The 142,462-nt window shown below is 31.8% G+C and overlaps 15 protein-coding genes and 1 non-coding gene across 20 annotated transcripts; 3 read left to right on the top strand and 13 right to left on the bottom strand.

The window, feature by feature from the left end:
* The first annotated feature begins 1,166 nt into the window (after positions 1 to 1,166).
* On the top strand, positions 1,167 to 3,754 carry LOC126669102 (uncharacterized). 2 transcript variants are annotated; one of them, XM_050362433.1, is made up of 3 exons: positions 1,169 to 1,703; positions 2,348 to 2,426; positions 3,625 to 3,754. In XM_050362433.1, exons 1-2 carry the CDS (start codon positions 1,522 to 1,524, stop codon positions 2,406 to 2,408), a joined length of 243 nt encoding a protein of 80 aa, XP_050218390.1. In that variant the 5' UTR covers positions 1,169 to 1,521; the 3' UTR covers positions 2,409 to 2,426; positions 3,625 to 3,754. The 2 variants fall into 2 exon arrangements, with proteins under 2 accessions (XP_055960541.1, XP_050218390.1); XM_056104566.1 differs by lacking the exon at positions 3,625 to 3,754 and having other exon boundaries at positions 1,167 to 1,703; positions 2,348 to 2,568.
* Positions 3,755 to 4,057: 303 nt separating this feature from the next.
* On the bottom strand, positions 4,058 to 8,695 carry LOC126669099 (uncharacterized). 2 transcript variants are annotated; one of them, XM_050362430.2, is made up of 3 exons: positions 8,297 to 8,695; positions 6,266 to 7,918; positions 4,058 to 4,623 (listed from the first exon to the last, which is right to left on the bottom strand). In XM_050362430.2, exons 2-3 carry the CDS (start codon positions 7,898 to 7,900, stop codon positions 4,288 to 4,290), a joined length of 1,971 nt encoding a protein of 656 aa, XP_050218387.1. In that variant the 5' UTR covers positions 7,901 to 7,918; positions 8,297 to 8,695; the 3' UTR covers positions 4,058 to 4,287. The 2 variants fall into 2 exon arrangements, with proteins under 2 accessions (XP_050218387.1, XP_050218386.1); XM_050362429.2 differs by having other exon boundaries at positions 6,266 to 8,002; positions 8,297 to 8,694.
* A 1,597-nt stretch (positions 8,696 to 10,292) lies between these two features.
* On the bottom strand, positions 10,293 to 12,973 carry LOC126669101 (chalcone synthase-like). Its single transcript, XM_050362432.2, has 2 exons — positions 12,717 to 12,973; positions 10,293 to 11,453 (listed from the first exon to the last, which is right to left on the bottom strand). Exons 1-2 carry the CDS (start codon positions 12,862 to 12,864, stop codon positions 10,459 to 10,461), a joined length of 1,143 nt encoding a protein of 380 aa, XP_050218389.1. The 5' UTR covers positions 12,865 to 12,973; the 3' UTR covers positions 10,293 to 10,458.
* Positions 12,974 to 23,513: 10,540 nt separating this feature from the next.
* Positions 23,514 to 26,104, bottom strand: LOC126669100 (chalcone synthase-like). Its single transcript, XM_050362431.1, has 2 exons — positions 25,875 to 26,104; positions 23,514 to 24,632 (listed from the first exon to the last, which is right to left on the bottom strand). Exons 1-2 carry the CDS (start codon positions 26,050 to 26,052, stop codon positions 23,638 to 23,640), a joined length of 1,173 nt encoding a protein of 390 aa, XP_050218388.1. The 5' UTR covers positions 26,053 to 26,104; the 3' UTR covers positions 23,514 to 23,637.
* Positions 26,105 to 30,600: 4,496 nt separating this feature from the next.
* Positions 30,601 to 35,991, bottom strand: LOC126669098 (uncharacterized). Of its 2 annotated transcripts, XM_050362428.2 has the most exons (10): positions 35,859 to 35,991; positions 33,933 to 34,957; positions 33,100 to 33,730; positions 32,904 to 32,990; positions 32,209 to 32,424; positions 31,872 to 31,951; positions 31,514 to 31,610; positions 31,274 to 31,372; positions 31,079 to 31,171; positions 30,601 to 30,931 (listed from the first exon to the last, which is right to left on the bottom strand). In XM_050362428.2, exons 2-9 carry the CDS (start codon positions 34,952 to 34,954, stop codon positions 31,109 to 31,111), a joined length of 2,295 nt encoding a protein of 764 aa, XP_050218385.1. In that variant the 5' UTR covers positions 34,955 to 34,957; positions 35,859 to 35,991; the 3' UTR covers positions 30,601 to 30,931; positions 31,079 to 31,108. The 2 variants fall into 2 exon arrangements, with proteins under 2 accessions (XP_050218385.1, XP_050218384.1); XM_050362427.2 differs by having other exon boundaries at positions 30,601 to 31,171.
* Positions 35,992 to 36,965: 974 nt separating this feature from the next.
* Positions 36,966 to 41,746, bottom strand: LOC126666974 (dihydroxy-acid dehydratase, chloroplastic). Its single transcript, XM_050359914.2, has 14 exons — positions 41,037 to 41,746; positions 40,490 to 40,561; positions 40,250 to 40,297; positions 39,778 to 39,932; positions 39,515 to 39,709; positions 39,336 to 39,447; positions 39,148 to 39,217; positions 38,998 to 39,056; positions 38,774 to 38,897; positions 38,596 to 38,666; positions 38,232 to 38,333; positions 37,829 to 37,909; positions 37,447 to 37,605; positions 36,966 to 37,361 (listed from the first exon to the last, which is right to left on the bottom strand). The coding sequence occupies exons 1-14, from the start codon at positions 41,565 to 41,567 to the stop codon at positions 37,311 to 37,313; spliced, it is 1,830 nt and encodes a 609-aa protein (XP_050215871.1). The 5' UTR covers positions 41,568 to 41,746; the 3' UTR covers positions 36,966 to 37,310.
* A 769-nt stretch (positions 41,747 to 42,515) lies between these two features.
* LOC126666975 (3-ketoacyl-CoA thiolase 2, peroxisomal) lies at positions 42,516 to 46,326 on the bottom strand. Its single transcript, XM_050359915.2, has 14 exons — positions 46,100 to 46,326; positions 45,818 to 45,894; positions 45,625 to 45,709; positions 45,084 to 45,210; positions 44,892 to 44,990; positions 44,734 to 44,801; positions 44,514 to 44,621; positions 44,355 to 44,432; positions 44,066 to 44,198; positions 43,883 to 43,979; positions 43,342 to 43,465; positions 43,153 to 43,261; positions 42,891 to 42,974; positions 42,516 to 42,806 (listed from the first exon to the last, which is right to left on the bottom strand). Exons 1-14 carry the CDS (start codon positions 46,184 to 46,186, stop codon positions 42,694 to 42,696), a joined length of 1,389 nt encoding a protein of 462 aa, XP_050215872.1. The 5' UTR covers positions 46,187 to 46,326; the 3' UTR covers positions 42,516 to 42,693.
* A 17,971-nt stretch (positions 46,327 to 64,297) lies between these two features.
* Positions 64,298 to 67,498, top strand: LOC126670427 (cyclin-D4-1-like). Its single transcript, XM_050364150.2, has 6 exons — positions 64,298 to 64,821; positions 65,664 to 65,750; positions 65,837 to 65,935; positions 66,018 to 66,219; positions 66,329 to 66,453; positions 66,937 to 67,498. Exons 1-6 carry the CDS (start codon positions 64,525 to 64,527, stop codon positions 67,153 to 67,155), a joined length of 1,029 nt encoding a protein of 342 aa, XP_050220107.1. The 5' UTR covers positions 64,298 to 64,524; the 3' UTR covers positions 67,156 to 67,498.
* Positions 67,499 to 73,240: 5,742 nt separating this feature from the next.
* LOC126666993 (gibberellin 2-beta-dioxygenase 6) lies at positions 73,241 to 78,802 on the bottom strand. The gene is made up of 4 exons (XM_050359933.2): positions 78,248 to 78,802; positions 75,261 to 75,588; positions 74,175 to 74,403; positions 73,241 to 73,365 (listed from the first exon to the last, which is right to left on the bottom strand). Exons 1-4 carry the CDS (start codon positions 78,688 to 78,690, stop codon positions 73,352 to 73,354), a joined length of 1,014 nt encoding a protein of 337 aa, XP_050215890.1. The 5' UTR covers positions 78,691 to 78,802; the 3' UTR covers positions 73,241 to 73,351.
* A 4,729-nt stretch (positions 78,803 to 83,531) lies between these two features.
* Positions 83,532 to 85,350, bottom strand: LOC126667371 (9-cis-epoxycarotenoid dioxygenase NCED6, chloroplastic). Its single transcript, XM_050360326.2, has one exon. It carries the CDS (start codon positions 85,320 to 85,322, stop codon positions 83,628 to 83,630), a length of 1,695 nt encoding a protein of 564 aa, XP_050216283.1. The 5' UTR covers positions 85,323 to 85,350; the 3' UTR covers positions 83,532 to 83,627.
* A 7,903-nt stretch (positions 85,351 to 93,253) lies between these two features.
* On the bottom strand, positions 93,254 to 99,351 carry LOC126670483 (uncharacterized). Of its 2 annotated transcripts, XM_050364225.2 has the most exons (11): positions 99,122 to 99,351; positions 98,880 to 98,940; positions 96,445 to 98,462; positions 96,006 to 96,356; positions 95,830 to 95,916; positions 95,447 to 95,599; positions 95,017 to 95,180; positions 94,792 to 94,939; positions 94,320 to 94,442; positions 94,142 to 94,229; positions 93,254 to 93,594 (listed from the first exon to the last, which is right to left on the bottom strand). In XM_050364225.2, the coding sequence occupies exons 2-11, from the start codon at positions 98,920 to 98,922 to the stop codon at positions 93,407 to 93,409; spliced, it is 3,363 nt and encodes a 1,120-aa protein (XP_050220182.1). In that variant the 5' UTR covers positions 98,923 to 98,940; positions 99,122 to 99,351; the 3' UTR covers positions 93,254 to 93,406. The 2 variants fall into 2 exon arrangements, with proteins under 2 accessions (XP_050220182.1, XP_050220181.1); XM_050364224.2 differs by having other exon boundaries at positions 96,445 to 98,940.
* A 1,010-nt stretch (positions 99,352 to 100,361) lies between these two features.
* Positions 100,362 to 103,531, bottom strand: LOC126669608 (probable voltage-gated potassium channel subunit beta). The gene is made up of 5 exons (XM_050363111.2): positions 103,106 to 103,531; positions 102,815 to 103,010; positions 102,014 to 102,157; positions 101,250 to 101,414; positions 100,362 to 100,757 (listed from the first exon to the last, which is right to left on the bottom strand). The coding sequence occupies exons 1-5, from the start codon at positions 103,471 to 103,473 to the stop codon at positions 100,644 to 100,646; spliced, it is 987 nt and encodes a 328-aa protein (XP_050219068.1). The 5' UTR covers positions 103,474 to 103,531; the 3' UTR covers positions 100,362 to 100,643.
* A 3,195-nt stretch (positions 103,532 to 106,726) lies between these two features.
* On the bottom strand, positions 106,727 to 109,019 carry LOC126670277 (cytochrome b5-like). The gene is made up of 3 exons (XM_050363967.1): positions 108,710 to 109,019; positions 107,244 to 107,310; positions 106,727 to 107,141 (listed from the first exon to the last, which is right to left on the bottom strand). Exons 1-3 carry the CDS (start codon positions 108,794 to 108,796, stop codon positions 106,891 to 106,893), a joined length of 405 nt encoding a protein of 134 aa, XP_050219924.1. The 5' UTR covers positions 108,797 to 109,019; the 3' UTR covers positions 106,727 to 106,890.
* Positions 109,020 to 110,369: 1,350 nt separating this feature from the next.
* Positions 110,370 to 113,704, bottom strand: LOC126668834 (purple acid phosphatase 23). Its single transcript, XM_050362038.2, has 8 exons — positions 113,254 to 113,704; positions 112,974 to 113,165; positions 111,852 to 112,188; positions 111,544 to 111,761; positions 111,255 to 111,445; positions 110,870 to 111,151; positions 110,649 to 110,777; positions 110,370 to 110,563 (listed from the first exon to the last, which is right to left on the bottom strand). The coding sequence occupies exons 1-8, from the start codon at positions 113,513 to 113,515 to the stop codon at positions 110,549 to 110,551; spliced, it is 1,626 nt and encodes a 541-aa protein (XP_050217995.1). The 5' UTR covers positions 113,516 to 113,704; the 3' UTR covers positions 110,370 to 110,548.
* A 510-nt stretch (positions 113,705 to 114,214) lies between these two features.
* Positions 114,215 to 114,287, bottom strand: TRNAA-AGC (transfer RNA alanine (anticodon AGC)). Its single transcript has one exon. It is a non-coding gene; the product is annotated as a tRNA-Ala (tRNA).
* A 94-nt stretch (positions 114,288 to 114,381) lies between these two features.
* On the top strand, positions 114,382 to 117,973 carry LOC126668835 (uncharacterized). The gene is made up of 10 exons (XM_050362040.2): positions 114,382 to 114,656; positions 114,737 to 114,798; positions 114,917 to 115,060; positions 115,164 to 115,274; positions 115,413 to 115,617; positions 115,754 to 115,812; positions 116,488 to 116,540; positions 116,638 to 116,860; positions 117,236 to 117,344; positions 117,450 to 117,973. Exons 1-10 carry the CDS (start codon positions 114,413 to 114,415, stop codon positions 117,710 to 117,712), a joined length of 1,473 nt encoding a protein of 490 aa, XP_050217997.1. The 5' UTR covers positions 114,382 to 114,412; the 3' UTR covers positions 117,713 to 117,973.
* Positions 117,974 to 142,462: the final 24,489 nt, after the last annotated feature.

The following is a 142,462-nucleotide window of genomic DNA, read 5'->3' as shown; positions in this document are numbered from 1 at the left end:
GGTGGGATTCCCCGTTCCCCATGGGGACCCGCCCCTAATGGGGCGGAGAATCCCCACCAATTACCCCCATGGGTGCGGGGATGGGGAAAAATCATTCCCCAACCACAGGGATGGGGAAAAATCATTCCCCAACCACAAGGATGGGGAGGGGACAGGGAGTATAGTCCCCACCCCATGGGGATCTCCATCCCCGTCCCCATGGGGACCCGATTTATATTTATGCATATTTATGTTATATTATAAATTTTTGTATATTATTTATAATTTTAAATAATTTAACTTAATTTTTTTTATTATTTTCTATTTAGTTATGAATATATAATATTATAAAAGATAATAGTATTTTTTATAATTAATTTTTTTAAAATATCTTATAAAAATAATAAAATTATTTATAAATTATATTTAATTATACGGGGAATGGGAATCCCCACGGAAATGGGGGATCCATGGGGACGGGGATGATTTTATCCCCATTAATTAAATGGGGACGGGGATGGGAATTGTCCACAGCCGCGGGGATGGGGATGGGGATGGCTTCCCCGTCCCCACCCCGCCCCATTGCCATTCCTAGGTGTTAGATTCTAATCATATCAAGTTCAACACAAATACGGTCCGTCAATCTATTTTGCCATTTCTACTTATTACATGCCGAATGCCACATAAAAATAGTAGTAACTAATAAGCACATCTTCAACTGTTGTACAAAAAACATATCCACATATAAAAAGTCATCACAGTCTCCGACTTATACGCTAGGATAAATTGACTCATATGTAGATATTTTAATCAATTAGCAATATATTTTTTAATGTTAGATTAATTAATTTTTAAATTGAGTCATTACGGTATATTAATACATTTATTTCATATAATTCAAAAATGGTTATTACCCAAAATCTAAAAGTGTAAAAAGAGCAAACTCCAATCCCAACCCTTCTTTTTTTCACCAATTTTCACCCTAATAATCATTGCTCAAGCACAACCTAAAAATAAATCACAATTCTAAGTTAGTGGGTGACCATTAAATTTAATTGACATACATACATGATATTTTAATAAAAATTAAATGATATTTATTGATTGGATACAACATTTAATAACGCCGCCTATCAAGTATTTAATGGATAGTTCACAATCCTACGAGGCGAAATAGATTCGCACAAGTACAAATATTTCTCCACATACACACATGCTTGCTTCTATTCCCCCTCCAACCCAAAAATCCAATACAATCCACAGCAACTCAAAAAAACATAGTCCCACAATTAATCATTTGCAGCATTACTTACTACACATTCTCTCCACTGATTTTCATTTTATTTTGATCTCTGTCGCATAGCTTCCAAGAAACTTCGCCATATTATAAAAGAACAAGCCTTATCGACCGTACACCTGGCTGTCTCAGGGCAGAATCGGTGCACAGCCCTTGTGTGCTCTTGCTATGTACCTTCTAATTCAAGAAACTATGGCAGCAAAAACAGCAGCAACAGTAGCAAGAAGCAAATTCTTGATGGGAAAATGCAAGAATTGGCCGATAATCTTACCCATCAACTACAGAATCAAGAAAATATTATTGAACCATTTACGCTCAAGAGTAATCTCAAGAGAACAACAGTTGTTAATGAACATTCAAGAAAAACAGTAAAATGGCCTGATGCTTATGGTAAAGAAATTGCTCATGTTCATGAGTTTGAGCCCAGGTAATTAAAAAACTTTGTGTTTCTTTAATTATAAGATAATTTCTAGGTTAAAAAAAACTATGAATCTTGAACAGTTATAATGGTTTTACTGTTAATATTCTTGATTTGAAAGAGTGGTTATATTCAAGGTACTGTGATTGTTGGGGTAGAGTTGCCTAATAATCATAGTGATTAATTAGTAGCACTGTTTTTTTTATGTAATAGCATGCATTTTTGGTAATTTATTTTGGGAGTCACCAAACTTGCATAATATTTTATTTTAGCTATGAATTATATTTGCTATTTTAATTTGTTTAATTTAGTGATTAAATTTTAATTTTCGTATAACGGGAATATTTAATCTGATTTCAGGCAAAACATTGCGTACGTGGCAATCACTGAACTATCATAATATTTCACTTTTATTCATTGTGTATTCTAATAATAATTCAACACCGATTGCCACGTAGGCAATATTTGTCTTGAAATTGGATAAAATCTTTCCATTGTAAGAAAATTAAATTTTAGTCATTAAATTAAAACAAATCAAAGTGTCGTGATCAAAATGAAATATTAGAGAAGTTAAATTACTCAAAATTAAATAGTCATGCATTTTATATATTTATCATGCAATACATCTAATTTCTTTTGAAATTTCTCAATAGCATAAGTGAAGATGAAGAACTTGAAGGAGTAAGAAACTCTTGTATTTGTACAATACAATGAAGAAGAACTACCCCCAAGGTATGATGGCAGGATGCTCATAATTGTAGTACAAACACACTAAAAACATACTCTTTTTTGTTGTGTTTTATGTCTATTAAACATTGAATTTTGCCCTGCTGAGATCATGCAATTCATTAATAAATTTGGATAATTGATAATCTGTATATTGAAGCCAATATAATAGGCACATCTATGCTGATATTAGGCTTGCATTTGTTTTTTAAATAATAATAAAAAACCGTTATTTTTTGTACAGACCGATATGAGAATGCATGGTCCACCATAAACTCAGTATAGGTAAGATTTTTTCGGTATAGAAACAACAACCGGAAGAGCTAGTGTCATTAAGAAATTTTGCTCCTCTAGACATGATCTATATATAATCCATGGATCCAATCAATCAAATATGAACTGTTTTTTTTTTATATTTTTTTACCAACTTTTTATTTTCCATCATCCGACAAGTTTGGATATAAAACTCATTGTGTAGCCTACATCCAATGAGTGGGAACCAACAAAAGCAAAAGGAAAAAAAAAGTTTATTTTGTATCATCAAACTGATAGGAAGTCATCATATACTCATTGTGAAATTGTTGGGTCCATTGCTTATCATGGTTTGTGGTGCATGCTTCTGAAAAAGCTTTGAAAAAAGTGTGAGCCACTTTGGATTTTAAAGCATTCCATCATCTAGACAAGATGAACCAAGGCAGGGATATGCCTAGTCTAGCTTAAAGTGTAGAAAACTAAGAATAATTATTATTTTGTCCATGACAAAATAAAATATAAATATAAATATAAATATAAATATATGAAAACACACTTGCCAACCTTAAGTGGGGCTAAATGTAGGGGTGTGCATTGAGTAGTTAGGTTCGATTCGGTAGTTAAAATGTCGAAACTGAATTATGAGGATCAAGTTTGATTCGGTTTTCGGTTTTACAGAAATTAAAAAAAATATTCTTTTCAAAGTTTTATAAAAAATTAAAAGATATTGAATCTAGAAATCAAACCTCATTGACATTGTAAAATATTATACATTTTGGCATTTAAAACACATTAGATAATAATAATTTTTTTTAAAATAATTATGTTATTTTAGAACTAATTGCACTATATATATAGTAAGAACAGGCAGAAAGTATATACTTTACAATAATAAACTATATATTTAAAGTTTTGGAAATTTACCAACGGCCTTTTCCTCTTTAATGTGCAGGCGAATTCCATTTAGCAGTATTCACATGTGCAGCCTCATTGAAGTTTTCTAGCAAGCTGTTGAAACCGAAAATGTAGGAAGAACCAAAATGTAGATAAATCATTGAAATGAAATTAGTTCTTTTGTGCAATTGATTCCCAATTCTCCACTTTTATTCATTTTCTCCAAACTAATTCACTTACTTTTATTCTTTTGCTCAAAGTCAGTCAGTTTTAAGCATTTAAATACATTAAAAATAACATTATTATGAGAATACAATATTATTCTTAAAAAATTACATTATATGTAATTCGATTTTTTTTTTTAAAAATCAAAATTAATACAAAACCAAACTTTTCAAAAATTTACAATAAATAAACCGACTATTTCAAAGTTTTCGATTTGGTTCAATTTTTGCATCCCCTAATGATGGATAAAAGAGTGACATGATGAATTGAATCAAAGCAATAAAAAAATGGTGTACAAATTTACGTGAAAGACGAATCAATTGTTGTAAGTATTTCTATTCCTCTCCATAAACCCACCCACCCACTATTGATTTACCAAATTTCTTCCCCAACAAATGGGATCAATGTATTTCCATAACAGTGTATATCCCAATATCATGGTCATATGAAACACTATTTCCCTAGAAACTTTGTATTACAATTCTAATCAGCTTCATTAATGGTTTTGACTTCTCACCTTCTTCAATCTGTTCTTCTCCTGCATCTTCTTTTTCTTCGCTTCTGCCGAAATCCAATTATAGTCCGGAGGAATAACGAATGGGTCCTGAACGTTCTCTATTCTACTGCTGGATCCACTAATTGATGACGTAGGGCGGTAAGGAGCTTTTATCCACTGAAACCAGGATGAGCTTGAAGACTGCGTCGTTGATGGGCTCTCCTGTCCGACGTTAGGGCTTGATGGAGGTGTTGCGAAATCATCCAGTGGCTGCAATTCTTCAAACTTTGTAAATGTAACTAATACTCTGATGGTCGGAACTACCGGGATAGCAACCTGGACGAAAACGAATATTGCTTAGATAATACTTTACATTCTAAAGAATAAAAATATAAACCTGAATGAAAACAAATATTGCTTAGAAAATACTTTACATTCTAAAGAATAAAAATAGAAGGCGTAAGCATCAGTTAGTTTGTAAAAAGAATACTGATTTTAGAATCAATGCAATGGTATTTCACAATCAGAAATTAGGAACCCAAGATACGAAGAAAAATGCATGACGCTAAGCAAGCTAACATTTAATAGCAAAAAGACATAAAGAAGACACTTGATTATTATCAAATAACACCCGGTTCTTAAATAGGTGGATCCCAGTTCAGGTGCGGACAGCACCTGACCCACAATAATTGTTACAAATTGCAAAAGTTAAGGGCTTGATGATTATGCCATTTTTTTCATTATGGGGAACTACATCAGATTGGATGTGCGTATAAAAAACAATACTCGTCTGAAACACATTACCAAGATAACGACCATATCAATGAAGTGTCAGTCCCAAACCACAAAAACACCTTTTCCTAGTGCATTACTCCCAAAGACTTCTATGGCTACCAATTCAGGGTCACCAAGTATCACTTCAATTGAAAATTGTTATGGAAAAACTAGAAAATTGTTATGGAAAAACTAGAAAATTGTTATGGAAAAACTAGAAAATTGTTATGGAAAAACTAGCTCCAGGTCAAAGATATGGGAGAAAACAACGTTCAGGAAGAGCAGACACAGACACAGCCACAACCACAAGTATTACAATATAATCTTGGTTAGTAGGACACTATATGTTTTTTAGGGTCCATGGGCCATCAGAACGTCTCAAATGCTGTAATGGTGATTAAAAAATGAAGACAAAAATTTCATTTTTACAGCATTGAAGATGCCTCAAATCTTTATAATAACAGTTAGCAAAGACTTCGAACTTTCGCATTTAGATTCTATCAAGGAAACCAGTTTAGACACTAATTTTTTTAAAAATATTTGAAGGACTTCAGTCGAGTTTTAAACTCCCAAAGGTGAAGACAGTTGGGTATTATCTGGAACTCTAAAGTAGGGCAATCATAGTTTCTGGCACAGATCAAAACAAGAAATCAAGTTTATATGCATCCCCATAAATTGGCCGAGGACTATACATGCACACATATTATGCAATAGATGGGTACTAGTTTCGATCTGAAAGAGAATAAATTGGAGAAACAAAATATCAACAGAATCAACAGCGCCAATCTTATGAACTTCACCGCACATGACGATGAAGAAAATCTACAGTTAGATGCCGAAGAAGCATCGACCAAAAAATGTTCAAATATGAAACGCCAACCATGCAGTTATAGTTAGATATGATCACAGACATCTGAATGTTTTAGACCTGCAAGATTTATATTGCAAACTTAAAGCTTCAAAACTAAGACTAAATTTCAAGAAGTTATGGACCTTAGCAAAGCAACCATACAAATCACTGAGTCATAATACACTCATTAAGAAAATCATGGTATGACCAACCTTAGACGGAAATCAGAAAAGTGATTTGGTGCTAAAAGGGACCAGAGAAAAATTATTTCAACAATTTAACCAACAAATCAGCATATTGTATTAAACAAGTTCTGCTGTAATTATGACATAGGTGGAAAAGAAAGCAGTGTACCTTCACAGGAAAGGTTCCCATTGGAAGTTTTGTTGTGAGGAGCTCTCTTAAACGACGAATTGCTTTAACCTTGTTTGCTAGAATGTCAAGCAGTGGAAGAAGTTCTTCTGTTTGTAAAGGAAAGTTTGGTGAGAGCCATAGAATAGGCCTCAATCCCTTCTTATATTCATTCTCACGACTTCCTTCCTTCCGTCTACTATTGCTCTCCAAACTCACAGATGAAGATGTCTTGGTATCCCTTCCTTTACGGTGCTCATCCCTCACGACAACCTCAACAGAGTGTCTTCCTGGTTTAATCTGACTTCCAGATGGAGAATCTCCAAGTAAATCGCTCACCTTCTCATCCGCACAAAGTGAACTTCTAGGTGGAACAACTTTATTCTGCCCCTCTACTTTAGCATCCCGTTTTCTCCACCCACCAAACCACCCTTTCTTTTCCTGCTTATTCTCTCCATTTCGGCACGCATTCCCATCTTCAATTGGAATATCCCTGTCCCTTTGGTCAAAACAGCTATGACGATGAGCAATAATCCCATCACCATTTTCATTAGCCGATTCTGATGAATCCAATTTAAGTGCGACTTCAAGTTGCCTTCTTTCATCCTCCGTCAGTAGATCATTAAGCTCCTCAGTTTCAGTTTCGTTCTCATTGCAGGATGAAAAGAACTCATCATCTGTCATTGCCCCCGGAACCTTTCTAGATTTAATACTAACAACCACGTTGTGCATATCATAGACTTTCGCCTTCCATGGTCCCACCAGTTCTGTTTTTTCCTGTCGTCTCCATGTTAATTGCGGCAAAAGAACTGCCTCGGTTACATCAATTCCTGGCCTAAAAATATTGGTCTGAGACATTGCAGCCACTTCTTGGCGAACCTCTTCTTCAGTTGCTGGAGCCCCGGCACCATCCAAAGCATTCATCACCTCCTTATCTTTGTGTGAGATCATGCAAAGTGACCCAGAAGGAACCTTACCATCCTCGGACCCATCACCAAGGAAAAGAATACTCTGATCCGAACGCTGAATCCTAAAACCATCAAAGCCAGCCAAAGTCATGTCTGCCCTCAAATTTGCACCCCTCTTCCAAATTTTATAAGTATCCGAAGGAGCAATCCTTGAAATGAAAGGTATTACAGAACTTTCAAAATGGAAGGTAATTTCCATATAGAAGTCTCTCATTCTCCGCATGGTCGCTACTAAACGAGGCAACCTCCTACACCATTTCGCCCATGCCAATGGCTGATAATGTCTAACTATGATCATTGCTATCCCCTCTTCTCTATGGCAAATAGCTTCTTGAAGAGCACTCCATCCTTGGTCATTCTGCAAACTCCAATCTGCACCAGCAACCATAAGCATCCCAGTTGCAGTCTCATCACCCAGTTTGACAGCCAAGTGAAGAGGCGTGTCACGGTTAGGCACATCACGCCTGTCAACTACAGCTGAAATAGCATCAGCTTTCTCCTCCTCGGCCATCGAAACCGCCTCAGTCCGAATCTCAGCAGGGTCACAAAGCCTTGGCAGGCCAGCAAGTATCTTCCTAAGAGTGGCATAATCTCTCATCGCAGTGGCCTTATGTATAGGACTATGGGAATATCTCGAAATATCAATCCCCGCCATGGCCGAAACGTGCATATAAAGATCAAACCAGACCTATATACACAATCAAAACCCTAATTCAAACATCCAACAACCAAAACTTGATGGCACACTCTTGAAAAACCACTGCCCCCAAACCTAAAAACAAAAAACAAAACACAATCAACACTCTTATCAACTATTTCCTCCTAAAAACCATTGAATTTCAATAAAACAAAACATACCCAGTTCATAACTAATCAACAACATCACAACAACATAAAAAATTACCCCCTAACATTTCTCAAAATAGAAACATACCCAGTTCAAGTTACATAAAATAGCTCAAGAAACCAACATAAATTAAGCAATTAACGTAAAGAATCATAAAAGGAAGGAATCTAAAGTGTTCCAAACCAAGAAAAGAATTCAAGAAACCCAAAAAAAACTCACCTGCTTTAAAGAAACCAAAGATGCCAAAAAGAAAACGCTACAGATAGATCCTTGTGATCCAATCCAGATCAGACAAACCCAAGAACATGCATGTGGTGGGGGTGGCAAACCAAAATAAAAAATTATGAAAAAGAATTTACGATAGAAATGGAAAAGAAAGGAATTCTAGGGAGTAAAAACAAAAACCCATTAACCAAATTAACCTCTAAGAGAAACGAAAACAAAACAAAACAAAATTGGAAACGAAGAATCAAAATTGCAGAAAAGTAAAAACTCTAAAAAAAGTTATAATCATAAACAAGCTACTGCTGCAAAGTATTTTCTTTCACGAAAATTGAAAGCACAGTTATTGTGAGACTTTTCAAAACACGGTTAAAAAAATGGTGGATCAGTTTTTATTGTGACTGGCGAGCTGGATATACTACGAGGAGAATATACGAAGAAAAAAAATCGAAATAATATATTTAATCATTCAAAAATATTTTATACTTTTTGTTGTTTATGATCAAAATAATAAAAACGTTTTTTATTTTTTATTTTTTGGTTTCAATTATAGCTATTTATGTGAATTGATAGTAGAAAATTTGAATATGTTTTTGATATCTATATTTTTTTATGATAAAACGCAAATTAAAGCAGTGTATAGGAGTGTTTAGCTTACGTAATAGTTGTGTCACGTTATTTTTATAATAAGTTAATGAGTACTTGTAATAAAAAAAAACATTTAATTTTTAATATTTATTTTACTATTACATATTCCAACATAAAAACGCCTCATTATTTTCTTGCATATATAACATGACACAGCCGTTATATTGTATAATAATTCATATGGATGACGTTTTTCATCCTTTTTCAATATAATTTGAATAAATAATTATAACTGAATGTGAAAATGAAAAAAAGGAAAACACGTTGACGATTTCAAAAATTTGAGTTATAAATGAAAAAGTTAAAAAAGTGGCATATTTTTAATGACTAAACTTTTATTTAAGTAATTTCTTTAATAAAATTAATCATATAAAGTATTTAGTCGTGTATATATAAAAAAAAATATAAAATTTTAAAATTCTCTTACCTCTTTAAGACATAAAGATTATTTTTTTTAGTTTTCTTTTACCTTTCTTTATCTATCATAAAAAGTTAAGTGTAATTGATTCTTAATTTGGAAATTAATTAGGAGAACATTAAGAAGGAAATGTGAAAGGGAAAGAGTGGTCACAGGCTAATAATAGGTCAGAGAAGAGAAAGATTAATATAAAGTCCAAAATGAGAACTGGCCAAAAGGCGTCATGTGGATCACTAATAAAATTTGATTTCCTATTTCCTATTTCCTTTTTTGTTCTTTAAAAATTTATTATTTGGGCGTGTTTTGATTTCAAAATGGCGATTATTATTCTCATTTCTGAAATGTTGACTAATTCATTAATTAGATAATTAATTGTGATTGATTTTTATAATCCGTCTTTTTTAATCCACCTTTTTATACCGCCCGGCGTGACAATTAAAGAGTGAATTTATTTTTTGTGACATACATTTTTGGGTAAATTTTGGACAAATAAAAACCTTATCACGTAAGGATGGTATAGAAGATGGATTAAATAGGTGGGTTATAAAACACTTTCCTTTCTTTAAATATCGTTCAAATTAATGATATGCATATTAGCTACTTCTTTCGTCTTAAATTGATAGATAATTTAAAATGATTGACGAATATAACCATTTTTGAAATTTTTATCTCTTTGTTCTATAATATTTTTCGCATTTGAAAATTGGTTTATAGTAATTTTTATTACATTAGAATTTTAGAACTAAAAGAGCATTTATTGTTATCTTTCTATTAACTTATTGAAAAATACGCTATACGAATAAAAAACAATCATAAATATCAATAATTGAGAGTTAAGTTAGTAAAGTATTTATAAATTAAAATATTATTATTATTGTTTTAATTTTCGTGTCAAAAGTAAATACGATAATTATTACGAACCGGACGAAATAAAATGAGTTCAATTTATGAAAAAATATATCATTTATCCTCGTTTAGTAAAATAATCAATAAATAGAAACTGAAGAAACTAAAATAATCAATCGAAAAAAGAAATTGAAATAAGAAATGTTTTTATAAAAAAAAAAGTCTAACATAACAAAAGCTCCTATAATCAGCCAATAGCCACACTATGGAGCACAACTGTTTCAACAGTAATTCCAGGCCCAAACCCAAGAAGCACTCCCCACTCTAAGCCTTCTCCAGTCGATTTAAGCCCATTTTCAGCTGACTTTTTCCTCATGTGATCCATGACAAACAAGACAGTGGCACTTAACATATTTCCATACTCAGCTAGTATGTGCCTACTGGCGTTCAATTTTCTGGGCTCTAGCCCAAGTTTAGATTCCAAATGATCAAGAATTGCAGGCCCACCCGGGTGTACCATCCAAAATATGGAGTTCCAATCTGAAATACCTAAGGGTTCAAATGCCTCCATAACAATTTTCTCAATATTATTGGATATGAGCATAGGGATATCTTTCTGGAGATTAATGACCAACCCGGCCTCTCGTAGATGCCCACCGACGGCACCTTCGGTATTCGGAATTATGGTTTGGGCCGTAGAGACTATTTCAAACAGTGGCTTCTCAACATTCGGCATTGGATTTGAGCCCACTATTACCGCAACGGCACCATCGCCAAATAAAGACTGGCCCAGAAGGCCATCAAGCTGTTTTTCATTAGGCCCGCAAAAAGTCAAGATGTTTATCTCCGAACAAACCACGAGAACACGTCCATCTTTGTTATTTTCGGCTAGGTCTTTGGCGATGCGGAGCACGGTGCCCCCGCCGTAACAACCTTGTTGGTACATCATGAGCCTTTTAACCGACGGACAAAGGCCCAAAAGTTTGGTAAGCTGATAGTCGGCCCCTGGCATATCGACACCCGTCGCGGTGCAAAAAACTAAATGTGTAATTTTGGATTTGGGCTGAGCCCATTCCTCAAGAGCCTTAAGAGCAGCCTCTTTCCCTAACTTAGGTACGTGGACAATTGCCATATCTTGCCTTACATTTAAGGAAGGAGCCATATTTGCACATAAGTTTGGATTTTCCTTCAGTATCTCCTCTGTCAAGTGCATGTAACGTTTTCTTACTGTTGATTTGTCACCTGAAACACTTGAGTATAATCAGAACATATATATAAACACGTAAACATTAATAAATTTAAATAAAATAAGACAATAAAATCATATATTTTATGAAAATTTATCTAGTTTCAAGAAACGTCATAATTATATCTTTAGATAGTTCTACTTTGAACGCATGTCTAAAAGAGATTAAATTCGGATTGCTGAAATGCCGAAGGTGAAATAGATGAACACATGTCACTTATTTCAAATTGAGTTTTTTTTTATTGTGATGCAATTTTTTTATTACTTTATAAATAATTTAAAACGAAAAAATATTGTATTTTTTAAAATCAAAAATTTTGTATTTATAATATACTTTTTTGTAAAAAAATATAGTTTGGACAGTCTAGTACTATATAGTCATATTTTTTTTATCATTTCCTTTTCCTAACTGGACTGGAAAGTTCAACCGGAAACCGAAGGCTGGTCCCGTTTGAATTTATATATTTGGTATTCTAATTCAATCAGAAAACTTTAAAAGGCCGGAATACCGCAAGAACCGGTTAACCCGTTAAAACAGGGCGGTTTTTACCGAAATTAAAAAGCGAGTCATTTAACTTTCAATCAAAAACATAATTAAGAATCGATTTATGTTTACAAGTGGCATTCTTTCAACACCTGCTTTCAAAAAAGAAAAGCTCGCGTCGTAATTCATCTTCTCGTCTCTTTTTCTCAATTTTAAGAGTTTTGTATACCTCAAAACTCAATAAAATACTAAGGAAAAAAGCTGTACAAACCAAAGACTTGCAAGGGAAAACTAAAAGGAAAATAAGGTCTTGCAATGTTAGTTTCATTTTGTTTGAAAATGAAGGACACAACACCAGAACCCTTATCTCAATTTTGTTTTGTTTGTGACCTTTGTCCGGAGCAGAGCAAGAGCATATGTTGATCAATTGACCACTTTATAATTTTAAAATATTTTAAAAGAACATCAATACATAATATTTTAAAATTTATAACATGCACACCTTAAAATTTATATTTTGTTAATTTTTTCCACTTTATAAATTTTTATCCTATACATTTGTTTTTGAATCCGACACCACCGACAAACAATGATAGCAAAAACTCAACTTTTTTTATTGTTTAACATATGGCTCATGTACTCATTTAACACAAACAGATTGGATCGGTGGTTGAACCTTGAACCGATAGCCATACTGATTAAATCGCCGGTCCGGCTTTTAAAACCATTCAAAATTATATTGATAAAAGAAGTAAAAATGGTGATGGAGTCTTACACATGCGTTGAAATTTGTGTTTGAGTTGAGTCTGATGTTCGCTGTTTGTAATGCGAAAGTAATAATCCGGATATGTAATTTGATCCACGCAGTTTGAAGGTGTTGCTGTGCCCATTGCCAACACTGTTGCTGGACCTTGAGATCCCATTATTTTCTTTATGCTTAAAGCTTTATTGAAATGATGAGTTATGATAAAAATAAAGTTTGCTGTGATGAAAGGACTTTATTTAGTAGAAAAAATCATTCCATGCAACCGACATTGATATTTATTGTATAATATTTTTCTCACAATTATAAATAGATATGAATCATATTTTGGATATGTGGTGATTGTTCAAATAAAGAAAATCAATAAAAATCAGATTATAAATGATGTAACATGGACATGATACATTTATTATATGAGATAATTAATGAACAAAGGTTCAATTAACCCCCTCAATTTGACATGAAATATCAAAAAGGCCCAAGATCGTAAAAGTGGATAAAAATCCAATAATTACGAAAGACGGTCAAATACACCCTTTTGACCTAATTGTAATCAATCTTAGTTAAAGCTTAAAACTCTAATTAGTCCTAGAAACTCTAATTAATAAAAAGTTAAGGACTTCTTCTCCCTAAAAAAACGACGATTATCACTATACAATGCTCTTTCAGGAAAAAAAATAACATGTGAAACTGTTACCTCTAGTAAGTAATGACGCTTGCTCGTGATCGGCAACAGCGATTTTCGCAATAGTAAGTCATCCCTTAATTTTGTGCCGAATGGAAACCGACAACCAACGCGATGTCGTACAACAAATCTTTCACAATATACATCAGCGATAAGACCGATATTAACATAGTAACCGACGATTTATGATCTGCTCGATTTACTTGACAACGGCATCGCTATATATAACCAACGCAAATCAGTTCGCTGAGTACATGTAATCGCCGGGAAAAACAACCGTTGTAAGGAAGTGTCTTTTCCCGACAAAAACGATGCGCTCTTACGTTAAATGCCAACACTTTTTGCTTATTCATAAAAAATAAGATCATCGGTAGTGATAGTGTACCGGGAAAAGGAAGTTGCACTACAACACAAACACCCAACACTTTTTGCGCGAGAGGTGTCATTTGCTATCCATATGAAACATACCACGCGGACTCAGCGGACTCGGGAGCGCAGAGGAAGGAAAATGATTTTTCCGACCATAATGGACGCCTAAAAAGTACAAACCAAATCTATTATGATAACCATTGGTTATGCACTTTTAATGTTAAAACTTAAGTTATAAGTTCTAAGTTCAAACTATGTTACCCGGACTCGGATACGGGTGTAAAAGTTGGCCACATATCCGCATGTCCGACCCGGTGACCTTCTTATATGAATATACGGGGTGCAGATCCAAAATTAGACACAGGTGTTGGGACCGTTGTGGTTTAAAAAAATTATTAAAATTTTGATGTTCAGTAGTATATATATAAATAATTTTTTTCGTAAGTTGCTATTTTATTTCTATAATGATATTAATTACTAATTAGAAGTAGAACTAATTGAAAGACTTTATTTTACTATGTAAATGAACAGTCATTTATCAAATTAATGTTTATCAATTACAGAATGGAAAAAATATTCTTAAAATAATAAAAGATAATTGGGTAAAGACAAAAAACATTGAAATCAATAAAAGAAAAGTAGTCGTCCCTAATATCTAAACAACTATTCATCTTTTATTGCTATACATATGTCAGATTCCTTTTTAATATTAATTACAATATTCAAAATAAAATAAAATAAAAGATGTCAGCCGACCCTAGTATCTAAACAACTATTCATTTTTCATGTTATGTTTCATCTTCCTCAAATTTCTTCACAAACCTGCAACTACCTCATTTTCTTTACGAAAAAAACTAATTTTTTTCCAAAACTCTGTACCCTCCATTGAGGGTCCAACCCAAATTTACTGTCGTATCTCTGTCACGACCCAAATTATTGAACCGAGACCGGCGCTAGGGAATGGGAGTGGTAGCTCCAATACCCGTAGCAAGCCTAAAACCACTAATAATTTTTCGCATTTAAAAACATATTATTATATATATATAGAATATTTTCAGAAAACTCTTTTAGATAACATACTTATAGACATCAAAGTATTATATTAGAGTTTACATTCAAAAAAAACTATTTGAAATTAAATCGCTATCCTTATACTGACACCTACTGACTACTGCAGCTCTAGGAACTCATACTTGTGCAAGTCCAATGACTTTTGGCACAATGGAGATGGCTTGTCTGATCCGACTTCTAATACCTGCAAACATCAGAGTGAGGGGTCAGTATTTGGGAAAATACTGAGTGAGTATGCAACTTATTATCGGTATTATCAAAATACACATCGCATACTCAATCATATATATATATTTATCTCGATATAATATGAAAATAACATAACATTCATAAATAGCAGATCCGACCGAAACCCTAATCTTAACTTCTGAACTTATCTCGTTCCGAATACTCAAATTAAACTGATCCAAGTGGTCCGACCTGGGAGTGTTCACACTCAACCACGTCAGCCGCGACCAATCTCTTAATCTCAAAGTGTGAGTCCAACTCACTGGTGGGTCCAACCCACTAGATACGGGGCTCAGGTTACACCGTAACCGAGTTCTCACTCGTATCGCATTCATATCGTATGCGCATTTCATAATCTCATAGACAATCTAGACACACTAGACTGACTCAAATACTGGTGATCACACAACCTATTGACACCCAATAGGTAGTTGGTTTCTTCGGATCGCATGCTAGATACTCATATTCAAACAATGAATATAATGGCATTCATATAATCACATTCATCAAACATACCATCTTATATAAGCGTATTGATAATCATATTCATAATATATGAAAATAACTTTAATAATAATAATAATACGCGAAAGTAAATTGCCACTCACAGTGACCGCTATTCCTTATATCTGAACGTAAGCTCCAGGAGACTGGTCCGTCAATCCTCGTCGAGCTTCTTGATTCGTCATACTTATAGCTCGATAATCCGTCACATCTATCATAGGATTCTATCATTAAAAATATGCTTAGAGAATCCTATTCTAGCAATCATGCTAACCTCCAAACATGGCCAGAAGCGCAAAACGTAAGTCGTCGCGTTCTAAACGTATCTTTCTTGATATCTATTACCAAATCTCATTCTTACACTTGGTTAATAACATTAGTGGTGTTCAACTAATCAATTAAGCCTTGCTTAATATGCTTATTCCAAAAGCCTAGCTCAAAACGTCAAGTTCCATGTCCATTTCATGCTATCGGAAGCTATTTTTCGCTCCCGGAGGTCACGATCGAAGTAGGGCACGTCGTGCTAGCTTGGCACGTCGTGCCCCTCATTTTTCATGAAGGGCACGTCGTGCCCTTCCTTGTGCACGTCGTGCACCCCTGGTGGTGCACGTCGTGCACCCTTGTGGTGCACGTCGTGCACCCTTGTGGTGCACGTCGTGCCCACGACGTTTTTGACGTCTCTGGACCGTTTCCGAGGCTCCAAATCCCTCAAAACTTATACAAATTCATATCCAATTCATTTAAACATGTTATAAACACTTTAATCACTCCGGAATCAACCATAAACGCCTCAAAACGTCGAATTCCATATAGATAAAAGATATACACGGAAAAACAGCCCCCTATTCTTCATTTTTCGTGGTAAAAACGTGTAACTAACCTTGTTTTGATGCTTGGGATAGGTAGAGGCTTGAATTCCGAAGAGATCGACGCGAAAATCGTCCGAAACGGACGCCGGACGGAGATACGGCGGAGTGACGATGTTTTGATCGGTAAGAACGAATGATTTCTGGATCCTTCTTCTGATCCTTAATCATAATCATTTTCTTATATATATATATATATATATATATATATATATAACATGGCTAAAGGTTAGTTTTGATCTTTCTTTTCTTCCTTTATTACAATTTATCCTTTGAACTTTTCTTTTGTTCAATTTAGTCCTTCGCTTAATCAATTTACCTTTTAACCAATTTGTATACGTATTATTTATATCTAATAAATAATACTAACCCAAAATTATTATTTTTCCATCAATAATCTTCTAATTGCTATTCTCGAAGCTCAACTGGCTAATTTACAATTTGGTCCTTGAACTTTTTAAAAATTGCGATTTAGCCCAAACGCATCCGCGTCCAAATTTTAAAAGGTCTCCGATTGACCCGAAACTTTTACCACTATTACTATAAAACATTTCGCGGACCTTGGCGAAATAATTACCCTTTTCGGGACTTGACTGGTTAAATTACCACTTTAGTCCCTGAACTCTAGTTTGGGACTTTTCTTGACATTTTTCCTTTCAATTCAAATTCCAACTTTAGAATTGTAATATGACATTAAATTCCGTATAATTACTTTAATTTCTTAGAAATTATTTTCCGATATCGCCATCCTGGCGAATCAGAACTGGACACGTGGTCCAATTAAATACTTAAATATTTTGGGGTATTACAATCTCGTGTCGTGGTGGGTCAACACGGGTACGGCGATCCAGAACCAAGTGCCGAGTAATAGAGAGTTCAGGTACGTTTTAACCACTATATTTACGTGCTGTATCATTGTCAACTGAATGTTATGTTTGCCCACGCTTAGCTGAAGAAAGTAACAATGTTGCTATAAAGCCGCTCCATTTTGTTTTTTATTAAACCTTGGTAAACATCTTAACATTCTGTTCTAAAAGTTTTTTTTTTCAAAAATTATGTTTTAAAATCCCCTTACGAACAATTCATTTTTTACGAACTTAAAGGGCTAACATAATTTATAGGTAATACTGAATGATTAAAAAATTAATGTCATGCAGTACAATTATTAAATTAACTCGCTGGTTTTTTTTAATAGTCCGCTAACTCAGCAAAGTGTATAGAGTCCAGCAAAAAACCTGCAGCTTTGGCAAAAATTCAGATGAAAATGCTCAGACTGGTAAAAACTGCAATACATCCAACTAAAAGCTAAATACAATGTAGAACTAAAAGTATTAATATCGTAATTGGTTTTATAATTGATAGTAATACGCTACTATGTGCCGTGATATATAGCAGTCAGACATTTGACAATTATTTAAATAACAAATTAATAGGAAAAAGAATTCACTAATATAACACGAACATAGTATACAAACAAACAAATATAAACAATATACGACAAAGATTATCCATACGCCCTTAAAATACTCCAAAGCAAAGAAAATATCAACCTGTAATAATTATGTTTTAAGCCTTTCAGATTTTTGCCTTGTGGCCTTGCACTTAACCATTACCCCTATGTACAACATATCGTATCCACCACAATGTTTGAGAATAGTTTCTATGAATTTAGTTAAAACTTCCAACCGATGTGTGTGGGTAATAATTTATTTGAACATCAAACTTGTCTTTTTAAAATTCAAGTCCGCATTGGGCAGCCATTATTTTTGGCATCGTCTTCGGAAATATTGCTTTGTCCATTGAATTTTGCGTTAGTTAAACCCATACCACAGTCTGTAAATGTTAAAATCATTGTGGCACCCCATAGGAATGTTCCAGCCTGGTTAGTTACTCTATAAAAATATCGCGGACATTGCAAATGAGATAGCGTTGACATAAGTAAGTAGTCAAACGTCACGATAAGTTGCGGCATCTAAGTAACAAAATTACCCAACTGGATAGTTCTGGTCACGAAATTCGAAAGGCGAATCAAACGCATATTCATATTAGTGAATAAATATACATTTAAATATATAGTTATTTATTAATACACTAACAGACACAATCAATTAATGGGTATTACATATGCTTAATATGTGTAGATGCTTAGATGTTCTCAATAAGCATCTGACAGACTTTGTTAGGAACACAAATGCATTTATATGTGTATTGATTGATAATTTAAAATTGTATTACCTTATATAAAATATTTGTATGCTGATGTGAAAACCTGCAAAAACAAAAAATGTGAGAATGGAAACAATATGCAAAGATAATGATATAGATAGAGAAAAATAACCTCAGGACGGGGAACTGTGTACGAAGCTCAGTAATGCTAACCAATTAATAGTTATATGGCAGGACTAGTTGAATTGCGAATGAATACATTTTTTTCTCTTCGGGAAGTGAGTAAAAAAAGATAACGCAAAGGCGACACAAAAGGAAAGGCTGTCCGTGATCCACGGTGGTTAAAGATACATTTTGATTCTTGAATTTTTTTTTTGTGCATGTCAATCTACCTTGCGCATGGATATGGAGGGCAACTATAATTGTTAATTTTATTGTCCAATTCAACATGTCGCGTCAAAATTAATACAACAAGAAATTTAATGCACAACTACCACAACAATAATTTATGAAATTTGTGTAAAAGAATTGAAGCAATCTTTTGCCTCTGCTAAGTTAGTTGTTCGAAGAGAGAAAAAACTTATGACAAATGAATAAAGGATATGGGTCTTTTTTTTAAGCATAGTAAAGGGATGTGTCTTTAATGAGACATAAGAGTTAAAAAAAAAACTTAAATTGAAATGATAATGTATATGCCCATTTATATACCAGACCCATTAGCAATATATATCATACAACTTATAATAAAAGGCTACAACAAATAAACTGTATATGCAATTTGGACAGCTAGTTTTGCGTTCAATAAACGAAAAATTTAACTTATGTATAGCCACAATTCGCACGAAAAACTGTATAATATTCAGAGTTTCTAACTCCAGTTTTAGAAGATGGAATATAGATATTAGATGGTTGTCCATCATTCTTGGATCTAGACATATGTCATTAATTTATTATGTATTTGATTGTTGATTAAAACATTAATTAAACGTTTTCTAAAAAAACATTAATTATTAAATTTGATCATTGTTTCCAAAAGATTTAAGCCATATGATTAAAATACATATGCTAGTTGGAAAATGCTTTATAACACACATTTGTAATCCAACTTCTTTAACCCATCTTATGTGATAAGGTTTCATTTGTCTAATTTCCAACTAAAGGTTTATATCTCAAAAAACAAAATTAATCAATCCAATTTTTTAATTGCCACATCAGGCGGTATAAAAAAATAGGTTAAACATGTTGGATTATGTAGCATTACTCATTTTAGTTTTGTTGATATCCGAATAAAAAAACGCAATCACACTAGCCCAAGAAAAACTCTAATTACTAGTCATTATTTAATTTATTTAGTTAACATTTATAAACATCAGAAAATGAACTCCATTAGACTGTATTTTCCTTAGAGGTGGCCACGGTTTATAACCCGACGGTTCCGGTTCATAACCGCCGGGTCACGGTTCAAGAAAAAGTGGAACCGGCCCGGAACCGCCTGAGAGACGGTTCCATGACGGTTCGGAACCGGACGGTTCCGGTTCCGGTTCCGGTTTAGGACGTTTTAGAAAAAAAATTAAAAAAAAATTAAAATTTAATTACTAAAAAAATACAATTTAACAATAAAATAACTCACAGAAATAATATTACAAGAAAATAAAGAATTTTTTTAAAAAATTAAAAAATTAACCAAAAATTCACTCGGCCACTCTCCCCTTACCAGGCCGAGGCCTCCCTCTCGGGGTTCTAAAAATTGGTTTATGATTGAATCTCAGAGGCATTCTTATCATTTGGTAGATCTAAGTCAACTAAAACAAATATAACATATATTTTATTGCAAAAGTAAATATATTATATAACAAAGATATAATATACTACATTTTAAATATATAATATATATTTTTTTATCAACGGGTTCGACCCTTTAACCGTCGGTTTCGACCCGGAACCGCCGGTTCACGGTTCAACGAATCTGGAACCGGTCTGGAACCGCTCTTTGTACGGTTCCGGGCCGGTTTTAGTCCGGTTCCGGGTTTGACCGGTTCCGAACCGGGTTTGACCGGGCCGGTTCACGGACTGACCCGGCCCATGGCCACCTCTAATTTTCCTTGTTAAAAATTATTCTAATTTTAGTATCGTATTCTCTACAATTGAATTATCAAACGAAAACAAACTTTAAAAGCTTGTGTTTTTCATTTTCACCTTTTGTGATTGGTTTAATCTAGGATTAGATCTATTAGTCTTACTTGAGTTTTTTTAACTTTTAATTTAATTAATATAATCTAAACGTAATTAAATTAATTTTACAATTTCTGAGTGAATTCTGATATGGAACATACTCACATACAGAATGCACTGCATTTAAAAATTCAAGCTTTTATAATTTTTATGATGTGAAACTTCTCTCTTTCAAAAATCAACTTAAAAATTTATATCATTGATGTAAAATTTAGTGAATAAATAAAGAATTGGCATGAAACTAATTCTTTTATTGTGAAGTTGACTATCACAACAAGAATAATTGTGTATACAATATTTTGATATATAGAGTTACAACCCTAACTTTATTTTATCAATTTCAACTGAAATTGTGGATTGATTATTTTCTGCTATGAAATTTGTGAAAATGTAATTACATAATTTAATTAATGACGAAATTTTAAATGTCAGTATATTTATTTAAAAAATTATTTTAATAGTGCATTCGATTATGAAAAATTATGAATATTAATTTTAATATTTTCCTTTTATTATTTTTCTTATTTGAAAAAAATCTGAATTTTCTGCTGCATAAGACCCATCCCTACCCATAAGCTCCCTAGTAACTTCTATGACACTTCCCAACCTAACCCTCTTCCTCTAGCCTATGACCCATTCCCTATCATGAAATTTCACAAATATGTGGATACGAAATGGCGAAGTGTTTATCCCACACAACAGATGTGCCACGTCATTGTTACAACAAGTTAATAAACATTTGCAAGAGGGAATCTTTTTTTTCTTTTTTTATCATAAAACATTTGCACATGGCTAACACTTCATTGGTTTATTACACGAATGACGTGGCGCAACCGTTGCGTTGTATAATTATTCGGCCAATTGAGACATTAATTTTTATTTTTACAAAACATTTTTTATAAATATTTATCATTTTTTATTCGCTTACTTTCAATTCAATTTTTTTGTCAAAATTTGAATTGTGCATTCGGTTTTTCGATTTGGTGCAGAAGTGTAAATGTCCAAGTCGTTTGGTTATTTTACAAATTAAAAACAACAAAAAAATTCGAGATAAATTTCGGCCCGGTTTAATCGAAATAAAAAAATAATTGTTATTCTTTTGAATTTTAAAGATAAAAATTAAAAAAAATTAAAAAATTAAAACATAAAAATATTAAATTTTAATTTTTTAAACAAATCCAAGTCAGATTGTAATGTATTATACACTTTAAAATATAATTCATTTTTTTTACTTTTTTTAAATTTAAAACCAAACCAAATTGAGGTTTAACATATCTCTAATTTATAAATTAAATCCACTATTTTTGATTTAATGCGGTTCAATTTTTTTAGTTAAATTGGTTCGGTGCACCACCCTGTTCAAAAAAATAACTAAGCAATTTAAATTTGGTAGGAAAAATGCATTCAAATCCTTTTTCTTTATAATTATTTTAAAAGATTATACTTAATTTAACTTATTTTTAAATAATTTTTTTTTAAAAAATAACTTTTACTTTTTCATTTAATCAAACCAGCCGGAACCAACATTTTCTAGTTAAGATAGAACCATGTCCCAAACCGGAGCTACTAGTTCCAAAAGAAAAATTATTGCACGTAATTGTTACGCCATGTCCTTTTGCGCAACAAATCAATGATGCATTAGTCATGTGGAAAAATTGATACTAACAAAATTAAGTAATAACTAAAAGATTTTCTATCGCAAATGTTCATTGACTTTTTGTAAATATGACATGGCACAACCAATGAATGGTATAAACACTCGTTCCAAAACTGTGGCCAAGGCTAATGACTTTTATGCCTATGATTTTAGATTTTTTTTATCTTTCTCATCTTAAATAGTACTTCCTCCGTTCCATTTAAAAAATTCTATTATCCTTTTTTTTATATTCTATTTAAAAATCGCATTAAAGTTTTTAGCATAATTTCTCATTTTTACAATTTTTGTTACGTTAATAGCAAAACTCATTTACAAGGTCATTAATAACATGCATAATTTCAAAGTATAATTAATAAAGATAAAGAAAATATTACTATGGTCATATTTGATTCATAAAATAAGTGCGTAATTGAATAGTTATCTCTTATAAAATAAATTTTTTTGCTTTGGTTTAAAGATATTCCATGTAATTATTATTTTATGATTTTGTAAAATAAATACTACTCTCAAAAATTAAAAAATGGTTATTTCATTACTTATGGAATAGCTATTCTAATCTATACTATTTCATTTTATAAACCAAACATAATTTATATGTTTTTAGTTTGTTTTAATATGTGTGAAAAATAACAATGAGACTTTCAAAATAGAACAATTTTTATTTTTTTTACTTTTTGCAGTTTCCATATTTTTCTCTCCTTTCATTCTTCATGTGATTTTTCATTATTATTTTTCAAATTTTTGTTTCATATGCCCCTCAAAAATCTCATTATTATATTTACTCTACTTAAACTTATTCAGATCTCAAATTCAAATATCTATACAACTACGTTCATCTATTTGTTTTTTTTTATATTTTTATAATGAATATAAAACATAGATAAATTATTCTTAATTATATAATTCACGATAAAATTCGCATATGCAATGTTCTTATGCCTAATTAAAATAAGACCAAGTGTATTTTTTTCTCTACAAACAAAAGATTAAAAACTTTATTTTCACAATATCTATTATTTTTAATAGTATCCACATAGTGAAAACAAGCACCAAAAGGAACGTAGAATTGAAATTGAAGAAATTAAGAAAATCAATTAAGAAAAGAAAGAAATACAACTAAGTAATATTGACTTATCGACAAGTCAGCATGACTAATCAGCCAATAAGCACACTGTGGAGCACTACTGTCTCAACAGTAAGCCCAGGCCCAAACCCCAAAAGTACCCCCCATTCTAAGCCTTCTCCAGTCGATTTAAGCCCATCTTCGACTGACTTTTTTCTCATGTGATCCATAACAAACAATACACTGGCACTTGACATATTTCCATACTCAGCAAGCATTTGTCTACTGGACTGAAATTTTTTGGGCTCAAGCCCAAGTTTATATTCTAATTGATCAAGAATTGCAGGTCCACCTGGATGTACAATCCAAAATATGGAGTTCCAATCTGAAATGCCCAAGGGTTGAAATGCCTCCACAAGGCCCTTCTCAATATTCTCTGATATGAGCATAGGAACATCTCTCATGAGATGAAAGGTCAGCCCAGCTTCTCGTAGATGCCCATCGATGGCCCCTTCGCTGTTCGGAACTATAGTTTGGGCCGTATGGACTATTTCAAACAACGGCTTCTCAACATTAGGTATTGGATCCGAGCCCACTATTACAGCAGCCGCACCATCGCCAAACAAAGCCTGGCCCACAAGCCCATCAATGTGTTTTTCACTAGGCCCACGAAAGGTCACGACAGTTATCTCAGAGCAAACTACGAGAACACGGGCCCCTTTGTTATTTTCGGCCAGGTCTTTGGCAAGGCGGAGCACCAAGCCGCCACCATGACATCCTTGTTGGTACATCATGAGCCTTTTAACCGACGGACGAAGGCCCAAAAGTTTAGTGAGCTGATAATCGGCCCCGGGCATATCCACACCACTTGTGGTGCAAAAGATTAAATGGGTAATTTTGGATTTGGGCTGGGCCCATTCCTTAATGGCCTTAAGAGCAGCCTCTTTTCCAAGTTTGGGTACGTGAACAACAGCCATATCTTGCCTTACATCTAAGGAAGGAGCCATGTATGCACATAAGTCTGGATTTTCTTTTAACATCTCCTCTGTCAAGTGCATGTGACGTTTCTTTATCATTGATTTCTCACCTGAAACCCTTCAACATAATCAGAACATCCATGCAAACTCATTACTATCATCTTATATTTTAGTGGTACTTATTAAATATTAGTTTTGATTAGAGATCATTAAAAATAATAATAATTATCGTTACATCTTACTTAACAATTTGTGTTTTCACTAATAATTTGATACGGTATCAATTTAAGTGAATGAATATCGCCGACAGAGGATTTAATAGGGGCAGGGCTGCAGGGGCGAAGTCAGAAATTAATATAAAGGAGGGCAAAGAAATTAATTTTACAAATATATAAGATTAAAATATAAAATTAAGTGATAAGATGGTCAATAACCATTGGATTAGCTTTCTATTTGTGTGTCTTAATCAAAAATAAATAAAAATTATTCATTATAAATTTTTAATTTTTTTTTTACAAAGGTGGTCAATTGACCAACTTGTTTGTGGGTGCCTTCGCCCTGGTCGAGGAGGATCGGCCGATTCTCCTTCACCAGAAAATGTAATTTGTCTTAACCACCTAAGCAGGAGTTTTGCCCCTCCATTAATAGAAGAAAAACAAAAGCGGTTGTGAATGTGTATTTGATAAAAAAGTTAATTTTAACTATCTAAACATCATAAAAATATTATTAAATGCTATAGTAAATTTTAGATGCAGACGAGGACTTGGCCTAATGGCCAGGTCCTTATACTGCAGGAGGTCGGGAGTTTGAACCCCCGATTCTCCTCGGACCTTTGCCTGATTTAACTTTAAAAAATGCATACCAACTCCCGCTAACCCCCGCTAACAACTAACCCTAGAATAAGTCTACCTCTAATAAAAAAAAGTAAATTTTAGATCAATAAAACTTTAAATCAACAAAACTAACGTATAAATCCTAAGTTAATGGAATTAATCGTAAAAAATTATGATACAGTTAGTTTAAGGAAAGAACCAAAACAATTTTTATATTTAAAATTGTTTAAATAAATTGTCCTCTAGCAAAAAAAATAGTTGAACGACATGCCGTTTGATCTAAAAAAAAATGAATGTCATCAAATCGTTCGTTCAAATAAAATTCTCACCCCTCGATAAAATTTACGGTTCCGTCACTGGCTATTGTAACTTTTATAATAAAAAATATATAGTTTCATATTTACTAAATCGTTTTATTTTAAAAATTATATATCTCGTAAATTATGCTTACCTGAAACGCCGTCGTTTTAATTTGCATGAAAAAGTAAAACACAAAAGGAAATGGTGATGGAGTCTTACACATGCGCTGAAATTTTTCTTTGAGTTGAGTCTGATGTTCACTGTTTGTGATGCGGAAGTAATAATCCGGATATGTCGTTTGATCGACGTAGTTTAAAGGTGTTGCCGTGCCGATTGCCAACACTGTTGCCGGACCTTCAGCTCTTTTAGCTTTTCTAAATTCATCAACAGACACCATTTTATTGATCCCAAATTAATTTTAAAAGAAATGAGTTAAAATATGAAAGGGATGAGAGGATCTTATATACAAGATAGAAAGGGTATCAATAGTCTTTATGTTACTAACTAGACTAAACTTGGTTGCATATATACAAATCTTTAAATATCTAAATAAGTTTTAAAAATTATTTTATTCAGTTTTTGTATCTATTTAATTCAAGAGAAATTCTTAGATAGACTCAGTCTACCACATCATCCGTAAACTAGCCTATCACATTGTGACACGTCATTAAAATAGTGGCACTGTCGTAATTTTATTTATTACTTTTTTACACTTTTGAATAGTAATATTACGATAGTACCATTATTTTAATAACGTGTCATAATGTGATAGGTTTAGTCGATGGATGATGTGGTGGACTGACTCTATCTAAAAATTCCTCTTCATTCAAATCTATCCTTTTAAATCTATTCCATTAATTTTACTATGAATTGAATTGAGTTTTAAAATGATTAACATGATACAATGCGGCACGAAATTAAATAAATTTAAATTTAGTATGAATAGACCAGGGCAAGCCGTTTATGACGCAATTAATTTTATGTCTAAACGAGTTATACATACTTAATCCGTTTCAATAAGATTAAACACAAACAAATATTTTAAATAGATATAATTAAATTCTTAATTATATTTAAGTTTTTTATATTATATATAATTTATTATTATAGATAGTAATAATTTTATGTGTAATATATTATATAATTCTATATATTATTTAAATAATCGAATAGAATTAAACATGTTAACCGAATAACACATTTACTAGATGTAGGGGTGAGCAAAAACCGAACCAAACCATTAATCCGATCCAAACCAGCTCGAAATTAATTTTGGTTTGGTTAAAATGGATTGGTTTGGTTTCAAATTATAAAAAAATATGGTTTTTGGTTTTGGTTTGGTTTCAACTAGTGATTAACCGAACCGACCGAAAAACCGAAGTTTACAATAATATTATTTTTACTAATATTTATATATATTTAAATAAATATAAAATTTATTTATTGAAATATTTATATAAAAATATAATATGTGTGTATAGATACATATATGAAAATAAAACATATAAACTAATAGACACATATAAGTAAAAATTATTATGCATAATTTTAATTATTACGTATAATTATATATAATTTTTATATAAATCTATATTAACCAAACCGAACCAAACTGAACCGAAACCGATGCTAAAGTTTGGTTAATCGAACCGAAATTTTACATAAATATTTGGCGTGGTTTGGTTTTTATATTTTCCCTTGAAATATGGTTTGGTTTTGGAGTTTACTAAACCAAACCGAACCAAACCGAACCATGCTTACCCCTAACTAGATGTGTTTAAAATTGAACTGAACCAAACTAAAAAAATTAATCTTTTTATATTGCTAAATCAATATAAACTGAATTTATCGGTTTGATTTGATTAATCGGTTTTGTTACATTTCTAGGTAGATACTTGGGGTGATAAAAATATCATGTTTGACACATGCTCTTTTATGAGCTAATTATGTTAAGTAAAAATTGGGGGCTAATAATCACCCATGACACTTTATTTTAGAGCCTACTATCACTAGACCTTCTAAAAAAACATCAATAAACCTCCTAAATTTTGCTAATTGAGTCAGTAAACCCCTTTTGTCCAGATGGGTTTCTTTTTCACGATTTCCGGTGGAGGCGGAGGCGGTTTCCGACAGCAGCAGATGGGTTCCAGTTAGTGAGTTGAGTGAGTGATTTTGAGTTTCATTGAGTTTGGTGGGGATCGATTGGGTTTGGTCGGACTTAAATTCTTTAGTAAAGTAGTGATTTTTAGAAATATTTTAGTCATTTTAGGTGAAAGGTGTTTGCTGGCCAATTGAAAAATTTAGAGGATTCAAAATTTAGAGAATTTAGTGATGTTTTTTTCGGAGATTTTGTGATAGGAGACTCTAAAATGAGGTGTCACAGTTGATTATTAGCCAAAATTAGTAAAACCTTGAAGTTTCTCTCATAAAGGAGATATTTTGCACAATGGCATAAAGATTTTGAAGCTAATAATTCAACTTTGGCTAAATAGAGATGTATATTTATTATAATACAAATTGTACATTAACAGAAAATAATTGAATTTATTTCGAAAAAAAATGTACTGTTGGTAGTCCATCACAAATTAGAGTTGTTGACAATTAAAATTATCTAGATGTTCAGAGTTTCTTGAGTGTTTCAATTCTTGAAAATTACCTTTGTATGTTATCAAAATATAGGTATAATACATATATAGGCAAAGAGTAAAATTTCAGGAAATTGACCGATCATTCGAGCTTTAATCGATCGAGAATGGGAGGTCAAGATTTATCACATTTACAGAGAAGCGAATTTCGCTGCGGATCATCTAGCTTCACTAGGTGATGATTACTTAGCTGGTTTTTTGTCTCACGATCATCCGCCTCCTAGCTTGATTCCATGGATCGCTCATGATCTTTATGGTGTCTCTTATGATAGGAGTGTTTAGTTTTAATTTGTTTTAGACATTTGCCTCTTCTCTTTATACCAAAAAAACAAATTGTTCACGGATACACATTATGCGTGGACTTAATAGAAAGGGACATTTCTAAAGTTGCCTAAAAGAAATAAGATGCTTGCGAAATTTAACCGTCAAATTGAATTTCTCGAGAAATTTTTAAGTAGACCGAGTCTATCACGTCATCAGTAGATCAAACTAATCACATTATAACACCTCATTAAATGATGGCAAAATCGTAATATTATCATTAAAATCTGAACACATTTATTACGATTTTACCATCATTTAATGAGGTGTTATAATGTGATTAGTTTAGTTTACGGATGATGTATTAGACTTAATTTACCTAAAATTTTCTCGTTTTTAAAATTTTAGATTTTTATTTTTTTACTCTGCAGTTTGAAATAGTTTCAAATGATTCTGAAAAACACAACTTTGAAAATTGTTTTATAAACCGTTTCAAAGACAGTTCCTAATGGGATTTCAAACGGTTTCTAATATAGTTTCAAAAGATTTCAAACATTTTTTAAATTCACATTTTTAAAACCGTTTATAAAACAATTTGTAAAAAAAAACGGAGCATTTGTATAAATTTTCAAAGCAAAACAATAAATTATCAAACCTGAAATATTTTTAGCAAATATTTTTGAAAACGGAATATTTTTAACAAATGCGTAATAAAGGAGTATCTATGTAAATCCCCCCAAAACGCACCTTTTTATTATTTCTATTTCAAACATTGTGTTTAGGCAGTAATAACTCAAACAAAAGTTTTGTGATAAGAGGTCTTAAAATGAGGTGTAACAGTTGATTATTAGCTAAAATTAGTAAAATCCTCAAGATTCTCCCATAAAGGAGATATTTTTGCACAATGGCATAAAGATTTTGAAGCTAATAATTCAAGTTTGGCTAAATTGAGATGTATATTGATTATAATACAAATTGTGCATTAACAGAAAATAATTGAATTTATTTGGAAAAAAAAAGTACTGTTGGTAGTCCATCACAAATTAGAGTTGTTGACAATTAAAATTATCAGATTTTCTTGAGTGTTTCAATTCTTGAAAATTACTTTTGTATGTTATCAAAATATGGGTATAATACATATATAGGCATAGAGTAAAATTTCAGGAAATTAACCGATCAAGTAAAGTAGGACTAATTCTAAAAAAAACAAAAAAAGTAAAGTAGGACTAATCAAGTTACAGTTCAAAATTTACCATCCCATATGGAATGTAAGATAAACTATAATTTTGTTACTTAAATTGTTCAGGGATACACATTATGCATGGACTTAATAGAAAGGGACATTTTCAAAGTTACCTAAGAGAATAAAAAAAGTTTGCAAAATTTAAACCTCAAACTGAATTTTTTTGTTTTTGAGAATTTTTAAGTAAACCAAGTCTACCACGTCATCAATAAACTAAAATAATTACATTAAAACACTTCATCAAAATAATGGCAAAATCGTAATATCATCATTAAAATCTGAACATATTTATTATAATTTTAACATTATTTTAATGAGATGTTATTATATGATTAGTTTTAATTTACAGATGACGTGGTAGACTCAGTTCACATAAAAAATACTCGTTTTTAAAATTTCCGAATTTTTACTTCCCAGTTTGAAACAGTTCAAACACAATTTGAAAACTGTTTTATATACATTTCAAAGACAGTTGCTAATAGGATTTCAAACAAAAATACAATACAATTTCAAAAGGAAAACAGGTTTATAATTTTTATTATTTACAGAAATAGTCACAAAATATATCCTATGAATTTCCAAGTCTCAAAAGTTAAAAGATTTTAAAAAAAGAGAAACACAACTTCCTCAATGTTTTCATTCATCATATAATAGATGAAAACCAGTAAAAAGTTCATCATCGAATTGAAATTTCCTACAAAATAAATTCTTTATATTATCAACCTCATTAGCAAATAACTATTTTGATAAAAAAGATCAACTCTGTCGGCAATGAAAAAAAAATTGTCATCAGAGGTAAAGATTCAAAAGCATTGCAAATAGGGAATTCTGTCGCAATTTACAAATATGCATTGCAGCCAGCAACTAGATACACTGCTGTACATATCCCTTGGTACAAATAAATAAGGCCAATCAAATCAAACCCTATCGACAGCTGCTAACCGGTTCAAGACCTTAATAGTCACATATGCTACGAAAATGACAATAAGGCAATGTTACATGTTACATGTTACAACTTACAACAGCAAACAGGAACATGCAAATCGCTTCCATATTTCTTTTTCGCTGTGGGAACCAAATGTAAAAATCGTGCACTTGTTCGCGCAGATAATGCAAAAATCATACCCCTGTTCGTGCAGATAATGCAAAAATCCTGCCCTTGTTCGTGCAGATAATGCAAAAATCCTGCCCTTGTTCGCGCAAAAAATGCAAAAATTGTTCACTTGGTCGCCCACATTCTGAGGCTGGATAAATAACTATACTCCATGATTTACCTCACAAAATAATAGCTTCGCGACTGAAAATCAAGTTATAGATGACTTGCAAACTGGGCATGATGTTTTTCTGCTGAGCCATGGATCAATACACTGCCAAAACATAATTAAGAAAAAAGAAAGAAAAACTAAGGTAATTAAGGCTTACAAATAAGCGAAAGTAATTCTTAAATTGCAAATAATGAGAATTCTTACATCTTTATGAAATTTGTGTAAGCACGGGAGATGACGTATAGTTTCTCCAATAGTTGGCGTATCTAGACAGATTGCACAAGTTTCTTCAAAGTTATCAGTCTGCGAAAGAACGGAAAGTAAACCACAACTATCAGAACTAAATATGCTAAAAACAAAACCTGGCACTGGGCCACATTACCGCTTCCTTCACTTGAAACCCAAGAATGTGCATGCCAATGCACTTGTATGTATTCAGCTTACCTGTAGTACAGACTCTGGCAAACTATTAATTCGATCTGCTGAGGCACCATGTTGATGATTGTTCTCATCAAGGGCCAATAACATTTCATAATCATTTCTGCAGCCAGACACGAGAAAATAGGCATGACATATCTTCTAAGTTTCTATATTAGCATAAACAAGTGAATCAGAAATGAACAGTTGTCCACAGAGAGAGATGAGATATCTGACTATCTTCATTATTAAACAATGATGATGCAAATTATTTTATGCTGATACAGTTCACTGCTTTTCCTCAAAATAGACCATTCGATAATAACTAATAATCAATTAAGTGAACCATTGAAAGAAACAGTTCACGAAAAGAAGAAAATCTTACTCATTAAAATCACTCTGAAATTGAAGAATGCGACTATTTGTCATACTCATATCTTCCAATGATTCCAGTATGTTAAGTCTCTGCACCAAAAAGCAAGCAATCAGTCATGTGGTCAAGTCACAACACACAGAAAACAGTACCAAGGTAACGCAGAATAGGATAACGCAGGAGAAAAACAGGGATTGGACCAATAATAGACTGCATTACACCCCTTCCCAGAATCACAACCATACCATATATTATTATTTCATCACATATGGTCGCTCAAGAAAACTTGGGAAGAGAAGGCATTGCAATAAAAACTTATACAGTGGACAGGAGATGAAGCGAAAAATACCATCTCTAAGTCCATGTCGACCGGAAATGGGAAATTCCTTGTTGTAGACAATGTATGCGAGCGGTTCCTAGCTCTAGTTAGTCCTGCCGGAGAATGATTCCGCAGTTGCGAACCTCTACTAGCAAGAAGTCGAGACTGGGTTCCTCTCCTACTCAAAGGGTTCTGAAATGACCGTGATTGCAGCTGTCTATTTGCACGCATAGTTGCTGACCTTCTCTACAGGAAATGCAAAAACAGAGGGTGCAGAAATTAAGGCGCCTATAATTATTGTACAGTGTACAGCATCTTGAATGATTTTCACAGCAACGGATTTCAGTAAAGGTATAATTTAAACAGATGGGCTTAGTCATTATTTTTTGCGTCTTATAATGGACTCCAATTCTTAATACAATGCAATCCTAGATGTGATGCCCGAAAAAGTAATTTAATTCTTTTTTCGTTTCCTCAACTTTAAACTCAGTTTACAAAAAAATTGAAATCTAACCATGTAAAGATCAATATATATGAATTACTCTAATTTAAAAAAATTAAAAAGCTTAGAGAAGCATGACCAAAACATATGGACATGTTCAAAGAAAGCAAGCCTCTACGAAAATGCATGATACATAATCTTGATGGTTGTAGTGATACTGATACCATAATTGATCTGAGCACAAGTGTTGAGCAAACAACTGAAAATAAAAAGGCATACTTACAAGATGCGGCATAGGGTAATTTTGACTAGAAGCAGAGGGGAATACATCTTCCTCCTGCTGCAATAGCCATGCTGCATGTTCATCAATCTGTTAAAATAACCAACAATGAGAAAGGCTGACGACAACCGTGTCTAAGCATTAACAACTGACAAGATAACACAGGGAAGACATAGAGATCCAATAAAAGAAAACAGACCTCATTGCCCCCAAATATTGGTGTCTCGTGATAGAATTGTTCTTGCAGTTCACGAGCCATTATCTCATCTGCTTCCAATTGTCTTGCCCTAGCATCTTCCTCCTCATCATTGACGGAATGTAATCCCTGAGATGTGCCAGTTCTCCTTTCAGGTGATGACTCATCAATTTCATATATTGGATACAAAGTGTCCCGACGATGTCTATTTGAACTTCTGAATGATCTGGAGCTAGAAGATTCCCGAGATGAATCAAGAAACGTAGCTTCCGAATCATGAGGAACCACCGTGGAGAGTTCACTGTGAATTCTTGCAGTTAATCCATGTTTCCTTTGTCTTTTGGTATGAATCCCAGTGTGATGCGGTCGATTTGTTTGACTGAGACCAGGCACAGGCCTGAAAACTGTTTGACGTTCATCCATGTCTCCAGAATCATGTGCATTCCTGGTAACATTTTTGTTACAATTATTTCTTCTTGCCACTCTGTTGTCATACTGTTCATCAACAAAAACTCCATCATGTAGGCCATGTGATTTTTTTGTATGGATGTGCGTCCTTCTCCAACCATCTAATGATGCATTACCTCTGCTGGAATCACTGGTTTCAATAGCCGCTTTATCATTAGTCCCAGAGCTGCAGCAGAAACATGATACGCTCTCAATGTTAAGGATATGGATGAACCAGGTACGGAAAAGAAATCCGCATTCAATATCCAAAATCAGTAATGAATAATTTTCAGTAATACTAGAAAATAAGGCATAGAATAACACAATAGCTGTTAAATAGATAAATAATCCATTTGATGAGAGGAATAAGAATATAATTTAACTATTACCTGGTGCATAAATTAACTATTTGTGTATCATGCTTCATTGATGTAGAAGGATACATTACTAACCCTTTCCCTTTAGCTCTACGAGAATTATTCAATTCATTCTTCTCCCCAGCTACTATTTCTCTGATATCAACCTCAGATGCACCATCGGAAACCATGTTCTTGGAGTCCTCTTTTCCAACATTAGTGGAAGCATCTAGCCAACTTTCAGGAAATTTCTGCTGCCTAGTGGCAATATTATATGGAGAAATACAACCATTTCGTACTAGTCGTTTATGCCCAGTAACTCTTGGTGAGGTAACAGATGAATGAGAATGATTCATTTGTTTTTCAACATCATGCGGAGAACCACCAGTAAGATCAATCCCTTTTCCGTGATGCATAGCCGAACCTGAAGTGTTACATGCACTGACATCTACTTTTCCCTTTCCCTTCAAGACCCTGCCAGTTATTTGAGGGGGGAAATGTAAAGAGGAGCTACCATTAGACGATACTTGGACACCTCTGGTCTCTTCAGAGTGGTTAACTTTTGAAGCACCATGTGGAAAAGCCATGTCAAATAAAACATCAGGATCTACATGGACAGGTAATTTTGCAGGGCTTTTAGTAAACTCGGATTTCCCTTTGTCCAAATGTTGAATTCCATTAGAATGTCGAGTTTCAGTCTTGGAGTTATTGTTCAGCAATCCCCTTCTAAATAACGAAGCATTTTGGGAAGGATGGGAATTTCGTAATGTAGAAAAAGTACTGGATTTATTACAAGGCTCGACTTCATTGATCGTGACAGGATTTTTTCCCGAGTTTAAGTGAAGGTTTCTATAAGAGCCATTTCCCTTGACCAGCCTACTCCTAGTCCTTGGCTGATCCAAACATTCTTTATTCCTAAAATCAGAAGTTCCTGAAGGACCAGGTAAACGTAAATTACTCTCTTTTCCTAATCGTACACCATTGCTACGTCTTGCACTTATTCTATCAGGAGTATCAGGTATCTCCACTACCTGATCAATGTCCATCTCCTCCATACTCTGCCAATTAAGAGAAAAACAAAGAAATTATCCAGCGGGTAAAAATATCTATTCATCAAAGACAAGCAACCAGATAGCCACAATACTATCACTCATAATCCATATACTAATGAGCTTCATAAAAAAAATTAGAAACTACAAATCAACAAACCCTAATAGACATCACTAACAATCATATGTAACAGATAAAAGAAAGTCTTGCAAGAGACTGGGACGAACTAATCTCAACACAATTGAAGTAGACAATGTAGGAAGCAGAAAAGAAAGCTGACAGACTTAATCAATAATAATAGTCACTCGAGAATGAAAATTCCCTCAAAAGACACATACAAGCACAACATCCGCACATAAAATGAAACAAAAACTCTTACGATGATTCAAAGAATAAATATACTACACAAACAAACATTCAAAGTACATTTAATTTGCAGAAATAGTGCTCAATTATCACCAAAACATTGTTTTTTTTTCTTCATTGAATTCGACTACTCGAAGATATAAACAAGTTTAACACATGAACTTGCTTATACCATCACATCTAAGTGAATAAGTAACTCATAATTAACACTTTTTTTAGACATAATCAACACAATTAATATATAATATATTCTTAATTTTAAAAAACCCAAACAGTTAAAAACAGCTAAATCTTTTTTGAAAAAAATTCGAAAACTAAACAAGATCATTAAGCTTAAACTGGAATAACAAGAAACTTACAAAAAGGCTAAGAAATTAACTAACGTTTTTATTTTCAAAATTAAATTTTCCAAAAACATTATCAAAAAAACCCTAACTCCAATAATAAAAAGCAAAATTAAGAATTTGACAATAATTGGATATTAAAAAGACAATTAAATCTGAAAAAAATACAAATAAGAAATCGAGTAAAAATTAAAATTACCTGATTTCGAAGGTAGCTCGAAATCGAAGACGGAATTTAAAGATAAAATGAACAAAATTCAAATCAAAGAAGTTTCTTCAAGACGATAAAACTCGTTCATTCATGCCCAATCTCACCATCCCTATTCCAGTATTCAGGGCGATATTGGATCGGGTGGTGGACCGGGTTTGGGTCGGTTCAGTAATATGTATCGTAAGCCTAGGCCTAATTGTGTATCGTAAGAGATTATGTCAGGCCAGGCCCGTATTAGTTACCAAACGACAGCGGAAGCGCTGATCAGGCGCGCTGTGTATTTTACGTTGCATAACGAGCAAACGACAAGTGCATTTAGGTAGGCATTTTGTTGACTAGAATTATATTTTTGTGATTATATGAAAATTAAAAAGAGTTGGATTTTGATCTATAAAAATCGAACTTATTTAAAGTTAAAGACTCATAAAATGATAATAAAGTCGATTTGTGGCTTGGTATAGTTGTAAAGTGAAATATTTTTCTCATCGTCGATATGCCAATTGCAGCTAATAAGCTGTAGTCATTTCTTTTATTAATAGAAAGCTCCAATATTTATAAAAAAACACATGAAAATTCTACAATGTCTTAATAACCTATTTTTATATTACTTGAAATAAACTTTTCAAAGATACCTTTTCAAAATAAATTTAATTTTTTATGCTCTATTTGTCATTTTACATTTTGAAATAATAATATGTATGTACCGTATCAAAAATATGTTAGCAATGTATTTTTGAAATATCTAATATATATGGGAGATATAATCCTTGGAGGTAAAATAAAAGCAAAAAAATGATGTTTTTATTATTTAGATAAATATAATTTTTTTGGATTTAAACCATATTATTAAAAGTAAAGAGTTCTTTTTATTAATTGTAGAGAAATGAATATAGACCAAATTATAATATTGTACACATTTATCATTTAAATATATATAAAAAAACTAATATGCTTTGATTTTTCTCAAGTTTTAAATTTTTTAAAATTAAAAATCAAATAAAAAAACATCTAAAAAATTTATAACAAATAAGCCGAACCAATTATTTTTAATTAAATTCAGTTCAATTTTTCGACCGATTCATTAAATTAAATAGCTAACAACAATAATCTACCAATTTTATTTGAAATTTATTTATTACAGCCATAAATGTCTTTCGATCAAAAAAATATCCAATATCAAAAGCTGAATTACAAAGAGATTACAGAAACACCGGAAAATGACTGTCATTTAAGACAGGACAGAACATACAGAAAATTTTACAGCCTAACCTACCCAAAAGGTTAAACAAGGACTCTCAGCACTTCAGATGAAGAGCCAAATAAATACCCTGACACGAGCTGCAGTCGGGTACCCGAGATAGCACGAGCCGCACAATCGGGTACCCAAGATAACACGAACCGCAAACACACTCTATAGCCTCGAAGAATATGTCCTCATCACTACTCATCAGTCACACATCCTCTGGAGGCTGATTGCACATTCTTAATATACTGTAAACACAAAATATTGTTGGTCCATTAACGACATTAACGTGCTAGAGCAGCATCAGATTTTTCGAGTTCAATTCATTCTTACCTTGTACAAAACTCCGCAATTTGCCTTGTAAGGAGGGGGAGTCCAATTCAATTTCCGCTCTGCCATTTCTTGGTCCGTTAGCTGAACATCTATTCTCCTCTCTCGAACATCAATGTCGATGATGTCACCATTTCTAATAAGACCGATTGGACCGCCTTCCTGAAAATAATAAACAAAAAACTGTTTGAAATTCTTCTTTCTAAATAGTAAAGAGAAAAGAAAAAAGTTCCATTGCCAAAATTTAAAATTTATGTTGTAATTGCAGAATACAATAAAGTCCATTATTTCATTTATACAGCTCATACTAGTTATATACATAATTTGGTTACCCGTCGCCAAGTAGAGTTTAAAGTTATAAGGCAAAAATGATAAGGAAATGCACCTGGGCCTCAGGGCATACATGCCCAACAACAAAGCCGTGAGAACCTCCTGAAAACCTACCATCTGTCAGCAATGCGCAATCCTGTGGTCGACAAAAATGAATTGAAAGTTAGAGCTTCATTAAATAGGTGATGAACACAGAAGGAAAATGACGACCACAAAATGAGAGTATAGGTGAAAAATCATGTTATCAACAAGATATATGCATTTAGCTTGGTAGACATATTTGTGATGGTGTTACATGCACTTATCGCAATAATTTAAGAAAACAGTTCTCTTTAGAGTTTCAAAGCAGGTATGCCATCACCAATTTGGAAAACCATAAAATTTTATGATTCAAAAGCAATCATGACCATAGCATGGTACCAATCATGAAACAGAAGTTAAATCGCATATGGCCGTACCTTCCCCAGACCAGCTCCCATAATCGCACTTGTTGGTGTTAGCATTTCAGGCATGCCTGGTCCTCCTTTAGGCCCCTCTCCCCTGATAACTACTACTTTTCCCTGGGACATAACATTCATAAGATAAAACTGGATAAATCCCGCACCAATTTTTAACTTAAAAAGGAAATACAATGCGAATATAGCTTTCATGAATAATCAAGCTGGCAATTATTGAGATGCTGTAGAAGTACCAAAACTATGAATTAGAATTTATGATTCAATGCCAACATTATTAGCAAGCTTTAAATCTTTTAACAATTTTGGGCCTGAAGCACAGTATTTTGATGGGTGAGCATTAGGGCATGAAGTGTAGCATGCTTACCTTAAAACTCATAGGATTTTCTGATATAGCTGCAAGCATAGCTTCCTCTCCCTCAAAAACAAGTGCAGGACCTGGGGCAGAGCAACCTTTTGATTAAACCAGTTTTTTGCAGTATACTAAAGTAAATGATAGGGGAAAAAATGTAGGAGACGGGACAGCAAGGAACAAAGAATAGCACCAGAGAAATATAATCCTTCTTTTCCAGTAATTTTTGCTACAGAACCATCCGGTGCAAGATTTCCACGTAATATTTGGATGTGGCCTGTTTTCTTGATGGGGTTTTCCAATGACCTTATAATGTCCTGCGGGTTAAAAGTGACAAAAATTAATTCCGGTCATCCTTCACTGCAATGCTTCGTTTGCAGCAAAAAGTAATAACAGAAATAAGGAGTTGGATCCCACCTGCCCCTCGGCCAAAGGTGGGCAACTTTGCATATTTTCACCCAAAGTCTTGCCGGTCACTGTAGAGAAAAAGAATGTTTCACAAGAGACTGCCCACTGAAATTTTTTGATATAAGCAAAAACATGTTTACATAATTATAAATTACATGCCAGTCAAACAATCCCCGTCCATGTAACCATTCTCCAAAAGATAGCGAATGACTGCGGGTGTCCCTCCAATCTACAAAAAAAGTAAAAATTGTCGCGATATGAATAGAAAGGATTAGAAAAGATCAAGACATAAAAGTTGCACACACATATGGTGCCTGAAGTGAAAAGGAATCTCAGAAATTCATTACCTTATGCACATCCTCCATGACATATTTGCCACTTGGCTTTAGATCTGCGAGGAACGGAACCTCATCACTTACTTTCTGGAAATCATCAAGGGTTAACTCCAGCCCAACAGACCTGCCAAGGTCTCATAAGTTTCTTATGAAGAAGTTACAAAGAGTATCCAAGATAAGGTTATCCTTACCTAGCAATAGCAATAAAGTGCATTACGGCATTAGTGGAACCTCCTAATGCCATTATAATGACCATTGCATTACGAAGAGACTTCCGGGTTATAATGTCTCGTGGTTTCAAGTCCATCTTCAATAATTCTAGCAGATATTTTCCAGCCAAACGGCATTCGTCCAACTTCAATTCGCTTTCAGCGGGTATTGAAGAGCTGTAGGAAAAAAAAGGTTACAAAAATTGTCGGCAATAACTTAAGTCATTCTATATGAATGTACTGACCTGTAGGGAAGAGACATTCCCATGGCCTCGATAGCAGAAGCCATTGTATTTGCTGTATACATTCCACCACAAGCCCCTGCCCCAGGGCATGAATTGCGAACTACATTTTTTCTGTCTTCATCACTTATAGACCCACTTACATATTCTCCGTAAACCTACGACAAGGTGCAAAATAAATAGAAGAAACTTGATAGAAAACAAAAAATACAAATTGTGATCTTTCTGACATAAGAAGGAGCTCAAATTGAAACACAATGAACAGGTGTTTAGTAGACAAATGTATAAACCCTTCCAGTTAATTATTGCATGAAAACAGATGTTAACTTCAGTATCCGTCATGTCACCATAACATAAGTTAGGATTGAAAAAGCTAACAGGTGAGTGAAGATAAAATCCCATTAACACCATAAAGCAATTCAGATCTAATCAGATGCAATCTTCAAGCATAGTAATTTGACAATGACAAACATACCTGAAAGGCGGATACTATGTCATACACATGGCCATTAAAATGACCAGGCTGCAAAAGAGAAGATGAAGCAGCACATAAGTCACTAGCAGAACTTATAGAATATTTTGAATTATGAACTTGACTGGCCTTCATCTAACATTATAACCACCGGTGAAAGCTTTGGTTTCAGTAATATAGTAACAATCAAGAAATGATTACAAACATTTTAGATTTTCATTATGCGTAAAATATGATATTCACCTTTATAGTACCACCATAAATCATAATACTTGGTCGGTTGAGCCTGCCCATTGCCATAATTGTACCTGGCATCTACAAGAACCAAAGGAAGTAAATTTGATGCATTTGCATAACTACGCAAAACAAATCCCACAGCAAATAACACAAAGTTCAAGTCTTTTTTTTGTCTGTTTGACACAAATTCCAAACTCAAACAACAAACTACAAATAGAATTCAAATTCCTAGTTACTCCAGCTGAAACCAAACTCCCTAAAAAAGGCTACAAGGCACAAAGCTTCAATTTTTCAAAACAATCTCATAATCAAATTGACACCTAGATAGCACAGACAATCAACGTATCCCGTTTCGGAGACGCTTCGGACACTTGACGTTTTGGAAACTCTTCGGACACTTGACATGTCGGACACTGAACTTCAATTTTTACATGGGAAACCTTAAAACAACAATGTTTGGCCATGTCCGAGTGTCCCGTTTTTCTGTGTCCGTGCTACCTAGATTGAAACCCACTAATCAAAATCAAAGCTCGAGGATAAAAAAAGGACTCACATTCTTATCACAACCCGGAATAGAGATGTTACCATCATACCATTGAGCACTCATAACAGTCTCAATACTATCAGCAATCAAATCTCTACTTTGCAAGCTATAACACATTCCTCTAGTCCCCATAGAAATAGCATCACTAACACCAATAGTATTAAACCTAAACCCAACCATCCCCGCCTCTTGAACACCCTGCTTAACAGCTTCTGATAGGCTCAACAAATGCATATTACACGTGTTACCCTCATACCAAACTGAAGAAATACCCACTTGGGGTTTACTTAAATCTTCATCAGATAACCCAACTCCATGGAGAATTGCTTGTGACCCACCTTGGGATTTGGGCTCAGTGATTCTGCAACTGTATTTGTTGAGCTTTTGAGATACTGTTGAGGCTGGTGACGGGTCTGCATTTACGGCGGTGACCTGTGATTGAGCGGCCACTCGCAGAGAGGTGGGGCGTGTTGGGTGTTTAATGAGCGGGGTGTGTAATGATGGGGTGGTGGCGCGTGGGGAAATGAAGGTGGATTGCATGGCGGCGAGAGTGAAGAAAGAAGATAGAGGTTGTAACTGAGGAGCGGTTCACGTGAGGATTTGGTTGTTGAGTAGGGTTTTGTATTTTTGGAACGTTGATGATTGATAGGGTTTTTTACAAAGAAAATATTTTTCTGGTTGGCCTAATCGGCTAAACCTGTCCAGACCTGATGCAGAATTGGATTATCCATATCGATGTTACAGTGAGTCCAAATTTGTATTCCATCTAAATTAATAATTCCACTTTTTAAAAGTATATTTTTAATAATTAATACAACGGTTGTGACACGTTATTAACAAACCAATACATTTGCACTATTAGAATATTATATAATAAAAAAAGATAAATAATAATTAAATATTTTAATATCGCAAACACTCATTGTCGATGAAGAGAAAAAAACTCAAAATCTATGTTGGTGCAAAATATAATCCGGAGTTACGAGACAACAACAGGATATTGGACCAGCCCCCTAGATCCAAGTATAAAAAAAGCCAGGAGCTATTAAACAAAATGGGGGTCTTTCCTTCACCTATCATAGTATCGACTTGGCTTCGTCCAAAACTGGCTCTTGGATTCCCCCAATCCTCGACAAGATGGAAGGAGAGAGATCGCCCTTGTTCAAACAATTTCTTTTTCTATGGTTACTGCGGATTAATTTCTTTTAGAGAGTATAAGATAACAAAAAATGAAAAATAGATATTCAATTTCAAAGAAAGGATGATCATTTGGCTGCTTGTAAAATTAACAACCGTTGCTTGGAGTAACACTCCTATGCATCTTAGGATATTGTAAAAATTGTTATCCTATTTGAAATGTTGGAGGCAAATTCCTGTTCACCTTTAGTTGGTCTAAATGCAACAATCTGAATGCTATCCATGATTTACCAAAGATGATACAATGGTTCAAAAGCCTGACGCAGAAAGGATTTAGCCAAAGCACATGGGTACCAAAGAAACTGAATTATATTAAAATTTAATAAAGAAATATAATTTCCGTATTTCGTTTAACTTTTTCTTCAAAGAATATATAAAAAAAAACGCCTTATTACACTAGTTTTATTAGAGTGAAACTCCCACCATAATTTTATTGCTCAGGTTCTTTTAAATAAGCAATAGCCATCATCTAAACCACAGCATCCTTTGATAACAGATTATTGGTTGCTACTTTCCGGGCATTGCTGAAGTCATCACAAACATCTCCGCTTTCAAACACAGCAGCTGCTCCCATTCCCGTACCTGCATTTTGGTTAAAATCATTCCTCATTAGCTATATGCTACTGTGTAAGCATTACATGCATGTAAAGAGTGAGTGAGAGGTACCAATGCACATGGACACAACACCAAATCGGCAGTCTCTACCACGGCGTTTCATCTCATGAAGTAGAGTGGCGACACATCGAGCACCTGCAATAAAACATATGTATCTCAACTCACATGATATTCTGAATAAAATAGATCAGTATTGCACATTCATAATAGAAACTAAAAAACACTTCCAAAGTGATATAAGCATTAGAGTCCTCCTATGCAATTCACATTTAATCCCAATAAAAAAGTAGCATTTCAAATGAAGGAGAAATACCAGTTGCACCCAGAGGGTGTCCAATAGCCATTGCACCTCCATTGACATTAATCCTCTCAGGATCTAGCTCCAACTTCTTTCGGCAATAAACAAACTGAGAAGCAAAGGCCTGTACAAGCAAAAAAATGAATTACAAAGGATTCACAAATTCTAGATATATATTTACTATTACATTTATCCTTTTATTACCTCATTTATCTCAAAAAGATCAATGTCATTAAGTTCTAGACCAGCGGCCTTCACTGCAGCAGGAATGGCGACAGCTGGGCCAACGCCCATGATGGCAGGATCCACACCAACAGCAGCAAAAGTCCTGCAGGACCAAAAGAATGCTTTAAGGAAAACTAAAAAGAGAAGCTTCCTACCAGTTAACACTGCTTATCAGATAACAACTTACTATAGTATTAGTATATAAACCAAGACTGCAAGCAAAAGCGTTGACCTCATTGCGATAATAATTTCAACATGAGGATACCTTACATCTCATGCTTAGAGGAAAGATTTATTGAAAAAAAATCAGGAGTTGAACAAGGAAATGGAATAATAGAAACACTGTCAATCCTTGGTCAAACACAATAGACCCGTAAACTATTGAGTGATTTTCATTATTTACTACAATTTATTAAGCAGTGTGTAGCTGTTTCTAATCATGAATTATCTGCCGCTTCAATAATATCTACTTGCATCAATAGTTGCTACAATTATGTTCTAGTTTATCAGTGTTGCGCACCTGAATACTCCAAGGATGGGCAGCCCCTTACGCATAGCAACACTTCTCTTCATAAGCAACACAGCCCCGGCACCATCACTTACTTGGCTAGAATTACCTAAAGTACAAGGGGCTCAGCATGAATAGCTGTGAATGAACTGCTGAGATTAATAGAGAATAAAAACATATTCTGTCATTGTTTACCTGCAGTGGTGGTCCCATCTTTCTTAAACACAGCTTTCAGTTTCGCAAGATCTGACAATGATGCATTTGGCCGAATTCCATCATCAACGGACACAGTGACACGTTTCTCTTCCCCAGTTTTTGGGTCAACAATCTTCAAACAAAAATTTAAAAAACAGAACATCAATGAAAAGGAAGTAAGAAAATCATTTGCAAATCAGCAAGAAGATCTGTTTTAAAAAAAAAAAAAAACAAGTGAACTGTTAAAAATATGCAAATGTTTGTTACTGGTGTAACGAATAAGACATACCTTAGTTGCCACAGGAATTATTTCATCCTTGAATTTTCCAGTAGCTGTAGCAGCAGCAGCCTTCCTATGAGAGTCAACCTAGAAACATAATCAATTCAATACATAGAACTTCAACTGCAACAAACTGCACCATTGGATATTCAGATTCAGTTAACTTACTGCAGCCTGATCCTGCTCCTGTCTAGTCACTCCAAAACGATGAGCAACATTTTCTGAAGTTACACCCATAGGCAGAAGGCAGTTTTGGGCTTGCTCAAAAGCCTTAACCTGTCATGTTATGATTGAACAAAATCTTCAGGATTCCATCCCATAAATAAATAAAACAATTGTGAAAAAAAATCATATGAAATAGAAAACAATGAGAGAGCAAGTGCCGTACTCTTGGATTCACATCTCCATCCCAAGACATTGGGTTAACTGTCATTGACTCTAAACCGGCTCCAATACCTAAAGCAAAATGATTAAAAGGTAAACCCTACTAAATAAGACACTGATAAGAAACAAGCCAAAAACGGTGATATATCTATATCATCTTACCAATGTCATAAAACCCTGCTTTGATAGCGGCAGCTACATCAGCAACTGCCTGAAGCCCTGAAGAACATTGCCTGTTGACGGTCCTAACTGGTACAGTTTCTGAAATAGAACACAATAAGATCCAACAACATAAGCAATGAACTTGGGGAAAAAATGAAGAATCTCATAAAGTTTCAAGGAAAAAATATAGACCAGGAAAACCCGCATAGAATGAAGCCATTCTGCATTCACTTGCTCTTTGAGATCCTGGAGCCAACACTGTTCCCACAACAATATCCCCAACTTCACTTGGGTTCAAATTTGTTTTCTCTATCAATGCCTGAGCAAAACCAAAAACACAACAATCAAAAAGGCCATTTAAACAAATGGATTTTTGTGAAATAAATAGTTAGTAAGATTCAATCAAATTCTTGTATAATCAAGTTGATCTATCTCTCTCAAAAATACTTCTTTTTTATGTTGAAAGGATTTAATTCCTGAATAGAGAATTAACTAAGTAGAACCAATCAGTGTATTAATTAGGGAAAGGCAACAATTCAATTAACTGAATTCTATCTCATGTTTATAAAAGTTACAGCTGCAATAAACAAAATTATGGCACTAGTTACATGATTATGCACCAACTCCTCAATCTTGCACAGGATTTATTCCAAACAGACCAGAAAAAACCGAGACTATTCAATTCAATTGAAATCAAAACCAAATATTAAGCTAAAGTGAAAAGAAGAAAAACCTTCAAAACAGGAGCAAGTAAATCATCGGCATGAGTATCCTTGAAACCGCCACGTTTAGACTTGCATAACGGAGTTCTATAAGCTCTGCATCAAATTACAATTCAAGCTCAATCTCAATTAACGAACAATAATCACTAATACAAGAAAGTATTCAACAAAATCTTCAAAAAAGTACAAGAAAAAAAAACATACGCCACAATCACGACGTCATCTCCATAAACCGATGTCCTCTGATAAGCGGCGCTATCTCCAGCTAAACAAGCCGATGCCTAATCACGATATCAACAACAAAATTAAACCAGATATCAAATTAAATCCTATCTAAGGCAGATCCATGTAAAACAAATTGAACAAAAACACAGCTAAAAAATTAACGATTCAAACATCTCAGAGAAAAACTGATAATCAATTAAAAAAACGCAAATCAAAACTGAATCATGAGCTAATTACGAGCTACGAATCAAAAAGACATACAGAGAGAGAGGCCTCGTGATTATGTGAAGAAGATGAAGGACGGAGATGATCGAGAAGAACTTTTTGTCTGTTGATTGCTCTATCCATAATTATTTGATCGGAGAGAATTGATTTCGATTTGGAATTTTTTTTTTCTAGCGATCAAGAAATTAGTGCGAGAGGTTTCGTTACCTTTTATATAAAGATTTGGCGGTTATGTGTATAAATTAGGGAGGTTGGGAAACGCAAAAATGGATATAATCCTTTATTTAATTTAGTTATAAAGTTGTCTTTTTATTTTTATTTTACGAAAAAAATAAAGGAAATTTGAAGATAGTGTTACAATTGGATACTTACTTCTTGTTTTCCCTACTCTCATTAAATAGTGCGTGTTTTAACAGCCTCTTCTTTTTCTTTATTCCGAAGAAAAATAAGTATCTTTTTGATGAATAAATATGAAAATAATTTATAGGAGTATCTTCTTATCTATTTAGTTGTTTATATTAATAATATTACAACCCACTTTAAATATGAGTGAAATATATAGAAACTATAGTATAATAGCCTAAAATTTTAATCAAGAGATGGCATTAACAAAAATTATATAATTAAAAGATGAGATTTTATATTAAATAAATCTATATGGTTAGAATTTTATGTCAGCGCGTCAAAATAGTTGCTCCACATCATTAATTATAATTACATGTGTCAAGAAAAAGTAAAATTAATAAACAAATAAATACTATATGTGCAATAATAAAATAAAAATAAAATGATAGTACAATTTTTTTTTTTGCATGTATGTAATGTATTACCCTTTACATGTCATATTAAGAAACGAGCAATTGAAACACAATTTATTGTTATTTGTCTATTTTTATTGTTTTTTCCAAATAGAGTAGGATTATTTTGGAACATAATAATATAATACGAGAAATTGTCCAATTTATATATATATATATATATATATATATATATATATATATATATAGATGCTGATAATTAATTTAAAGTAATTTTTAACTCAATTGCATAATCTAATTGATGATAAAAATGGCAAACTAATTGGTTTATGAGTATTATCAAATGCAACAGGAACTAGTGTAGGTTCGAAGAAAATAAATCGGTCAACATATATTAGCTAAGTTGGACGCGCGCTTTAAGGAGAGTGATTTCAGTGGTGAGGTGTGGAACGAGACATTGAAATGCGTGCCAGCATGGGGAAGCGGGAAGAGTGATTGGGAACATCGGGCCGTTCGTTGGTGTTTGACTGTTGATGATGCAAATACAAGATAAGCAGCATTATCCATCTTCTTGAAAAAAGCGGTGACTATATATGTTCTTTTACTTAATTGAAAAGCAAAGGCAAAAAGAACATTAAGTCCCTATCTTTAGGGGTATCATTATCTGATCCTTGGAATTTACATTGTTTTTTCAATTCTAATTTTTAGAATTTATAAGATCCTTTTCAAAATACAATTTACTATAGACCTTCAAATCACTATTTTAAAGGTAGCTCACTTTGGCCTCTGATGTTGTCCAAACTGGTTCAGATCACACCACCATTAGTTTCTTCCGTCTAACTGATAACGTGGCCTTTAGAAAAAAAATTCAAAAACATTCTTAATTTAAAATATTTATCAATTTTATATTTATGATTTTTCTAACTACTTTCACCCTCTTTTTTATCTAAAACCAATTAAAATTGAATAAAACCTAATTAAATCTAATTCATCCGCCCGCTGCCACACACCTGTCGGACACCATCTCTATAACTTTTGGCAAAAAAAAATTAACCAAATATCAAATAAAAAATTAAAATAAAAAAATTTAATCAAAAAAGAGAAACGATATTTTTTTGCCACCTCCTTCCATCCAAAACTTTAAAAAATTATTATTTATTTTTTACGAATACAATATCTATTTTAATTTATTTTAATCGGAGCCACCACCATCGATTCATCGCCGCAAAAAAAAATCGTCTAAAAATTAAATAATAATTAACGTAGATTTTTATTTTTTTTATTCCGAAGACCCAACGGTATTTTGACAGTTTTTTGGCGATGGATTGGTGGTGTCTCCGATTGAAATAAATTAAAATAAATATTGCATTCGTGAAAAATAAATAATTATTTATTTAATTTTTGGATGAATTTTCCAGCGATTGATTTGTTTAATTGATTTCGGTTTGTTTAATTAGATTTCGAAGTGTTTAATTGAGTTTCGATTGTTTAATAAACATTTTATTTTTAAATATTATTTAATTATTGAAATTTAAATGAAAAAGATGGCGATAATGGTTAAAAAATTTACAAATATAAAATTGGTACATATTTTAAACATTAAGAATGTTTTTGAACTTTTTCCATACATGCCACGTCATCACTTGTCGGAAAAACATATGGAGTTAAAAATTTGGTGTTATTTGAACCAGTTTGGACAACGTTAGGGGCAAAGTGAGCTACTTCGACCTTGGGATCTTATTAATTCCTTCGATATGACTTCAAGGGCTAAAGTGAGCCTTTTACCTTGTTAAAATAAGTAAAATTACTATGTATCATATGAGAATAGGCCATAAGTATTAGTTTTCTTTATGATTTTAAAAAAAGTCAATTGTTTATCCTTTAACATTTCATTTTCTGTCAGTTAAAGAGTCTTTTGTTAAAATTAAAATTTAATTTTAACCGTAAACTTATTTTTTTAAACAAATCCATAAAATCATAAATAAAACTTCAAATATATTTTATAATAATTTAATAAATCATTATATATCTATATAAATATTTATACAATTATTTTAAACTATATTTAATAAAAATTCAAAAGTTAGATTTAATTATTTTAAAAAATGAATCAGACATAATATGCTTTGTTTCTCTTCTATTTACAAATTTTATAGTACAGTATCTTTTTAGTATTACTTGATTTTGAATCAAAGAAATTTTAAACTTTAAATTAAAATAATAAAATAAACTAAATTCTAAACTTTTTAAGAACTAAATACCATTAAATTTAATCAAGGGTCAAATTAAAATATTTTTAAAGATATTATTTGATTTTTTTTAATGATTTTATAGATTTTTTTGAAACAAAAATAAATTAAAGTGTCAAATTAAACTTTATTTTTTACTAAATTTTATTTATAGATGTGTTTATATTTCATCAGTTCTACGCATACATTCATATCTGATTGTCATACTGCTATCTATGTTGACCACTACCACCTCCGACCACCCGATTGTTGTCTGTTTTGAGTATAATATTTTTATAATACAATATACTTTCTCTGTTTATATGTGGTTGTCGCTTTAAAAAAATAAATTTACCTATAAATAGATGTAACTTTTGGATTTTTATGTGACTTATACAATTATATTTCAATTAACAATTCTATTAAATCACTTCATTAAATTATAATTCAATTTTTAAAATTGAATTCTTCGCTAGTAGAGTAAATAGCCCTATTTTAAAAGATAAATTCTTCGCTAATTGAGTTAATAAATAATATTACATTAATTTTTATTTTTAGGCTTATTCACCAAAAAATGCCAAAAACTTTGCGTCTCGAATCAGATTTAGCCAAATCTTTAAAAACCACCAAATTTAACCAAAACTTATATGCTATGTGTCAATTGTAGCCATTTTTGAATCGAACCGAAATTGTTGCCCACATGTCATCCATGTCACCTCCAACTCAGCAAAATTTGCTGACATGGCACATTACAAACCACTAACTAAACTTAATCAAACCAACTAATAAACCAAAAAAAAAATCAAACCAAACTAAATCAAATTAACTATTAATTAATTACTAAAATTTATATTTTAATTATCCCAACATTATAATATTAAAAAAAATCACCGCCACACTACTTCGACCTCGCCGTTTTTTTCCGACTCCGATGTATATTTAAAATAATAAATTATTTATAATTAATAAATTAACACATCACATAAAATTTTAAATAATTTTATTCAATTAAAAATATCAGTTAAAAAATTTAATTAATAATTAATTTTTTTTACATAATAAAAACACATGTATTTTCTGTTCTGATGAGTTTCGTTAAATATTAAATAAAACAAAAAAATTTAAAAAATTCGTTCTGATAGGATTCGTTTTCAGGCGAACCAAAATTCGCCTGAAAACGAACCTCTGTTCATCAGAAGTTGTTCATCGTCTTCATAAAGAAGACGAAGAACTGATCTTTGTCTTCTTCATGAAGACGAAGAACACATCTTCGCCTTTTTCATGAAGACGAAGAACAGATCCCCGGGATATGCTCTTCGTTATAAAAAGAAGAACAGATCCCAGGGATCTGCTCTTCGTTACAAAACGAAGAACAGACCTCATGGAGTCTGTTCCTTCGTTTAAGAACAGATCCCCATGGGGTCTATTCCTTCGTTTAAGAATAGATCCCAGTTGAATCTGTTCGTCAAAGAAGAACGACGAAGAAAATTCTGCCGGAAAGAAAAAATTTGGCGGCGGTGGTCGGTTATCCCGACGGAATTGGTCCGACGAGGAGCAGCTCGTGTTCCGTAAAAAAAATTAAAAATTTTATTTATGGTATTATTTATTATGTAAAAAAAAATTAATTATTAGTTTAATTCTTTTACGGATATTTTTAAATGAATAAAATTAATTAAAATTTTGTGTAATGTTAATTTATTAATTATAAATAATTAATTATTTTAAATATACATCGGAGTCAGGAAAAAACGGCGATGTCGAAGTAGTGTGGCAGTGAATTATTTTTAATATTATGATGTTGAGATAATTAAAATATGAATTTTAGTAATTAATTAATAATTAATTTGATTTAGTTGGGTTTGATTTTTTTTTGGTTTATTATGTGATTTGATTAAGTTGGGTTAGTGGTTTGGAATGTGTCATGTCAGCAAATTTTACTGAGTTGGAAGTGACATGGATGACACGTGGGCAACAATTTTGGTTTGATTCAAAAAGGGCTACAATTGACACATAACATATAAGGTTTGGCTAAAGTTTTGACTAAATCTGACTCGAAACGCAAATGTTTGACATTTTTTGGTAAATAAATCTTATTTTTATTATTTAGGATAAAGAAAATGTTTTCTAAATATTATAAATTTATCTTACATAAAAGAACTGCAAATAAAACTGTGTAATTTTGAAATATATAAAAGTTAAATATTATTTTTACAACAGAAAAGATCAACCATTATATTATTGAATGTTTTAGGTTAAATTTATTTTAAGGTTTTTAAACTTTCATTTTTGTTTCATCAAGTCCTTCAATTTTTATTTAACTTTGTCAAATTCTTAAAGTTTCATTTTTTGATTCATCAGATCCCTCAACTTTTATTTAGTTTTCACAGATCTTTTTTTTTTTGGTTTATTAGGTCTTTAAACGAAGATCCATTTAAGGATCTAATGAACCCAAAAAATAAACAATTAGGGACTTAAAAGATAAATAAAAATTGAAAAACTTGATGAACTAAAAAATAAAAGTTTAAAGACCTGAAAAAATTAAATAAAAATTAAGGGTCTAATAAACTAAAAATGTATAATCTAGAGACTTCAAAATAAATTTAGTCAATATATTACTAAAGTGTATTGGTTGGTTCATCTATATTCTAGATGCTTCTTCTATGTGGGCTATTGAGCTTGTGACTTATGAGTTAGATCATGGAGAGACACGTTGAATTGTTCGGCTGCATCTAGGCCTGATTAAATAGCCACTATTTCAACTCAAGCCTGGCCCAAGATGGTTGGACCCTGACGGATACCCGGCTCGTGATGAGATCTAGATGGTAGGTAATAGGTATATCCGTAAAATTTATAGAAGATAAAACTCTAGTTTTCTAATTATTGAAAAATTCTTATGAATATAACATATTAAATATACTATTTTTTTTTAAAAAAACTTAGATAAATTCATTAAAAAAAATCAAAATACAAAAAAAAAAAACAAGTCATACAACAATAAGCAGACATATGATCTTTCCAATACTCTAATATGATAATAAAATATAAAATAATAAAAATTACAAGTAAAAGATAATAATCGAAAAAGAAAAATGAAGTTGAAATTCCGCTAAGGACACAACGATGAACAAAGTTCTTGTTGGAACGGGTGTCTTAACTTGAATCTCGTTCGACTATGCCGATAAACCGCTTGATCCTTTAAATTTTCAAACTTTGTAGACATGTTCTTCACTTAATCCTACGTCAATCTACCCAACTTGTCCTACATCAGTAATATAGACTTAAACACCTAAGGTTAGAGCTGACAATTTCCTATACACGAGACACATATAATTAAATAGGTTAAGGTTGAGTTTATATAGATACTGGTCATAAACGGATCAACAATTATGACACAGTTAAATAGCGGGTTTAACCCGTCTAAAACACAATTAAACATGTTTATTAATTATATTAATTAAATTATTATATTTGACCAAACATACTCGTATAATGCATATGATTTATTAATTGTTTTTTTATTAACATCTATTGTTATTCTGAAGTTATTGTTTACTTGTTTAATTAAAAGATGTGTTAAAGGGTTAAAAAGGTAATTAGTAAACATGTTAAACATGTGATATGTTATGACTTGTTTTTAGTAAACGGGTTAAACAGTTCGACACGTGTTAACCCATTTAATAAACGTGTCGTGTTTGGGTTGACATTTTAACACGATTAGTAAAACAAATAGCGTTAGGATTTAGATAATTTGTCTATTTTTAAATAGATGTATGACACACTAATGATATAGTAACACGAATTGCCATTCGTACCTAAGTTCCACTCATATAAAATAGATGCTAATATTAGGTAGACAGTCCAGAAACGTCAACAGTCAACTATCAACTGTTGACTAGCGTTGCCTCCACCGGCCAGCCAAACTCTGGTTAAATTTTGATAACTGACCACCGTCGAACCACCACATGCTGTCCCTAAACCACCACACCTCTCTTTATAGTAAATTTATAGATAAAAATTTTAAAAATACTAAATGATAAAATTAATTAAAATTTTAAAATTTGAAATATTTATATAAATAAATATTTAAAATAGGTGAAACATTTACTTTTTCTCCACATAATCATAGATAACGCTTTATCCATTTTATTGTAGGTTCAATAATGTCGAGACATTAATTTTTGGGATAATGTCATAAAAATTAATTAACTTACACGTTTTCTCATTTTAATCATTCCGTTTAAAAATCATCATTTTATACACCAACTAACATTGTTTTTCAAATCCATTCACTGTTCAAAAATCCGGCAAAAATTCTAACGTGTCACTATCTGTTCGTTATGGCATGTCACTATCCGGTTGCCAACTCAACAATTTTCACCGGATTTTTGAATAACAAATTTGAGAAAAATTAGTAGATCGTGTATAAAAATGACGATTTTTAAACGGCGTGATTAAAATAAAAAAACGTGTAAAGTTAGTGAATTTTTATTGCATTAACCTTTAAATTTTTAAGCACTGCTATAAATCTTCATTAATATTTATATTAAATTAAAATTAAAATTAAAATTCCACGAAAAGAAAGATGACATTATGGACATATTGCAATATAACCCAAAAATTATGAGCCATAATCCGTCAATCGGATAAAACATATAGTTAAAATAAAACATATTTTGATATTGAAAGAAAAAATATTAATTATATAAAAGTAAAATTACTCTGATCAACTTGAAATATTATACTAATAATTTAAAAGATTTAGTCAGATTTATATCACCAAAATTTAATTTCATGGCATAATTCGGCCATTCTTTATAACAAAAGCGCAATACTCTCAAAGTGATAAGGACAAATTTCAGTGGACATAACTGATTCAAACCATAGGACATACAATGATACAAAACATGATGCGGGCGAGTAACGCTCAAACTAAAAGAGAGAAACAAGAGCAAAGACAAAGTCATTCAAGTAGAGGGATTTTTGTTAGTTTTTTCCTTCTCCTCTAAAAGAAGCAATTTTTTTAATGAAAAGAGGATCATCTATACTCTGAAAGTTTGTTTACAATATTAAGTGAGTCCTTAACATTCGAAAAAGTTTAAATAATGCCTTTAACGTCTTAAAAAATGAACAACGATGCCTCGATCTTGACTCATAAATGAACGTTAGAGGACTAATGTCAAAATCGAGGGACCTGCTTCACTTTTTAAGACGTTGGGCATATTTGAACCTTTTCGGCTGTGGAGAGTTTACTTGATTTTGAATCATATTTTAAAGACATAAATGACCCTTTTCCTTTTTTTGATTAATTAAACAAATATATGTCTTTGACAAAAAAAACACATATATGAGAAACCTTCAGATTTGGGGTCAATATTCGGCCAGTTCAGTTTGATTAAACCGAACCAAAAATTCAAAAATTTAACTAATTGAGCGACCAAATGATCAAATTCAAATCAATCGAACATTAAACATAATCCAAAATAAAACTAATCAAAATAAAATTTAAAAACAAATCAAATAAGTCGATTATTCAGTCAGTTTGATTAATACCGATGAAAACACAGGGAACAATTATTTAAAAATAATAATCTATAACAAACCAAACTATTAATTGAAAATCAAAATTTGAATTATGAGGTTGTCAAACCAAACTGTTAATTGAAAATCAAAATTTTAAATTCATTCAAATTTATCGCTAAATTCATCGAAATTTACCAACTCATTCGGTTATTTCAGTCGGTATGACATTTTGCTCACCTATACTCCAAATTTGTTGTAGTGTCATTTTATATTTTTCCAAACGATTTGATACCCCACTTTTAATTTCGTTAACGATTTGATCCTTCACTTTTAATTTTGTTAAACAATTTGGTATCTCACTTTCAAACGATTTGGTACCTCACTTTCAATTCCGTTAACGATTTGATATTTCAAATTAATAAAAGGGCCTACTAGTTAACAAATCTGAAACTGAAGGACTATTATATAGAATTTTTAAATAAGTGGTATAAAACTGTTAATTATAATATATAAGGGGTTTTATAGTAATTTTTTTTAAATGTTATGTTTGTTTATGATGTTGGACCGTCGTGTTGGGAGGAGGTGTTGCACGTGCCTAAATGAGAGATGTTACTTATTTAATTTAAACATATATAATAAGTTTTTGTTTAATTTTTATGTAAATCTGTTATGGTAGTGTATTACTCTCTGTCTTGATATTGAAGTATTGGAATGTGTTAAAATATTTAGTAGTGGATCTCAAGAACTAAAGTTGAGTTAATTAAATAGGAAACAACAAAATAATATCGTTAAATTTATTCTTTTAGGGGATTGAATGGATGTGTTTAGTTTTCTTTGGTTAAAATGATCATGCAGATCATTTAAGGCACCGTTTGAATTGAGAAAATTCGCATGATCAAAATTCATGGATTTAAACAAAATACACTGTTTGATATAATAAAAAAATAATGAGAATCCATGAATTGTCACAATACAACATTCTTCAAAATCCTTCATTTGATTTGGTGGGAAAATTAAAATCCACCGGTTTTTATACATGATGAATTGTTAGAATAATTTATTATTTCAAAATTATTCCTATAAATCCATTGATTTTAGATTCCATTCAAACAATAAAATTTGTAAATTCACCAATTTTATATTTCATAAATTTTAAATTCACTGATTTTGTTAAATTCATCGATTTTAAAATTCCTATTGTATAATGTGGATTTCTTTTAATCCCTAAATTTACATGTAGTTTTTACCGTTTGATGCAATCTATGATAAACAAATGGTTCAAGTTGGGTTTTCCCTCATTACTATTCATAGATGGAGACGTAGGCCAAATAGTTTTGAGGAAATTAGACTCAGCACTTGATTATTAAAAATAATTCCAAAAATATTTGAGCATCTTTTTTTTTTTTCTGTCAACACGCCCACCATTTTATTTCATCTAGCACTTGATTCCACCTTTTCATTTCATCCAGCACTTGATTTCACCTTTTTATTTCATCCAACACTTAACCCAACCTTTTTATTTCGTCCAACATTTAACTTCATTTTTTTATTCATTCAACATTTAACTCCATTTTTTAAAGATTTATAATTTAGATTTTAGAATTTTAGGGGTTTAGGATTTATGATTTTAGGGTTAGGGTTTAGCATGATTTAGGGTTTAGGGTTTAAGATTTAGGATATAGGGTTTATCATGATTTAGAGTTTAGGGTTTAGCATGATTTAGGTTTAGGGTTTAAGATTTAGAATTTAGGGTTTAGGGTTTAGCATGTTTTAGGGTTTAGAGTTTGGAATTTAGGGTTTAGGGTTTAGGCTTTAACATGATTTAGGGTTTAGGGTTTAGTATAATTTAGGATTTAGGGTTTAGAGAAATAAGATTTTAAGTGTTAGGTTTAATGTTTTTATTAAATCAAGTGCTAGGTGCAATTTATTTTCTTTTGTAAGTATTGTCCGCAAATAAAAACGAACATAAGTATTTTTGAGATTATTTTAACAAAATCAAGTATTTTTCAACTTTTCCCAATAGTTTTCGGTTCAGCCCAGTTTGCTTTAATAAAATTTAAAACTAATTTAGTTATAAAAATAAAATAAAAATTAAACTGCATTAAATATTTATGATTACTAAATTTTTTATTAGTTTAGTTTGACTTGATTTATTTTATTTAAATAAAAAAAAATTATACATGTATAGTATTCTATTTCAATAGAGTTGTCCACAATTTCATTATCACACAATTTAATAAATTTTACTTTTTATTGTTTATTATATCCTCATTTATTATAACCTATATATTTCAATTGATAATAATACATACTAGCTCATTAGTAGATTTTAAATGAAAACAGTATAAAAAAAATTAATTTTAAAGATTATCATTTATTACAAAAAAAAGAACTTTGAAATAAAAATCCAAAAAATAAATAGTTCTATTTGAACATAAAAATACAATTACTAAACACACATACTAAACATTACACAAAAATAATAAAAAAAGAAACAAAAAAATAAAAAAAAACAATATTGATAAAAATATAATTATCAATTAATTCTCGAAATTAGCAAATCGTTCCCATAAATGCTCAATTAAATCATTACGGAATGCAATACGGGCATTTTATTCTTGAATTTTTTATGTCGGACAAGAAATTATTGAAATCGAACATGTTTATTTGTTTCTATTTCTATCAGTGGTTCCGTTAGTCCTGTTGCATCGATTATTGGTAGTTCAACATTTGATTCACTGGTTACCAAATGAATACGATTAAACAGAGGTCAGAATGAACTCTAATGGGGGGCACCAGACGTTTGCTTCGATGTTCAGATAAGATTTTCAGGTGAGGGAAAGAAGAAGATAAAAGAAGAAATGTTGAAAAAGAATTATCTAGGATTTGCACGTAACGCCCCTTTTTATAGTAGGACCTGTGCAAACCTTGTTGTGCTGACCTTTTCTCCTTCCCTGGTCCTTGTTTTCTGTTATGCTTACATGGCATGTTCTTCCGCATTTGGCACGGTTTATTAAGTGCGTCAGACGTATGAAACATTCATTTTGTACTTGTCAGAAGATCTTTTGTGATCCCCAGAATCGGTTACACATGAGTGTTGTTCCTTAGAGTATTTCAGATGTCGCCTGACTCAAGGATACTTTGGAGTTTGGCATAATGGTTTAGCCCAATCGAGCTACGATATCGATCATCATAGCTCGAATAGATATTATTCATTGAATTTTGCCCCTAATGTCTGGACGAGATATGAGTTTGTCTCTTGCAGCTCGGTGACCCCCCTAGTCACTAGGTCGGTAAATCGGTTTTGTCTATCCGAGCTATGATGTCGATTATCATAGCTCGGGGAGGAAACTTTCAACGGGTTTTGCCCGATGTCCTGGGCGAGGTATGACCTTGTCCCCTATAGCTCGGTGACTTCTTCGAACACCAAATCAGTAAATTGCTTGACTTAGCGATATTTACTTTTGGCAAGATTGCTTCGCCCTACGAGATGCTATCACTATTGATAACCCTAATCAATGTAAGCCCTAACATTAGTTTTTTTTAGATATTATATACTTCCATCACTAATAAAATATATGTACTTCATGCGTCGTTAGTGCGATTGAAATATATTTTTCATTCATTTTGCTTTTAAAATTAGATTCATGCGTTTTTATATTTATTGAAAATAGTTCTTTCAATCGTTTTTTTCTCATAATGACTTAACACCATCAATAATTTTTGTGATGGAAGAATCTAATATTTAAAACTTAAAAATATAAAGACTCAATGTATATAAAAAATAATAGAGAAGCTTAAAAAATATCATAGTACAATTTTACTATAGAATATTGTATAGTGTAGATGTATGACACTCTGAAAAGCTCGAATCTTAACTGCCAACACTACTTCTTGTTCTTCTTCTACTTTAGACCAAACTATTTATTATTCTCTACTTTTATTAAATACATTTAAATTTTTTGGAACATATTCTATGAAATTGGCACAAAAGGGTTTTATTTTTACTTTCTTTTTGTAAAAACTAAATTAAATAATCTTTGTCTGACAGTGAAAACTGCATAAGTGGAGAAACAAAAGGTAAAATTCAAAGTAATTAAGAAAAGGTTAATTTCAAAGAATATTATGAGAAAAAAAAGGATCAGAAATTTGCGTCCCTTTTTTGAAGTACCTTTAGTTCTAAGGGAAAGGAACCCATGTTTTAAGCACATGCCTGTGCTAATTTTAGATCAATAAGGCATCCTAAGAAGTTTAATCTCTGCCCTTATTCATTTTTTTTACCGTTGCGGTTAATTAGTTACTTTGGTCGCCTGAACTGAAAGGAATTGTCTTAAATCCGATGATCAAAAACCGGGCTGAACGGTCAATTGGACTGATTGATATAGACTGATCAATTATCTGGTTCGACTGACACTGAAAATCAAAGATATGATTAAATTGAACCGGTTAATGTAGACTGAACCGACAGTTGAACTGTTGGACCGACTGTTAAACTCATTTATAGCCATTTGTGCAAATTATAGTGAAAAATAAATCATATACATCTTTTATATTGTTACAATTTGCTCTTTTACAATAAAAAATCCAAATATAAAAAATATATCTGAACATTTTTCTAATTGAACTGCCACTTAAACCGGTACTATATTTTAAGATAAAAATTGAAACTCGGTTTATGGTTTAATTATTGGTTAAACCAGTTCAATCACCGATTCAATCCATTCTTCAATACAGTTGGACATGGTTTTTGGTTTTTAATGTTTGTTGGATATGACCAACAAATTCAATCCGTTTTTACTTAGCCGTTTATTTCTCGACTTTTAAGTCGAATTTACAACATTCTCTATCACTAGGTTATGCATATACCGGCGACATTTTTTTTATTTTTTAGTACAATAAGAATTACTCAATCCTTAACTATTGTTTGTGTAATTAACATTTAACCTTTTTGATATCTCATCCTACAATTGAAAATATGCTCCCGATTATTTATAAACATTATATGTTTATCTTTAACATGACACAATTCTAATTCTAGATACTGTCTGCTAAGAACAAAATTGAATTCAAGTCAATGGTAAATCCTAAAGCTAGAAGAATTATTTGGAAGCCTGCAATAATCCCCAAAAATTTGGCGCTACAAAAAACCTAGTCGAGGAGCATCTAATGAAGCAAACCAAGCCAAAATTGAACATAAAACATTAGGATTATATTGTTCTCTTTAAAGTTCTTCTTGACTAGAAAATTATATCAATGGTTCAACCATTTTTTTGCACCATTCCCAAGTAATATGTTGATAATAGCTAGTCATGTTTTTAACTTGTAGCTAGGTTTTGCATCCCGAACCGAACTAAAATTACGAGGAAGTGTAATTTATCAAGTCGAAGCAGTCATTTTAATTTTTTTCCCATTTCAGTTATTATTAATTCAATTTATGTTAAAATTTAACTAATTTTTTTGTATAAAAACGAACCAAACCGAAAAAATTATTATAATTCAAAGCAAATCAATTGTCGTATTAGTTTGTTATTCAGTTTCTGTCAAATTTTGCACCTTGTAGCCAGTAAATTGTAGTAATTAGAGAAATATTTACATAGCAAATGATATTATAATACATTATTAATGTTTTCAATAAAATTTCATTTATCCATTCAACTTGATATAAAATATCAAATAAAATTAAACTAGTGATTTTTGAAAAATATATATTTAAAATGGGTGTCCAGTCTCGTTTTATCTCCTCGTTTTTGATTTGTACATCATGCTTTCTGCTACTACAATTCCATTCTATAAATTATTTTCCCATAACTTTTTGTCGCCCCCTTTGAGGAGGTAAAATGAACCGAAAGGCTTATTTTAGGGGTTTTTTGTTTAAAGTCAAGAATATGTTCTTATCGGATATTCCATACCAAGTTGGAGGGGTAAAATAGACTTTTGTTCAATTTTTTTGTTTTTGAAATTCACCGAAAAAGTAAACTTTATCAACTACTTGACCACTTTTTATCCAAATCTAAGCAGTTCTTTTTTTTTATTACTGAATGTTATGAGAAATACTTGTACTTAATTTTTCTTTTTAGATTTCACATTTCACACAACCTAAAAGAGGAGATGCTCCAAAAAGTGCAATAAAAGGAAAATGTTTTTCTTTTCTCTTCTTTTTGTGATTCTTTGGCTGTAAAAAAAGAAGCATTGCCTTTAATTTCCACACCATAGTTTTTGGATGATTATCGAGATTTTAGTTTTTAGTTTTTTAATTTCTTTTTAACAGCCACATGTTTTTTGGACTAATATCCGTCAGTGCAATGCTATCTTCCTATAATAATGCAGATTGCTCAAATAGTAAGGGTTCTTTTTCGAATAAAGAATCACTGCCATCCCGAACTTGCATCAAAATTTTAAAAAAATCCAAATCTGAAAAAGCGGATTATTTATACTCTGAATTCGTATAAACCGAATCAAAAAGACTCCGTTGTTGGCGTGGCGCTTTAATTGAAAGTGAGATTTAAATCAATCATAATCAACACTAAATAATCTCCAATTAATCATAATCAATACTAATTAATTATACTTAATTGTTAATTAATTGCAATCTAACACTAATTAAATGGAAGACTTTTTTAAACTTTTATCTAAAAATATTTTTTTTAATTTTTTTTTGGAGCTGCTGCTCCTCGTTTTTCAGAGGAGCAGCAACTCCTCATTTTTACGAGGAGCTCTGCTCCTCACTGGAAGAGCAGATATGCTCCTCCATCTGAGGAGCGGAAGCTCCTCATCTTACCGAGGAACTTCTGCTCCTCAGATTGAGGAGCAAGCTCCTCGGTTCCCGACAAGAAGGAGTTACTCTTCGCCGGAAAACGAATTTAAAAAAAAATATAAAAGATATTATAAGATCCCTATATTTTTAAATATTATTAGTAAAATAAATAAAGTTTTAAAATTAATTATTAATTTAAAAAATTTATATGTTAATTTAAAAGTTTTATATGTTAATTTGAAAAAATTGAAAATTTTAAGCACCATTTTAATCTTTTTTTTTGGTTAAAAACCACTTTGAAAGAAAACCACTATCTAAAATAGGAGAGTGTGCCTCACTCTTTGAGGTGAGAGTGGGGATGAGTGTTTTTGAGCCGAAATATGCAAGTTCAGGATATAAATGATCCTATTTTCTAATTTTGGACTTTTTTGATACTTTGATACAAGTTCAGGGGTGAAAGTGATTCTTTGTTCGTTGTTTTTATATACAACAGTTGCAATTATAAATGGAAAAAAATGTATAACCCATTTATTTATTCTAATTTTTGTTTCACTTTTTATATGTGAATTTTCATTTCTTCATTTTTTCTAAAAATTATATTCAAATTAAAAAAATAATCTCTATTCACATCAAGTGGTACAACTAGATGAGCTAAAAAAGTGAGTTAAAGGCGAAATTTGTTCAAAAAAAAATCAAGGGCGGAATCATGATCAAAAATCAAAAAGCGTGAAATCTCTAGTAAATTAGGGTTAGTTTTAGATTTTTGAAATAAAAGAATATAAATGTTGGGTAACAACCATTGCTTATACCTTTGTAAAGTAGCAGGTAACTGATGCGTTTAAAAAAAGGCCAGATTACTGATACGGGAGAAGGAAGGGCTAAAACAACATGAGTCATTGGTCTTTGGTGACTTTCCGGCAAGGCCAGACGGCCTCTCGGGCTTTCCGGAACCTGATTTTCCTTAAATTAAATAACATTAATTTTATAAATGCGGATAATAATATTCAGTTAGCTTTGTATCCGTAGGAACAAAATATGTCTTGTATGTTTCACACATTTTAGCCTCTATAAAAGAAAGAGAGGAGGGTGTTAAATAATCTAAAATGTTTAAATTGTGGGTGTTTTTGTTAAAAAAAATACTAAAAATGACGTTTTTGATCTTTATACTAAATTGAGGGGGTGAATTGGTTCTTTATATGATAAAAGTTGCAAGTAAAGGGGCACAAGAAAAATATATAATCTCAGAAAGAAATGTACCGCTTCAAGTCTAATAAAAGGACAAGTGTCAACATGGGAATGTAATAAGACAAACTTGATGCATATTGGTCTGTTATTTACCTTTTCTTTTTGGCCCAAAGACATCATTTATTTAATTTCTCCCCCCCCCCCTGTAAATTTGTTAATTTAATTTTCCTTCATTTTTGGTCATTAGGTTGATCAAAGAAAATACAGTGCACAATCATGACAATGATCTAGATCCCTGCCTGACCTATCTAATATCTCCTATTTATTAATGTTATTTTTTCATTGTGACATCATTAAGAGGAGTGCATTTACATGTCTTATTTTATGGTAAAATATTTTAATCATACTTTGTTTGGAATTTCTTTGTATTTGATCATTTTAAATAGAACTTTATTTATGGAAAATACTATTTAACCCACCATTTTATACCACTTTTTTAAACCCACCTTATGTGGCAGCATTTAATTCGTCCAATTTTCCTTTAAAAGTGTATATCTCAAAAAACAACTTTAAATGCATCCACTATTTGATTGTCACGTCAGGTGCGTTAAATAATATAATATAATTCTTTAGTTAGTTCACTTTCTTCAATAAAACAAATGTTATCATTGATTATAAATTTTGGTGAAAGATCTTAATGTACGATTTAAAATATTACATTATAAAACCATCCATTCATTATAATAAGTAATAAATTTACTATAAACGTGGTGAAATCAAAATCGAAATAATTATCCATATATAACTGTTTCCCTTTCCAGAAAACGCGGCGGAATTGAAACGGGATATATAATAGTGATGATTTCTTATATTTTCCTTACCCGTCTTATTAATCTTTATAATTAGCATATGTATTGCTTTTTTAAAATATTGTTTTTATGGTAAATTTTATTAATTTTTTTTTTAAAATTAAACTTTAAAATACATATAATAAATTTAATTGATTATATTATATACAATCTAATGGTAGATTGAAATTTTCATGTCCTTCTTCTATTATATTTAAAAAAAGTTATATCACAAAACATATCAATGGCTAATTGAAAAAATCACAGTACATCAAAACTTTCTAAACATGCATGAATATAAAATTGTCAACATTTTCCACAGAAAAGTTAAAAAGAAATTATACATATATCAAAAAAAAAAAATGGTGAAAAGTGGTGAGTTTTTGGCAGATTCGGTTAAAACCGAATTTAACCGATCAACTTCAAAAGTTGAACCGACCAAATAATTTTTTTTAACAGAAACCAAATTGGCCAATTTCTATAAATCGAACAAACTGAGGTTGATAATTTGCCCGGTTTGGTTAAAACTAAAAAAAAATGATTTTTCAGCCAGTTTTGTTAGTTTGGATAATTCAAATCTCAATCCAAACAGATAACCAAAATCAAAATGTTTAAATCTCGAAATTTAAAAACCGACTAAATCCATATTTCTCACCAAACCGAACAGACCGTAAGCCACCAATTCAATCGGTTTCAACCGGTTAAATCGGTCGGTCGAATATTTCATCCACGCACCCCTCACAGTTAACGCGAATATCGGCCTAAAACAGTTCCAAAAACGGCGACGTATACTATTGCCGAATCAGAGTTACCACGTATACAACACTGTCAATGGTCGTTTTAAGACACCACCACTCCTTTGTACAGACAATATTCACTCACTCAACAAAATCTTGTACTAATTTTCTTTACCAATTTTATTTTTTTTTGGTCAATTTTTTTTCTCTCACAATTTTTTTTTTCATTTCTTTGCAAATACAATACAATACTGGTCCCTGTCTCTCAGTATTATTATTGCCTTTAGCCCTAAAAAGAGGCCACTCATATCCTCTTCATAAACCCACCTCTGCTACTCCCAGTACTCTTTTCAATCAGAGATTAAATTTTTGTTTCTTTTGCAGTTTCCCCATATAAAAAATTGATACTAAAAATTTTAACTTTGTTATTAATGGCACTAAATTTTGACTGTGCTGTTTCAAGTTTGTTATGTGCAGAGGATGATGTTAGTATTTTTAGTGCATATGATGATTGTAATGAGTTTGAGGATTTTACTGATAATAATAAGCAAGATGGAGGGTTTGATGAGGGTTTGTTAATGGGGATTCCAATTCAGAGTGATGAGTGTTTGAATCTGATGGTTGAGAAAGAGTGTCAATATTTGCCTAATCTGGATTATTTGAAGAAATTTAGAAGAGGGGATTTGGATTTGGGGGCTAGAAAAGAGGCTGTTGATTGGATTGAAAAGGTGGGGTTTTGGTTTTGATTTGTGTTTTTTAGATGTTTTTAATCTCATAACTTGAATGTTTTGTTAGTTTTTGGTGAATATTTGGTGTTTATTTGGTTTTTAGAATGAAATCTAGGTGCCATTAGTACTATAGAGTATGGATTGTTGCTTAGATGTTAAATCAAACCTTGCTTGATTAGTATATGATCCGTGTTTCGTTGTTTGTTTATGTGTTTTTGCGATTTGGCTGCTGCTTATCGTTGTTTGGGTGATATTGTGCAAGCTAATGGATCGACGCTTTGGATTGAATCTGTGTATCAATTTGGAAAGTTAATTTCTTTATTTTGTAATGAAGATTGTTCTTTTTTTCTTTTCATAATGCACATAAGATGTTTGTAGATTGATACATTTTGGAATTATTGGGATGTGGTGTGAAAAGATTGACTAAAAATATGATTGCATACTTGCGAGGTCAAGTTGAGTAGGAGAACGAGCATGCCCTGAACTATGATCAATGAGGAAACTTTTTCTCCAGCGCGATTACTCTAAGTTATTGAGAGTTGTATGATTTGTGAGAAGCCTAGAACAGCGATTTTTGAGTTTCTTTGCAGACTATAGTTTCACGGTTTCTATGCAATTTGGATTCGACTTGATATGTTGTTTGTAACAATCATAAACTGTTCCTAGGATTGCCTTTTGCAAATGCAAATTAGTCCCTTTTAATACAATTTTCACTTGATCAGTCTCATATGCATATTTTGTCTCACGCATAATACTATTTGTTCTTTTCTATTGAACTCTTTTGCATTTCCTTTATGTTCAGATAGTGTTCAGTAATGCTAATGCCTTTGTTGGCTCGACAGGCTCATTCCCATTTTGGCTTTGGACCACTTTGTGCTTATTTATCAATAAGTTACCTGGATAGATTTCTCGCTGCGTATGAATTACCGGTAAGTTATAAATCATACAAACACACCCTTTCACTTTGATCATGTTCTTGCATAGCTCAAATGATTCTTTTGATTGCATTTTGCAGATGGGTAAAGCTTGGATGATGCAGTTATTAGCAGTAGCATGTTTATCCATTGCAGCCAAAATGGAAGAGACTTACGTTCCGTTTTCTGTAGATTTACAGGTGAAGATCCATCAGCATTGTATAGTTTTTGCATTGAATTTTTACCATTGAACAAATCATTACATTTCTTGATCTTTAACAGGTGGCGGAATCAAAATTTGTATTTGAAGCAAGAACTATACAAAGAATGGAGCTTCTTGTATTAAGCACATTAAGTTGGAGAATGCAAGCAATTACACCTTTCTCATTCATAGACCATTTTCTTAAGAAGATCAATAATGATGAAACTCCAACTAAATCCTTAATCTTGCAATCAATGCAGCTCATATTAAGCACAAATAAAGGTCTGTTTATTTATCTTTATCATAATCACATTGTGGCATTATTCTAGTTACAATAACTTATCTTTGGAGTTGTAACAGTAATAGAGATATTGGTGGGTATTGAATGCAGGGATTGACTTGTTGGAATTTAGGCCTTCAGAGATTGCAGCAGCAGTGGCCATTGCTGTTGTGGGGGGAAACAAAACAGTGGATGCTGACCAAGCAATTTCTGTTCTAGCTCAACATGTACAAAAGGTAAAATTTGTAACTTACCGGTCCAGAACTAGGGGTGTAACATAGTCGAGTCAAAAGACTACTAAGCTCGATGTGTCAACTCTAAAATCTAAAGCAAACTTGATCGAGTTTCTTTTTTGGAGCTCGAACTCGTTAAAATATTTGAGTTTCGAGCTTGACTCGACTCGATTATCATTTAAATATATAAAAATAATGGTGTTATTGTAAATTTATATAGTAAAGCTCGATTAGGCTCGTGAGCTTATCAAGCCGAGTATTTCGAAGCTCGAACTAGACTCGGTAATTACCTCGAGTATGAACTCGACTCGGTAATTACCTCGATTTCGAGTACTTTTCTGAGTCAATCCTGAGTAGCTTGCAAGTTGGCTTGACTCGATACACCCCAATCCAGAACCTAAAATCTCAAAACCATCAATCAAGTGTATTTTCATATAATCAGCCAATAATGAATGATTTTTCATTAGAAATCTCTTTTTTTTTCAGGAAAGAGTGATGAAATGCAGTCAACTAATTCAAGTTGGTGAGCCTATAAAGAATGGAAATGTTACAGTCAAATCTTCTCCTCAAAGTCCAATTGGTGTTCTTGATGCTGCATGCTTGAGCTACACAAGTGATGAATCAAGTGGTGGATCATGTGCAAATTCTTCACAAATTACTCATAATGCCAAAAGAAGGAAGTTAAATAGACCATGGGAAGTTTAGTACATGAAATTTTACAACACAGAACCATATTATAAAAAATAAAAAAATTGAAGCTTTTATAAAAGTACTGCCAAAAAAAGTACATGGCAAATGAAGGCAGAAAGAGAAAAAAATGAGGGAAACAGGAATGAAGGATGTATTTGAGAAATTAATAAGTTGGAGGAGTGAATCCAGACAAAAAGGAAAATTGGAGGAGTCAGAATGGTGGTGGAGGGGAAATGGAATTTCATGCACTTGCCATGAATATAATGGACAAAGCTGTTAAATTTATACTATTTAAGTTCTTAACAGCTACAGATTCAGTAATAGAGAAAAGGAAAAAAATATTTGCTACAATTTTAAATTTTTGGCGTGAGATACAATTTGTTTCTAGGGTTTTGAACATTTTCTTTGGGCAAAACCCATAGGAAGGCCCTTGTACTATACCACTTTTATTCAGGGAGCCCCTACTCCAAACTTATTCACATTCAGATCCTCATACTTGCCAAATTCCGATTATAATACCCTTACTTGGACGGAATTCAGCAAGTGAGCCTCACACACGTTATGTGAGAGTGTAAAAAAAAGATTGTCTGGTTTTTTTAACTTTTAACCCCAATAATTAATGAATAAAATACACATAAAATATAAGGACCTTTAGATAAATTTTTCCTTTTCTTCTCCACTTCATTTTCTACAATATAAAATTTCTGGAGAACACAACAAATTCAGCCTTAATATACATGTGTGATAAAAGAAACTGAAGAAAAATTTACTCCATTGTAAATATTGATCATAATCAAAAACTGTGAAAAAAAAAGAGATCATTTATCGTAAAACAAATTGAAAACATGCGAAGAAAGTAGAAGGATAAGCATAAACTCAACAAATAAAAGAGAAAGAACCACAACCAGAATAACAACAAGAGCTCCTCTTCCTTGAAGAAGATTCATGATAATTAAAATTAAAAAAAAAACTCAAAAACCCAAATTTCAAACTTGTAAAATTTAACCAATTTCTGGGTTAAGTACATGAATCAGCAAAAATTGAACAATCCAATAAAAAATAACAATACCCAGACGGATGAATTGAAATTGGAAGTTAAAAAATCATGGATTCAATAGTATAGAAAAGAATTAACTTTGAAGGTTTTATTAGGAAGGAGAATCCCAAAGTTGGTTTTGTTTTTGAAACAAGGAAATATTAAAATCTCAAAATGTTAGTTAAATTAATTACTTTTCTGGGTATTTGAATGCCAAAATCACCGTAGAAATTAAATTTATCAATTTTGAATCCTTTTTATTTTGTCTTGAGGTGGTGTTTTAAATTCCAGTATGGTGGCTTCATATTACACTTGCTATGTCTCATACATTATTTTGTACATCTTAGATCTACTAATCGGTATAGAAAAAAAAACCCAGACGAAAGAAGAAAGGGTAGTCTTGAGCAGGAGTTTTTTTTTTGGAGAATTAACAAGAAAAATTCAGATGATAATCCAGAAAGAGAAGTGAAGGATATCAAAAATTCAGACGAAGATTTAGAAAATCAGTTGCCACTGGGTTTTTTGAATTGGGAGAGACATATCAACAAAGAAGATGATGGCAAAAATGATAACTTGGCCATCAAATTTAATTTATTTTACAGTTTTTCATTAAGTTGGAATTTTGTATGCAATAAGTCTTTAAAATTGATGCCACGTATACCTTAATATCTGGAAATGAATGCCACATCAGTTTTTTCTGTTAATTAACGGAGAGTGAGGCACACTTGCTGAATTCCGTCCAAGTAAGGGTGTTATAATCGGAATTTGGCAAGTATAAGGACCTGAATGTGAACAAGTTTGGAGTAGGGGCTTCCTGAACAAAAGTGGTATAGTACAGGGGCCTCTGTATGGGTTTTGCCTTTTCTTAGTTGAACAAAATTATAAAAAATATATAAGAGAAATGATTAAAAGTATACGTTTTATTCAATTAAATATTATTTTCTGCTTTTTATGGTGGATATAACAGAATATTTAGTATGAATTATTTAATCGTCGAGTGACTGAAATTTTCAGTTGGTCAGGACCTGTTAGTTTGACCAATTTATCAGTATTAGACTTTCGGATCTGCAGTTCTGCAACTCTAGTGCCAAATTCAGGCCACTCTAGTTCTGCCAATTTAATCTTTTAAATTGGTAGTAGTACGGTTGCCTAAAAATTCTAAAAACTAATTTTTTTTTTTCTAATAGTGATGACGTGTAATCTGAAAATAACATGTAAAAAACAATTTTTTTCATAACGTTTCAACAAGTTCAAATACCAAATTATAACTTTTTAAAAATTGTAATAAATTTTAGTTCAAAGACTAAATCATAATTTTCAAACAAGTTCATACAACAAATTTATAATAATTCCTTTTTTTAGGAAACATAATTGTACATTTTAAGTTTAAATGTTTAAGGTAAAAAGTACAAAAAAATCTCATAATTTTTGCAAAAGTACAAATCAGTCTTTTTTTTTTGGGTATAATTAAGCGCTTTTTATTTTCAAATAGAATACTTGTTAATGGCTGACATGTTTTTCATAATCATATAAGAAAAAAGTTCAAGAATACTTTTAATGTTAAAATATTTATCGAAAATTTGAGGAGGTAATTGTCCCAAAACTAAACTAAAAGCGTTTATTTTTTTAATTTCAAAATAATGAGCGTTTAGTTGTTCAATTTTAAAAACACGCTCACTTATTGTGCCCAAAAAAATAAAAAAAATTGATCTATATTTTCGAAAAGAAGTCGAAAGTTTTTTTTGTATCTTCTAGCAATGTTTAATATATTCCACAAGATGGCATTTATTTATGGGCTAATAATCACCCATGACCACTGACTTTAGCGGTACCTTACGACAAACTCTATGATGAAAAAAAAAAGATCAGTAAACCTCCGGATCTTTGTGGCGGCGCCACCTAAACCCCAAATATGGCGAAAATACCTATAGCGCAGTCTTTTTCAGTCAACTGTCATACTTTAAAAAAAAAATTCTGACGGCGCCACGTCAGCTGCCATGTCAGCAAAATACCTTAAAATTTTCAAACACCCAAAATACCTCCAATTTAATTTACAAAAAGACAAAAAAAAAATCGACCCACTAACCATTTGATTAACCAAAATAACTAACCCAACCATCAACACCACCCAAACACCGCTACCACCCCAACCACTGCCGGAAAATTTTCCGGTCACTTTCCTCGCAGGATCTGTTCCAAGAACAGATCCGACGATGGATCTGTTCTTGGAACAAATCCTTTGTTGAGGGTGACGGGAAAATTTTCCGGTCATCTCGGAGAAGATGACCGGAAAATTTTTCGGCGGTTGTCAGGTGGCGGGTTGGTCGGGTGGCGGTGGTTGGGTCGTTCTTGGTTGGGTTGATTGTATGGTTTAGGTTAGATAGAGTTGGGTTGAGTTATTTAATTTATTTTTTAATTAAATTTGGGGATATTTTAGGTGCTTTAATTTTTTTTATGAATTCTTGATGACGTGTCAGTTGATGTGGCGCCGTCAGTTTTTTTTTTGAAAGTCAGTTAACTAAAAAAGATGGCGCCAGAGGTATTTTCGTCCAAAAAGGGTTTAGCGAGCGCCGTCACAAAGATCAGGAGGTTTACTGATCGTTTTTTATCAGGGAGTTTGTTGTAAGATACCCTTAAAGTCAGGGGCCATGAGTAGCCTTTTTTATGGTTCACGGTCACTATACTACTATCCAATGCGGTTTGTTTGCAAGAGACATCATAGGATTGGCTGTGTTTGCTGCCTCTATAAATAATAAGATCCCATGGTATATATAAACAAATTTGGTATAACATTGATACCAATTATTGAATTTTTGGTATCAATTGTCGTGATTGGTTTATGACCGAATTGGTATGTGCAGCGGAATCAAAACTATTGACAAGTATATAATTATTGATTTAATCAACAAACAATAATATAGTAAAATAATAAATAACACAAGAAATTTATGTGGTTCTGCATTAAAGGGTACATCTACGGGTGAAATAATCGAGCCATCCACTAATCATTAAAAGGAGTACAAAATTGGTGGAGAATCACCAAATAGAGAATGTCTCTAGTAAATATGTCCTTAGAAAAAAAAACCCATAAAGTGTTTAACTCTCTATAAGAAGTAACCCGAAAGGGTTAGAATTAACTTTTATTCCTCACACCACACACACACCCTTTCCCCATACTCACATCAATACCTACACACCGAATGGTTTCGATTCCGCTACGCATAACAATCCGGTTACGAACCGGTCAAGACAATTGGTACTAAAGATTCAAAATTCAGTATCAACATTACAACAAAATCTTCTCGAAATTGTTTCCAAAAAAATTTAAAAAATTTAATGTGTTTTAATTTGCTGAAAGTATTTTTAATGTTTTAAAATCAATTTAATTATATCTATGTGGTATGTAAACTTGGCATAAAAATAAAATTATAAGCATTTTAATCATAAATTTTTCTTCTTTTGATTTTTTTAAGATACACATTCAAATGTCATAAAAGCACAATCAAATTTTAAAAAATTAGATAGAAATACAGCAAGTTAGTCAAATTAGAATAGATTTATAATTTTTTAAAAATGGATAATTTTTTAATATTATAAAAATTGACTTTTTAGCAACATTAAACTCTAACTTAACTTAAATTCATTTTTTATCGATACTAATAAATATAAAGCAAATATGATTTAAGTCAAAATTAAGTTTACAATCAATAATGTACTCATTAGTAAAATAAAAATAAAAATTGATACATATATATATATATATATATATATATATATATATATATATATATATATATATATATATATATACTACACAATTATTTGTTTGCAACCAATTTCGTAATTCATTGACACGAATAGATCTCATTAGTTTTACACAGATAGTTTTAAACAAATATTTCTCTACATCCAATTCCATAATCATTCACACGTTTAAATATCTTATTAGTCCAACATTCTTACATACAATTGTCAAAGATTTTCTTTGTTCCGCCATCACCACCTTTAGGCTTTAGCCACCGCCGACCACTACTTCTATCCATCGGTCCTAACACGTAAACTCTAAAAACTAAACCCTAAAATGGATGGTTCATAATCTTACGTGGTGAATTAAGCTCATGCAAGTGTTTCTCCTAAATAAGATATACGTATTGATAAAAAATATTTTAAAATCAAATAATTTTGCAAAACAAAAAAATTAACTAGCATTTGTGAAATTATTTTGCTAAAAGTTATTGTTAGGACTGATTTCCTCTAATAACTAATTGACCCAGGCCACTTCTCCATTCGAATTTAAAAGCCATAAATAATGAATTTTTATCCCGAACAGGCTTTATTATAATTTGATATAACAATATTAGATTCGATTTTATTTCTTCATTGTAGTTAAAATAAAATGTAAAGAGGATAAAAAGATTCTAGCAGTCTAGAGCTATTTTTTTTCTCTTTCTGCTGCCGTTAATAATTTATTCTTACCATTGACGACATTTATTTTTTTATTATTTTATTTAAATAGAGCAAAATAAATCGTCAATTTTTTTTCATCTTTTTGTTTTTGTTGGTTAAAATTTATCGACGAAACACATCAATTTCAATTATATGCGAATTAAGAATCAGAAATAGATCAAAACCTTTCAAGACTAAAGATAAAATCATCTAGAGGTTATATTAGCTTTTAAAAAAAATTCTCATTATTGCCGTTATAGTTCTTTATGAGAGTATTGTTTGTCACTTCTATAAAATGTTTGTTTGTCCTATAAGTCTTCTATGAGAAAGTTAAGAATTTGATTCTTATTATAATAGAGCAATTTTATAATTTTGACTTTTTTATAAAACAATATGCGAATAAAGGCTTTATGTCTTGATTTATATCAGGTAATTATAAATGGTTATACTGTTTTAAATTCTTACATTTATAACTACTTGATATTAATAAAATATTATTTTTATGTAAAAAAAAAACCGTAAAAACAGCTTTATGAAATGAAATGCCATATATAATCTTGTTAGAATAAAAAATGAGAAATTTTGTTATATAGTAACTTTATTATAATTTTCTTTCAAAATTACCATAGTATTTGATTGCAACAGAGCTACCATTGAGTTGTATAAATCATTATCCCCGTTATCTCTTTAATAGCTTAACCAGCGCAGGTGATTACTGATGCATCTTCCTCAACTTGCTGGTTCTGTTTCAAGTTTCAGCATCAATACAATATATTAGTCTATATTAATGGAAATACAAAAAGAAATAAAAGAAACTAGGACCCCTTCCGTCGCATATTAATCGACAATAAATAGACAATCAATTATTTGAATATACATATATATATATATATATACACACACATATATATACACACAGATATATATATATATACACACAGATATATACACATAGACATATATACACATACACATAGACATATATACACATATACATACATACACATATATATATATATACATATATATATATATATATATATACATACATACACATATATATACATACATATATATATACATACATACATACACATATACATACATACATATATATATACATACATATATACATACATACATACACATATACATATATACATATATATATACATACATATATATATATACATACATATATATATACACATATATACATATATATATACACATATATACATATACATACATATATACATATATATATATATATATATATACATACATATATATATATATATATATATATATAATTTGAGAAGAAGTTCAATTTTCATTAGAATTAACTCCTATAATAAGTTTTAAACACTTAAAATGTTGGGAAATCTATTCCGTTGTGCTCCGCACGTGTCCTTGTCGTGTCCCATGTGCCCCTTGCATACAATATTTTTGAAAAGTGTCGATGCTTTATAAATATAAAGTTATAAACTAATTTTTCTAATTTTTGCGTTTGACATTAGCTGTCTATCAATTTAGAACGGAAATGCCTTACCTAGAGGTTGAATTTGCTTGAAGTTGTGAAGCCCAACCTTGAATCCAGTAGTTTTTATATCGTGTTGTACTTGCTTTTGGAAATCTTTGTAAGTAAAAGGCTTGTATTTTGAGGTTTGAATCACACATTCTTCAGCCGGAAATACAAAGTAGCAAATTGATAATCTCTCTTCATATTTGTTTGCCTTTACTCTGTGTTTTACACTCTTGTATTCATCATCACTTATCGCCTAACAAACTCATCAAATATTCATCAAAACCATCAGAATACCATAAATAATATTCAACAAAAAAGTAAAAGTAAAAGTAAAAAGGAAATCCTCCACCACCAAAATTAGAAAGGGAACTAAATAGTCAGTTTGTTTGGTTAAAGAAACCAACCGAATTAACCAAAATCCAATTAATTAAATTACTTTATTTCTTTCACCGAATCGATCGATTAACTAGAATTTTAAAATACAAAACTGAACCGACCCAATTAGTCTATCAATTTGATAAAAATATAAAGAATAATTGTTAAAGATAAATAAAATGAAAAAAATATTCAATTAATTTGGTTAACCGAAATTTTTAAAAATTATAACCATTACCAAACAATTTTTTTATCAACTGACTGAATCAAACAAAATAGATTAATTAATTTAGTTTAACAAATTTTTTACTCACCCCTAAGCACTAATAATCAATGGCTTAAAATTCGGACCGGCTGTCAAACTGGTGTGGCCACTAGTTCAAGGTTTAACTAGTGGCTGGACTGTTTTAAAAAAATTAATATATTATTAAATCTTTATATAATTCTTTTATAATAATTAAAAATATAATTAGATCTTTTATATAGATTTTTTTTAATAAATAAAGAAATTTTGATTTATTTTTTTAAAAATGGACCGGTTTTACGGTTCAACTAGTTCATCAGTTTCTATATTCAAACAATCTTCTCCGGTTCATTCTGGTTAAACCTCTTTTTGCAATTTCAAGCGCAACTGAACCTAGCTTTTCCACCGGTTCTCGAATGAACCGGTCGATCCGATTTTTAAAACAGTGCGAATAATAAGAATATGCATATATGATATAGGTAGTAACTAACCTGCATCATATCTCCAAGGTTGATAATTAGAGTATTAGGAATAGGCTCAACATGCAGCCATTGCTCATCTTTGAGAAGTTCAAGTCCACCAACTTGTTCATGAAGGTTCAATATCGAAAGCACTGAACTATCTGTATGAGCTTCCATGCCTAATGTTTCATCAGCTAAAGCGCATTTAGGGTATCGATAAATGCGTAAAACTCCGGTCGATTCTGATAAATAAGACTTTGATTTATCAGAATTATTTAGATTGAGGATTTTTGCAATTGCATCGAATATAGTTGTTGCAATTCTTGCTAGGTGTTCTCCATATTCTTCCAGCAAAAGTCTAGTGAAGAATATATACATAATACATGAAAACATATCTTGTTAAATAGTGAAAAAAATAAATGAATGATAAATTATGCAATTTGAGTTGTGGAAAAAAATTAAAAGGACTAGTCCTTTTTTTTCCTTTTCAACAAAAGCAAACATTTGTTTGAACACAAACATACATTTCAAAAAAATAAAAGAACTTTGATTAAAAAAACGTTTCACGGTGCTCAAAAAATTAATTTTTTTGACTTATAAATCTATCCAAAAATTTCAAAATTTATAAATAGATTTCAATTTGATAATTTCGTTATAATTCTATCCAATTTCTTAAATTAATTTAATTGTCCCAACCGTTAATTGAATTTTTATACCAACTCTTTAATTAGCGAAATTCATTTTTAAAATTGCAAAATTTAACTCGATCCAAAAAAACATGAGAAACAACAGTAAAATTCAGCTAATCACTATTATTCGCTGGTTGAAGCCAAAATAAATGAAAAATGCGAATAGATATCATACTGAGATTTAGATAAATTACAAAAACCCAAAAAAAATGATTTTTTTGCCATTATAACAAAACAATAGCTAAATCTTTGCGGTTTGTATTAATTATAACCATTCTTTTTAATTTTGTCAAATCTAATTTAATCTTTTTCATTTTAGTTATAGTTTAATTATATTTTGAGTGAGAAAAGTGTATTTTTTTCTTACATGTCTATTGTATGGCAATAATTTTAAAAATATATATGTCATTCCAATTTATCAAAATTGAATTATAATTATAGCAAAACTTTTCAGATTGTTTTAAAATTGATAAAATTAAATTTTTTATTAGAATTGATAAAAATTGTAAACATTTTAATTTATTTTATCATTTAATCAAAATAAAGAATTTAATTAAATAATATTAACGACAATAATATTAACGACAACAAGAATATGATGTGATGTAAAGAACATAGAAGATGGAGAATAGTTTAGAATCTTCTTATCTATACAATTACCATGAAAATCATGTCAAGAACCCCGGCTTAATACATAGTTTGACCCCTTAACTTGTACCCTTTTACCCATCTAACCTCTAAACTTAACGTCTCACCTATCGAACCTCTGAACTTGTTAAATAATCCGATTTAACCCCTAAACTTGATAAATACGTAAATATTGAACCCCTCCGTGCCACCTGTCACTTGAAATATTCTAGAAGAAATTGTGTACGGAGAGGTTCGATGTTTACGTTTTTATTAAGTTCAGGGGTCAAATCGGATTATTTGACAAGTTTAGAGGTTCGATAGAAGAGACGTTATGTTTAGGGGTTAGATGGGTAAAAGGGTACAAGTTCAGGGGTCAAACTATGTATTCAGCCCAAGAACCCCAAAAAGAGATGCCATGATTTTTCATTTTATGTTGGAGAATTTTAATCATAGTGTTATATATTAACAAAAGTTTAATAATTTTCTCATTGAATCATAATAAAATAAATAAATAGTTCAATATAATCAATGAAATGTATTTTCATCGATGTGTGATTGTGTCAATCATAATTATTACACTAACAAGATACAAGAATAGTAGATAAAAAATTATATGTATGCATAACTTTTTTTTAGATATAAATAAAATTAATGTTTGAACCATAAATTTTACTTATGAATTTAATAAAAATAAATCTAAAAAAGTACTGCTAATTCGAACTAGTAGAGCCACTCATTTTTTATTATTTAATTTTATTAAACAATTCGAAATAACTATATTTCTAAAAGTTTTGGGAAAATTTGCTAATAATTATATTGAGAAAAGTTATTTGATTTGATGCTGACCATCCACTTTTTGTTTGTGTGAAGAAGAAAAAGAATCTTGACAATCTAATCAATACGTTATATGTCTCTTCCCATAACTCATCTTCGGCCTACCCATCAAGAAAATGCATGCTTCCATCAAAAAGTCCAAAACCAATGTTTTAAAATCAAACCAAATTAACTTAACCGATTCAACCCGCTGGTTTAATCATATATGGAAGGTAACTTTAGTCTAATTCTTTTTCTTTCTAAATTTAAAATATAACTCAATCTCTTTAAAGTGAAAAATTCTTAAAGATGTAAAATTATTAAACTAATTAAATTGTAAAATCATTTAATTTTGTATTTACTAATTAAAGTGTAATTTATTTATTAAATTTTAAAATTTTTTCTTAGTTAGAATTTAATAATTTGATGTATGTGTTTAAATTAAATTCTACAACATATATGGTAAATTGTTAAAAATAATCATAAACTTCAAGTTCAACGTAATTTGTGATAATCAATCACCAACTTTTATAGTTTGACAAATCGGAACACCGATCCATTTTCTAAAATTAAAAACGCTTATGTTGTTGTCGGACCAATGTATAATCTACCATATCAACATTTTGTTAACGGAAAATATATTGCTTTTAAATTTACCAAAATATGAGAATTAATAATCAATTTTGGCAGATTTTAAAATTATTTGCAAATCACGCTAAAATTTGTAATTCAAATTGTATTTAACTCTGTATACACATTTATTTTTTATCCAATTGATTAAACCGATTGAAAGTAAATTACAGGTGACACCGGTTCGACCACCGTCCGGTTTCACAGTCCAAAACAATGAAATAAAAATAAATCAGAAATCAGAATATGTATTACCTGAAAGAATGAAGCATGAGATCATCAGTTTGAAACTGAGGAAGCTGAGCAAGAGGAACATTAAAACCTTCAACCCAGTTAACATTATGCAAAGAGCTACTTATAGTACCTCCAGAAGAATTAAGGGCAGGTGTCCCCCAAAAGTAGGACACTGGACTAATAATCACTCCCTTTTTATACTCAAAAGATTCAGACAATAATTTCTTAGAACAATCTTGAAGTTCGGTCAGAAGATTTAATGGAATCCCATGATTTACTAATCGAAAAAAACCCCAATTTTTACAAGCTTCACCGAGTTTTTCAGGATTCAGACACTGAAGATCTATTAGAGGAAGTTCTGGAACTTCGGTAATAACATCGTGAAGAACGACGTCGTCTGTTGGTTTGGTTGGGGTGTGTGGGCGAAATAGAGGAGGGTATGATTCGAGATTTGTTTGGGACATTTTTGGTTTTCTGGAGACAGGGAAAATATAGGGACTAGTTATGTTTTTGGTATGTCAAATTGGAGATGAAATAGAAGTGAGGGGTTTAGTATTTATTTTGTGGGGTTTTTCCACCGTGTTCTTGACTTATTGTCTCCGGCAGTATTTATTGATTTTTTGTTGGTTTGAATTTGATATGTCTTATCGGTTTGGTTTAATTTGATTTGATAATATAAAATAAATTTGGCATTTTAATTTTTGAATATGAACAAAATTTGAATAAGTTTTACTATAAATCAAAAGACGAAAATTAAAATAAAAAAAATCAACTAATTAATTTGTTTATTTTGATCTAAATTCTTTTGCATACTTATAAATTAGTTCGTTTAGTTTTAGTTTGAACTGAATGTACACTTTTAAGAATAAACTATAAAATTATCTTTAATAATCACTAAATTTTTAATATTATGCCTTTAAATTAGAAAAAAAAATCATCTTGACTAAAAAATTATTTTTACTTCTTATGCTTTAATTTTTATTGTAAACATATTGTGAGCGGAGCGGGGATCGGACTCGCTCAGTCTTATGGTAACCTCGATTTGATTTAGTTTGAAAATGGAGTCGTCATTTAGTTTAGTTAGGAAATAATTTTTTTACAGGATAGATAACCTCACGCGCCTATGGATGAGATTATCGTGCATCATACCAGAACATGGACACGCTCTAACTTTTGACTTGCCCTATTGATTTTATCTATTTCCTAGATATAAAAAGCATCTCATTAAAGCAGGAAGTCCAAAATACAGCATATTGAAAAAAAAAACGTCTAAAAACGTAAATGACTAGAAAATAAAAGGCTGAAAAGTAAATATCTGGAAATGTAAATATGCATTACATTTAAAAATTACATATGACTGATATGGACTAGCATGATTCCTAATCAAATTAAGCATTTATTCATAGCCTGATTTCAGAATAAATACCATTTTGAGTGAAATGCCAGACTAATTTATCTTTGACATTCCAATAAGAGACGAGATCAAATGGGCATCATCTGGACGAAAAGCTTCCTGGATCAACTTTAGACGAGCTCTTTGATTAATTAATTCAGAAACAAAATAATGATCCAAATACACAGTGGGATTGCAGATGTAGCAATTTGGTATAATTTTAGTTTTTGTGACGGTGGCTTGTTGGTTGAAATTTAATCATTTGTTTAATTGAATATTTGACTGAATTAAATAATCCCTCCATCCTAATACAGTTATCCATTTTATAATTATCAAACAATTTAAAAAAGCACAATTATTATTATAAATTTTTCCTTTATTTTTCTTATCGTATTCTTATTAAATTGTAAAAATGGGTTGATCACGATTGACAATATTTTATTTTTTTAGTGATTTGATCATATCACGTTTTTTTTCCTTAAATTTCTAAGTATTATATTGGAGATATTATATGAATAGATCAACTAAAAGATCTAAAAAGTTAAATTCTAATTTAAAAAAAAAAACTATTATAAAAAAATAGAGATGCATTTTTATTTTAAAATATAAAAAATGATATAAATACACAAATACTAAATAAATAAATTAAATAAACTCAAAAAACTATTAAATAAAAATAATATTTCAATTTTATTTTATTTTTTTAGTGGTTTTCGGAATAATTTCAAAAAGTGTTTTAAATGAAATTTTACAACACTGTTTCTTTAAGCCTATAAGAATGGGTTGATTAGCCCACAAGTTTTCTTCTATCTTGGGCTAAATATAGTCATAGATGGTCTTAGTTTCTGCGGGCCATTAGATTTTTTGTTATAAAAAGTGATAACTATGTCATATTAAATCAAAATAATAAGGTTTAATGTCTTAAAAAAAACCTTGACCTTTCATACCTTTTTCAATCCTACCCTGATGTTGCAAATTTGTCAATTTTATCCTATTTTGCTTTTTTTCCATTTCAATTGTACCCTAAAATATAAAATTGACCTTTTTTTTATTTGGAAAAAATTCTCAAAATTGACCCTTTTTGTATTAGATTAACTTTTTATATTAAATTGACCATTTCTAAGAAAATTTATTGAACTATTTTTCAAATAAATAAAGATCAATTTTATACTTTAGGGTACAATTGAAATGAAAAACTGCAATCTGGAGTAAAATTGACAATTTTTTAACGTCATGATAGAATTGAAAAGGAGATGAAAGGTCGGAATTTTTTAAGGCATTAAGCCAAATAATAATAATTGAGGGATTCATTTTTTACAAAAATGAAAGCGTAATAAGCTACTACTTCAAAAGATTTATATAAAAAATGAACAAAAAATTATAGTTGCACTTACGACGCATTATTTTATTTATATAATATTAAAAATAAAAGGTTAACGCGCCCCCGAACTTGTAGCACATGGTCATCTAATTTAATTTATATTTTTTTAGCAACTAATTCAAAAACTCTTTATTTTTGGATCAAATAACCCTATAGAATATACTTTTATCATTTAAGCAACAAATAACTATCGATAATTTGGGACACAGAAATTTAGAATAGTCCCTATTAATTTAAAACGGAAAAATATTTGGTGTGACATCTTGTAAAAACTTAATATTTGTTGGATCTTTCCATCTTCTTTTAGAGACTTAATGTTGCAATGACAGTCTATTATTCCGAGAGGCTACCACCGACAATTATGGCAAATTTTGTGGTCTTGTGATATGGGAGATTTATAAGTGCAGGAATGAGCATGTTTTTTAGAACAACTCGCAATATAAGGAGGTTGTAATTTTTAATTGTTTCTCAAAACTGGCGTTTCTTACAAAATTAGCAATAAGGATTCTTTTATTCGGATATAAATTTTTTTCGGAATCATTTTTGTATTTTATTCAACGGTTTGACTTTTAGGTTTTTTTATCTGTAGTTTTTAGTGTGTTGTTTCGAACGTGTTATTTTTTATGCGAAAATTTTAAACTGACTTTGCCATTTTTTGTGATCTAATATACATATTATTTATAAAAAAGCGTTTTTAAATTGGACAGATGGAGTAATAAAAAAAAGAACAAAGGGTCAACGCACCCCCTAAACTTGTATCACAGGGTCATCTAACCCAATTTATACATTTTTGAGCAACTAACCCCAAAACTCTTCATTTTCGGGTCAAGTAACCCATAATTGTATTTTTAAAACGCTTAAAATACAAATCGAAGGTGAGAGATGCAAAAAAATAATTAAATACTTCCCTAATTGTTGCGATATAATTATCCTAAATTTGTTTTTTAAAATAAAAATATAAATTATTAGGTTATCTGACCTAAAAATAAAGAATTTTGGGGTTAGTTGCTCAAAAAAGTATAAATTGGAATAGATGACCCTGTGTCACAAATTCAGGAGGTGCGTTGACCCTTTGTTCATAAAAAAAAAATGCATGAAGTACTAATAACATCAATTTCGAAGACACTTGAAGCTTGTGCACAGAATTCGAAATGTCATATGAAACACTGATAAAATCAGATAGCAAGTAGACGAGACAAAAAAGGTTAGTGAAACGAAAATAAAACTTGACTAAAGAGGATGATGAAGACACCTAATAGCCACGTATTATGTGCAGATAGACACGTATGATGAACTTGGGTAAAGAATTCATAAAAAAAACTTGGGTAAAGAAAACGTTCAGTAGTAGGAACAGAATAATTTATCTATTTATTGTTTTTATAATTGAGAATAGAAAAGTGGTTGTAATTGACATTTTAATTTTTTGTAATAAAATAATCTAGACATTTTTTTTGCACATTTAATTTTTATAACGATTCGACTACTTTTTCTGTTGTATTTACTAATTGATAAATTTACTGTTTTTATTTTATATTGACGACTATTTTAAAAAAATTAAATTCCATTATATATTCATATTAAAGTCATATTAAAGTCAGAAAAGAAAACAAAACAGGCAAAACCCTAATTATGCAAATGTGTGTTAAAAATTATAATTGCAATCACAAAAAAGAGGAGGTAATAATGCGAAAATGTTTATTATCATTATACTTCACACTGAAAGCTTATAAATTCTCCTAAAAAAACTTACAAATTAAAATTCTAATCAAATTTATTCAAAAATGTAATAAGTTACTTTTTTTTTGATAATTAAGTTACTTATATTTTTTGTTTATTAAATTTTAATAATTTATAGCTATTTAATTATTTTTTAAAATTTTATTTATCATAATGTTTATTTAGCAAATTATGTCAAGATATTATACACGACAAGATTTGTTGCCAATTAAATTTAATAATTTTGTTAGCTTTTCAATAATTTGACTCAACATATGACAATTGCAGAAAAACAAAAAATTTGTTAATATTATATATTTTATAATATAAACGGACCCCAACCATATTAGAGTCTTGGATCCGCCACTGTCACTAATACAAAGTGATGGAAACGAATTTCAGAATAACCTAAATTACACTAAGTCACATCGGATCTATCCTTTCAGGAGAACCGGAGGACTCGCCAAACATATGTCATAACCGAATCCTAACTGATATACATGCACCAAAGCAATCAAGGGGGTTCGGCCAACGATAATGGATGCCGAATCCTAAAGGGATCGGCAAATCCGAAAATCTCAGATCTAAGACTAAACACTAATTTAGGAGCTCGAATATACATTTCGCATTCATAAAACGATATATTTTAATGTGGCATTTTCGTAAATGACTAAGTTGAATTCCGAATATCACATCATCAATATTATACCATATTTTTTTATTGCCGATTACATTACAAGCAATAAAAAATTAAAATATAGGAGTATATAGTTATTAAAATTGAAGATATGTGATTAACTTATCAACATCCCGAAAGATCATGCATTTTTTATATATATATATATATATATATATATAATTTCGGCTACAACTTGAACTACAATTCTACATGCATCCTCCTTTAACTAAGTTTAAAACAAAGCTTGTTGCTTCAATTCATCTTCACTAACAAATGTACCATGAAATCCGTACGGCACCCTAGTTGGCAATTTTACAGAACCAACTTGCTCCATATTTAATGCATTCACTATCACCAATTCCGAATTATTATTTTTCTCATCTCTAACAAATCCCATTATATATCCGTCACCTTCTCCATTAATATTATTTTCATTTTTCGCCACGAAAAATGGCTCCCCGCCATATCTTTCGTCGCCGTACATAAATTTGGCCACTTCTTTCGTCTCTAAATCAACTCTAGCGATACCATTGCATTTGGGCCACGGTTCCGCTATGGCCATGTACACAAACCGGGTCTTCTGGCCCAGGAATTTCCGGTTCACTTGACCCGCTTCTAAATTCATGCCTGTCACTATAGCTTTCCTGGTTGACTCTCTGGTCCCCAGATTTAACCGAATTTCTGATAGTTCACTTTGTAGTGGTGTTTCAGATTCGTTAAAAATCGAGTCGGGTGGGTTCATGCATGACCCGATAACAACGATAATTTTATCACCATTGCTGGATATTTCCTCCCAGGAATTCCATAAATGAAAGCAAAAACAATCTGGCGCGTCGATCCATGTAATTCCGGATTCATCTGCGTCCTTTTTAGACAAAATTCCAAACCTTGACGTCTTGTTTTTGTCGTATACAACGGGTGACCCGCCCCGAATCATGTCGGATAACTTGAATACCACTTGATGATCCGGTACTACTATAAAATTCCTTGTAACCGCAAAGTCGTGGACCATTGTGGGCTGATCCAAGGTTATATTCAAGTCACGTGACTTCTTGCCGTACTTATCGAACTTGAAGTACTTCAAGTACGGCTTCTTTAATACGTTGTAACTCAATGCATGAAGCTCACCGGTGACCGGGTCCACCTTAGGGTGAGCTATCATTGGACAATCAAGCTGATCATGAAAGCTGAACCGTTTGATTGTTTCAAGATCACCATCACCCTTGATCTTCACATGATAAGGAAGATCATCTTCTGACATGGCTAATAATCTTCCGTTAAAATAAACCAACCCAGCATTAGCCACGCCTGTGCCACGTGAACCGTCAACCAAGCCGAAACCAGATCGAGCCATGAACAACATAAGCCGAGCCAAACCCAGGTGTCCATGCAGCTCACCAATCGGCTTAGGAAAAACTAACCGGCCCAATTTGGCTTCTTGCTCGAGCCGGCTTGTATGTGTGTACCTGCAGCTATAACTGGCTCGGTTTCCAACTCCCAAACTAACCGCATGAATCATACCGTCACCGTCAAACAAGTGGTGTCCACCTGTGGGTGCATACACAGGATTAGCCCCGTTCCGCAAATAAACGCCGCGTAAGCAGTCGGGAATATGGCCCACAACTTCCAAACCGTGCTGAACCGGACACTCACGAACCGGCGCGAAATTACCTGAAATTTGAACAGCAGGGTCAACCGTTTTCGGCAACACATGCATATTCTCCAACGGTAAAATAACCGAAGATTCAAATTTGTCCAAAGCTGAAGCTACAAGCTTCTGAATCGGGTTCAACTCAGTTGGGTAGTTAGTTTTTTCCGTTTGAGGAGTAAAAACAGGCTCTGGCTTTAACAGCGGCGCCGTATTTTTGAAAGGAGGCATTGTTTTAGAAAAGGTGGTGGTAGTGGAGAAATGAAGAGAGGCTTGCATGGTTAATTATGTGCAGAGAGAAGTGAAATTGAGGGGTATAATTTAATGAAGAAGATGGTATGGATTATATAGGATGTTGGAAAAAGTGTTTGGTGGTCAATACGTTGTAGGGTGCTGGCTATGGAGGATATAGACACGTGGATCTGATAATGTATTTTAGGAATTGTGTAGAGTTCACTGTTAGGTTTAATTTCGACTCTACTTAAGATAAACTTTTACCTTCCTCTCTATAAATTAAAATATGAATTCTTACCATGAATGATTTCTCAGAATTTTAGATAAGGGATCTCTTGCAGTAGCCTTGGTACTGGTATGACAACTTTCTAAACTCACGGCTTTCAATTTCAGAGTATACTGTATATATTCCCAAATTAAAAATGGGGAAATATTGTTCTTTTCTCGACCACATATATTTTTCGAAATAAGAGGCAAATAACTTGTACATAGATTAGAAAAACTTAAATTACTATAGTTTTTTTTATTTCTATTAATGATTTATAGAAAGATAAAATAAGATAAAAAAAATCATATAAGTTGGTATAAAAAATAGAGCAAATTACTATGAAATTCCTCATATTTGACAAAATTTACACTTTAGTCCTTCTTATTTGAAAACTAAACTATATGGCCCCTCACTTTTGCTTCTGTTATATTTTAGTCCCTTCATCCATTTTTAGTGTTAGTCAATGAAGTCAAAGGACTTATGGGTAAATTAATTATCAAAACTGAGGGACGGAATTGTTGACAAAAATAAAAGTGAGGGGTTAAATCGTTAAAAAAAACAAAAGTGGGGGATCATATAGTTTTGTTGACTTCGTTGACTAACATCCAAAATGGACGGAAGGACTAAATCGTTGACAAAAACAAAAATGGGGCTATATAGTTCATTATTTTTCAAAGAAGAGGGACTAAACTGTGAATTATGTTAAATGTGAGGGGTGTCATAGTAATTTGCTCTAGAAAATACGACATGACCTTTTTAAATGGGATATGTAAACAAGGAGTAATTTCTTTTTCAAACGGGATATAGAGAGTATTAAACTTTGAATTTTCTATAAATTTATTTTTAATTTTAAAAAGATCATCTCTACTTTTCTTAAAAATCATAATTATACATTCAAAGTTGGAGACTACTCTGATCTAAAAGTAGTTCTGCCTCTAATCACTTGTACATTAATAGGAGAAATTCTTGTGTGAACCAAGTTTGCCACGTAGGATTGTGAATCATTCATTAAATACTTGACATGTGTCGTCATTAAATGTCATGTTCAATCAAAAAAATGCATTTATTTCTAATCAAAATATCATTAATTAATATGATATTTATTGATTGGACATGACATTTAATGATGACACGTGTCATTTATTTAATGGATGGTTCACAATCCTCCGTGGCGAATTAGGTTCACACAAGAATTTCTCCATTAATAGAGTTTAAGATCAAGCTAGTGTTGTTTGGAAACACTGTGAAGATAAAGTTAGATTCTTAGTCTTTCTAATTTTTTATAATATATTTGTTTTAATTATTTATCTTTTAATTTTTAGAATGATTCTAATCATTATTGATACCGAGCTAATAGTACCGTTCGAGCTACTCCGCAAGTCTAAAAGTCGACTATAGGCTATAGCTATCAAGCTCACCTATAAAAAGTCGACTATAGGCTATCAAACTCGCCCATAAAAAGTCGACGATATGCTAACTATCAGGCTCGTCTATAAGAAATTGACTACAAGCTAGCTAACATGCATCAAACTCACCTATAAAAAGTTGACTACATGCTATAACTCTCAAATTCGCTGATAAGAAGCCGATTATAAGCTAACTATAAGCTCGTCTATAATAAATCGACTATAAACTAACTATCAAACTCGCCTATAATAAAATGGTTACCTTGATAGTTCACAATAGCACAACCTCATACCCACTACTCTAATGTAAAAGAAAATGATGGACATGCACGACAAAACTATAACCCTAGATTTAACGTCTATAAGTAGAGATACAATTTCATTGAGCAACTCGAAGGTAATTCTAAATTCCGGTCCAATTCATTCATTCATGACTAATTTTATAAAAATCCTATAGATTAAGTATTGGAGCGGTTATCTGGCTAACCAAGCTTGAAACCCTTTGAGGTTACATTGTTAATTGTACAGGTACTCGCCTAAAGATCTATACAAAAATATAATATGATACTCGCCAAAGCACTTGTGTAGAAACAAAATTATTATTTGAAGTTATCAATTATCTTCCAAATTTATATTTTCTTAATAAATGATTCTAGTATTAAATTTATAAAATATTTATTGACTATTATGATTATATCAATATTTTAGATTTACTATTTTGAAATGTCGGGATATAATTAAAAAGGGAATAGAAGATGAGTGTTTTTTTAAAATATTCTGCCTATTATAAATATATATAATTCAATCATTAATAAAATTAAATAAAAGCTAAATTTAACTAAATATCTTTAAAAAGGAATGAATAAAAAATAAATAATCTTCTAAAATAAAATTCAGGAACTGTATAAAATTAACTTGCTTAAGATAGTATTTAATTTCTAAAATCTAGCTAGTTATATATTAAACATCGTACTTGTGTTACCAAATTCTTCAATAATGTAAAGATGTCCAGAAGTTGCAATGTATTGATTAAAAATTTTGTTGGTTTGGAAACGATTTTCAGGTTATAGAGCCGAGTACTACGTTAGTAAAACCGAAAGCTGATGCAAAACATGAAACGACAATGCATGTGAGAAAGGCCCTACTTACCCTACTTCTGTCCCATTTATTTCTATTTTTAAGTAATATTTTATATTTTTTTTAATAAATTATGTCATCCTTTTTCAAATTTGATAACGTAGTGATAACATCTGATTGGGGCGAAGTTCATCTTCTTGTCTTACTTGCAGATCCGACGTCCCTCTTGCAGAACAACGACGATCAAATCTCCATAATAATCAGATTTCTCACTGTCTCTAGATTCATCACCAATAAAATAAAGTAACCTTTAATTGAAAAGAAAATACATCAATGATATTATTTTAATTAATTCCGCCATCTCTAAAGACGGCTATCATCAGTTGTCGCAGAAAAGCCGCCTTTACAACGATCGCGACAAAAAAGATTAGGAATAAATTATATGCGGTGTTGCCGAAGTTTAAAATTTAACATTACAAACTAGTTATTAGAGAAATAAGAGATACAATTGAAAAATTAAAATAAAAGTAGAATATAATTGACCTTAAGAAAATTTTAAATTTAATTAATAAAATTGGTTATCAATAAAGTATATCTCATTGGGTTTGCCTTGCGACAGGCCGACACCGTAACCTTTGGAAGCTTATTTGGTTCTTTGGAATTTGTGGAAGGCAAGAAACAGACGGGTTTTTAGCAACGAGTCAATGGATATTCATACCTTGGTGTTCATGAGCATTTGCAAAGCAGTAGAGTATTATCGGCATCATAATCAGGACTTTCCATATTCGGGGAATGATGTTTTCCGTTCTATTGATTTTTTTTTTGTAAAAACAATTAGTTGATTGTTTTCTCTTTGTCTTTTCCCACCCATGGCTTTATGGGTGTGCTAATATACCGATCATTTATTTAAAAAAAGTATATCTCAAATTATATAAGCGCTAGGCATCAATCTGTTAGGTTGTGGATTCGATTTTTTTTACAAACACTCTCCTTTTCAATAATTAATAAAAATTAATAAAATTTGGTTAAAATTGAGCGATTTGAATAATTCAAAGTTGAGAACGGGTCTCGAAGACACTAGTAATAGAAACATAATAGTAACACCAATTAGCCAGCACAAGCACGTTTGACTAATTAAGTATCTCAAACAATGAATAAATTCTGCATGTTTCACTATCTTTTTTCCTTTTCATAGTTAAGTATCTTTAAGTGAGATAAAGTTTCCATATTATTTAGTTCGATAATCATACTCATAACTCTATATAATCTATAACATATATAAAAGTGTATTAACGGGGGAACACTTTCATATATGGACAAAAATATCCTCTTCATAACTTATAAATTTTAAGTATTAGAAATTTTTTCTAATCCTAATCAATCACTAACACTTTCATAGCTATAAAAATTCTCTACACATTCTATAATTGTTTCCTTCTCCTAATCCTAATCAACTATATAGAAATCTTTCATAATCCTAATCAACTATTTAGAAATCTTTTATAATCATAATAAAATATCTAATATTGTAATCTATAAGTAACATCGACTCTTTCTATATGTATTTGCATATCTATATAATTGATTTAATTTTAATTTTTTTAATTATGCATTTAAATAATATCAAATATCACTTACGATAAATATAAAAGAGAAAACCACATGCATCAATTTTAAATATAAAATATACAATATCGTAATTTATAAGTAACATCGAATCTTTCTATGTGTATTTGCTAATCTATATTATTGATTTAATTTTAAATTTTTTAATTCTACATTTAAAAAATCTCAATCACGATAAATATAAAAAGAGAAAACCACATGCAACAATTTCAAATATAAATCAAGATAAATATAAAATTAAAAAATCATGCTCAACAATCTCAAATATAAATTATAAATTTTAAAAATTTGTATATATGACTTATCATAAAAAAAAATCATATTTATTATTAAAACAATTATACAAATAATATATTATATATAAATAAAGAGTATAATTTTGAATGAATAGTAACAACATACATAGCTTAAATTTAGGGGATTGTGAGAAATAGGTCTAAGAAAATCATATACAACTACTACATTTTATGTTTTTCCGTCTTTATACGGTCATATACATTAATTTATGTATATTATTGATTTACTTTTTTGTTTTTTTAATTATATATTTAAATAATATCACATGTAAATGACAATAAATAAACCACATACAACAATCTTAAATACAAATCACGATAATATGTAATTAATAAATTATGTTCAATAATTTTAAATATAAATCATGATAAACAAAAAATTTATAAACCACGTGCAGCGCACGTGTGAAAAAAAACTAGTATACTATAAGAATATTTTCAAGATGTGCATGTAAGCTAGTAAAGTGTTTTTCTAATTTGAATGAAATTGCGGATTCAACCCATATTTATATATACGATAGTTTAGAATTTAGAATTAAAATTTTATTTTATAAAAGATCTATCCATCTCGAATAAAAATTAACTTAAATATAAAATTTGAAAATAGTGCCTGATTATTAAAACTCATTCAGAACAGTCAATATATTTGGGAGAAAAATAATTCTTCATACATAATCATGAGTTGTTGAAGATAGAAAAAAGAATTGGTAAAGTGGATGTTTTATTTAAAGAGTTTACTATATTTATAACAATTCTTTGTTTTTGGCGAAAGAAACGAAGAATATATATAGTTGACTAAGCAAAAGGCTAAAAAACAATTATGAATATAAACTAATTAATACAATTAATTTATAGGCCTAATCACTCAAAAAACCCTCACCTTTAAATTTTTTTTCAATTCCACCCCGACGTTGAAAATTTGTCAATTTTACTCACTTTTGAATTTTCCGTTTTCAATTGTACCCCAATATTTTAATTTTTGTTAATTTTTTTAATTAAATGATGAAATCATTCAATTAATTAAGTCTAAACATGAAATAAAATTCTTTTTTATTCAAAAAAGTACAAATAAGTCCTTTATTTTTAAAAACTAACTAAAAACCATAATCAAATTAACACTAATTTAAATTCTTAATTAATTTAACTAAATTTAAATAAATTTTAAAAATATACAATCAATATATGCGAGACATGGAGAATGTTTTAAACAAATTTCCAAACGCAAAAGACGTTAATTTAATTTTTCAGGGTACAATTGAAACACAAAAATGCAAAATAGGGTAAAATTGACAAATTTTCAACGTCAGAGTATGATTGAAAAGGGGCTAAAAGGTCGGGGTTTTTTAAGACATTAGGCCTAATTTATATTACACTCTTAAAAAATAAATTACATATTAATGAATCATACAAATAGACTTAATATTAATCGCCTTCATTCATGAAACATGAAATAAAATTAATTACTTTAGAAAGATTAATGAAATAAAAACCTCATACAAATAAATATGTATTACTATCATAATTATTAGATAAATTAAAGAGTAGTGTTGAAGGGTTGACATATATAATGATCGTACATGGGGATGTAATATGATGCACTTAATTAAAATATCAAGATTGATGGGGAACAAGAGTGAGGCATGCACAAGTATTGGTGAGCTTCTACTCTAAAATAAAATTGCTCAAGTTCTAAAATGGGAGACAAAAGTGGATGCATAGACATATATCATTCATAAAGTCGCAACTTGCAAAGTCAAAGGAAACGAAATATAAAATTATTTTTATTGCCTAACTGATATAGTGAAGAATCAATGGGAGTTGGTCCAAGTGATAAGCGGCTTGATACCGCTTAAATAAGTTCTCGGGTTCGAGTCTTGTGAATGCTGAAAATTCCCGCTGGCAGACTCACCCACCATGCCAGGTGCGCGACGCGGGTCGAATCTGAATTAGTCAGGGCGAAGACGGGATGGACAACAAAATAAAAATATAGTGAAAAACGGTTGGTTAAACCGAATTAATCAGTTTAATCAATATATTTTGGTTGATAAGTACGTTAGTTAATTGAAGGTAGTTTGGACGATTCAGTTTGGTTCCAGTTAAAAGTTGATTAACTAAAATAATTAAATACTATATTTATTTTTATCAATTAACCGATTATACCAAAATAACTAACTAATTCGTTCAATACTATTATATACTTATCGTTCAAATTTTGGTTAATTTAATTCGGTTAAATCAGTTTCGATTGAAATTAATAAGTTAGCCTTTTTGATTAAGAGACGAAGTAATTCAATTAATTCAGTTTTAATTAAATCAATCGATTCTTACGTAATCGATCAATTGCTTACTAGCACAAGTTATAAATTTCAATGGTTTATTGGTTCTAGTTAATTAATCTGACTTATATTACCATATATATCAAAGTCTCATAATGCTAATTAAGGATGAGAAAATCTCGGATTTCATAATCTTCCACCCATCCATGTTATTAAACAAATTAGTTATCTCTATAACAGCTACAAAATGTTTTGATCAATACGTACATAATTGTTCTAATTTAATTAAGGATTAATTAATGACATTCTATTAAATCCTAATATTTTCCATTTGTACCGATTTAAGTACAACGTTTAAAATGTTGCATATATATCCTATCCTTTAATTTAGCATTGTAACACATTTTTTGTTTTCAGTTTTAGTTCATTTTTTATATCTTTTTAATTTGCGAAAACAACCACAGGCTACACAACGCTAACAATTTTTTTGTCAAACGTTACAATGCTAATAATTGAAATGATGTTGATGCAAAAGTTTAAACTTTATGCTTAAATAGCTACAAATGAAAAACATTAAGATTTGAAATGCAAATAAAGTCTAAAATTTTAGCAATAAATATGTAAAATAAAAATAAAAATGATGTTTTCACTGTTGATAATCTCTATAATAACCACAAGTGCAACTTTACATCATAAAGAGAAAAAACAGTGAACAGAATATGGTATCTTCAGGTGGAAAAGCTGAATGGTGGTAATTTAGTGATAATTTAGGAGAGTAAGTAGTTTAATTATTATAATATTTTATGTAATTGGAGAATTATCTCATGTAGATCACTACATATTACGAACTTTTTTCCTCTTTAGCAATTTTTTTTAATAAAATAATACAATGATTCGAGTTCTAAAATTTGTAGCAAAACAATAAAAAAACTACAGAAAATAATAAGGCTTTGAAGTTTGAATGATCACATGTAAAATTTCTCACAAGTATTAGTATATAATTTTTTTGTTTAGTAAGGAAAGCTAGTAAAAGAATGAAGGATTAAATTAATCTTTTTGGTTTGTTCACAAGATTTCTTTCTCTGCACCAAAGATATCTTAATAGCTTTACAAACATTTTCCTAGTTAAACTTTACATGTAAAGTAAAAAATTAGTATGTTTTTTCCTCGACCGGTAGACTCATCTTGTAGCAAGATTTCGTCGCCTGGGTTGGACGGCCATCGACATGACACGTAGCCTGTTTGTTATTTCTGTGAATGAAGGTCTGATTTCTGGATTGAACGACCAGCATTCTTCCATCAGCTTTCTCCACTCAGGATCGCAATGTTCCGGTATAGGCGGCCTCAGTTTGTTACTTACGATTCCGCCTTCAAGAAAAGTTTAAAAAAGTAAGGTTTGTTCTGAAAATCAAGATTAATCTATGAAAATATTAGTGTTTTTAATTATAGAATGAAGTTGATTCCTCAACAAGTAATCAATAACTTGTGCTCGTTTTCTTTAAAAATTTGAACCTTAAACTTTATCAATTCTAATCCAACATTTTAATTTCATATCTGAAACACAATAATCCAAATCAGGTTAAAATTTACGAAATTAAAAAGATTAAGTTAGAACTTAGAATGATAAAGGTCGACACATTTTGGATTTTTCAGATGACTGGACCTTTTTTATTTTACAAAAAGTAACATGATAACATTTTCTAAATAAGAGTGCAACTACATGTCCAAGAATCTTTCGTGTAATTTCTTTAGGATTGAACGGACGTCGGACATCGATTACCGATGTCATACAATTCAAAGAATCTCCGCGGTATGTGAGATTTTCGTCAATTGTCTTTCTAATTTCCACTATGTACTTTTGATTGATGGCTATTAGAAATTGTCATGACATTTGAAAAGAATAATGACACTTTACCTATGATAGCACCACAATGCATGTTGGCATATGGCTCCTCCCCAGTCAAGATCTCCCACATTGCAATACCAAATGAGTAGACATCAACCTGTCAAAAGAAATAATTCAAATTGCTGTCTTCATTATTTTATTTGATAGGTGATACTCAAATACATAGGTGATATCTGAAGGTCCAAACCTTCTCGGAGACCCGGTTGCTGTTGCCATCAAGTAACTCTGGTGCCATCCATGGAAGGGTTCCACGAACCCCACCGGATACTAGTGTATTCCGTTTGATTCTCGATAATCCGAAATCGCCAACCTGGAAAGCAAATAATTTCCTAAGGTGATTTTTGACCATGTATTTGCATATAACTGACAGTGACGGGGGAATATAATATGAAGTAAAAGACAGTAACAGTCTGTAGAAACTAGAAAAGCTAACTATGTTTTCAAACTATGTAGCGCGGATATGGATACGGGGGAAAGGGATACTTGGACATGAACACAGTGTTATTTTAATATTTTATATGTTAAAAAATAAGTTTCAAGTCCGAAAGGCCAAGTTTCGGAAACATAAAACGTTGATTGAATGAAGTGTTCATGCTACTTAGTTTTCAAATATAGAAAATAAATAAATACAAAACAAGAGACCTTCTGCGATAATTTACCTTGCATATGGGCCGGTGCGAATCCCTCAAATTCACAAGAAGATTGTCACACTTCAAATCAAAATGAACAATATTCTTCAAATGTAGATATTCCATGCCAAAAGCTGCATCCAATGCAATTATAAGCCTTTTTCGACGATCAAGTACTCTGCACAAGCAAGACCTTCATAAGTCAACTTCGAAATAGGCTCCGGACAAAAATAAAAGACATATGGACAAACTTACTTGTCCTTCTTTTGCAAGGCATGCCTCAAGGATCCATTCACCATATATTCAGTTACCGTTGCCATTGTTCCACCAGGTCCATCAGGGACTACACCGTAAGATGCAACCACATTTGGATGGTGAAGATTGGAGAGGATCTGTGCTTCTCTCCAGAAGTCTTTGATCTATGAGAAAAAGTAGGGATTAAATTTTCACACAAGAAAGGTTCTAATTACTACCTTGATATATAGGATACGCACACTAACAGGTCCGTGCTTTACTCAACTAAACGTTAATTCACTCATTTGCAGTCTTCTTTGCACTTTATATGGAATTTTCTATTCTAAATGTGAACTCCTATATACAGTACTTAGATTCTTAAGACATTCCCATAGTTAAAGTGAAAGAAAAACATGAAATTCTAAGGCACATGACAGTTCAAGTGACCTACCAGCTTCTCTTGCTGTGATGCTCTTCCACAGAAACAACTCTTTTTAATCCTCTTAATAGCAACATCGGTACCCCTCCACTTCCCATAATAAACTGTTCCAAATGTACCGGAACCTAACTCTTGCAACTCTTCTATATCAGTGTTCTTTATGATCTGCAGCAGGTTAGCATCCCAAGCACTTAAAATTAAGGTTAAATCTGATATGTAAACAGTTTGAATTTTAAATTTCTGGTTATCTGAGTGAATGGTGAAAAATGTCTTTCAGTTAGCACAATAACAACAGGATTTTGTTTTTCCTTTCTATTCCAAGATTGCAGTTAGTAGGCAAAACATGGAAGCTAAATTAAATGTAGATATAATTTAATGAGATGATTGTTGAAAACCTGCAAACCGTAGATGCCTGCTTCTATTTCAGCTATTGCAGCATCAGTAATAGATTCATCTGTATCTCTGTCATCAACTTCTGCTTCCTAAAAAATATAAGAAAAGATGTCAAATTTTACAAACAAACACATCAATATAATCTGAAGATATCTAAACCATTAAGGAAAAACGCTACCTCGGATTCAGATCCTCGAGCTGTGCTTTCTACCTCAGTATCAAAGTGAGACAGGAATCCATCAGAAGCCTCCTCTTCTACATGTGGGATTATTCTTGAAGACAAGGGAACATCTGGCGGTGTGGTTCCAGTAACATCTTCAACAATTATAGCTGGTTCCAACATCTTATTTTTATGGAGATCGTCTAACTGCTGCAGAGCATCTATGATCTTTAGTTCTTTGAAAGATTGTTCCCTAATGATGGTTACATTTTCGGAATTGTTTCCAGGATAATTCGCAGGGTATTCATCATAGCAAGAAATCACTCTATTTGAAACAGTACTTGTGCCTGATTTCTGAATCTGAAATGCCTATTAAAATAAAAATGTCATTGATGCAAGCTTAAGCTTAAATTACCAAAAAAAAAAACTAAAGGGAGAAAGGGAGAGCTATACTTACTGAATTCTGGACTTTCAGTTTTTGATCACAGGATATTATAGGTAGAGGATTATAATCATTAAACTCATCAGAAATTTTCCGACTACTTTTTCTCTCTGTTGTGGCATACTGCTGATCTTTGGTAACATTTTCGTTCCTCAAAAACAGGTCGGGTGCAGGTTTAGCTGTGCCTGATTGGTGAGCCTGGTAATACTCCCCTGAATTATTTACAGAATTTGCAAAAGCATTCACTTGAGTATTGGAAAGCATTCTTCCAGATTCTCGTGAATCACGGGGATGGTCTATGCTACGCTGGTGCTCTGATATGTGTAAGTTATCATTTGACATGTTTCCTTCGCATTCTTTTCTTCCTTCGTCGCTGGAAGCAACTCCCATATCTACCATTTTCAGCAACTCTTGCTTTAAGGCACCATTCTCAATAGTAAAGCTCCATTCACCATCAGAACTAGCTGTTTGGTGTCTCTCATTCGTTAACTCTTGCCACCAATTTGACAATGCAAGTGAAGGCGGTTTTTCACTTTCATTATTCCATGGGCTCAAAGGATTAGTTTCTTCTTCCAAGTAATATTTAAATCCATCATCATGTTCCTTCAAATGTGAGTCAGAATGTGCCCTTTCTTTAAGCTTAGGTCTGTCTGAAGCCATATCACTTTGAGCATTAAGTTGAAACGGAAGAAAATCTTCACTAGGGCTACGGGCACGAAAGTGCAGTCCAGATGGCTTACTCTGTTCAGATTCTGGAAAATACGGCCGATTCTGATTGTAGTTCATCAATGTTATTGGCCCTTGAGTAATTCCGTTATAATATGCAGAGGCATTGGGATGATAGGCATTGTCAAAGGGAAAAATTTCCATGGGAAAGGTAGTAATGCCATCACTACCCTCAGGACGTGATTGATCACAGTAAAGTTGTATTTTGGAATTCTCCTGGTCATCCTGTTGAATTCCAAGTGGTGATAGAGGAGGGGATTGACTGATAGATGTACCTTGCATCTGGAGCGGAGTGAAACACTGAACGGCGGGATTCAGAAATGCTCCCGCTAAATTGGAGGAAGTTGTGTTATAATCCTTATTATCTAATGCATGAACTGAATTAGGAGACTCTCTATGAAATGTTGGACCATTATCTGAAGCAGTTCCCACCTGGTTTGGTTGGCTCGCCAAACTGTGTCCGCTAGAGCTCTTTTGGGAACTTACATCAGGCACACCATTAAGAGCAAAAACATACTGGTAATCAACATCATTATGTTTCGGAGTGATTCCGTCGAAGGAATTAGGGCTATCAGGTTCAACTGAAGAAATAAGAAATATACGCAGCCTTTGTGATCCCCCATTAAATTCTAGCTCTTGATATTCTTCTATCATAAGGCGTAGATCCTCATAGGAACAAACAGAAATAAGAGCATCAAGATCCTCGCCCGGAAGCTGATACTTTATTATGTGCGGTTGGTTACAAATGGCCATAGTTTTCTTTGCTAGTTCTTCTAATGTAACAGTTTTCCTGATGGATATAATCCGTGTCTCTCCGCCTACGTACCTAAGTTTTCCATCACTTGGCCTTGGTAAAATCCTACCGCCAAAGCTGCACAAAAGTTTCATTTTTCCTGTAAAAGAATTGCCGGAAACTTCTCTTCCAAAAGGATAATTTGACAGAGGGGACTCCGCTGCATGTTTTTGGGGAGTGGTTGACTCCATATTAACTCGATCATAATTCACTTTGCCTGTACTTTTATCAGGGCATTGTCCACTGGGGCTGTATTCCAATTTGCATCTGCTTGTAGGATCAAAATAAGCCCTATCCTCTACTTCAGCTACATTTCCTGTCTTGGGAAGAAAATCTAAAGCATCAGAGTCAGAGCCCTGTCTCTGAATCCCGCGAACACTGGGAAGATTCTCATGAACCATTCGATGGTTATTGTGATATTGATTATAGCCTAATTGAGTTAGTTGATTCTCATCTGATATCCTTGTTGTAAGAGCTACACGTTCACGCAAGAACTCGGTTGAAAATTCCTCACCTGTTTGTACACACACATCATTTTCATTTTCATCTTCAACATCTTTATCACAGTATAAAACCTCGAATTTATCTCCGAATAACAGTTTGCTTGAACTACCAGGAGCCTCTCTTGTCATGTTTAAGAGATATATCTCCTTTAATATATATAACCATATGTATCTGCACAAAAATGTCAACTCTTGTCTCCTCCAAAATCCTTATAACTTTTTAACATGATCGCAACAATTTCGCGGCTTTACAACAGCCTTATAGCATAGCACATTGACGTGAATTTTACCACCTTCACCTCAAAATGCAATCAGAAAGATCCTTATTCTAAACCCTCAAGAGTCCAATAAATTAATCCTTAGCCAATTCCAGAACACATAAAACAAATATACACATAAAATCTCTATTAAGAGATACAATTCATTACCTCCCATGGTGCCACATTGATCTAAATTGCCTTGTAAAATCATCCATCAAACAGTACATCTCTGAAGTTCATAAAAAAAAATAGGTCCGCAAGTTATTAAATTTCACAACCAAGCAACATTATCAACAATGCACATAATTCAGGGACCATCAAATATCCAAGGATCATTAAAAATAAAGAATTGGGTACCAAAAAACAAGATAAAACCAATAAATCAAGATGAAAAAGAATGAAATGAGTACCTGCAATTGCATGAAAGTTGCAGTTTCATACAGATTGTTAGCTATGGAGATAATTGAATGATACCCAAAAGAAAAAGATTGAATTTTGAATTTTGGGTTTGAAAGAGAGAGAGAGAGAAGGCGTTGCATGAGAATCGGAGAGGGAGAGGAAGCGCACTTCAAATAACGCGGCTACGCTAGATAAATTTGGAGGGACTCAACTGTCAACTAATTCTTTCAAATTCTCTCTCCTTTGTGTTTTTAAAAGATAATTTTATTATCTCTTTAGTATTTTTCTTTTGGTTTTAAAATCAAACTAATAATTGAATCTTTTAAGAAAGGGAATAAGATAAGAAATCATTATTTAGCTATTTATTTAACTTTTTAGTAACATTAATTAATTATTTCTGTTAAATTTTAAAATTGTTATGTATTTAAAGTTAAATTAAAATCTCTAATTAAATTATAATTAATATACTTTTTATTGGCTTTTATTGGATTTAATAGTTTTATAAATAATTGACTTATTTAGTGCAATGTATAATAGAAATTGAATAAACCTTTTTAGTGGCTTATATTAATTTTTATCTATTATTTTTAATTTAATTTTCCTCCTGTTTTGTTGGAAAATGACAAAACAAACTCTCATAACATAATAAATAAATTTTATTTTAAATATTAAAATCTCATCGGTTAAACGTACGTAAAATATAAATTGAATTTTAACCCTCTAAATGAGTATAATTAAACTATTTTTTAAAAAAAATCTACATGATAAAAAGTCTATTATATTCTTGCTTTATCGATAGACTCTTATATAGAAATGTTTGACTTATTTATTAAATTTAATGAAAATGTTTTAGAATATTTTCAACAAACTCAATAAAAAAGTCCATTAAACTATATATTAATTTAATATAACAACCTGATTAAATTATTTAAATGTGTAGAATCAAACTCCATTTCTAATACGTTATAATAACAAGACTTTACTTTTAAAATTGATTTACACCTAGATTTTTTTTTATATCGTTTCTAATATAATAGAGGAGAAAAGTTAAGAAAAAGAAAAATAAATTATAGCATTATTTAATATTTATAAAGAAAGCAAACGAAAATTAAAAAATCTATCGAGTTTAAATTTCAATTATAATATGTAAAAAGTGATTAAATTGAAGTCCAAAAAATTGCCCTATAAAGCATTGGAGAGCTATCAATTTTATGCACTCGCTATAAAAACAGCAAAACAAAGCCATTCAAATGAGTGGAAGATTAATGTTTCCTGTAAATGGAGCAATCCATAATTATCAATTCTGATCAGTACAGCATTATGAACATCATCCACATTCATTCCACCAATAATCATAAGTGACAAATAGAGAAAAAACCAAGTAAATATGAAAGTCCAATCTGAGTTGGCTGGATTTCTTCAAGTTCTAAGACAAAATAACTTAATTTAATTGTACAGCACACAACACTATTGATCAAGAACCGATGCTTCATAATGCGCAGAAAACGTGAATGTGCGTGCTCCTAAGGTGATTTACCTATATGAATCAGGACGTCTCGGCTTGCTTTGAACGACAGCCTCGATCTTCTCCATAACGGCGGGAGTCAATAACGGGATGACCTCGATAGCTTTCATGTTCTCGATTATCTGTGATTCAGTCACGGCAAAGAAATTTGCATGAGAATGTCGAAAGTGGAAATAGGTTTGGTTACGAAAATCAATATGACAGTATGTAGCTTGAGTCAAACGATAACGGCTAGGGTCCGCAAAGAAGGACGATTAGTCTTGTCATGTCATTCAAGTTCACTAATCATTGTAGCTTAAACACAAAAATGGATGCACAATAGATCGTTCTCAGAACAAAAACAACAGACACAAGCTTCAAAGCTAAAATGCAAAAATGGGATGGAGAATTTTAAAAGATGGAACATGCATGCACATGGAAGCCAATATGAGATTTTAAGACAGCTGAATTCCGTTCAGAATCAATGACTATTCCCCATTTACAAAAATGAATTAAAAAACTATCAAAAATGAAATGTAACAGGAAGAACTCAAAACATTTAAATATATAAAAAAAAAAAAGTTCCGAGAAGAGTAGTCCTGAGGACAAAAGGTTCTCTAGCTTTTATAACTGACCTGAGACTCCTTTGTAGCGCCGGTAATAACTGATGAAACATTTGGATTAGCAGCACACCATGCAATTGCAAGTTGAGATAAAGGCACACCCAGTTCGTCAGCAACTGGCTTTAGTGCTTGAACCTTTTTCAGAACGTCATCAACCAGTGACCGGCTAGCAAGATTCTACAAAGCATAAAATTAAGTTTAGAATTAATACATAGCAAAATTACTGAAGAGATAAAACAATAATAAGTGAGTTTTACATTAAAAAAGGAAGTTTGTTTGCATAAGTCAATGGAATGAAACACTATTTTATGACTGAGTTGAACGACGAGAGAAACATTGTTCTTCACACAATTTGCAGGAATTTTGTGTTCTCTATGTAATAAAGAATACAACTTGGATCATCTAGATGATCAGTACAATTAATGGAAGATAAGACACTCTAAGCAAAAACCGTCAAGAACTATGACGATGAACCAATTATTGAGGGATAATATAGACAGATCTTTGAGCATAAAATTGGCTTCAATGGAATAAACCAACACGACATAATTTGAAACCTAGCATATGCCATTACCAACAAAAAAAAACGTAAAGTGAAGCTCAAGACAATAATGCATTATAAAACACGAAACTCCTACAGCCTACAGGTAGATTTGAAATTTTAAACAAGTTAGCGCTGGTTATTGATGAGACCATAGAATAAGTGAAGATTAATGATGAGACCATAAAATAACCGGAAAATTCATCCACAAAAAGAAAAAAAATAACGGTCTTACTTTATAATTTTCCAAAGCAAACCGACTATCAGGAGGTATGGCACCCTTGGTATATTTTCCAGTGAGCACCCCAGATGCAAGTGGACTCCAAGTGGTGAGACCCAGCCCATAGTTGGTGTACAGAGGAAGATACTCTGACTCTACCTGCAACAAAGAAGAAAGTAGTAAATATTAACAACAATATTGAGATTTATAAATCCTCCGGGGGAATAGAAACGCGTTGTGGACAACAAAACTAAGTCCAAATAACTATCGGCAACAGCTGCAGATATTTCCATTTTAAGATACTTAAATAAAAACTTGTAGACCAAAATTTCCATTGCATGCAAATTAAGCATAATTCTCCCTAATAGATAAAAATTCAGGTACTGATTCAGCAAGCATCGACTTGTTTGCCTTCAAACCCTAGTTCGTTCTCACCAAAACAATCTTTACAGATTGTTCTCTTACTAAATCTATCAGAATCTTCATTAGATCAATACCTAATAAGCAACATCTTCAAAGAAAGCCAAAAAGATCGGGATTCAAACTACTGGTCGACATAGCTAAACAACACCATAAGAAAGCCATGTACCACATTTCCAACCTCCTTAAACACAATTCAACTCAAAAGCATCATCATCCGCGACCTTAACTAAACCTAAATCACTAAATACAAAGGAAAAAAATAAATCATTTCGGCTAAATTATTTCCGATAAAAACCATAACAACACCCTAACCAACCATAAATCCCATTTCCACACAAAAAAAAACACAAAAACCAAACCTCACAAACTTGCACAAACACAAAACCACCTCACCTTCTGCCTAGACAGCAAATTATACTCAGGCTGCTCGACGATCGGTCCGACCATGTCTAACCGTTCAGCAACTCCCCAAGCTTCAGTAATCTGCTGAGCAGACCACTCACTAGTCCCCCAATAAAACGCCCAACCCTTATCAATAACATAATTAATCGCCCTCACAGTCTCCTCAATCGGAGTCGATGAATCAGGCCTGTAAACCAAAACCAAACCAAATCAAACCAATATCATAAACATAAATTTAAAACAAATTTCAAATCAAATCAAATAAAAAAAAATTACACGAACCTGTGACAATAAAGAACGTCAATATAATCCATATCCAATCGTTTAAGAGAAGCTTTAGTACCCTCAATTATATGTTTTCTGGACAATCCTTTGTCATTCGGACCAGAACCGCCCCAAAAAATCTTGGTTGAAACCACAATATCAGACCGTTTCCAACCCAGTTCACGGATCGCCTGACCCATGATTTCTTCGGCTCGACCATTAGCGTAAACCTCGGCGTTATCGAAGAAGTTCACTCCATGGTCTCTGCAACACTGGAGTAATGATTTTGCTTCTTTGACATCCAATTGGTTGCCGAAGCTGACCCATGCTCCGTATGAAAGCTGGCTCACTTTTAGACCGGATCGACCCAGATTCTTGTACTGCATTTTCTTGGTTTTTTTTAAAGAAATTTGATTGATCGATTGGCGATTCAACAACAATTGAGCAGAGTGTTCGTAGATTTATGAAATGGAGTTCTTTTTGGCAAAGGTTAAAAAAAACCATTTCAATTATTCAAAAAGAATAAATAAACTCTTTAAAATTTTTCTAGATCACTTGAGCCTTCAATGTTTTAAAATGGTGTAAAATGTTCCTTAATGTTTTTGAAAAAAAAGCATTTACGCTATTTTAGTTTATTTTTTGAATACTTAACTCTTCAAATATTTTACTATTCCTGTGATTTTTGTCAAGTGTAATGGTTTAATTGTCCATATTTGTAAATAAAAAAGTTAAAGGTTTATTTTTATTTTTGAAAACATTATGAGGGTTTTTATATCTTTTGCCTTTTTTTGGTTTTTGAAGTGAGTAGAGTGAGGTTGAAATGATTGTATGTGGCTGGTTGTATTGCTAGTTGTGTAGAGCGCAAAAGACTAGCTTTGGATTACGTTGATTTAAAGGGTAATGTGGGAAGAGGATTGGTGGTGGTTGATCGTGCGATGTAGAGGCTGGGTTGCAGGAGAAGTGGTGTGAGTTTGATAGTAGAGATGGAAATTGGGAGATGAGAAATAATAGGAAATGAGAAGTTACAGGTAAGTTGCGTGTTGCTTCACGCAGCTGTCAGAGAATCAATCGAATGTGAACAAAATACCTTTGATCTACTTTTCCCAATAAATGGTTACAAGTACTTACCCTACCCATAGTTAAGTAAGTTAATGAATGTGAATAAAATACCTTGGATCTACTTTTCTCAATAAATTGTTACAAGTACTTGCCCATAGTTAAGTTAATTTGTTAATTTTTAATCACATGCGACCGTTCGCCACGCGATTTTTATATCAAACTAATGAGTATTTGTGATAAAAAAAATTTAATTAATATTTATTTTTTATCATTTAATTCTCTACATGACTAACGCACAATTGGTTTGTTGCATGAATGATATGACGCAACGGTTGTATTGTATAATTATCCTAATTTGTATTTATCGTCATATTTATAATTTGCTAATGTAGAAATCTTTTTAATTATTATTCATATTTTTATCAGTAAATATTACACATGACTGACACGTTATTGATTTATTACATGGCGCAATAATGTATTGTATACTTTTTCTAAATTAATTGATAGTGACCATCTCTAGATTAACGATGAATTAACTTTAATTACATTGTCTCAAACAAAAAAACTTTAATTGCATTGTCTCAAACAAAAAACTCTGATCGTCAAAACTTTTTCTTTAATTTACTTTTATGATTGTCATTAGGGTTGTAAATGAACTGAACTACTCATAAGATATCAATTCGTGTTTGTTCGTATCATAAAAGATTAAGCGAGTTAAACGTGAACATAGTAATATTCAGCTCGTTAACGTTCATGGATAATTTGTTTAGTTATTTGTGAGCAAGCTCAATTAAAAATTCGTGAACGAACTCATACAGGATTACGATAAAGAGTTCATGAGGTGGCTCATATAAGAACTCGATAAAAAATTTGCAAACCAACTAATTGTATTTTAGTTAAATATAAAATATTTTTTAAAACATTAAAATTATATTGTTCTAAACAAAATTATATATTTTTGATGAACAAACTATGTATTTCACTTCGTGTTCGTTCGTTTAATTGTTTAACGAACGAGTTTGTTTATTACCTTCACGACCATCTTCACGAGTTCATTCATTTAGCAATTAAACAAACGAACACGATCTAAATATGAACTGAACGTAATAACTGTAAAATTTAAATGAATCTGATATGATCACTTTATTCAAAATTTGAACGAACATAAAAACCGACGATGAACACCTTATTCATGTTATAAGTATAACATGAATATCTTAAAGTTCAACTCGGCTCGATTCATTCACAACACTAACTTTCGTCAATAGTTTATTTTTACCTTAGTGATAGCTATATAATTTTCATGTTGTTTTATCTCATAAAATATATTAATTTATTTATATGTAAAAAATTTGTTGGGTGGAGTGCTTTTTTTTTTCCAAATTTTGGACGCTTGTTGAAACTTTTTCAGACTTACATGTTAGGAATTTCATAATTTTATTTATTTTGACATTTGTTTTGATGTTAGTCCATTTTTTTCGAATCTTAATGAAGATGTTTAGAAAGATATTAATTTTCAATGGATCAAGATGTCTAACAGTTTAATCGAAAAAGATTAAAATTAAGATTCTGGCATTAATAAACTTTGGTCTCGATTGTGAGTCCATATCATACCTTTAGCAAAATTCTTGACTTGATTCTTCTTCTTCTGACTAATATTTATTTTTTTATCTTTTGTTGTTTCATATTTATTTTATCATATTCTCAAAGAATGAGGGGACAAAATATTATATATTTAAATTTTGTTATATCAATTTTATAATTAAACTTCATATTTTTCATAAATTCGAACTTTGATAAAAGTAGTGCATTATGGTATCAAATTGAATTTTTTTTAAAAAAATCCACCTTCAAAGTGAATATTCTAAGAATATTTATTTTTCATAATCTTCATGCTTACTAATCTAAGAAGCACGGAAACTTCGATAAAGTTGCGTTTCCCGTTTCGGAAACGTTTCGGAAACCGGAAACTCTTGGACACCCGTACGAAACGTTTCGGGCCGTTTCTGTAAATAATAAAAATTAAAATTTGTAAAAAATTTAAAATTATTACCCACAAATAAAAAAATCTAACTAGTTACTCAGAAATTTTACATTCGCATTGCCCACAATATAACAAATATACTTATTTGTGTTGAATTGTATTATATTTTTTATATATTTATAAAATTTTAAATATTTAGTACATTAAATTGAATTATTTTGTTAATTATCATAAATATTTAAATAATATTTTTATAAATATATCCCTAAATTTTTGTTATTTACACGTTTCCCCCACGTTTCGTGTCCTTCATTTTGAAAAACTTTTGTTTCCCCGTGTCCGTTTCGTATCGTTTCCGTTTCCCGTTTCCGTTTCCGTGCTACTTAGTTACTAATTCATCAAAAAAAAAATTATCGTCTAATTTCCCACCCAAAATTATTTCATATATTCCTCATGACATCAAATCCAATCCAATTCAGACAATGATGCTATCAGCCACTTATTTTGCAAACTTGTACTTAAATACACAACCAAGATCATGCTACAACATAATAATAATAACGTAGAATCTAACTCAAAAAAGAAAAAGAAAATGAGAGATGAATGTCTAGTATATAATATATTCCATTTTCAGCAACTCAGTGGTAAAATATCACAATGGTCTGCATTGACATGATGATGAACACCAAAGAAACAAGCTGTGATTGCTAAATTTAAACTAGGATTAAAGGGGGAAAAGAGGGTTTGATAATTATCTTTAAGCTGATTTTGTGTAGACGCGGATACCGAAAGCCAACCCCAATATAGCAATGGGAACGAGGAATTGCAGGAGCTTGATGATGAATTCGCCCGTCTTATCTTGATTGTACTGGGGCTGCTTTGGAGGTTTGTAGGTAACCTTCTGAGGAACGGTGGAGGGATCGATCTCTCCGACATAGTATTGATCCATCGTTTCTCGAGCACCCGTGCTATGACCCACATCCTCAAAATCATCAGTTGCATCCTTACCTGCAAGAATAAGTACAGCATGTCATGTTTCGAGTGACATGGAAGTATAAACTAAAGGCAGTTATAGTTTGCTTCAAATGGCTGCAGGCAAGAAGCTACGACCTGTGGCTGACAACAAAACCTCATCACCACCAGGATGTTCTTCCAAGAACGTTGTCACATCGTAGACCTGCAAAAATATCAGATGGCTCATATTTGCTAAACTTATTTATTTTTAGTAATGATCAAAGATTTTAAACATATATGGCATGCTGATTAAAGTTATCTACTTGACCAGAACCTAAGTGGTAAAAATGCAGCTAATTATTCTATACAATCCAATTCAGTAATTTAGAAAAAAACCGGAAGATCGCATAGCTAAAAAGTCTTTAGCTTGCATGAGATGAAAAGAAGATCAAGAGTAAACAGTGCACGTACTTATTATTGGACAAATACATATTAAGGTAACTTACCCTACTCTTTCATATTGCCTATTCTTTAATATAGAATTAAAAGTTAACAAGAACCAACATGGGAAAACAGCTGGTCTATCCTTTTATCCCTTTTAAACATGTTTTCTAAAATGCCGACATAATCGCAATTCTAAGTCACTAATACCTAAATGAGTATAATTAAACCAAAAATTGAACTTGAAGTCTTGAATTAAAGAGATATTTATCGGCTAAGGTCAAAATTAGATGCATCATGTCAACAAGCATTGATAATGTATATTCATAAGAGGCTTATGTCAACTAGCATGCACTGTTCTTATTTAACCAGGGAGAGCTTTGAAGCCCGGCTCGAATTCGAAATCGTTTCCAACATGAAAGAAAGAGATCAAAGAAACATAACCAGCAATCTGAAAGGACTACAAAGGACTAACAAACCCAGAAACAGACCGCCTCAGCTCATGTACAGAGCTGCGGACACTTAATCCGGAAGGACAATGTAGATTATTCTTGCACAACCAATTTACCAAATCTCATCAAAAAGCACCTAGTTTTCCCCTATCTAACCCAACAAACTTTCAAAATCGAGCAATCTACACTAGCTATATGAACTTTCAAAATCAAGCAATCTACACTAGCTATATGAACTTTCAAAATCGAGCAATCTACACTAACTATATGAACTTTCAAAATCGAGCAATCTACACTAGCTATAAGAACTTTCAAAAATCGAGCAATCTACACTAGCTATATGAACTTTCAAAACCGAGCAATCTACACTAGCTACAAGAACTTTCAAAACCGAGCAATCTACACTAGCTATACAAACTTTCAAAATCGAGCAATCTACACTAGTTATATGAACTTCTAAAATAGAACAATCTATACTACTAACACGAACTTTCGAAATAGAAAAATCAATACTATTTATATGAACTTCCTATATAAGCAATCTAAACTAGCTATAACTGTAATACTTCAAAACAGACTTATAAGGAACAGATAAATACATAATCTAACAACAGAACCATTATCTAGTCTATATAGTCTGTAAAAAGCTTCAAGAATCCTTCAATTCATAAGTAAACATGCAAAACAAAAGCAAATGATCAAAAACAGTATTAAAAGCAAAGATTATACCTTGCCATCGATAATCAACCAACAGTCTTTAGGATTGTTATGCTCAGACACTTGAGCCAAGGTAAAAACTTTGCCATCACCACCCATCTCTTAATTTCTTGAAACTTTTTCTTTTGGAATCAAGAAATGAAAGATTAGGAGTAGAAGATGAAGTGGGTGTTCTTGGAATCGAGAACAGAATAAGATAGATCTGCTAAAATGGTGAGATCACATAAAGAAGTAGTGCTTTGTTGGGGGAGAAGTAAAATAAGAGTAATAAATTAATGAATGTGGATTCTGGTTTTGGTCAGTGTTAGGTGTAAAAGATGCTGACTTTATTATAAATTTGGTAGAAATTCAAGGATCTTACTTAAAGATGCATAGTTGTGATATACTTTCTACCAGAAATTATTATATAGATTTAGTCTATTACGTCATTCGTGTATGGAGTTAATGATATTAAAATACGGCAATGATATCATTATTGTAATTCCGTTTATTATTTGTTTACACTTTTTAATAATAATATTATAATAATACTATTATTTTAATAACGTGTTATAATAAAATTGGCTCAGTTCATATATGACCTAATAATTTTTAAATGGTTGGTTTCTTTCTTGTTGTTACACCATTGTTTGTTTCTTTTTTTTGGATAATCAACTATTAGAAAATAGGCCTAATTATTTAAAAAAAACCCACCTTTTAATATTTTTTCGTTTATACCCTTACGTAGAAAAAAGTTTATTTGTACCATTTTTTTGATTTTTTCGTTTTCATCTCTACCCTAAAGAGCTAATTTGACCTCTTTTCATTTAGAAAAATATTCAAAAGGATGCTTTATATTTAGCTTATATTTTAATTAAACATTAATATTATTAGTCATTTATAATGTTTTCATCCTTTAATTAATTTAATTGTCAAAAATTTAAATTTTAGGGTAGAGATGAAAATGAAAAATCAAAAAAAGGGTACAAATGAACTTTTTCCTACGTGAGGGTATAAACGAAAAAATGTTATAAGGTGAGGGTTTTTTAAGTAATTAGGCCTAGAAAATAAAAAGTGATTAAATCTTTTTCAAGAAGAAGAAATTTTATTGAATTTATGCAATTTCTCATAATAAATGCTTGAATGGGAAATGGTAGTTGAAATGGCTTTAGGTTTGGTATGAAATAAATGCATTCTGTTTGAGAAAAAAAATACATAATCACTCAAAAATGTTTTATTTTTTCAATTTCTAAGTCAACTTTTCAAAAATACTACTAATCTTTATTTAATTCTTTTGACAATTAAATTTCATTTATAACAACTAGGCATATTTATATAAAAATTGTTGATTTTTTAATTTGTGACTAAATTAGTTTTCTTTTTCAATTGAACGATATTTATCAGGCTACAATTAACGAATAAAAAAGTTTGGTCATATATAATTGGTTGTTTTATAAAGAAATTAAATAATTGACTATGATTGAAATGCATTTATTAAAATTAGGTCAAAGCATGCCTTTTTAAGGGATTAGGCCAAATAAAATTAGTATAGTAAAGTTTTCAATTCTAACTTCTTATTTTGAACTTAGTTAGTGGGGTCCTTAAATGTAAAATTAGAGTTTACACTTTAATTTGTTGTGCAAAAATGACAAAAGTTTTAGTTCAAGGTTGTTTAGATTAGATGAACTATCTATTTAATACTTAAAAATCAATGTTTTAATTTTTTAAATCAAGGATCATTTCCTAAAACAGAAGTAGTTTGTTGCATGCAGAATAACTCAACAGAAATTAATGTGACAGTGAGCATCTAAATTACGTAACATAATTGAAAGTCTTTATATTAGTAATTCCATATCAGCAATTTATTTCAGGTCATTTCTGCACAATCTGTCAAATGCAGAAGAGATTAATTAGTAATTTTAATAATCAATATGATATTTAATATTTAGAGCTGATTAAAATAATAAATTACTTTAGAAGTTGATGATTGAAGGCACAATTCAGGCTGCCGTACGATGTATATTTGATCACCATGACTATCAGATTTATAAGTATCCTGATTCCTGTGCCAAGTCCATAATGCATATGTAGAATTCACAACCTGCATCAAGAAATTAAAATGGTATTATTTCTTTAACCAACAGGATTCCGCTTCTGGTACGGAACGTAGTTCGACCAGAAAAGACCATATACCTCGAGTATTCCGTGCCCGAAGCTGCTTTCTCTGAATGCACTCCATTCTGGTTGTCTGTCCCAACAGAACTTACCCTTTGCCGGGCCAGAAGAAAAATTAACTCGGCATATACCGCCAATTTCTGGTCTGTTGTCTCCTGCCGAAGGGCATTTGCCATGGTCGTCTGCGTGATCTACATCAACTTGCTCGATGTTTCCGCCATCTCCAACTGTTATGTAAACAGGACCGCACGAGTCCAATGTGTAATTGTACACTCTATTCATCCGCTCATACGCGTGTACCTGTAGATCACACATTTCATTTTTTCGACAGTATAGTTGATTATGTTACAAATCAAAGTGCAAGATTCATCTACGGGTTCTTAGACAGAGTATCGAAACTTACATGACCTGAGAAAACAATGTCAACGCGATTTCGATACAGAAGTGCTTCCATTTCCTGCCTCATGCATTCAAATTCCTGATAGTGTGAGGCATAGCTATTGTACCAAGGTGGATGCCAAGCAGCTACAAGCCAAGGGGTCTTAGCGCGATCTACTTTACGTAGATCTTCCTTTAACCAAGCATACTGAGAACCTATAATTGAGACAAACAGAATATATTTCAAAAATCAGAAATGCATCAAGAATTTTCAAGTCTACTGATATATTTATCATGAAGGCTACTTTTATTACCGGTACTATTGTAGTCAACGTATGCTCCCAACATGATAAAATGTATGCCACCGGCATCAAACGAGTAGTAGAAGTTAGTGTTAGAGCCAGACTCCACTGATGGAGTGGCGAATCTAGTCAAATATGATTTAAAAGTTCCACCAGAAACTTGAGGTTCAATCTCATGGTTCCCTTCAATGACCATCATAGGAACTCTTGATATTAGTGGCTCCATGAACCTTCAATTTTCAATCAAGTAGTAGTATCATCGATAAAACCACACTAAACTCCGTTGCATCTAATTACACGAACATGAACATAATTGTTACCTTCTCCATCCATCCCAGCGAGGTTGATAGCTCTCTCGAATAGGTGCATTAGGGAATGCACATGAGAAGCATGGAGCTCCTTTTCCGCCAGTAGTACGATACTGATTTGCATAAGTTAAGTCTCCAACCATTAAGATCAACGAAGGATCATTCACGGTCAGATGGTCTACGGTTGTTGATGAATTACTTGTTAGACCCAAATCTCCGAGAACAGCAATTCGATGCGGATATGCATCCGTGCCAGGCGATGGTAAAGTTTCAAAGAAATACTCTTTACTCATAGCTGGGATAGAACTATCCCCACACTTGTAAAAGTATTTTGTCCCAGGTTCAAGACCTGCAAGAAGCTAAATTTCAAACTATATTCTCCATGATAGGATATAATTTCTTACCCTAAATATCATATATATAGAACATTTAATCAAGCAGAACAGCAGATTTCAATAACAATGAAGGAAAAACAGCATCTAAGCTGGACTTAGCAGATCATTCTAAATATTTAGGGATATGATTGCGTGGAGTTGAGTAGAAACCGGAAACACTGTCAAGTTCGAGCTTGACTCGATTCTAAAAACTCAAACTCGATAGAGTTTTATTTTAGGAGGTCGAGCTCGAACTCATTAGAATATTTGAGACTCGAGGTCGACTCGACTCAATATTTGTATAAATATTCAAAAATTAAATTTTTATATAAAATGAAGGTATTATTATAAATATATATAATTATAAAGCGTAAAAAAGTAATTAACTAAAGTTCGATTAGGCTTGCAAGCTTATCTAGCCAAATATTTGTTGGATCCCGAACTCGGCTAGATAATTAACTCGAACTCGAGCTCAACTCGATATGCATCGAGTACTTTCGAGTCAATCTCGAGCAGCCCGCAAGCTTATCGAGCCGAGTATTTTAGAGATCGAACTCAACTCGATAATCAACTCGAGTAGCTTGAACTCAAGGTTGACTCGATGTTAATCCGTTCAAGTACCTTTCGAGTCAATTTCAAGTAGTTCGCGAGTTGCCTCGACATGGTTGTATGCCCCTATTCTAAATTCAAGTTCCCAGTAGGGATTCAATCATAAAAATCCTAAAAAATCTCAGAAACAGAAAGAAATCAATTTCTTTACCATCAATCCTGACATGATGAATGATCCCAGACGTATAATTCAAAAGCCCCTTAAAAGGGTACAACTGACTATAAACAGTAGAATTCCCATTCTTTTTGCTACTATATTTTCCACTTCTTTTCCCATACCAAACCTCACTAGCCACAGTAGCAGGATCCAGAGGAATCACACCGGAACCAATCTGTGCATCTCCTAAACACAATCACAAAAACCAATTCAAGAACTCACCAACCATCAAAACAAAACATTTCAAGATCAAGAAACAGTAAAATAATCACACCAGTAACCCAAGAAATGAACATGGAAGTGGGAGAAGCTATAGCAAGAGCTAGCTGCTCAGGAAAATGTCCGGTGGTATTCTTGCGAAGACGAGGATGATCCATGGGCAAATCATCACTGCCTCTACGTAATGAAGAGTCAAACTTTTTAGTTAGTGGCTTGAATGGGCCTTCGAGAGTAGTTGGTATGTGAGTTGTAGTGGTGAGTTCAATCTGTATAATCAAGAAACTGGTTATGCATAACCAAAATGCAGAACGATCCATTTGGGTCGTTCTGTTTATGTTTGTTGATGATATGTTCTTGTGTTATAAAGAATTTAATTTGGGCATCAGTGAGATAAACAGTGGAATATGCTGGGACTGGATGAGAAATCATTGCGTCCAGTAAAATTATTATATTTGTTGGGTGTTAGTGGGAGAATTACTGCAAAATGAAGAGTCAAAGTATGAGATTATAACCAACAGGGTTGGTTCAAGTGCTAAGCAACTTGACATTGTTTAAATAAAAATTTCGGATTCGAGTCTTGTGAATGCAGAAAATCTCTGTTGGCAAATTCACCTACCATGCCAGGTACGCGATGCGGGTTACATCCGGAAAACCGGATGGGCAACAAAAAAACAAAGTATGAGATTATATAGCAAAGATTATTTGATTAATCCGGATACAAGATTTGGTTTCTTGTCTACTAGCTTAAGTTGAGTAGCAAAGTGCCGTAAGTGTTTAAGTCGTTGATAAACACTATATGGGTCTTGATTAGGACACATTGGTAACTAGCGGAGACAAATGAATTTAACTCCATATTGTACAACATCATTTCTACATCTATCCACACTCTAGAAACTCTCAGTATTATGCAACACATATGAATTAAAACTAGTTTTGTTATAATTTCTCTTAAGATGATTAGAAAAAAATGCTAAAAAAAAAATTAACATAAATTTAAAATAAAAAGGAAAATAAAATGGAGATGCGGGGTATCGATCCCCGTACCTCTCGCATGCTAAGCGAGCGCTCTACCATCTGAGCTACATCCCCATTTGTGCTGAAATCATATGCATATAGTAATTTATAGGAAATTCATTGCATTATAATATTTGAAATTTCAACGAAAAATATATCAGGCAACAGCAGCATCAAAACAAAATCGAAACTGAACAAAAATGATGAGACTGAGAAAAGTATTGTCACTGAAACAGTCTTATAATTCTATCTACAATCATTTCACAAAACAACCTACTTATTCTCGTAAATTTCCTGTCTCGCACACCAAATTTTCTTACTCTACACAATCCGATATTTCTCACAGTAATTTCATCGAACAGTTGGACGACAATAACAACGACAATGCAAAACCCTCCACCGCCACCATCTCCATCGACCGCTCCGGTCTTTATAACACTCCCGGTATCTCACTCCTCTCCTCTTCCAATTTTTCCTTTCATTTCCAAATTTTTATGCTAATTTGTTATCGTTTTAAATTGCAGAACATTCTCACAAATTCACTTCAGATTCAGAGCTGGTCAAGCATCTTAAAGGAATTATTAAGGTTTCTTGATTTTACTCTTCGGATTTTTCATGTTTAAATTAGCTACTATGCACTGAAATAATTATCATATTTATGTCTTGGATGTGGTGTGTTAACTCTATAGTTAATGTATTTTTAGTTTCGAGGCGGCCCGATTACGGTAGCAGAGTATATGGAAGAAGTCTTGACAAATCCCAAAGCTGGATTTTATATAAATCGCGATGTGTTTGGTGCGGAAGGCGATTTTATAACGTCTCCTGAAGTTAGCCAGATGTTCGGGGAGGTAGTTTTGTTAATTTCGTTGCTACTTAACTTTAGCTTACATGTGATGCTTTTGGTGAAATCTGATTGTTCGGTTATGTTGACGGATTTGTTGTAATGTTTAGATGGTTGGTGTATGGGCTATGTGTTTATGGGAGCAAATGGGACGGCCGAAGAATGTGAACCTAGTTGAGCTTGGTCCAGGCCGCGGAACTCTTATGGCTGATCTTCTGCGTGTATGATGTTATATCTCTATTATGACAATTTCTCTTCAAGTTTCGTACTTTATGTTAGAGAAAATATTAGAAAGTGATCAGAACTCTTCAATCTTTGCTTTGCTGTCTCTAATTGTAATTTTTAATTTCTGCATGTAGGGTTCTTCAAAGTCTAAGAGCTTCACGGAATCATTGCATATACACATGGTAGAATGTAGCCCTGCATTACAGAAGCTTCAATTTCAAAACCTAAAATGTGTGGATGGTCAGAATGCTGATGGAAGTGTTGAGAATAGGACTATTAGCACATTAGCTGGAACACCTATATCATGGCATCCTTCACTGGAGCAGGTTCCTACAGGAGGTATGAACATTTCCTTACCATTGTTTTGGTAAAATCTTCCTTGCATATATAGTGTTTTGAGTAGATTGCATTCCAAGTGATGTTGTGAGGGTTTAGTCTGCTTCCCCTGATCATATTTTTTTCACTAATGTTTCAGCACCAACAATTATCATTGCCCATGAGTTTTATGATGCTTTACCGGTTCATCAATTCCAGGTTTGTCTATTTACATGTAGCTAAACAATCTGCATGAATCTTCCCCGTTGAAATAACTACATAAAAGCACCTGTGTAAACAATTCATTATATTAGTGTGAAATTCAGAGGGTTTTTATCATATCATTTAGTGGACGTTAGAGTGTGAAGCCTTATTATATCTAATTGATTATTTGTAGTGTTTCTTCTTGCATGGTTTGGGCCTCCTTCCTTTGCTTTTGTGTCACGCAGCATGATATTGTGTTCTTTGAAGGCTTAAATTTATAATATTATCATTATTGGCAAGTTTTGTTTGACTACTTAATCATCTTCGAATAGTCATTTGGAGAAGATAATAATGCTATTGTTGATATATTCTTAATTTAATTAGTTCATACCAATTATGCTTTCAGTAATTCTTTAAAAGACAATGTTTTCCTGAATTTATTGCCAATAGGGAAAATGGTAGAAGATAATTATAAATTTGGTATGCCCTTTGATTGTCTCGGTTCTTTTTTTCCTTCAATTGAGAACATTTCTCATCATAATTTAAGTGTTTAACAAATTAATATTCTGAACTGTTTGTTCTTTTTATGAATCTTTCAACTTGCATTTGGAGGATCTGTATAAGTTTAACTGTTCTTTTTTATTTTACTTTATTCTTACAATGTCATTTTGGTTTTGTCAATTCCTGCAGAGGTCTTCTCGTGGCTGGTGTGAGAAAATGGTTGATGTTGCAGATGATTCAACGCAAGTATTTGTTGATTAATCTGTGAAACTCTGATGCCTTTCAAAAGTATAAGTTTCAGTGAGTAGTAATTTGATATCCACTATGTATATTGGTTAGGTTTCGCTTTGTTCTATCTCCACAGCCAACTCCCGCAACTCTCTATTTAATGAAGCGTTGCAAGTGGGCTGCAACTGAAGAATTAGAGAAGCTTAATCACATTGAGGTTTGCCCAAAAGCAATGGATCTAACTCGGACAATTTCCCAGAGAATAAGTTCTGATGGAGGGGGAGCCCTTATAATTGATTATGGTCTAAATAGTGTAGTCTCAGATAGTTTGCAGGTATGTTGTCTTCGAGCTATTATTTTTGCAAGTGATTCCCTTGTTTTCAGCTAATTGTGCCAATGTTGATACTCCAAGTGATTCCCTTGTTTTCAGCTAATTGTGCCAATGTTGATACTCCATGTATTTTGCAATGTTGATTCATCTAAAATAAAACATGCCTCCATGCTCAAGTATCTATTTTTGCTTTAGTTCTACTATGTTGCACGGAAACGAGAAACGGCGATAATTTTTATAAGAATGAGTTATAAATTTAAAATTTCGGAGTTCTAGAAGCGTATTCAAAAACAGAAACAAAATACTTTAACATATACCATAGAGTAGAGTATCTTTCAATGGATGCTTGTGAACTCTCCTTGTGTTGCATTTATGCAGGCAATTAGGAAGCATAAGTTTGTAGACATACTAGACAATCCTGGCTCCGCTGATCTCAGTGCGTATGTTGATTTTGCTTCAGTCAAGCACTCTGCGGAGGAAGCTTCAGGTTTGTGTCCCCATTCCCTTGGTTTAATAAGCACATAATAACGACAGAAACTCGAGTGAAAAATTACCAAATAAGTCTATTCATAGAAATTTATGATGTTTTCAGAAGATATTTCAGTCCATGGCCCGGTTACTCAGTCCGAGTTGCTTGGTTCTCTTGGCATAAATTTTCGTGTGGACGCATTGCTACAGAACTGTACGGATGAACAGGCAGAGTCTCTAAGAAGTGGATACTGGCGTCTCGTGGGTGACGGTGAAGCCCCTTTTTGGGAGGGGCCCGATGAACAGGGCCCGATCGGAATGGGTACCCGGTATCTGGCGATGGCTATTGTGAACAAGAAGCAAGGGGTTCCAGTGCCATTTAAGTAAGGTTGGAAATGTTTAATGTTCTTTAAGCTTACCAATTAAGATTTTGTAGGTTGATATAGTTTATTGTGCCATACAATAAATGTGCAACATAGGGTTTGTGTTTCTTGCAAAACAAGGTGGTCTAGGTTGATTTTATTTTGCCTATTGGTTATCTTCTATTAGTTCTCTTTTTGTTTAGGCTTTTGCCTCTTCCCCTTGTGCTAAAAAAAGACTGATCTGAACCAGTTGGTCCTTTTGGTCTATAAAAAAAAAACTATTTTTTAGTTGTTTATTTTTATTAATTAATCAGTTTTTATTGACTTAAATTTGGTTAAATTTTATTATATCAGTCGGAATTAGTCAAAAATTAATTCAGTTTACTTTTATTATAAAAAACCGATTGTTGGATACAAATTTGTTTTTTAGTGTCATTATTTATTGATGTGGTAAAATATTATTGCTTCTGTTTGTAAATGAAGTGATAAAAAGAGTCCATGCAAGTATAGTTAAATATACTGAATTCATTACTATCTAGTGAAAAATAAGCTGTAAATACTAGTTCTTTTAACTTTTAAATAGTTTCATTAAGTGCGATAAATTCTTAAGTAGATTTAGTTCACCATGTCATTCGTGGACTGAGCAATTATATTATAACACATTATTAAAATATTGCAATATTTTATCTTTATAATATTTGATCAAATTTATTATTGTTTCTTAACTTTTTATTATGGTATGATTATTAGAACTAAAATTTAATTTGACTTGTGAACTTTTTTCTTTCAAAGCAGTGTTTTAAAACCCGGACCGGACCGGCCGGTTCAACCGGTTCAACCGGGAACCGAAGACCTGTCCGGTCCGATTTCATCTTGAAACCCGGATTACCGGTTCAACCTCTTTGAACCGGAAAAACCCGTAAAGAACCGGACAACCGGAAAACCGGTTAAATCCTAAAACCGGCCGGTTCTAATAAAATCTAAGAAAAACCAACGAATAACCTAACCATTTCTCTTCCTATTGCCGCCATCAGTTCTTTCTTTTTACTATTTGCTTGGCCTTGATTATTTGGTATATTTGGTATTTGCTATGATTTGTATTAAATGATGATGGAGTAAACGTTTTCCTATTTTGTTTAATTCTTTTATTTTAGCATTCTTTCCAAAGTCAACTTGTTATTAATGCTATTTTGCATTTTTCATTACTAATACTAACAGACCCTTTATTAAGGCTTTGCATGATCAATGTTTTAATTGAATTTATTTCCTTTATTTCGACATTTATCTCCTTAATTGGTTTTCTATAATCTTTTTATTTCTATTACTATTATATATCTTTCCATAATTTATTTTTGTTAATTATTTTTTATATTTGTATTTAGATTTCAACTATATAAATTATCATATATTATAAAATGTATAATATATTTTTTTCACTTGAGCGGTTGAACCTGCGGTTGAACCGGTTAAACCGGTTGAACCTTGAACCGTTAGGCTCGCCGGTTCTGTTACCGGTCCGGGTTTTAAAACATTGTTTCAAAGTATATATTCATGCAAAATTAGAACTTGTTTGGTTTAAAATGTATACCTTTCGAAAAACAAATTAGTAAGGAAATTATTATTTGAATAAATAATTAAATTTAAAAATATTTTTAAATTTAAAATTTAAAATAAATTTATTTGCTAATGGGTATTTGACATTAGCATTATAAATTGTCTAAACCCATAATCTATATCCATTAAGTGTACGTGGGAGCAAGTAATCGGCAATATTCTTAGAAGCTACTTAAAAAGATGCATGCATGTTTGATTTATAGGGGAGCAGTCGGGCAAGATTGCACTTGATTATTATTATTTTACCTAAAAAGAAATAAAGAATAATTATCGGTAGCACTCCTCACTTAGTATGATGATGGCGCGAGCCATTTTCTGTTGGAGAATACTTTAAAAAAAGAGTTAATATAAAAAAAAATCAACAACTTTACACGTTTTTTCATTTTAATCACGTAGTTTAATTTTTCTCATTTTCATGCACGAACAACCATTTTTTTCTCAAATTCATGCAATAAATTGGTGTAAAATGACCTCCACCTCAGCGAATTATACCAATGTAGCCGTGACACCTCAGCACCGTGTATGAATTTAAGAAAAAGTGGTAGTTCGTGCATGAAAATGAGAAAATTTAAACTACGTGATTAAAATGAGAAAACGTGTAAAGTTGGTGAATTTTTATGACATTAAATCCTTAAAAAATTTACAGAAGTTCCGATCCATACATTACACTGTAATTAATTTAATTTTAATTGTGTTTATATGAAATATAAATATATAGGGAAATATCAATCCATAAATTAAAGTTTTGAATTTTAAAATTTAGTAAAAGTGATTACTAAATAATTTCAGTATTTTGGATTTTTTTTAATATAATCTTAATACTAGACTGCACATGCGTTCATGTGGGGTTGACATTTCTGTGTAGGTCCATAATTTTGAAAAAGAAAAGTAAAAAATTGATTGTGTATTGACACACGCAGACCTGCATACAATAATGTTTCAGATATAATTGGTTGCATTGCATGGGGAGATTTCCATGAGAGAGATAAAAAAAGTATGTTTGTAAACAAATCGAGCTACTCACAAGCGATTCGGTCTTCAGTTTATTAAGAACTCCATTCATATTCGTTCCTAGTCTGAATGAATTGGGTTCGAACTTAATTAAGTATTCCTTTACTTAAACGAGCCGATGATGTTTGACTCGTTTACATTCATGAACAGTTCTCATATGAATTATTAATAGTCTGTGAATGGGCTCATATATGAGCTCGATTAAGTATCTGTCCATTGACCCATATAGGAGTTCAGTAAAAAATTTGTGAACTACCTCGTATATAATCTCGTTTATACATCGCGAAGGTTTTGTATTTAAATTAAATATTAATTTTATCTTTTTATATATATTTATGTAAATATATTTGTAATTTTTTTCTGGACATATATGTCCTATTAATATGTTGGATAATAAGTATCTATGGAAAAATTGTTATTAGATTATTATTTGTTTGATTTGTTAATATCTTTATAAAATATAAATTTAGCTCGTGTTCGTTTATTTAGGTCCTAAAAGAACGAATACGAGCTCAGCTTTAGCATCTAACTAACGGATAAACACAGGCCGAAAATTAACATTGTAAATTTTAAATAAATCAAATTCGAGTTAAGTTTTATCTCTTAATTCAATTACTATTTATATTTATTCTCTCATTATTTTTTTAATTATTTTTCGCCCTCTGCCTATACAGATCATTTTCTTGAATCTTAATTGATTCTCATATAAATTAAACAGATAATTAGAATGTGAGGATCCACCTGCAATAACAGCTCATTTCAATCCTCTGTAGATTCGAATGATAATTTTTCAATCTTTATCTATTAATTATATTGTGGATCGTAATTATGTGAAGAAAAGCTGTGAGCTGGATTGATAAAGACAATGGGTAAACTAACCATCAATCCAAAATGACATGCAACTATGATCTAATTAATTAGGCAAAATATAGTATTTAAATTTTTGTATTAATTGTTACACTTTTTTGAATTGGGTCCCTCTATTTTTATTGATCAAAATTAAGTTTTTATACTTTTAATTTTATAATATAAGGTCCTTTCATTACGAGAATAAAAAATGTGTGTACTTTACACACAGTTATCACGAATAAAATAATTTTTTTAATTATTTTTTGTATTAATATTTTTTTGAATTGGATTCTTGCATAAAATTCATCAATCGGTTTTTTTTAGACTGATTTGACATTGATAATATTTTTTGCAGTTGAATGATCTAACTTTTGTAAAATTAAAAGTTTAAAAACAAATGTTTATTTTTTGTCATTAAATTTAATTGCAGTATAAATTGAATAACATGGTAAATTAATCAAATAAATATTAAAATTATCATCGACAAAGTTCCTTGTTTAACTGATAATTGATTTGTTTTATGTTCATAATCCCAAAAGCAATCATGATTTGCTCCAGGTTTAATATCCGTTAATCATGTTTTACGTAACCAGAATATGGTTGTTTAATTTAAAACAACTAGAAATTGACAAGTGTCTTATAGGTTTTTGTTCTTCTTGGTAAACAATATCGTTTTAATTTTGTTTAGCTGAATAGAATAAGAATAATTAAAAACTTAAAGAATGTACTCACAGAATCATGAAATGTTCAGTGCATGATTTGTCGGGTAAACTATGGGTTGGGATGAAAAAATAAATATGTAATAACTTACCAACGAGTAGCTTAAAATGATTTAAAAACTGGGATTATTTTTCTTTTTTTTGACAATTTGGGGAGGGGAGCGCTTGTGGGAGAAAACGAACCTACGACCTAGCAGTTTGCTGCTCAGCGCTTATATCATTTGAGCTAAAGCTCATTGGTGGCATTATTCTTCTTAGATCAACAAAAATGGTTTAAGAACGGATATCATTCTGCTTATATTACAACTTCAATTCCTCAAATAAGTGTTTTTCTTTTTTAATTATCAAAAAAAAATGTAATTACTTTAAAGTTGTCTTTTTATACTAGTATTTTAAAATATATTAAAAACTTTTTAATTTTAATTTCACAATGTTAAAAAAGATTATTAACTTTTAACAATTTCATAATTAAATAATTACTATTGACTAATTTATAATTTGCAATGTGACATATTAATTATATATATAATATTATATTTTATTGAACTAAAAAAATAAATATATATAAAATATACTAATGTGTATTAATTAATTATCTCTTCTTTAAAATGTTATTTTAATTACCTTTTTAATCTATAATTTTGTTTCTTTTTCTATTTTTCTCTCGTACATTATTATAATTTGTATTATTATAATTTATGAATGCATTAACACCATTGATGCATACTCACCATATTTTATATTTTATATAGAATATAAAGTATAAGATGGCGTAACAATAATTATTGAAAATAAAAAATAAATGAGGAGCAAATATAAGAAAATTGTTTTTATTATGATGTACAGATTTTGAGTACTGAGTATTTTTTTGCATAGTATACTAAAATAAACGGATCGACTAGTGTAAGATATCAAACTTAAATGTTATTTCAATTATTTTAACTAACAATTAAATAAGATGAATCTAATAAAATAAGTTTTAATAATATCTTATAAAAAATATTTTAATTTATTTTAAAAATAATAGACATTCATTAGTCCAATATACTAAATTTTAGACTTTAAAATAATTATTTGAATTGAAAAATCAAAACATCAGGCCAACTCAGAAAACCTCAGCACAAATACTTTTTGGAGGTCAAAAAAAGAACATATTCCTTGCATAAAAGTAAAAACAGGCTCCAATTTGACTGTAAATTGAAAGGTGAAAAGGTAAGAGTTTGGCTTTATTTTATAGCTAAGCTCAACATCTACAATCTAATAATTATAAGGTTGACGGTTAAATCAATGGCAGGTGATAAACAGCTAATTTTTAATAAAATATTTTTTATTATTATTTTAGAATTGGCTTAATTATTTAAAAACCACTCACCTTGAACTTTTTTTTATACCCTGACGTAGAAAAAAATTCATTTATACCTTAACGTATGTATTTATGTTTCACCTCTACCCCGAGGCACTAAATTAACCTCTTTTCATTAAGAAAAAAAATTAAAATAGTTTTTCATTTTTAACCTAAACTAATTAGAGTTTAATTATAAATGATTTTTTTTCTAAATGAAGGACTATTTTAAACTTTTTTCTAAATGAAAAGAGGTTAATTTAGTGCTTCGGGGTAGAGGTGAAACATAAACACATACGTCAGGGTATAAACGAATTTTTTTCTAGATCAGGGTATAAACGAAAAAAAATTCAAGATGGGTGGTTTTTAAGTAATTAAGCCTTTAGAATTTAAGAGACAAGGTTAATTAATTTTAAAAAAAGATCCTGTAATAAGTGGGTTTTGATCTTAAGAATCATAGCTGGAAAGACAAACTTTGTGAATAGGCTTTAAGATTATGTATGTAATGATAATCAATCTTCTAGTTAATCAAATTACCAAAATTTAATTAATTGTGTGCTTACAAAATAACAATTCGGTGATTAAAACCAGACCGGCTGGTTGAATTAAAAACCGGCAAATTGTCCGATCAGATTGGTCTTTAAACCAAAAACGGGCTAATTATTACTTCTGGTTGAACCAACAAAACAAATTAATGAAAGGTTAAACTGACAGTTGGACCATAAGTTTTGTATAAAATTTATTTTTATATATAATTGTACTTGACAGTTCAATTGGTGATTGAACCGGTTAAATCGATTAAATTAAAAACCAATAACTTAATCAGTCGGGCCACCGGTTTAATTTTTAAAACACTGTAACAATCACAATGTAGTGTAGGGTTTGATAGAGAAAAGAAAAGAAAAGACTAACCCATGTGACTGTGGGGTTAACATATAAAGCCATTGTCTGTGTTTAATTTGTCTAGATTACCAATTAATTCAATTAATTATATTTTTGTTGGAGTCTAACTAACTGGATGTAGTTAATTGATGCCATATTTAGCTAAATCATGGACAAACTAAACAACAAATTTCATTGAGTATTTAGGCATTTCAATGTCAAATTGCTTAACTTGTTAATTAGAGAAGCCAGTTGGTTAACTTGTTAATTAGTGAAGCCAGTTGAAGTTTTAAGCAATTAGGATGTTTTAATGGTTTCTTAATTAAGCTTTAATTCATAACCTTGTGATACTCTTAAAATCCCTTCACAATCTTCCCGTTTGGTCTAACTAATTAGTAATCACAAAGAAGGCTTGAGTTTTAATTAAGGTTTTAATGTCCTTTAAATAATAAAAATTCTTTCATGCTAAAATCAATAATTAAGAAGTTTAGGGTTTGTAATTTATAATTTCTGTCTAAATTTGGCAGAAACTTTACCATTTGAACTTGAATAATTAAATGTTGAAGTGTCTAAAGCAACTGAGCAGAGGAACATTACCTTTTCTGATGCAGTGTGTTGGAATATGCCTAGAATTCTAATTCCTATTTGTATTAGGACTCTATTAATGAAGTGTTTGGGAGAAGGATAACTTTGTTATCATTGGCTAACTAGGATGTATAAATCCAATTAGGATTAATATTCCTAATGCCATATAGATTATTTACTCACTATATATAGCCTACCTTATTCACCTTTTAAAAAACACCAAAAACCGAACACACAATGTAGACATTGATGTGAATAAGGGGAAAAGGGGGTGTGTGTGATGTGAGGAATATAAGTTAATTCTTACCCTTTTGGGTTACTTCTTGTAGAGAGAGAAACATTTTGTGGGTTTTTCTTCAAAGGGCATATTTACTAGAGATATTCTCTATTTGGTGATTCTCCACCAATTTTGTATTCCTTTTGATGATTAGTGGATGGCTCGAATCTTTCACCCGTGGATGTACGCTTTAAAGCAGAACCACGTAAATCTCTTGTGTTATTTATTATTTTGCTATATTGTTATTTGTTGATCAAATCCATTATTAAATACCTACCAATGGTTTCGATTCCGCTGCGCATACCAATCCGGTCAAGAACCGGTCACGACAATTGGTACCAAAGATTCAACAATCGGTATCAATGTTACAACAATTGGTATCGGAGCTAATTTGGTTTTCAGATTTAATGTTGGATTATGGTTATTATGGCAAAGTATTATTTGAACGATTTCGCAAGGCGCAATTACTTGACACAGAGAATATTTTTTGGAGATAGAGAAGCCACCAAATTTGGAAGTGCCGAAAGTCGTCAATTGAAGACAGACTTGGGTATTAAAATTTTTAAGGAGATTTTTGTGATGGAGATCAATATGCTACTTTGAACTACAAAGAAGAAAGGTATGATTTTTCTAAACACACAACTATTTGAGGATTTTATAGAGCCTTTGTAAGATGAATGATTGGGGTAATCTCTTTATACTCTCATGAAATTCTATTAGTGATTTGAATCTAAAATTGCTTTTAAGAGTTTATTGAATGAAGAGTTCGTTTGGACATAGTCAGATTTTGATAAAATCATGACATTGCAAAAGAGATTTTGTTTTGAATAAGTAGCAATCTTAGACACAAGATGGATTACAATGTTTGTAATTTGGAACGGCGTCACTTTTAGATCACTCATAAGTCAATTTGTTTGGAGATAATTAGATGAGAACTGAATGCTAGCGGTTACAGGCGACTCGGGTTAGAGAACCAGTCTACGCTTAAAATTGCAGCATAATTATTTTTTATCCGAAATTTATACAGATTCAGTTTGTTCATATCATATGTGCCAATTTCGATTGGTTTTCCGTCTACAACTGAGTTGATAGTGGAGTGTAGTTATGGGTAACGGTCAATACATGCAGAATTTTGGAATATTGGTTCAGTCAAGGGCAAGATGCATAATGAGACGGTTAGAGCAATAATGAATGTTCAACATGATTTCTATATGCACATGTCTGGTATCTCAATATATAAAACTACGAGTTTTATGGGTTATTTGGCGATGAAGTGAGATTGAATGCTGCACTTGTGATGTATGCTCATTGGGTTGGTCGACTTATGAAGATTAAGGGATATGCTACGACCTCAACATTTGTTTTTTGATTTAATCATTATAGGCTACTAATGACGTTTGTTTCTGGTATCAGTTTTAAGACCAACAAAATCCGAAGCTTCGTGAAATTTTGATTGATACACCCGAAGATAGTAAATCTTCAGTCATTTTGGTTTCAACAAGTTCAAGATGTTCTTGAAACTTGTATGGTCCTCCTCAAAGAACCTCTTTTGGAATAAGTTCAGTTTGGACTTAAATGGAGAAGGTGGAGCACAACAGTAATCACAGTTTATTGGAGAATTCAAGTCAAGGTGGAGATTGTTGGAATATACCTAGAATTCTAATTCCTATTTGTATTAGGACTCTATTAATGAAGTGTTTGGGAGAAAGATAACTTTGTTATCATTGGCTAACTAGGAAGTATAAATCCAATTAGGATTAATATTCCTAATGCCATATAGATTATTTACTCACTATATATAGCCTACCTTATTCACCTTTTAAAAAACACTAAAAACCGAACACACAATGTAGACATTGATGTGAATAAGGGTAAAAGGGGGTGTGTGTGATGTGAGGAATATAAGTTAATTCTTACCCTTTTGGGTTACTTCTTGTAGAGAGAGAAACACTTTGTGGGTTTTTCTTCAAAGGGCATATTTACTAGAGATATTCTCTATTTGATGATTCTCCACCAATTTTGTATTCGTTTTGATGATTAGTGGATGGCTCGAATCTTTCGCCCGTGGATGTACGCTTTAAAGCAGAACCATATAAATCTCTTGTGTTATTTATTATTTTGCTATATTGTTATTTGTTGATCAAATCCATTATTAAATACCTACCAATGGTTTCGATTCCGCTACGCATACCAATCCGGTCAAGAACCGGTAACGACAATTGATACCAAAGATTCAACAACGGTATCAATGTTACAACACAGTGAAATGGAAGGTCAGTCAATTTAGGTAGTAAAGGAAAAATTATAATGGGACCGTATGATTGGTAAAAAGGTGAAAATAAAAACAAAATTGAATCTTTACCTCCATAATGATTAAAGAAAACCTTCTCTTCCTTCTTCTTTCAATTTAATTTATTGTCTTTTTATTATAATTTTATACTACCGGTTATTATCGGAAATATGATTAGGGGAATTATTAGAAATTAGTTATAATATTAAATTACTTTTAGAAATTAATTTTAAATCAGCACACTAATTATAGAGACCTGAATTGAACCAAACGGGCTAAAATGCCCCGTCTATTTTATATCTTCTCTCCAATAATAATATTGAGAAGATAAAAATTAGTAAATATAAATTATATTAATCATATATGAGATTTTTTCAAAATAAATAATTAATATTTCAACTTTTTAATAGTGTAGCAAAAGATATATTTAGCTATTTCTTATCACCAGTTTTCTAATAAAACCAAAAGAATTTGTTGATTTAATTTGGCATTTTATTTTTTTTATATATAAATGTCTATTTGCGCACATTATCGTCATTTTTTTTATCTAATATAACATATCAATTTAGATAAAATAAGAGTTATATTTATTTGTATGCCAGTGATTGAAAAAGTATTAGAAGTATTTGTTTGATATATTTTTAAAAAAATAGTAATATAAAATAAATAAAAGTTAAGACATTAAAAAGGAAGATTCAAAAAAGTTGACACACCATTTGTGTAAGTTTACCAAATTAAAATGGATAATGCATTGTTTCCTTATCCGTCTGTTGCAGAAGATTCTTCCGTTATAGACTGTTCCACCTACCCACGTGGCTTCGTTTTCACCTATTTTAAAATTAATTTATTAAGCGGCTTTGATGACGTGTCGCAACAGAGAGAGCCGGTAATCACTCCGCAAGCAAATGAATTGGAGGGGAATAAAATAGAATAATTTAATTATAAAAATTAAATAATAAAGTTTTTTAGTATTTTTTATTTTTTGTCATAGGCTAAAAAAAAGTTGGTGCTTCTTAATTCATTCCTCCATTTGTATCTCATGATTTTGAGCTGTCTTCATTATTTTCTTACATGACTGGCTGGCATATATTAGGATGTGCAATCTGTTATAATCGGATATTAGGATGTGCAATCTGAAATTATTTAATTTTAGGATGTGCAATCTGAAATTAAATTAGAAACAAATTTATTTTTGAAATTAAATTAAAAGAAACGCAAACTGAATTGAATCGGATAGTTCAATTGATCTTTCAGTTTAATTCGATTATTTTAATTTGGTTTATACAAAATTTAATTAAAAGTTTGTGTTTAAAATCAAACCTAACTGTAAAATAATTATCTTACTAATATGAAATCGAACTAAATTTATTGATTCAATTTTTCAATTTGATTTCATTGTCACAAATCCCCAATAGACCACCACATAGTAATATTATTCACTCCTTAATACCTCATCAAGAGATCTTCACAATTGTTAATTGGAACATAAGTCCAGAAAACGAACTCCTCATCCCGTTTTTTCCAAACTCGGATTTTCTATGCTCTTAATACTTAATAGCATTGTGGCAAAACCGTCGAGGTGAGTTCAAGCAAGTCCTTCACGCTCCATCGGTACTCTCTTTCCATGATTTGCGGCATTACCTTCCCTAAATAGAATCATAATAAATAAATAAATACATTAGACATCAAAATATTTTAAAATGATCATTTTGGATTAAGCAGTATTTAACTTCTTACAAATCATCTGTAGATTGGACTTGGGTTTATTATTATTATTATTAACAATCAATATTAAGATTTTAAAGGAAGTTTTATTTTTATAATTTGGTTAAAAATACAAATTTAGTGATGCTATGGATATAAAAGTTTGAAAGAGATAAAAAACAAACAATTTCATCAGTTGGGTGCATCTGTCTTGGGACATGGGGATGGTTAATTGTTTGCCTAATAAAATCATAGATAAGTTAATGATAAGTTCAGGAGAATTTTCTGTTAAGCACATGGACTTAAAGTTCTACTAAGGCTTAATTCCTTAAAAAACCCCCACCTTGCATTTTTTCTTCGTTTATACCATGGCCTTGTAAAAACACCATTTGTACCCAATTTTGAGTTTTTATGTTTCATTGCTACCCAAAAGCATTAAATTGTACTTTTTTCATTTGGAAAAGAGTTTAAAACATACTTTTATCTATTTTAAAAAATACAAATAAATCCTTAAACTTAAAAAATAATCAAATACATCCAAATAATTAATTAATTTTATAAAATAATAAAAAATTAAAAAAATATATTATTATTTTTAATTTTTTTGTCGGAAATATTTTTAAAAAAAATTCAAAAAAATTTAAAAAAATTCGGAAATATTTTTTAAAAAAATAAAAAAAATTATTATTATTTTTAATTTTTTGAAGAAAATGGTATTTTTGTACTATTAATAACATTAATATCTAATTAGTATATAAGTTAAAAATGAAGGATTGTTTTAAACTTTTTTTTCAAATAAAAAGAGTACAATTTAGTGCTTTTGGGTAGAGATGAAACATAAAAACTCAAAATTGGGTACAAATGGTGTTTTTACAAGGTCAGGGTATAAACGAAAATAAAATGTAAGGTGGGGGTTTTTTAAGAAATTAAGCCTTCTACTAATATGATAGAAAAATCGTTAGGTAGAATTTGTCCGCCGCATCATCCGTAGATATGGCCTATCACATTTAACAGACTATTAAATTTAATTATTTTTTTAAAATTAGCGAAGTAGAAGATAATAATGTTGAATATCATAGTGATATTTTTTATTCATAATTTTACACTAAAACACTTTGTTTTCAAAATGTATGATCAAAATAAAATTCCAAAAAAATATATATCAATACATCAAATATTGTATTGTTATAGCTAATAATATTGAATTAAATAGCATATACTGATAATATAGACTTAATCTGTTAGACATTTGGACAGGGATTAGATGTGGAACCTGAAAATGTGAGAATCTATCCTCAACTAGGCGTAATCAACACCTCAAATCACCTTAAAAATTGCAAAGAATATGGATAGATAAATTAATTTCTATAAGTTTTTTTTTTTAGATGAAGTTCAGATAGACACTATTTTAAAATTCTATATTCTAAATTACAATATAAACACTTTTCTTTTTATGTGACTGGGAGTGAATCCACGATTTAACAATTTGTCGTTCCGCTCTTATATCATTTGAGGTATAATTCATTGGTTACAGAATAAACACTTAATTACTACTAGTGAATAAATAATACTATATAGATTACGATAGAACTCATTAAAAACAAGTAATTTAAAAATATAAGAGTTTTTTAATTATGGAAGAGTTATTGTGCTATTTTTATAAAAAAAAATTATAATTATACTTATTTTAAACTATTTGTTAAATTGGAAAATAGAGAATAAATATATTTATATATGATTTTATTTTTATTTTGGACTGGGTGTATTAAATATAAAAAAGTTTAAAAAATATGTAAATTTTTATATTAATTGGTTGAATTCATATATTTTTTAGGCATCCAAATTCGTCAAGAATTTGCCTTTATATATTAGTAGTTGCATAGCTGGGTTTTCAATTATTTGTCTGGAAATACAGATGCACTTATATATGTACGGATCTATAATTGAATATGTATTTTGGACCTTCAAATTTCTTCTTTTATAACCTTTTTAATATATGAATTTATATTACATTGAGCAGTGCATGGGTCAACAGCCGCTAGAGGTTGCTGCATAATTAATTAGCCAGTTATATTTGTCATGGCAATAGATGCAGAATCTTTATCGTGGAGCATATTTAACATTAATACTATAGTACATAATATAATAATATACTTTTTATGTGAAAAATGTATATTAATTTGTTGTAAGGAAAATTTTCAAGAACAAACACACAAAATGTACCTTTTGTGCCATTAGCGAAATAATTTGACTAATCCCAATTGTTTTAGTTTGAATTTGAGCCTCTTCTAATCAATAATTAACTTAAATTAAGATAACTTCCAATGGTAGATACAGGTGTAAACTTTTACCTCTCTTACAATTTTAATTTTGACATTTTAGATATTTTTACTTGTTTTTATGTTTATTCATACATATGATATCTAAGACTTAATTATAAAATTGAACTAAAAAATAATAAAATTACTTTAGGCCCCATTACCTTTTAATATATTGGCTCAATGGTTTAAAAATAATTAATTTTTAATTTTTCTAAATTTATTCAAAGTTTTGAAAATTTGCAAAGCTAGCATAATTTAACAATTTCGCAATAAATTTATTCAATTAATTTTATTATATTAATCTTTCACCTTTTAAACTTCAAATTTTAGTTGATTTTTATATACTAACTCTTTAATTAGCAACGTTAGTATTATAAAATTGCAAGGTCTAACTCCTAATCTTAAAAAAATCAAAAACAATAGCAAAATTTAATTTTAATTTTTTACCTTTCAGCGGTTGAAACAAAAAAAAAAGTTTGAAACTCAAAATAAACATAAAATGTAAATGGATATTGTAACAAGGTGAAAGATTGGCACAATAAATTGATTGCAAAAATCGGATAGATTTATAAACAAATTGTCAAATTAAAATAGATTTATAAGTTTTAGAGTTTTGGATAGATTTATAAAAGTTTAATCATCAAAAAATATCTAACTTTTTTTTACAGTTTCAGTTCTCAAACTTTAAAAATGGTCAATTTTTGCCCATTTAGCTTTTTGTCCAAATTAAAAGAAAAAAGTTCAAATGTGCCCTCATACTGTTCCAATTACCAATAATAATTCCAAAGATGAAGGGTATGAATTTTTTTTACTTCAATTTAAATAAATGACTACAATTAAAATTGAAAATTGGTTAAAATTAACGATTTTAAAAATTTGGCTATTGATTAAAAAAATGTCAAAAAAGTGGAATGTTTTTTGTAAAAAAAAGTTAAGCCTTTATAAAAGGTAAAAAGAAGTTGAGTTTTCTTGAACAATCATGCCTAATATATTTCTTAAATATTCTTTTACATAATTAGTCTTTCCTCACAATTTGACCACGTAGCTAACTCTTACAAACATTTTTGTGGATCAATGAAACTTTAATTCCCAACAAAGAGAAAAAATGGAAAATCAATTGAAGTAGATATAAAGATTCATGAACATGTATTTTGAAGACAATAGAACAATAGGTAATTTTCAATAGTAAGCTAAAAGAAAAATGATGTGATAAGTGGTACCCTATGGTTCCACCATCCACATGGTGTAACACATGCTTGGTCTATGGTCATTATCCAACCCAAATATCAAATTTTCTTTTGCATAAAATTAGATCTAATCCAAAACTAATGTTAGTATTGTGTCATGAATAAGCAAATGTTTGAACAAAGTATTTGAAATAATGGTGATGTTTAATTGTTAGCTAGGCAAATGGTGCAATTGAAAATTTTGCATGGCTAAAATTGAGTCCATGTGCATGACAATTGTATTTTGGAGACATTAGGGGTCGTTGTATAGTCTTTCATTAAGCATATACCTAATCGATTTAACGTATAGTCTCTCATTTTATATGCATTGATAATGACCATCTTCATCTTCCAAACCCTAATGGCGAAATGGGTGTTATTAGATGTGATGTATGTTTTCTAAGTTGTTCATCCTTGAGAGTGAACTTTCACCCATTTGATTTTATGATAGAATATTATCTTGTAATGTTGGAATTACTTTCAAATATTTATCGATATTCGAATTTAGATTTTATCTGGAAACAGAAGAAAAAATCTAGATTAATAGTATTTTGTGACAAGGGTTAACTTTTAAGTGTGCGAATTGCGCGTTTTATGAGCCTATTTGATAGAAAATGGGTCCATGATCTATGTAATTTAGATTCGCCCATATAATTTATCGTTTTTCTATTAAATATTCTAAAATTGCGTCTTTAGTTACTTATTTAATATGTTTGACTTTTCTAATTTCGTTTAAAAAGTTCTTTTCAATTTCGTTTCAGATTCCCTTTAGTTTCATATATATATATATATATATATATATATATGGAGGTATCTTTGACTAATTAAAAATTTAGTAGAAAATGTTCTCTTTTGTTTTTCAAATATAAAATTTTTTAAATTAATAAAATGTTGAATATCTAATTCATAATATTCTTTGAATAATCATTAAGTTATTAAAATCAACATAGTAATAAATTTATAAAATAATCTACGTATTTTAGTTAAATTTGTAAAAAGTTACGACAAAGAAAAGTTATTTTGCGTTGCCATAATATAAATTCTATATAGATTATATGTCCATCTTCTTTCTTGGATAATATGATTGATAGAATACATACATATACATACATATACATAGATACATGTATATAGATACATAATATATATATATATATATATTAATTTCGTTTTAACTTATATATTAATATTCTTAAAATCACCTTCTTCCTTTGGAATAACCAAATGAAACTTCCTGAAAAAGAACAAAAAAATCCATTTAATTTCTACAACAAACAACCGTAGGTACAACTACTAATGTAAAAAAAAACTAACTTGTTGGTGGTCTAACTCAAGCAATAACTTTTTTCAACTTCATGTAAGTTAGATTAAAAATAAGGCATTAGGTTTCCTTTTTAGAACTCTCTTTCTTTATCCTCCAAAACATCCGCCAAAGAACTTATATATTGCCAAATATGTAATTTCCTTTGTAGGATTGCACATACAAATTATAATTGGCATGTGTTTAAATTCATTCGAGATAAATTATTCAATTATGTATAAAATTATCTCCAATCATTTTCCTCAACAAAAAAACTACAATCATCAAACGTTTTTTAAATATTTATTTATTATAAAAATAGTTCATTTAAACAATGACAGATCCATAAACTTTGTATAGTGGGATCCATATATATTTACTAAAAAACCTAAATTATTCTTCTATAATTGTTTTAGTAATAAATTTTTTAAATTACTGATGGAGTCTGCCTTCTGAACCGGTGAGTAAGACCTGCAAAACAGGGTAGAAGCTAATCGGACGGTGGTTGTCCGATTAACTCTCCGATGCTAAAGTCAGTTTAGAGCTTTGAGCAGCGTTTTGAGTATATGAATGTAATTGTGATTCTAGGCATACCTCGTGCTCCTTTTATAGTAGTCGAATATACCTAGTAGAGTTGTATTAGGCAGGTGAATCCTACTTTGTAGGGATTCGGCAGTATCGTAGAGATTCTCCTGATTTGTCGGGATCTACCTTAATTTGATAAGAATCCTATTTAGGAACGTCTTCCTAAATAGTCTTATCTTCCTAAAGTAGAGCTTATCCTTCCATATGTAGTGTTTGTGTCCTAATAGGACAATATTTCCATACTTAGTCGTTTACCCGAATCCCGGACCTGACGCGCTCTCGGCGGATCATGTGGGATTCGGTCTTTATTAGTGTGTTACCGAATCTTAGAGATTCGGCATCTCCTTCATATCTTTCGGTCTTCAGGGGGAGTCCGGTGTCGCCTGAGAGTGGATCTCCTGCAACTCGGCTCCATTATACTTTCAGTAGGATTCGGTATCCATCATTAGCCCCCCCACAAGTGAGCTGAAGTAGTTTGGCATTTATGCCTTAGTGGATTTTAGCTCTTTTGGAGCTGAGTTCTTTTATACGGGCGAGTCGTTTTGTATTCCGGGCGAGTCGTTTCATATATTTGTGGGTGACGTTTCTTCTTCAGTAAGATTCTGTGTTGCCACGTGTCGGCATTTGATGATTCAACGGTTAATGATTCAAAAACCTTTTGTATTTAATCTCTTTGCATTTCTTCTCTTCCCTCTTACTTACTTTTCGAATTTACTCTTATTTCTTGCAGCTATTTCCTTTTCGCTCTTTGTTTGATTATTTGATTCTTCGTGACTTGCTTCCTCCAGATTTTTCAGGTATGTTTTCTTTCGTCGTTTGGATGTTAATATGGCTTTCTTCTTTGTATGTATTCTCCATGATTTATATTCTGGAAATTCCTTTTCTGTACTTGGTGTTCTTCGATGTGTTCTTCAACGTGTTCTTCAATATATTTTTTGTTTGATCCTTATTCTGTGTTTATGTTTGTGATTTCCTGTTCTAGGATGCCTCTTAGTCGAGTGGAAGATGCATGCGCTGCTATGGCTTTTACCCGATCAAAGCTTCGTAGGGATGAAGTCTTAGATATCTATTTTAAGTATAGCTTTCCTTTTGATTATAGGGTAATATTACCCGGTGCCGATATGGCTGCGTCCGATTCTCCAGGATCTTCTTGTAGGGCGGTTCTCTTCGAAGAGCAATTTTCTGCTGGTCTTAGGTTTCCTTTAGATTCATTTTTAGTAGAAGTGTGTAGGGATTTAAAGGTTGCTCTGGGGCAACTTTACCCTGGTACGATTAAAGTAGTGCTCGCCTTTTCGGAGGCATGTAGGCTCCGGGGCTGTGCCCCTTCTCTCAAAGTGTTATATCATTTTGTAGACTTTAGGAAGTGTGATGGTTGCTTCGTTTTCGCCCTTGGCAGGGAAGGGCGATCTCGTATTTATCTTCCTTGCCTAACCAGTCGCTGGCGAAGGCGTTTCTTTATTGTTTACCATAAATTTGCTTTTCTTCATTTTTCGGATGGTTTTTCTTCTCATCAAGTTCGGAGCTGTCCGTCTCCTTTAAGTTTATCCGAGTCAAAACTTGCTTTTGACATATCTTCCTGTAGTATTGTATCGCGTCCCATTCTAGATGTCTTGGTCAATAGTCATCTTCGGAGTCGATGGTTTCCTTTGGAGGATCCTCCTCGAGGCTTGGCGGATCTTTGCTACTCTTTTGTTCAAGGTATATTAATTTGCTTAAGTTCTTTTTAATGTTTCTTTTGTAGGATGTCTTCTTCTTCTGACGATTTCCTTTCCGGATTTCAAGTAGATTTGGACGTTCCGATGGGTGGTCCTGACGTTCCTATCGCCAACATTGTTTCTGGCGACATTGTCGTGGATGGGGCTCCTGTTGATATCCCCCTAGCTCCCGCCGAGATAGCGTTGCCTGAGGTTATTGTTGTAAATGATGATGATGATGATGACTCGGCTGATCCAGTAGGTGACGAGGCGGTTCCGTCGCCACTTCCCCCTCTAGCATCATTTGCCGTTTCTGGGGGAGTTGGGGGTGTGACTTCAGAGGGGTTGGTTGTTGCTGATTCGGGAGAGATTCCTCAGGGTCGAGACCCGGATTCTCCGTCTAGGAAGAGGCGTCGAGTTGGCGATGGTTCTCCATCGAGGGAGAATTTTCCTGGAGACTCTTCTTCTGCTCCAGATTTGGTGCAGTGGGTCGAAGGTCAGGATCCTGCCAGTTTGCTGAATCCTAGAGTGCTAGCGGAATATATCCGGACTTTGGCGATTCCTGATGATGTTACGTGGTTTTGTGGTAGGCCGGGTCAGGAGCTTTCCGATCTGGCTTGTTTTCATGGTTTCTCTGTAAGTGCTTTCTTTCTTGAATATTATATGTTTTTTGTATTCAATTGTTTCCTTATTTGTTTATTTTTGGTGCTTGTAGGCTCTTCAATCTGTTCTGGTATTGAACGACCGCCGACAGTGTGCCGAGGAGGAGGTTGAGCGTCTGTCCTCTCTTTTGGCGACTTCCGAGTCTGAAAGGGCCAAATTGAAGACTTCTTTGGAAGAGCATGATTCCCTTATGGCGCAGCTTAAGGCGCAGGATGCGATTAATGATCGCCAAGTTAAAGTGATCGAGAAGAAAACTGATGACTTGACTCAAGAGATTGAGGAGCTCATTCGAATCAATTCCCTCGTTGGTGGGGAGAGGGACAGTCTAAGATCGGAGGTTGAGAGTCTTCATATCCGTCTGCTAGATACGAAAGCTTTTTACTCTGCTTTGATAAGCGAGTATCGTCTTGCGATTGGGAGGAAGCTTCTAGAGCAAAATCCTGATATTGATCTTTCTGGGGTTAACGGGTTGGATCCCCAAGCCATCGCTCGTGATCTTCTTGTCAAGATGTCTAAAGACCGTGTCTAGTAGTTTATCTTTTGATTGTATTTGCTGATGTACTAATTTTGCTTTTTGTAATTCGCAATTTATGACTATATTTTCTTCGTGTTTCTTCGAAATGTGCTTTCGCCTTATTTTTATGTACTTGTCTTGCCTCGAGGGTTATTCTAAACCCTGTTCTTGGCGTTGCTTTTTGTAGAGTTAATCTAAACTCTTTTTATTTTTGTTTTTGTTTCGAGTTAATCTAAACTCTTTTTTGGCGATTTGCCTTTTCTGAGTTAATCTAAACTCATTTTTAGCCTTTTGTGGCGATTTGCCTGGTTCGGCGATTTTGCTTTGAGTTAATTTAAACTCATTTTCTTGGCTCTTAGCCTTTCGTGGCGATTTGCCTAGTTCGGCGATTTTGCCTTGAGTTAATTTAAACTCATTTTCTTGGCTTTTAGCTTTTCTTGAATTTGATCTTTAATTTATTTTTTCTTCTTTCGTCTTTGATTTAATCATTCGTGGCTGTTCTTGATTTTTATTTCTTTATTGGTTCGTCTGGCTAATCAGATGGTAGCGAAATTGAATTTTTATTGATAAAAAGATGGCATACAAAACATTAAAGATAGATTTGACGCCATCTGGTAAGACGGAAAGTCGTTACCGATGATGGGTCGTTTTTCATTCCTATTCTTCCTTCTTTTCGGTCTTGTTTTCTTGGAGATCCACCACTGACTCGTCATAGCACTTCTTGGCTATTCCTTGGTCTCCTCTCAGCGTCACTACTCCCTTTTCGGTTGGTACTTTCATTGCCAACGCTCTTATGCTGGTTACTGCTGTCGAATCATGGAGGAAAGGCCTTCCTAGGATGGCATTGTATGTCAGTTCCATGTCCACTATGTTGAATAGTGACATGATTTTCTTATTTATTCCTCTTTCTGGGCCGATTATTACTTCCAAGGTGACTGCTCCCAGTGGAGTGATGGAGGGGCCGCCGAGTCCTGATAGCGATTGGGACTCGGCGTAGCCTTGACGCTGTTCCTCCCAGCATTTTGTATGCTGCGTTTGTCATCAGGTTTACCGCGCTTCCTTCGTCGATTAGGATCCGCTCCATGTTCCAATTTTCAATGATGGTAGTCACTACCAAAGCATCGTTGTGGGGTGCTTTGACGTGTTCATAATCTTCTACATCGAAGATCACTGGCGGCATGTGAGTTTCTCGTATGTTCATTACTTCCTTCCTTTGCTTCCTCCTGATCGTGGAGCTGCTATGCCCTCCACCGTTAATCATGTGTATGGTTCCCAGAATTTTGGATGGGCGCTCGTCTTCCTTTTCTTTCGGCTTGTCTTCTCTATTTCTTTTTTCTCCCTTGTCATTGCTCTTCTCTTTTCGGGCCACAAATTTCCTCAGCTCGCCTGTGTCGATCATTCTTTCGATCTCGACCTTCAAGTCCCTGCAGGTATCCGTTTCATGTCCGTAATCGTCGTGAAATTTGCAGTACTTTCTAGTGTCTCTTATCTCTGCTTTCATCTTTGGTGGCCATACCACGTTTTTGACGTTTTCTTTGATCCACATGAGGACATTGGTTCGGCTGGTGTTTAGCGGAGTGAAGTTATTCTCGTCATCTCTGGGATCGTATCTCGATTCATATCTTGTCTGGGGGGCGAATCGTCTGCTTTCTTCGGGTCTTCCTCTCCTGTCATCAGGTTTGGACTTGGTTTTTTCTCTGGATCTCTCTTTCGATTCTTTTCCTTTTGCTTCCTTTCCGCGAATCGCCCTTCGCCCTTCGTCTAACTCGAAGTATTTCTGGGCTATGCCCATTAGGTTCGAGAAAGTTGTGGGTTTATTGACTAGCAACTTGTCCACCAGCTTTCCGAATCGCGTCCCTTCTCGCAATGCTTCTGTCGCCATGTCGACGTTCAGGTTGTCTATCTTCATAGCTTGCTTGTTGAATCGTTCGATGTAGCTCCGCAGGGTTTCTCCTTCTTCTTGGATGCAGGCTCTCAGGATACTGGTAGTGGTTTTAGCTGGGATGTTTGTGAGATATCTGTTAAGGAACTCTGTTGAAAGCGAAGCGAAGCTTTTGATCGAGCCCGGTTTTAATTTGTTATACCATCTCTGGGCTGTGCCCGTGAGTGTGGTAGGGAAAACCCTGCAGAGGATGGCGTCCGATACGCTGAGTAGCCCCATGGTCGCTGTGAACCTAGAGGTATGGTCTCGGGGGTCTCCTTCCCCATTGAAAATTGGCAGGATCGGCAACTTCATGCTGTGCGGGATAGTTTCCTCCATGATCTCGGGCGAGAGGGGTGATCCTTTCAACCTGAGGTCGTCTATATCCAATTCTTCAGATTTTAGTTTTTTGAGCGCTTTGGCGATCTTCTCTTCTAAATCTTCTTCCACCACATATGTGGCTTTGCTTTTTTGGGGTGTCTCTGACGATTCGCCCTCTCCTTCTTGGTGTTTTTTCTTAGTTTGCTCTTTCCCTGCATCTCTTTCCTGTCGCTTACTCCTTGGCGGGGCGTCTTCTTTTTCCTTCTCCCTTCGTTCGTCTCTCTTTGAATTCAGACCGCTCCGGGCGTCCTCCTGGTTGTGCTCATTTCTGGGTGTCTCCGGTGATTCCTCGTTAGATTTGTCTCCGTTCGGACTTTCCTCGTTGCTGGTTCTATTTTCTCGCTGGTTTCTTGCTTCGTTTCTTTCTCCGTTCCCTCTGGTTCGGGGTTCCTTGCTTTTATTGTTTTCTGCCCTTGCCTCTCGTCGGCCTGGGTTTGCATTTTCTGTTCTTTCTCTTCTTCTGGGAGCTGTAGGGCTGAAGTTTTCCCTTAGGATTTTCATAGTTTCTTCGTGCCTGTCGTTTGTTCTTTTGGCTTCGCTAGCCAATCTGTCAAGATTTGCCTGTACAGATTCCAGTATCTTCTTCAGCATTTCGTTGTGTGAATCTTGTGCTGCTGCATTTGGTGCTCGTTCTTCAGTGCCTAGATTGAAAGCAATTGGGATGCTTCCTCTTATCGGATTAGTTTGGTACTGGGGTGTTGAGAAAGAGGGCCCTCCGGTGTTGCTTTTTTCCCCGGAGTTGTGAAGCCCGTCTTCCGTCACGTTGATTATCTCCGGAGTGCTTTTTGGGTCCATTGGTTGTTTGTCTTTCAGGTTTACTCTTTCAGAAGTCATCTTCTTCAATGAGATTTGTATTTGAGTTCAGAAAAGCTCCTTCTTTTGAAGTTTAGTTAAGCTTTTCCCACAGACGGCGCCAATTGATGGAGTCTGCCTTCTGAACCGGTGAGTAAGACCTGCAAAACAGGGTAGAAGCTAATCGGACGGTGGTTGTCCGATTAACTCTCCGATGCTAAAGTCAGTTTAGAGCTTTGAGCAGCGTTTTGAGTATATGAATGTAATTGTGATTCTAGGCATACCTCGTGCTCCTTTTATAGTAGTCGAATATACCTAGTAGAGTTGTATTAGGCAGGTGAATCCTACTTTGTAGGGATTCGGCAGTATCGTAGAGATTCTCCTGATTTGTCGGGATCTACCTTAATCTGATAAGAATCCTATTTAGGAACGTCTTCCTAAATAGTCTTATCTTCCTAAAGTAGAGCTTATCCTTCCATATGTAGTGTTTGTGTCCTAATAGGACAATATTTCCATACTTAGTCGTTTACCCGAATCCCGGACCTGACGCGCTCTCGGCGGATCATGTGGGATTCGGTCTTTATTAGTGTGTTACCGAATCTTAGAGATTCGGCATCTCCTTCATATCTTTCGGTCTTCAGGGGGAGTCCGGTGTCGCCTGAGAGTGGATCTCCTGCAACTCGGCTCCATTATACTTTCAGTAGGATTCGGTATCCATCAATTACTATAACCCCTTTACATTTATCATAATTCACACTTTAATCCTTTTTGTTTGAAATCAAACAATATGTTTCCTCATTTTTATTTCCATCAACAGTTTTGGTCCCTCCATCCATCTTTTGTGTTAGTCAACGAAATTAAAGAATTCAGGAATAAATTAGTTTTCATACATGAGAGACGAATCATTGATAGAAATAAAAATGAAGGACATAACTGTTGAAAAAAATAAAAGTGGGTGACCATATAGGTTTGTTGATTCGGTTGACTATCACAAAAAATGAATGGAAGGACTAAATCATTGACGTAAACAAAATGAGGGACTATATTGTTTGATTTTTAAATAAAAAAGACTAAAGTGTGAATTATAAAAAAATGTGGAAGCCTCGTAGTAATTTGCTTTGATATATATACTTTAATTGTTTAAAACTTTGGTTTAGACTCGCTAATTTTTATTTTTAAATTTAAAAATTGTGTAATGCGCATTATTGTTCAATGTTCATGTATAATGTACAGTTTTTTCAACGGAAAATTTACAATTTTAATTTGACACATGCAAACAATTTAAGATTTCAAGAGATGTTTTTAAATAAATTTAGAATATATTAAGTTGTATATAATAGGTGAATCTTTTGGATAACAAATTTTATTATCTTATTATGATTAAAAAATTATAAAAGTTTGTCTAAATACATTTCATTAAAAGTAGATGTATTTTATTAATGGATTACTTACAATATATCGATAATTCTTTTCTTTTAAAAAAGGTGAAATCCTCTCTCAATTACATTCACCACTGCATTTAAAATATATTAAAAATAGTAAATATTATTTTATGGGTCGAAAAGTGGACAAAATGATCAACTGTTTCTCTAATTGTCAATAGTAGTATCTTGATCTCTTTTAATATATTTTTTATTACCTAATTGTTTCATTTTGCTATGTTTTCAATTATCTGCTATTTTTCATGTTTTAATTCCGTTTGTAATAAATAACTTGAATTATTTTATTTTATTCAAATTATTTAAAATAAAAAAATTAGAAGTGAATTAATAATAACGAAGCAATGAGTAGGCATGTTGGGTTGGTTGATGCCCGGGAATATTGGTCAATCAAAATGGGTGACTTTCCATAAGAGAAGAGCGTTTGAGGTCAGGTGGTCAAGGCTGGGTAGCTTTTAGGCTTTAGCCAAAGATGCACAGTTGAAAATAATAGGAAACAACTTTATTTCGTAAGAGATCTATCCGGCTCAAATGGAAATTTATTTAAACTAGTTTCGCATTACGTGGTATGCACGTGGCTCGTAATATAACTCCTCAATAAACATATTAGTAAATTTATTATAATTATATCAATTTTTTATTTATAACTAAAAGTAAAAATAAATA

The sequence above is a fragment of the Mercurialis annua genome, linkage group LG2, assembly GCF_937616625.2.
Source record: "Mercurialis annua linkage group LG2, ddMerAnnu1.2, whole genome shotgun sequence".
Classification (NCBI taxonomy): Eukaryota; Viridiplantae; Streptophyta; class Magnoliopsida; order Malpighiales; family Euphorbiaceae; genus Mercurialis; species Mercurialis annua.
Note: the sequence above shows the minus strand (reverse complement) of the source record. Positions and strands in the feature narration are given on the sequence as shown.

What these genes read in the sequence shown, in the direction of transcription:
- LOC126669102 (XM_050362433.1), top strand. Translation starts at nt 1,522, where the DNA reads ATGCAAGAATTGGCCGATAATCTTACCCATCAACTACAGAATCAAGAA. An exon ending in GTTCATGAGTTTGAGCCCAG is followed by an intron (nt 1,704 to 2,347) that starts GTAATTAAAAAA and finishes ATTTCTCAATAG; the next exon opens with CATAAGTGAAGATGAAGAAC.
- LOC126669099 (XM_050362430.2), bottom strand. Translation starts at nt 7,900, where the DNA reads ATGCACGTTTCGGCCATGGCGGGGATTGATATTTCGAGATATTCCCAT. An exon ending in TGGGAACCTTTCCTGTGAAG is followed by an intron (nt 4,624 to 6,265) that starts GTACACTGCTTT and finishes GTTTTCGTCCAG; the next exon opens with GTTGCTATCCCGGTAGTTCC.
- LOC126669101 (XM_050362432.2), bottom strand. Translation starts at nt 12,864, where the DNA reads ATGGGATCTCAAGGTCCAGCAACAGTGTTGGCAATGGGCACAGCAACA. An exon ending in ACACAAATTTCAACGCATGT is followed by an intron (nt 11,454 to 12,716) that starts GTAAGACTCCAT and finishes CAAGTGTTTCAG; the next exon opens with GTGACAAATCAACAGTAAGA.
- LOC126669100 (XM_050362431.1), bottom strand. Translation starts at nt 26,052, where the DNA reads ATGGTGTCTGTTGATGAATTTAGAAAAGCTAAAAGAGCTGAAGGTCCG. An exon ending in AGAAAAATTTCAGCGCATGT is followed by an intron (nt 24,633 to 25,874) that starts GTAAGACTCCAT and finishes GAAGGGTTTCAG; the next exon opens with GTGAGAAATCAATGATAAAG.
- LOC126669098 (XM_050362427.2), bottom strand. Translation starts at nt 34,954, where the DNA reads ATGGAGGAGATGGACATTGATCAGGTAGTGGAGATACCTGATACTCCT. An exon ending in TCGACATGGACTTAGAGATG is followed by an intron (nt 31,952 to 32,208) that starts GTATTTTTCGCT and finishes TTTTTGGTGCAG; the next exon opens with AGACTTAACATACTGGAATC. An exon ending in TTTCAGAGTGATTTTAATGA is followed by an intron (nt 31,611 to 31,871) that starts GTAAGATTTTCT and finishes GTCTGGCTGCAG; the next exon opens with AAATGATTATGAAATGTTAT.
- LOC126666974 (XM_050359914.2), bottom strand. Translation starts at nt 41,567, where the DNA reads ATGCAATCCACCTTCATTTCCCCACGCGCCACCACCCCATCATTACAC. An exon ending in TCATGGAGGATGTGCATAAG is followed by an intron (nt 39,218 to 39,335) that starts GTAATGAATTTC and finishes CTTTTTTTGTAG; the next exon opens with ATTGGAGGGACACCCGCAGT. An exon ending in ATTGCGGAGTTTTGTACAAG is followed by an intron (nt 37,362 to 37,446) that starts GTAAGAATGAAT and finishes TTGTGTTTACAG; the next exon opens with TATATTAAGAATGTGCAATC.
- LOC126666975 (XM_050359915.2), bottom strand. Translation starts at nt 46,186, where the DNA reads ATGGATAGAGCAATCAACAGACAAAAAGTTCTTCTCGATCATCTCCGT. An exon ending in AGCAGGGTTTTATGACATTG is followed by an intron (nt 44,802 to 44,891) that starts GTAAGATGATAT and finishes ATTTTGCTTTAG; the next exon opens with GTATTGGAGCCGGTTTAGAG. An exon ending in ATGGAGATGTGAATCCAAGA is followed by an intron (nt 44,622 to 44,733) that starts GTACGGCACTTG and finishes ATAACATGACAG; the next exon opens with GTTAAGGCTTTTGAGCAAGC.
- LOC126670427 (XM_050364150.2), top strand. Translation starts at nt 64,525, where the DNA reads ATGGCACTAAATTTTGACTGTGCTGTTTCAAGTTTGTTATGTGCAGAG. An exon ending in CGTTTTCTGTAGATTTACAG is followed by an intron (nt 65,936 to 66,017) that starts GTGAAGATCCAT and finishes GATCTTTAACAG; the next exon opens with GTGGCGGAATCAAAATTTGT. An exon ending in CATATTAAGCACAAATAAAG is followed by an intron (nt 66,220 to 66,328) that starts GTCTGTTTATTT and finishes TATTGAATGCAG; the next exon opens with GGATTGACTTGTTGGAATTT.
- LOC126666993 (XM_050359933.2), bottom strand. Translation starts at nt 78,690, where the DNA reads ATGTCCCAAACAAATCTCGAATCATACCCTCCTCTATTTCGCCCACAC. An exon ending in CTCATGCTTCATTCTTTCAG is followed by an intron (nt 75,589 to 78,247) that starts GTAATACATATT and finishes ATTCTTCACTAG; the next exon opens with ACTTTTGCTGGAAGAATATG. An exon ending in ACCTTGGAGATATGATGCAG is followed by an intron (nt 74,404 to 75,260) that starts GTTAGTTACTAC and finishes TGAGTTTGTTAG; the next exon opens with GCGATAAGTGATGATGAATA.
- LOC126667371 (XM_050360326.2), bottom strand. Translation starts at nt 85,322, where the DNA reads ATGCAAGCCTCTCTTCATTTCTCCACTACCACCACCTTTTCTAAAACA.
- LOC126670483 (XM_050364224.2), bottom strand. Translation starts at nt 98,580, where the DNA reads ATGACAAGAGAGGCTCCTGGTAGTTCAAGCAAACTGTTATTCGGAGAT. An exon ending in CGCACCGGCCCATATGCAAG is followed by an intron (nt 94,443 to 94,791) that starts GTAAATTATCGC and finishes TTTGCTTTCCAG; the next exon opens with GTTGGCGATTTCGGATTATC. An exon ending in GCATTGTGGTGCTATCATAG is followed by an intron (nt 93,595 to 94,141) that starts GTAAAGTGTCAT and finishes CTTTTCTTGAAG; the next exon opens with GCGGAATCGTAAGTAACAAA.
- LOC126669608 (XM_050363111.2), bottom strand. Translation starts at nt 103,473, where the DNA reads ATGCAGTACAAGAATCTGGGTCGATCCGGTCTAAAAGTGAGCCAGCTT. An exon ending in GACGTTCTTTATTGTCACAG is followed by an intron (nt 103,011 to 103,105) that starts GTTCGTGTAATT and finishes TTTGGTTTACAG; the next exon opens with GCCTGATTCATCGACTCCGA. An exon ending in TTGCTTTGGAAAATTATAAA is followed by an intron (nt 101,415 to 102,013) that starts GTAAGACCGTTA and finishes TATGCTTTGTAG; the next exon opens with AATCTTGCTAGCCGGTCACT.
- LOC126670277 (XM_050363967.1), bottom strand. Translation starts at nt 108,796, where the DNA reads ATGGGTGGTGATGGCAAAGTTTTTACCTTGGCTCAAGTGTCTGAGCAT. An exon ending in GGTTGATTATCGATGGCAAG is followed by an intron (nt 107,311 to 108,709) that starts GTATAATCTTTG and finishes ATATTTTTGCAG; the next exon opens with GTCTACGATGTGACAACGTT. An exon ending in GGTTTTGTTGTCAGCCACAG is followed by an intron (nt 107,142 to 107,243) that starts GTCGTAGCTTCT and finishes TTATTCTTGCAG; the next exon opens with GTAAGGATGCAACTGATGAT.
- LOC126668834 (XM_050362038.2), bottom strand. Translation starts at nt 113,515, where the DNA reads ATGGATCGTTCTGCATTTTGGTTATGCATAACCAGTTTCTTGATTATA. An exon ending in TCATCATGTCAGGATTGATG is followed by an intron (nt 112,189 to 112,973) that starts GTAAAGAAATTG and finishes AGCTTCTTGCAG; the next exon opens with GTCTTGAACCTGGGACAAAA. An exon ending in CGCTGGGATGGATGGAGAAG is followed by an intron (nt 111,762 to 111,851) that starts GTAACAATTATG and finishes TGAAAATTGAAG; the next exon opens with GTTCATGGAGCCACTAATAT.
- LOC126668835 (XM_050362040.2), top strand. Translation starts at nt 114,413, where the DNA reads ATGATGAGACTGAGAAAAGTATTGTCACTGAAACAGTCTTATAATTCT. An exon ending in GGAGCAGGTTCCTACAGGAG is followed by an intron (nt 115,618 to 115,753) that starts GTATGAACATTT and finishes CTAATGTTTCAG; the next exon opens with CACCAACAATTATCATTGCC. An exon ending in GATGTTGCAGATGATTCAAC is followed by an intron (nt 116,541 to 116,637) that starts GCAAGTATTTGT and finishes TATATTGGTTAG; the next exon opens with GTTTCGCTTTGTTCTATCTC.